This window comes from Anabrus simplex, chromosome 12 (assembly GCF_040414725.1).
Source record: "Anabrus simplex isolate iqAnaSimp1 chromosome 12, ASM4041472v1, whole genome shotgun sequence".
Taxonomy (NCBI): Eukaryota; Metazoa; Arthropoda; class Insecta; order Orthoptera; family Tettigoniidae; genus Anabrus; species Anabrus simplex.
Window position 1 is genome coordinate 83,902,664 of NC_090276.1, and position 144,179 is coordinate 84,046,842.

Genomic DNA, 144,179 nt, shown 5'->3' on the forward strand with positions numbered 1-144,179 from the left:
CACTAAATTCTAATAGGATATTACTCGTATACTACTGTACAGTACACTACAGTAATGTTAAACTACTTTCAGACGTATCCTAATTACGGAACCGTACCGTATGTCACTAAACTAAGCACAACAGAAATGAAATTTGCAAGAACTACTGTACTCAAAGATTACCAACGAAGCTAAATGCTTAGACAAATTATTATTAGTATTACGGTCTAATAGATACACACGAAAAATAACACACGAATATAGCAGGCAAGATACGGCACTATCTAAATGTACTGTATCTATACTACAATGTATCTACACTACACTACACTGCGTTTGGTTAAATGCTTAAGTATCGAAAAGATTGCCGTACACGAAGAAAAACACGAATATAACTGGCAAGATACTATCTAATATATTATACCTTATCTTCACTACAATTCTACTGAAATGTGGTTATGTGATTATTACAGCTGGTGGATTACTATTATTTTCCCTACTCCACGGGACGGGGACGGAGAATAAAAGTGTCCTTAATTAGGCCTACTGAAAAATACGAGGTTGTCTACAGTAATTTCTCAAATATTTCTATCAAAACTACTACTACTACTCCAGGGACTTGAACTGCAATTACTGGGATATATGAACTTTATTATTATTAGCTAACCGCTCATAAATACTGAAAGATCGAGGGAGCGAAATATAAATTACGGATACTTTAACTACCTACTTAGAAGTACCAATGCATGGAATACAAGATCAGCTGATTTTTATTGATATTTACTTGACTACACTACACCCTTTGTTCACAACTTAGCCAACAATGCAATATTTGAATATGAGGACCGACAATAATCAATAACAATACAACGACTGTTAACTACACCGTGTAATCTCTTTAACTTCTTTTTAAATGGAGGTTTACAGGCGTATCGTGGTTTTTTTTAATGTAGTAAATTATTACCTTCGCGATAGTTTGAACGGATATCTATACGAAATACCGGAGAAGTTGCTGCAGAAGTTACGGTACTATTCCTTATGATAACCTACCTTTGTAAGTATAACCAACGAACCTACAGATATTTACAAATATTTTTAAAGTTAATATTATTACCTAAAGTATTTCCTAAACCTAAAATCGAAACAAGGTACACCTAGCTAGCCTACTTAACCTAGAAAACGTAATTTACTGAAGACCAGCTGAATTACTTGTTACAAAATTTAAATAAATGTCACTACTCCCAATTTCTACCAACAAGCACTAAACACCACTATATAAACAGCACTAAATGAATCAGATATACACAAAATTTAGCTATTTCAATAGGTTTTCACTAAAATACATGAGAAAGATTTTTCAAACCCTTCAGTTCTCAAAGAGGGGCTAACAGAGATTTGGCAGCAAGATAAGGAGCTGCAGGACCATTGCCTTCACTTCACTGAAAGCATGCCGAGGAGAGTTGAGGCTTAGATGAAAGCCACAGGTGGCCAAACTAAGTATTAGATAATGTTCAGGACACATTTATTACACACTTAAGTTGTAAGCATTCATATTCTAACAATAAATTTGAAGAAACCATTCTGCATTTTTACTAGAATAACTTAGAAACCGAAATTAACAAAATTTACTTGTAATCCATAATAATTTGGCCATGACTGTAGTTTCATCGGAAAGTTCACCACAGACATACGTTACACTACTGGGAAGGAGAATATCGCAGCTGATGCTTGCTCACGCATTGCTTCAATCGCTATACCTCCAACTGTTACCATGGAAGAAATAGCAGAAAGCCAACAATGTGACGAAGAACTTTCACACATATGAATACGTCACTTGCACTTCGAATAATAATGTTGGCCAATAGTAAAGAACTTGTTTGCGACATGACTGAAGATATGATTCGCCCATATGTACCTCAACAACTACGACAAGCAATGTTCAACTCGCTACACAATCTAGCTCACCGTGGAGTTCAAGCAACCATTAATTTAGTAAAAAAACACTTAATTTGGCCATCATTAAAAAAGGAAATAAAGATCTGGACATCCGCATGTATTACTTGCCAACGAAGTAAAGTCTGGAGACACACCAACAGTGCAGTGGGACATTATCCTCCAACGGCAGCAAGATTCAGTCACATTAACGTGGACATAGTTGTACCCTTACCTCCATCACAAGAATATCGCTATTTACTAACAATTATTCATCGTTTCTCCCGATGGCCAGAAGCAGTTCCATTAGCTGACATCACAGCAGAAGTAGTTTCATTTTCCATAGTCTCAACATGGATATCTCGTTTTGGCGTACCTCATATCATAACTACTGATCGCAGAAGGCAGTTTGAATGTCAACTTTTCAAATGCCTCAGAAGCACACTGGGCATTGTCCACATTAAAACGACAGCATATCATCCGGCAGCAAATGGAAAAATTGAACGCTGGCACCGTCAATTAAACCCTGCTTTGAAGCCACAGATGTATGATGATTGGGTTTCGGTGCTTCCTTTGGTCTTGTTAGGACTTCGTTCCTACATAATTCTGCAAGTCAATACTTCGCCAGTGGAAATGACTTATGGCTCAGCAATTAGGTTACCAGGAGCATTTCTCAACGAACAGAAATTAGTAACTGACATCCCAAACTTCGTTTTCAAATTGAAGGAACAGTTGAGGAGCCTAATACCAGTCCCAACAGAACATCACGACCACAAAAATATTTTTATTCAACCACGGCTGATGACGAGCAAGTTCGTTTTCGTTCGACATGATGCGGTCAGAACACCTGCTCAATCACCATATGACGGGTCATACCCAGTCCTGCCTCGCAGTGACAAACACTTCGAGGTGGATATGCCAACAGGGAAACAAACTATTAGCATTGACAGATTGAAACCTGCCGTCCTTCTGACAGACCAATCATCGCACAACATGGAAGACCCATCTGGAGAAACCACTTTGGACATTCTGTCGAATTCCATTCCGAAGACTGTCAACATTCAGAAGACGACAGGCAGCAATCAACCCAATACACCTGCACCACGGATCGCCAGATCACGTCGAAGGGCCACCTTCCCTCGAAAATACATGGACGCTGTCACTGCGGAGGGAGTGTGTGGCGGACTCGAGTATTATTATATGTATATAAACTCCTTGAACTTTTTTTGTGTTTTGAAGACTTTTACTGTTATCTCTCTGATATTTATTCATGTTGTTGTACATTTGTCTCCACGATTCTTTGAGTGTTCATTAAACACATAAACATCGTCAATAACCACAGTACTATTTTTAATACATTCGAAATGGTCATCCATGAAGACGAAATACCTACATAGCCCTGAGTATCACCTAAAATAATAATCCTCAAAGATTTTAAATGCTTTGTATGGAATTATGAAAATAAAGGAGGGTCGTTAACAATTTAAAGAATCATGTACTGTCGCTAACAAAATAATTTGACTTATGTAACGTCTTCAGGGGAAATTTCCTATAATATTGTGTGTAGTATAGTATTTTATTGGTAACTTGCTTGCCGGCTTTTGCCGTGTCAGAAAACAAGGTGAAATTCATTACGTTTCACAGAGAAGTTTGCTCTGCGTCTTCACAAGGAAATATCATCCGTTCAGGAGCGCGACTTCTCGCCACTAGAAGTTTCACTGCACGCTAGCCTTCCTAGCTCCAATTATGATGTTTCCTGTTCTATGGTATGCGCGTACGAAGTAAAAGCAAGGTCACCACACGAATCAGGGTCGAATGCGGTAGAAACTACACGGCTAAATGGCTACCATTCTCACCTTCGGTCGAATGGGTCCCAAATTCGATTCCCGGCCGAGTTGAGCATTTGAACCTTTATAGCTTAATTCGTCTGGATCGGGGGGCTGGGTGATGACTTCAACATTAGAAATCATATCAGGTAGGGTCGTCTGTAGGCTGTCTATTAGGAAAGGGCCTGCACCAGGATTTTTTGGAGGTCATTTACACATGCCCTTTTTTATCCTTGACTTGCGTACTACTCATTGCTCGGATATATTCCTCGGTATTCTGTTTCATTTCTTTGTCCTGCCATTATTCACCAGCAGAGTTTACTTTATCCTAGGCCTAGTGCTATTTCTCTCCTTATAGAAAGTGGTTCTTGATCTTCTCAGAACCCGTTCATATATATATGTCAGAATGTCTGTCCAGCAGAGTTTACTTTATCCTAGGCCTAGTGCTATTTCTCTCCTTATAGAAAGTGGTTCTTGATCTTCTCAGAACCCGTTCATATATATGCCAGAATGTCTGTCTGTGTGTCTGTACCTTATACAAACCCATACAATTTCACCAATTTGAACCAAATTTTATATACTTAACTCTTAGGACCCTGCGGGTAACCCTATCTACAAGCATTTTTAACATCCCTCTCCATTCCCTAGATTTAGGCCCCTTTGCTCATTAACATAGGTTAATATAGGCGAAATATTCATTTTGGGATACAAGGACGAGACAAAGCTCAATTTAAGGCCTTTGACTCAAAGAACAAAACTCGATAAGCCCTACGGCCCGAAAACCATTTTTTAAGGACCTGAAACCAACCGTTAGGGAGATATTGGCACCAGAGTACCCCTGCTCTAGGAATCTGATAAAGAAATGACCTGCCGTAACCAAGGCAACGTCAGCTCCAGGATTCTACAGCAGCGAGATTAAGCATGTAAGTTTGGGCATGGCTGCCAAAAATATTTGTACACATATGACCTACTATATGGAAAAAATATACTTTTGTGCACGACACTCATAGGACTCCTTTGGGCGGGGATGGAAAGGAGGCGAACTATAAAAATAACAGGAAACGACCTATATTAATGTAGAATCCATAGTTTAGGGGGTCACTGAGGTTAATAGTCACACTCCTGATCTGCCCCATTGGCACGGCGGAGAGAAGGGGTGGAAAATAATACCTATGTCCAAAATGATCGAGATTGCGGATGAAAGTATGCATGTTCCAGCAGAGCTCTTGACCAAACTTAGTACACATACGACTTACTATCTGAACAAAATAACGACTGTGGGTGAAAGACACCCCTAGCACCCAGATGTTAATATCGAATCCATAGCTTTCAAGGCCCCCGAGAGGAACTGTGACAATCTGGATGCCGTTTAAGTCGTAGTTCAGCCCCAGTCGGAATGTCCAATATGACCAAGATTATGGATATATGCGTGTATGCATAAGCATAGCTGTCAGCCAAACCTGGTGCGCATGCGACTTACTCTACTTACCCTCTGGGGAGGAGATGACATGCAAATAATGGGTATTGGTCCTGTCGAAAAGTACGCTATAACAAAGGGGGAAAATAATTTCCGATCATTTATGATTTACGCAGTTCTACGGTTCCGACCATGATAATACGATTCATGATTTTGGACTTCTGTTGCTTAGTTCATTTCAATGCCGAGCATCGCTAACATGGAAATAGGGTTCAGTAGTGTTCACTGGCAATGGTTTTCGGCATGATTGTTTTAAGGTGTAAAAACTGCATGGGCATCGGTCCATATCGACAAGGAAAATTGTAAATATGACGTTTAAAAATTAAAGGAATCGTAAAGGAATGATCTCTTCAAGAATAAGACAAGAGGGAGTGAAGAGAATTAGTAGTTTAAGTCAGGGTTTCTGCAGCCTCCACCCCCACCGGCACCGGCACGCGGCAGAGGCCTCCTCCACACGCTGGCTAAGAGCGCGACCCTAACCTCACATCCGCCATCTTGGAGGGGCTTAACCTAACATTTTATGCGTAAGAGAGCTACCATGACCTCATGGAAGGGCCTAACATCAGTTTTACGGCCAGATGCCCCTCCTGACGCCTAAGAGAGTGAGCCTAATCTCACATCGGCTATCTTGGAGGGGCTTAACCTAGCTTTTGACGCACAAAACAGCAAGCCTGACTTTATGGTAGGGCCTAGCCTCAGTTTTACGGCCGGATGTCCTTCCAGACGCCAATTGCACCAGATGGCGGCTATACATGGCTGTTTATGAGACGCCGCCTAACCTCACATCCGCTATCTTAGAGGGGCTTAACCTAACTTTTAACGCACAAGACAGCAAGCCTAACCTCATGGAAGGGTCTAAATTCAGTTTTACTGCTGGATGCCCTTCCTGACGCAAATTACACAAGATGGCGGCTATACATGGCTCCTCATGAGACGCCTTAAGGGCGCTTGCGCAAGATGGCGGTCGCAAGATGGGTGCTATACATTGGCTCTTATGAGACTCCCTAGGGATGCTTGCGCAAGATGGTAGACACAAGATGGCGGCTATATACGGCTCCTTATGAGACTCCTTAAGGTTGCTTGTGCAAGATGGCTGCTGCTCTTGTCAAGAAAGCTAGCTTAGAGGCTAACGTGCCGTGCTAGAAACAACGGCTTGATTAATTAAATTTGGGGCTTAAATGCGAAATGTTAAATATCTCGAAAACGGTGTGTCGTAGAGCAAAACGGACAACTTTTTTCTGCTAAATACCTAGGTTCGCAGAATGAGGAACATGATAGCATAAGAGAAAAGTAGTCTAATGATGATATTAACGGTTCGGTTCCTACTTAGGCCCTTTGGCATTTGGTCTGTTTTAGCTTGTTATGTCGTGTCTTGAAGCAAGTTTTCGTAACTTGATTAGGTCTTGCTATGGTAGAGAGTATAACGTGCCGTGCTAGAAACAACGGTTCGATTTATTAAATTTGGGGATTAAATGCGAAATGTTAAATATCTAGAAAAATGTTTCTGCCCAATACGTAGGTTCGCAGTATCAGGAACATGATAGCATAATAAAAATGTAGTTTAATGATGAGATCAACGGTTCGGTTCCTACTTAGGCCCTTTGGCATTGGCGGCTATCTAATTCTACAAGATGGCGGCTATACATAGCTTCTTATGAGACGGCTTAAGGGTGCTTGCACAAGGTGGCTGCTTCTCTTATGAGACGCCCTAGGTATGATTGCGCAAGATGGCAGTCGCAAGATGGCGGCTGTACATAGCTTCTTATGAAACTGCTTAATGGCGCATGCGCAAGATGACTGCTATACATAGACTCTCATGAGACTCCCTAGGTATGCTTGCGCAAGATGGCAGCGAGAAGATGGCGGATATACAAGATCCTTATGAGACGGCCTAGGGGTGCTCGCACAAGATGGCGGCGGCTCTTATGAAGAAAGCTAGCTTAGAGATTACTGCGCAAGATGGCGGCTGATGTTACGCATGAAATTTGAAATTCCACGTGCTCTTGTTTGTAAGCAAAGCTACGTTCTTTTTGACAGCGGCCATCTTTAATCAACAAAACATCGTGCTGCCATCTTTAGCTACTACCTTTGAAATGTGGTGGCGGCAATGTCTACATGTTTTTGACAGCTGCCATGTTTAATTAGCAGAGCACCGTGCACCATCTTCAGCTACTACCTTAGGTACGTGGTAGCGGGTAATTAAAAAATTCCACATGCTTTTTTGAGAGCGGCCATCTTTGATCAACACAGCATCATGCTGCCATCTCTAACTACCTTTGAAATGTGCTGGCAGGGTATTCGAAAAAATCCACGTGGTTTTTCAGCTGTCAGCCGCCATCTTTAAACAACAACGCATTGTGCTGCTATATTTACGACACCAAACCTCATCGTGGTGGAGGGTAATTTAAAAAATTCCACATGATTTTTGACAGCTCTCATCTTTAATCAACAGAGCATCGTGCTGGTATTTTTAAAGCACTAAACCTTATACATTTGAAATGTGGTGGCGGTTAATTTGAAAAATTTTACGTTTTTTGACAGCTGTCAGCGTCCATCTTCAAACAATAACGGCTATACATAGGCCTCCTCCTCCTATGTCAAGGCATAGCTCTATAGAACATGCATCGCGAAGCACTTCGCGTCCTGACGCAGCAAACCACGTGACCGTAACCTCACGACCACGTGCTCATGTTTGTAAACAATGCCGCGTGCTTTTTTGACAGCTGTCATCTTGACGGACCCTAACCTCACTTTTAAGGACAATAGAGCATCGCTAACCTCACTGCTGCCATTTTCACGGCGCTGAACCTCAAGGCTGCCACATTATACATGTCGTACGCGGAATTTAAAATCCAACAACAGAACATCGCTAACCTCACTGCTGCCATCTTGAGGGGGTTAAACCTCAGTGTTGCTATCTTGGTAATACGCTTTTGTGTTAGTTTACTGTTAATCGCTAAGCTGTTCGCATCATCGAAGTAGCGAGTAACAAGTGTCTAGTAGATTTAAAGAAGAATCTGTTAGCAGAAGATGAAAGTCCGTCATAGAAAAACCTATTTCTAGGTATATTTGCAAAGAGTGTGGAAAAGCATTTTCCCGAAGCTATCACAGGAGACGTCATGAGATATTATGCAGGACAATTTTTCAATGCCAACATTGTAGAATAGAGTTCAAGAACGCATACAACGCTCAACTTCATGAAGCTGCGTGTAATGTAGTTTCATCGGGAAGAAAATACAAAGAGCTCAACCGTAGTCAAGCGAACACTTATATATTTAAAAAAGTACAACTCTGCGAGAGATCTTTCATTCTCCCTTGTTGTCTAGGCCCGCTACAAGTTCTGTTACGAAGCACAAACTTCAAGATAAAGAGAGGCAAGATCATGATTCTGATAGTAAGGATAATGATGTTCATCAAACAGTAGTAAACGAAAAGTAGAAGAAGAAGTAAAAGAAGATCTCAATGTTTCATTGCCATTAGAGCTTGATGATTTTACTTAATTTTCTAAGCCTACTGCACGTTCTGTCGCAGTGCAAACATCTCAAGAAGAGATGCAAGATAAAGAAGGAGGAGAAAATTTCAACGCTTCATTGCTATCGAAACAAGTTAAGTTTGTACCTGGAAACGGTACTGCTGAAGCACGTATTACATCAAAACAAGTCCCTACACATCAACTGTCTGCATATAAGCTCAAAGTTCACAACACGCCTCTGTTACCCTATGTAGATATAAGATACTGTAAAGACCCCAACGTACTCGTAAAACGTTTACAACTGCTCAGAGCCTATTATGATGCTGGTTACATACAGTACAAAGCAGATTTTTTTAAATAGAGCATGAATTACGTCGTGTAGGTATTATTAAGTAATGGCTCTCTCTCGACTGTACAACAGCTTAAACGCCTTCCTACAATCCCAGCGCTTACCCTCACCTAAGTCATCCTTCTGTAGTATATAGTCGATCGAGTAGCTATATTCGTATACATTATATTCCAACATTCTCCCTTCCTTAGGGTGTTAACTCCGACTCTAGTTGTAGAGCCGGTCTCAAGCCCGGATAAAGACAGGAGAGCCACCCTAGCCCATTAGCCCTTTACCCCTTTAGCCCTTTTGTCCTTTAGCCTTTTTGCCCGTTAGCCCTTTAGCCCTACAAGGAATGTGCGGTAATCTGATCTTCTTACAATAAAGGTATCCCTGACATGTTCTAAACTCATGTGTTGTCGAGTACAGTGTTCGATTCTAGTCTCAATCACTTTGTAGTGATCTGAACACATCAGACAATGTTCTGAACCCATGTTGTACCGAATACAGCGTTTCATTCTAGTCTAGTTATGTTTCAATCACTTCTTTTGTAATCCACAAGTCTAAACATGCATAATGATATTATCGCTGCACACCCTTGCCTTCGCGATGCATGTTTGTTCGATAATGCTATGCCTTGACATAGGAGGAGGAGGGGCCGGAGGCCTATGTTTAGCCCCTATTGTTTAAAGATGGCCGCTGACAGCTATCATAATGCACGTAAAATTTTTCAAATTACCCGCCACCATATTTAAAAGGTATAAGGTTTAATGCTGTAAAGATAGCAGCACGATGCCCTTTTGATTAAAGATGAGAGCTGTCAAAACGCATGTGGAATTTTTTAACTTACCCTTCACCACGTTGTTTTTTAAAGATGGCGGTTGACAGCTGACAAGCCACGTGGATTTTTCAAATTGCCTACCAGCACATTTGAAATGTAGTAGCTAAAGATGGCAGCATGATGCTGTGTTGATTAAAAATGTCCCCTGTCAAAAAAGCACGTGGAATTTTTTAAATTACCCGCTACCTCGTACCTGAGGTAGTAGCTAAAGATGGCGGCACGGTGCTCTGTTAATTAAACATGGCAGCTGTCGAGAAAACATGTAGACATTGCCGCTACCACATTTCAAATGTAGTAGCTAAAGATGGAAGCACGATGCTTTGGTGATTAAAGATGGCAGCTGTTAAAAGGAATGTAGCATTGTTTACAAACAAGAGCACGTGGCATTTCAAATTGCATGCATAACATCAGCCGCCATCTTGCGCAATAGCCTCTAAGCTAGCTGTCTTCATAATAGCCGCCGCCATCTTGTGCCAGCACCCATAGTCCGTCTCATAAGGAGCTGTGTATAGCCGCCATCTTGCGACTGCCATCTTGCGCAATCATCCCTGGGGAGTCTCATAAGGGCAGCAGCCATCTTGTGCAAAACACCCTTAAGCCGTCTCATAAGAAGCTATGTATAACCGCCATCTTGTAGAATTTGATAGCCGCAAAGGCCAAAGTGCCTAAGTAGGAACCGAACCGTTGATCTCATCATTAGACTACATTTTTCTTATGCTATCATGTTCCTGATACTGCTAACCTAGGTATTATGCAGAAAAATTTTGTCCGTTTTGCACTATGACACACCGTTTTCGAGATATTTAACATTTTGCATTTAAGCCCCAAATTTAATAAATCGAACCGTTGTTTCTAGCACGCCACGTTAGCCTCTAAGCTAGCTTTCTTGATAAGAGCAGCAGCCATCTTGCGCAAGCACCATTAAGGCGTCTCATAAGGAGCCGGGTATAGCTGCCATCTTGTGTAATTGGTGTCAGGAAGGGCATTCGGCCGTAAACTGAGGTTAGGCCCTTCCATAAGGTTAGGCTTGCTGTCTTGTGCGTTAAAAGTTAGGTTAAGCCCCTCCAAGATAGCAGATGTGAGGTTAGGCTCATTCTCTTATGCGTCAGGAAGGGCATCCGGCCATACAACTGAGGTTAGGCCCTAGGCCCTTTCATGAGGTTAGGCTAGCTCTCTTAGGTTTAAAACGTTAGGTTAAGCCCCTCTAAGATAGCGGATGTGAGGTCAGGTTCGCGCTCTTGGGCGTCAGGAAGGGCATCTGGCCGTAAAACTGATGTTAGGCCCTTCAATGAGGTTAGGCAAGCTGTCTTAAGTATAAAAAGTTAGGTTAAGCCCTCCAAGATGGCGGATGTGAGGTTAGGGTCGCGCTCTTAGACAGCGTGTGGAGGAGGCCTCTCCCGAGAGCGTGTGGAGGAGGAGGTGGAGGAGGGCTCTGCGGAGGGCCGGTGGAGATGGAGGCTGCAGAATCCCTAACTTGTACCACTAGACTGAATGAAAATCGATATCTTAAGTCGGTGATTGAGGCACTACAATCCAGGCTATAAATAATGTTATTCACGCTAAGTGAAAAGGTACTTCAGGGGAAGGCCTAACGTTTAATCTATATACACTAGTGTCCAAAGTTAAGCATAAGTTACGAGTAAGCAGGCCAACATATGCACCTACCAACCTTACGTGTTTGCTCTGTGTAGGAAAAGAGTGTTCCCTGCTTTGACTAGCGGCGTAACCCCAAGGTAAACACAGCCAGTGCCTGAGTCCCATATTCCCTCAGTCGTGTTTGGCATGTTATCGTGTGCGGAGTGTAGCTTGGTGGTGAACGTGACAACATAATAGCACAACAACGCCATTTGGACCCCGTTTTGCAGGGTAGAATACTCGGCCGCCTGTAATCAGGCCAGACACAGACCGAAGTCGCCGTAACCTTGAATGTGCCACAAAGTGTCATTTCTAGGCTTCGTAGACGAGTTCGATACACAGGAGATATGTCGTAGGCCAAATCCAGGTCGACCAAGGGTAACCACCCCACAGCAGGATCGATATCTGGCCTTAACCGCCCGTCGAAATCGGAGTGCACCTGCCAGACAATCCCCGGCAAACTGTGTACCGTGGGCTCAGAACAGCGGTGTGCTTCCCGCTCAATCTAGCACAGAGACAGGCCCGTTTACTGTGGAGCAGACAACATCGAAATTGGACCATGAATAAATGGAGGCGTGTGCTCTTCACAGATGAATCCCGCTTCAGTTTGCAGAACGATTCCCGTCGCACATCAATTGCGATAGGACTGGGTAGCCGATACAACCACAGGAACATCGTGGAACGGGGCCAGTATGGTTGTGCTGGTGTCATGGTGTGGAGCGGCATCATTTTGAATGGCCGTACGGACCTGCACATCTTCATGGGTGGTCCGAGGAACACTGTTAACGCTCGGAGATACAGAGATGAGGTACTGAGGCCACATGTTCGACTCTTCAGAGGTGCGGTTGGTCCACAATTCCTCTTAATGGACGATAATGCCCGACCGCACCGCGCTGCTCTAGTGGATGAATTCCTGGCTGGGGAAGACATTCATAGCATGGGCTGGCCAGCAAGGTCTGCGGATCTGAATCCTATAGAGCATGCCTGGGGTGCATTGGGGAGGTGAATTGCATCCCGTCAGTCTCCACCAAGAACCCTCCAAGACCTTCGCATTGCCCTTTGGAGAAATGGGATCGACTGCCACAAGAGCTCTTGGGCAATCTGATAGAGAGCATGCCACGTCGCTGCGAAGCATATGTGGCCGTTAGGGGTAACCTACACCCAATTCACAGCATATTTTGTTGTGGAAGACATTGCCAAGTTTTGTTAGTTGTTGTCAAAGGTGTACTTTAGCTATCAGAACCTTACTGACACTGTTTTTTGGACAAGTTGTGTGACATATTATATGTGAGTCAGCTGCCGTTTGTTCAGCAATCCGTCTGACATTCCTATCAGGTGGTATGGCCTCGTTTAGTGATTAGGCTTAACTTTTGGACATTAGTGTAAATAAAACCGTAACATCCGTGAGTCTGTGCATTGACTATTTTGGCGAAATATTCATTCAGTTTTCCGTTTCAGGTGTAATAATGACCTGCATTCTTTTAGCTTTGGTATCTGTTTGTCTGTTTGTTTGATTGAGTTCTTCTAACTTGAAAGCTACTGGATATATTTCTACCAAACTTCATATTTACTGTAGAATCCACCTGTCCTTGGGTAGTTTTTTTTTTTTTTTTTTTTTTTTTTGCTAGTTGCTTTACGTCGCACCGACACAGATAGGTCTTATGGCGACGATGAGATAGGAAAGAGCTGGGAGTGGGAAGGAAGCAGCCGTGGCCTTAATTAAGGTACAGCCCCAGCATTTGCCTGGTGTGAAAATGGGAAACCACGGAAAACTATTTTCAGGGCTGCCGACAGTGGGGTTCGAACCTACTGTCTCCCGAATACCGGATACTGGCCGCACTTAAGCGATTGCAGCTATCGAGCTTGGTGTCCTTGGGTAGGTTTTAGGGCCAATATTGTTTCTAAATCCCTGAATTATCTGGGGTTTATACGAAGCCGAATACGTGATTTTGCACTCCCTCGAAATAAAGACAACCAAAATTAATGAAAATCTTCCTGCCTTTGGAAATCAATTTACAAAACTTTTTTCTCATGTTCATCATTTCAAGACGGGGATTAATAAGGGAGATATCATTAACGAACCGTTTTTGAGCCTAACTTCGAGAGGACTTTTCTTTTAGCTTTTTTGTGGATTCGTCTGTTCATCCGTTTGTTGAGTTCTTATAACTGGGAACTGCTGTATATATTTCTACTAAACTTTATATCTGTCCTTGGGGAGGTATTAGGGTCAATATATTTTTTTCTAAATTCTGGATTGCTTTGGGGGTTTATCGGAAGTCGAAACAGTGATTTTACTCTCCCACAAAACATACACGACTAACTTTAATGGAGAACTACCAGCCTTAAAGGAAATCAATTCCTAAAAATTAAAAGAATCTCATGTGCATCTTTTCGATAGGAGGAAAACAAGGGAGTTATCATTAATGGACTGTTTTACAGGCTGTCATGTCAGTTCAAGTTATGATAAATATGTAGTTTATCTAAAGAGCCATTTTACTCTTTTCGACATAACAGATGTTATCGTCAAGATTAGTTTCGTGATTGTTCAGTCACAGCGCCACTCAGATAAACAATATGTAACCGAGAAATAAGGAGAACCAGGAACTGTATCGGTCTGTCTCCACTTTGTTTAGCTTTATCGTACTTCACGTTTCTGCCATGTGTTTTCCTAGTTTAATATTCCGTTCTACAGGCATGTGACTTCAAATAAATTAATTAAGGATTCGTGAAATCGATTACCAATTCCCGTGCAAAGAACGGGTACATATGCTGGTTCGTAATAAATCTCGTGAATTCAAACTTCAAATTTGTTATGAAGCTGCTACCACTACCCTCTTATATGCTTGAGGCAACTGCTAATACGTGCAAGGGAAGCTTCCCTTTTCCCTTAGTCTGTCTTCACCGATTACTTACCCATTTCCTTCATTTCTTGCACTGAAAGCTGCAGTTACCCGGTCAGTCACTGACAGCTCTATGAAGCTCGTCCGCCCCTTCGCCTGCACTGTAGCAGTAAATACTGCACCTTCTGGTCTGAAGATCGTCAACCGATAATGTAGAAATATTACAGAAACATTAATATTACCGAACTGTTTAAGAACATGTTGACACACAGATATAGATATAGACAGGACTTTTCAACGACGCACAAAGTAGGTAAGGTAAGGGTTATTCTGCCCGAAGGCAGGTCCGAACCTCCGCAGAGGTGTTCCTGAGCCGGAGTTTACGTGCGGTATGGTGACCAGTTCCTTTCCGCTCCTCCATTCCCTTACCCCCACCAAAAGCGCATGGCAACCCATCCAACTCCTGACCACGCCCAATGTTGCTTAACTTCGGAGATCTTACGGGATCCGGTGTTTCAACACGGCTACGGCCGTTGGCACGAACAAAATAAAGATAAGACTTCCACGTACACTGAAGCCGACACATGTTTGTTATGTATTATATGGAACGTATAATGACGACAGGCTACCGTAGATCAGCAATCAAAATGTTTAGTTAGACACAAATTGTGCTACCTACCTGACATGAAATGCTAAGTAATGGATTTTATTTTCACAATAAAATCCGAAAGAGAAAATTCAGCAGATGGTTGACAATTTTAGTTTTTTAACTCAAAGTATACTTACATCCAAACATCAGATAAAAGTACTGAGTAGGAGTTCGATCTTTCGATCCCTATTAGGGTAGGCTGTCAGGCGAATTGAAGAGGTGACATGGAAAAGGATGTGAGTGCGAAAAAGTATACTTTTCAGGAGAAAGAAAACACGTACTTGGAATCTCAAAATGTTTTATTCGTGTATTTTTCATGTACAATCAATGTTGTTTTATGTTCTGAGCTAGTGTCACCAGTAATGTTATCAATACATTGTTTGAAACATTGTTATCCACAACAATACGAAGTTAGGAAGAACGGACCTACTTACTTACGCACGATAGTTAGGATGCAGGTAATCAAACATCGCCAATAAATCCTTTCTCTTCCCTTCACTGATGGGCATTATCTCTGTGTCATTGTTGAAGGCCTCCGTGTTACTGAATTCTGTGTGTTTTCCTTCTTGAAAAGAATATGATCCTCCCATTTTTCTATTTCACTGAAGGTTTTCTTTGTTTTAATTTGTGTCAAATCTGTCGCTGAAATTTTAATCCATGATTTTTAGTGACCTGCAATGATGTTTTTATAAACATATTAGATGCACGGGAGAAATAAAAAATATCAGATTTTTCATTGTCACCACCCGAAATGGATTTTAATATCGTGCGTATAAGAATGTCCGGAGACCAGTAAATTTCAATTCAATGGAATCGTAGTATCCTCTGACCACCAGATACATTAGAACGAGCAGGACCATCCTGTTCTTCTTCTGTCGAGCTCAATTGTCGCTCCATATTTCCAGCTGGCGTTTAGGTGTAAACTGAGTAGACAAAACCTTTAAGAGACATGATGCAGTAGCGTTGCCTTCACGTCCTCCAACTCCTTCGTGCCACATACACATGAAAACAGAGTTTCCCACGTGAATACACAGTAGAGCATGTTATTGTGTGTCAAAGTGAGCGTGAACATAACTTGTTGCATATCAATAGCCACTATCACTACAGTTCTTGAAGCATATTGACTAGATACCAGGGAATCATGGAGAAGTCTTACAGCTTTCTCAGATTTCCTGAGGTGAACTAATTTTGTAGCGATCGCCGAGAATCTGGGCGGGCCACTACTGGTGTTTATTTCACAGGTCATGTGCCGCAGGTATCTGTTGTCAGCCGTCTGAAATGGAGGTTGGGAAATTCCCTGTTGAAAACTCTACGGTAAATTCGACCATCAATATCTGTCTCAGGAAATTTCTCTTTGAGTGCATGATAAAGCCGAGTAATATTTAAGTCAGGACTAAGGTATTGCTTTGCTGACTTCTGCCTGGAATAGTGGCTCTCTTCTGGAGCGAACTGCTGTCCGCTGGAGCTTCGCCTTCTTGCAGTGTTCGCTCATTAAATAGGCCACGTGCCTTGGGCTTCCTTTGTCAAACGTCAGAAATCCTCATACAGTCACTCCTGCTGAATGACATTAGCAAATAGAATGAACAAAGTGAAATCAGCAATAATAATGAAGGGGTTGTCGTAATGTAAAGACTGAGTAGGTTATGTTCGCTGTGGTTTGAACACATCACGAAGTACCGGCTTAAAACGTACCTTGTCGGAAGGTTTATATACCTCCCTTGCTTTCGTGATGTTACTTGACATCTTTACCCCACACTATTCAACGGTAAATATAACAAAGCTCCTCCAGAAACAGTAAAAGCAAGTCAACAAGCAGCGGTCAATTAGCGTCACCTCCGCTCAAACGGAGCACGAAATGCCAAGAACCCTGGAGTTGCATCCGATGCCATCTAACGGCATCAATGGGAACTACAAACAGATATGCAGATACTCGGCACTTAGGTCTCTCTCCAAGCTATTGGCAATGGAACATAGATTGTTCTCCATGAAATATTGGAATTTTGACCAATTTGGCACTTACAAAATTTCCCATGTCAACTCTTCAAGTATCTCTCCCAATTCCAGGGAAACGATATTAATTTCCTGTTAAGAGTTCTCTCTTCTTTGAACATCTGCTACAAACCACCACTCTTAATAACTGAACCTGATTCAAATGGCTACCCTTCCACAGTCCTCCCATAGACCAACAGAAAATGCGGTTTTCGTATTAACATGGACTATGGTGAGAGTAAATAATTACGTTCGTGTAAAGAATGAGGTAGGAAAAAGTGGAAGGTCAGAATAAGGTATGGCAGTGCCAGTCCTTAGTAGGAACATATCTCAAGTAATTGATGGTTATTATCTGCATTGGGAGAAGCAACAACGCTAAAACTGTTCCATTTAGTTGAAAGGAAATAAAGATCAGGATAAGAGCCAGGAAATTTCTTAAACAACCGAGAAATCAAACAATTCACCGGCATTTTCATTTATAAGGGTCTGGTACTCAACATTCCGAGAAATTTAATGAGATTTGCCAGAGACACACTGATTCCTTGAGTGCTATAAAGAGTTGCACTGCGTAGACAAGAGTGAAGACCATCCCCTCTTCCGGTAGGCCTATTGAGGTACCCCACTGACAGTGAAGGATAATATCTAAATATCTAAATCAGAAATTACAGTACCTACTGCAGGACATGGCCGTTTATCATTCCTGTAGGGACTAGGGGAAGGCGCTAGTTACAACAGTAAGAACAATATTGAGAGATGCTCGTATTATAATTTTAAACTAAGACACATTACAGCACTTCTATGGTATTAACAATTCAGGTATAATAACGGTATTCTGACCATGTCTCTAAAACTTCTGTGAGCGTATTTTCGTATCAATCCAGTTTCTGTAGCCCGAAACACGTGTGTCGATCGATACAATACCAGAGGAACGCCTTCCACGTTTTCGGCTCACAATTCCAACCTGCAGTCCGTCCATGAAGATGGGTCCTCCAGAATCGCCCTGAGGAAAGAAAAAGAATCTTACGAAAAAGGTAAGGAAAGATGATACATTAAATACTTGAAACACGACATTACTTACCAATTCTACACTTAAATCTAACTTAATTGTAACAAATATTTACACATAACTATCATGTACTATTACAATGGAGGCTCTGGTAATGGTAAACAATGGTGAGGTTATATGTTCGGTCTGGTTCAGCTATTGCAGAACAAGGTGGTACCGATTCTGATTTGTTCCGTTTATAATATAAGGCACCTCCTGTGAATTTCCCAAAGTGGAAACGTGCACTGAGCTGTAGAGCATTCCGGGGACTTGATAGAGTGTACCTGCGACCACGCTGGTGACCAGGATATCTGTTGCGAAATGCACGATAAGGGATAAATGAGACGTGTCTATTCAAAAGGCGCTATTTCCACCCCAAAATTATGGTAAAACGTAAGAAAACAAATAATATAAGAGACTTGGTATGGTACTACTTTTAAGGGTTTACAGCTACCTGGTCTGGATTTCCCATAGCAGAGGATAGTAAGTTAACCACTGCCAAAGCATATGGACGAAATACTTAAAATATTAAATTAAAAATATTGAATTGGAAATAGCACCTTTCGATCAGACACACTTCGAATACGGTAGTTGATTTGTACAGCCATGAGCTTGTCAGAAAGCGTAAAGCAATCGCTTTTTGTATGTGCGAATCGCCCTCCTGTGAGGCTCCAAGTGGTTTCTGAAATGTTGGAGCCTTTGTAAATCGCCGGTAAATCTCGATATCCATTCGGTTTGGTTTGGTGGCAGTTTCTTGTAAGAGAAGGCAAATGTTTGCCAGCTGGCTACCACCTACTACTGTACGGTGGCTCCAATGGCTTTCTTGAAAGCGTCGCCGAATGCAGCTCCTCAGTTCCCTAAAGATGACAGCAGAAATCTATTCATCTCCCCCACCCCGCACGAAGATCTCTTTCAACGTTCAACGAGAAAGTTCTGCTGTAAACAGTGACGTAAACAAGTAGAAGTCGAGTTCTGCATTAGAAATTTAGTTTCTCACGAAAGTGACTGTTTTGTAAAGGCTGGTCACAAGACCATACGCACGAGTCGACGGAATAGTTCCAACAGATGGAACTGATGTTACTCAGATGTCTTGGAGAAGACACGAGAGTAAACGGGAAGAACTGGCTCGATAGCACCATATCTGGCGAGCGTTTCACAATTGAATGTTCACACAATTTCTAACTTAGGAATATTAGTGGGATTCGTGAGTACGTAGCAAATAGCGCAGGCCTCCCCATCAGTCAATGGGCTCTACCGCCTTACCGACTGTCAGCAGTAGAAGTTAAACATACACAAGAAAATAAAGTCAATAGACACAAAATCATTAATGTTAAACACTTACCGTTACATAGGTTTACCCAACAGTTACCCAGAGACCATGAACCCAAAATTACCCTTGGTATGGCAATAAGTTGTTTCAACACTACTAAGGAAAACAAGATGTTCTTTGAGAACAAGGTACATATTATTTTATTTAATAAATAAAGGGTAAAAGTAGACATAATCAGTATAAAATGAATTAATGAACGCCCTCGAAAAGAAACTACAATCTACATAAAATGCAAAGGTGATGCAAGAATATAAATTGTTCGGCCGAACGAAAAGAAAATAATATACTCCCAATATTTCTTAAAAACCTCCCAGAAATTGAGGACTTAGTAACCTGTTTACACTTCAGCAGAGACCATTTCTTTACTTAAATTATTCTCTTAATAGTTTCACACAATTTAACTTACTTTCATTATTATAATAATTATTAATTTGAACAGTACCAGCTACAATCCAGAGATTCCACCAGAATTCAGTACGTATCTCACTGCCAGAAAAAGGTAATAAATCATACCACCCAGGCAGAGTATAGAATAAAACAATTCCCAGAGAAAAATAAGAAGGGAAATAAGGAAGGAAAAGGCAAGAAAAACAAGTTAATACGCCACCAGGATGAAGAGCCAGCCCAAGACGTATAATTAGAAAACGACGTAAAGACAGAAACCCACCCATGGAAATAATAATAATAAAATAGTAGCAGAGATCAACCCAACCGGTTACTATGGAAACGTAAACATCCCGTGCGTCCATAGCAACCACCAAAATCAAACAAGAGCAACAATGGTACAAATACCGGAGGGAAAGAAACCCCAAAAACATAATTAAAATGAAGCCTAGCAGAATAAATAAAATTAACCAGAATTAGAATGTGGCAGAAAAACATTTCACTGAAATTCAGGTGAAACCTCTCGTGCTCCATAGTTTATAAACAGCGTAGTTACTTTTCCAATTACACATAACTTTCCGAAAACGTTAGATAGATATAAACCAATTTGCCTTTTCAAATTAGAAGAAATATGAAATCATAATTCTTTTTGGAAGTTACCTTAAATTTCACTACCCACGCCTTTCAGAAACAGTTAGGCGATATTACCAAAATACAATAGGGAACCCGAATTAAAGAATGCCCTAACTAAAATCAAAGAAGATGAGGATGGACGCTTTTAGAAGTTTCTCACACCAGGAATCTTGAGACACACCGTTTGTACACCACCTTCAATAGAATCCAGAGGCCAAAGGAATATAATTTATGAAGAGACTTACATGTAGGTTGAAGCTGCAGAAACACGTTACTTACGTAGAGGTTCAAGTACTTTACACATCATAAGAAAACTAAATAGCTCAGAGGACGTTCAGTTGAAGTGTTTGAGAAGATTTTTGAGGGCAAGCCCTCATACAAATGCCATCTATCCAGGCTTCATGTCGCATTTAGAAACCAAATGCCGGAGCGGAGTAATCACACGCCCTTCCTCCATCATACTCAAGGCAAGATTCATGACGGACCACACCGATAATGAGCATGGCCCCACAGAACGGAAAGCGAAAGTCATAGACTCGCCCACCAACTTAGGGCACGTAATTTTACCAGACCAAGATTAAGGATTGCAAGAGAAAACATTACAGCAATATAATCTCATGGTGACAATGACGAAGATGGTATCAATTAAATAAAGTGGGCAAGGCCACGTAGAAGGTACTTGTAGAATACAAGACTGAAATAATTCTGAATGACACAATTTAAAAAAAAACACAAATGCAGTATTCGAAATATGGTTGGGGAGAGCTAATACTCGTCACCAACGTCACAGGGCTGACAAGGTGATCACATGTCACGAGTAGCAGGAGCGTTCTCAAAGGGTTGCCATCTTCGGCTTTCTAGCAAACAAGCGGAAACAAGCCGTACAGAGAGATGAACGTTGTCTTCTGGAATACATTTTCGAACTACTCCTTGGCCACCTGAAAGTGGTCTGGAGCTTGATCCTGATGCGGAGTTGACGAAGTGCAACATTGAATGCCGTTCCGGACAGATGGGCCAGTTCAGAAACTTATCTCAGAATGTCTTGGTGTTCCGACTGAGAGTTAACAACTTTCACAATAGGTTGTGTTGCAAGCGTGGGCTCATAACAACATCAACTGTAAACATATTGTACCAGTTTACAAGAAAGTGTTGAAGTCTAGCGACAAATCACATGGAAATTTTCCATCGAAAATTTGAAGTCAACTTGTAATCTCATTGCTATAAGAGTGTTGGCGAGGATGAGTTCAATGCCAAGCTGATTCCTACGTCTGTTAAGGAAGATGAAAAGAATGCAGCATTAGTACGAGCCATTTCGGAAGAGAAATATATACCGTCTCTTACATAAAAGGGAAGTTCCTACGTTAATGGAAACCATCCACTTTAACATTTGCCATTGCTGAAAAGGCGGTGATATCTCCATATCGGTGGTCCCTCCTATGAGACCGCGTATCTGCAGTGTTGGTATCTGCTGAGAGAGCTGGCTGGTTGGTGAGATGAGTGGCGGTGTCAAGTGATGAAAACGAGATTTGGATTGTATCCTGTAGGGTGGCAACATTGTCTTCGTGTAGGATGCATTGAACTTCAGCTTGAACTTCAATAGTGCTTACAGTTACAGTTTATGTTCCCAAGCGCGGTAGCTTTAATTATATTCCAAGTAGAAAATACAACTTGGTACGCAAATAAGTTTTTCTTTGCAAGTTGCTTTACGTCGCACTGACACAGATAGGTCTTATGGCGACGACGGGACAGGAAAGGGCTAGGAGTGGGAAGGAAGCGGCCGTGGCCTTAATTAAGGTACAGCCCCAGCATTTGCCTAGTGTGAAAATGGAAAACCATCTTCAGGGCTACCGACATTGGGTTTCGAACCGACTATCTCCCGAACACTGGACACTGGCCGCAGTTAAGGGACTGCAGCTATCGAGCTCGGTCAAATAAGTTTAAACAACTTATGCTGGAAGATTAAAGTTATGATGTCTTAGACTTCTGCGCACAGGTACAATTCTGCCATCAGAGGAGAACAATTAAAATCATACAGAGAACACTTCTGCTTAACTGATGCCCTTTGTCGATTTATCGGGCCAGAAAACTGGTGATTTCACTTTTACATGATTGTACTGCCTAAGTGGTGTTGTAGATTCATATTGTAGAGTGACTAAGCAGATGACGTCAGGATTACCACTTGTTGCTCTGGTATAGGTAAACCTGTGCTCCAGTTGCAGGTTACATTGTTCATTTTTTGGCTGCTGCCCGTCAGCCTGGTGTTTGTCGTGCTGTTTAAACTTCGGTACCGAAAACTAAGGTAGTCATTAATGAATACGAAACAGCCGATGGTCAGTGGCGGATGTATTCTGCTGGTGATGAGTGGAGCTTCCTAGTTTATATCACAACACCACACCGTCTCTCCTATCCATTCCTAAAATCGAATACAAAGTTGCTGCCCTTGTGGAATGTCGGAATTCAGGTGAACTTCTTTTCTATACTAATCACTTAGGGGTTAATCCATTCTATGGTGTCGGCTATTCACTAGACGATTTTGCCTTTCGTGACTGTAGCCAGAAATTTAACAGAATGGATACTGAAACCACTTTCCGTAATTGTTAAATCGGGATATATTTCTTCTTCTTGGAAATAACTGAAATAGTCCGTATCTACCGCTACATGTTGCACATAATCCAGTGTTTTCCTTTAATTCTTTTTATAATTTGCAGTCACTTCCTTCGTCACCTCAGCACATACTTTAGACTCACATCTCAAAGGCTTCTCGTTCCCTTGAGGTTGACTCATCCAACGTCTCCACGCATTACTAAACCAAATTTAGTTTTTGCGGTGGCTGTTCAAGTTCGGAAATCAGTTTTATAAAGGATATTCATGCCCCTTTTATATGTGTGTTGTCCAAGCCAGTGTTAACAGTACTGCCCAGAAATATATAACTACTTAACTGGTAACCTCCGCTCCTTCCAGGTATAAACTCCCGGATGTGAGTTGCTGCTTCCTGATAGGCTGAAATTTGTCTTCTTTGCAATAATATGTAATCGCTTAGGCCTACTTCTAATATCTAGTCCTCTGTTTGTCGTACATCGTCCAAGAGATTGACAAGCACAATCATGTCGTTAACATGACAGATGTTATTCAGACACTCACTCCAAGAGCTTCTCAAAATACCGCTTATGACGGCAAATTTAGGCGTAAAGGGAAGGCATAAAACACTAGTGGTCAACACGTTGAACGGAAAATGTTTTCATTTTTATTCCCACAACTCTAATATGCAGCAAATTCTTAATTACTTACACATCTCAAAACTCGATTTTTTAGTATAATGAAGGTACCCCAATTTCGTTGTCCCCTAAGAAAACCTGACTTAAAATCGAGACGATTGTATTCGGAGGTTTATATGCGGCCACGAACGTTTTCCTAATTCCCAAGAGGCGATATATCTTGTTTCTGGTTTTCTGTAAGCATGTCTCAGGTATGGGCTGAGTGGCGAATCTGCTCTTGAAAACAAGAGTAGTCAGCTATTATGGCTTCTGACAGTAACTACAAGCCTGGGATCCACCTAGGGTCCTCATGTTGAAGACTCAACAAAAAGTTCATGATCTATGTGAGTTGTCCACAAGCATATTGTGAACTTGTGTTATTGATGGTCGGAAGTAGTTAGCGATGTGTGTTCTTTCTGAAAGGAAATACATCCCAAGTTCTGATACTAGAGTGTTCAGTGTGGTATTAGTGGACACAGTTATGTCGACGTCAAATTTATATTGAGAGGTTTGTTTTTTTTTTTTTTTTGCTACTTGCTTTACGTCGCACCGACACAGATAGGTCTTATGGCGACGAAAATCATGAGAGTTGAATCTGTAAGATCTTTAAGGTAGTCGGATGACAGGGACAAGGCAAAATTCTATATCTATACTGATAATTTCCTGTTATGCTTATTGAAGTAGGAAAGGACTGTACGCTTTCACTAAACGGGGTGAGCACCTTAAATTGTGTCGATAACTTATACTTCAGGATGGATTGCGACTAAGTCCGTAATGTTACATCTTGGAACATCACGTCAGAGTACTGATATATCAATATTGCAAGACTTGTCGGATTGTAGCAAACCACAGTGAAGGTAGATAAAATAAAATTTAAATGGAAGTGTAGTACAACTAACGCAAAATAAGTGTTTTCACTGAAACTACTTCAAGAGTGCTCAGTTTCTCTAAGGGTACTTACTTTGCATGCAGTTCCTGTAGCATGAGTGGGATAGCGGCACAGAGCTTTATCTGGACTGAATCCAACTTTCAGGCACAGTTCTTGGCTGAGTGGAACGTGCTCCAGTTTGTTAAGATGTGGTGACAGCCAGGTAGTCTGAAAACAAAGTAATAGAACAACAAGTTGGACGTACTGACAGTTTTCAGCGGATAGATTGCGTTACTTCATGTACCTTTCTCATTCAAAATTTGGATGTGGTGTTGTAATCATTTATCGATAAATCTCACGTATCAGCTTTCTGTGGGTATAACCTCAGTCATGGGCGACGAGTGGAGGGCGTAACGAGGTCGTGGAAGGCGCTGCTTCCAATACGGCGTGTACTACAGTTCTGGTTCTTCTGCAGACTGAGCAGGAGTTCCTTAACATGACTACCGACACGAAGCTGACGTAATTGAGCACCTTCAAGTACCACTGGGTGGACCAGGATCCAGCCTGCCAAGTTGGGGTCAGAAGACCGTCTGTGCCATTCAGCCTGGCCAAAAATTATGATTCCCGGTAGGTTGTATGTATTATAAGATCACGCTGTTCTAGAATCATATGTGGATTCGATGCAAGATACGCACAATGATGTTAACTATCGTGTGAGATACACTGCTCGCGATGATGGATTCCTCCAGGGCAGTGTTATTAGTGCGCTCCCTTAAATTATTGTCGTGGCTTTCCCGTCATGGAAAATCACAAATGCCCTTCTTGAGTCATTGCGGTTAGCTGATAGTGTTGCATTGATTAGTGACTACATTGCCAGTTAAAAAATGGTGAAAAAAACATTCTCGAACACAAACGACTCTAAGAGCGAACATCGCCATTGCTCTTTCGAAAATCCAAGTGCTCCAGACATTTTTCCGGACTCCCAACCACTGCTAAACCCTAGCAGCATCGAATACCTTGGGTCCATGGTAGAAAAATAAGTAGGGTGTTATGAGGATGTAATTGACATGGCCAGTGTAAGGCTGGCTGAAGTGTGTGTTTTTCGATATCAGTGTGCCAGTTAAGATGACATCAGGAGTTTCTAAGAAACAACAGATCTGGAATCAGTGCATCTGAGGGAAGTTTTATTTTTGGGACACCGTCGTGGAGGAGGTTCAGCGTGAGCGGGTATGATGGTGCAGTAAAGTGAAAGAACAGAATGAAATCTATGCCACCAAAAGAGCGCTTCAGCATTTCCTATCCGGGGTACGAAGAACTACAAGGTCCAAGAGATTGGGCGACAACAGGAACTTGACGGATCCAAAAAAAACAACTACGTTCCGCTAAGCCAGGAGGAACTGCAGCAGCAGCTACACACAATAGATGGATGGATGGATAGATAGATAGATAGATAGATAGATAGATAGATAGATAGATTTATCATCAACAGATTATTTTTCCAATTAAAGATGATTCAATGAAACATTATATACAACAAATACACCTAACCCTAATTTCCTAAATTAATAACCAAGTTCAAACTAAATCTAGAGACCTTTATATATGCATATTTACAACACCTTAAATAAATAAATAAATAAATAAATAAATAAATAAATAAATAAATACATAAATAAATAAATAAATAAATAAATAAATAAATAAATAAATAAATAAAAAAAAATAAATAAATAAATAAACCTAAATCTCCGTAAATAATTGACATTATGAAACTACATCTAGTAATATTTACATATTTATATATTTTACAGATAGGGCCTTACATTCATGAGGTCATTAGGGCACGTCTGATTTTAGACGGGGATGAGTGAGAAAAGTCCACTGGTTCAACCACTTAATTCTGTGCTGTTAGTTCCCTCACAAGCCATGAGTTAGTCCGAGCTACAGTTCTCACTTTAGGCAGATAAAAAATATACCTTTGCCTAGTATTGCGACGAGGAACATGTAATGCAATCATCTCCAAACATTTTGAGCAATCCACTCTGTTCGTCAGACACTTGTAAAGAAAGAGGGCATTGGCACATCTGCGCTACAATTGCAATGTCTTAATGCTCATAGTCTCACAAGAAAGACTTGTAATCGAACGAAGAGAGATAAATATCCAAACCTTTGTAGCTGATCCATTTCATGAACCTTATTTGGACTCCTTCCAAGTTTTGTATTAATTGCTGCTGAGAAGGTAGCCACACCTCACAACAATATTCTAACGATGGCCTGATTAGAGTGCAAAACAAAGATTAAGAGTTCTAGGAGAAACAAATTCGGCACAATTTCTTTTCAGAAAGCCAACTAATTTAAACCATTTACTAGAAATCTTGCCTAAATGTTTCTCGAAGGGAAGACCATAACGGTTTGGAAGTGCCACACCAAGATCATTTATTTCATCACACGAACTATTTGGAAATTGCATAAATGGTAAGGGCAATTTAGTGGTTCCAACTTCCGTGAAAATATAATTGCATTGCATTATGAAGTATTCAAACCAAGCAATCACTTTTTACACCAGTTACTTAGGAGGTTTAAATTAGACTGTAGCAACTGCAGCCATCAAAAGAGCCCTTGGGCTTGAGGGGGACACCTGAAGTAGGGTGGTACGGCTTTGACAAAATACCATCAGCATTTACTGCGCTAAGTAGTGAGTTAGATTATTATCCACTCCAAATCACTTTCTCCTATCCCACATGCTGATAATTTGATAAGTAGATCATCATGTTGAACTGAATCAAAGGCTTTGGAGAAGTCCGTGTAAGCAACATCCACATTATTTCCAAACTACTGCCGGTACGTCATCGGGGCCATATGATTTGGAGGTACCTCTGCTGGACAGGTCACTATATCACACACAGACAAAGTGGATGGATTACACTTTGCGGCAGAACTGTCCAAGATACTCCTCTTGTCTGACCCACACATCTCAGTCTCATGAAGAAGGAACTTCATTAGCTCATTAGCTTCGTGCAATAGCTAGAAAAATTCTGATTGACCGACATACAGCACGGTATGCATACAGTCGTATGCTTTCTGAACATATTTTTGGTCGAGTTACTCAGGAATAACAATTACACAACTATTATATGTATGATACGTATGATATGAAGAAGACTTTTCAATGCTTGGATATCAATATGTCCCCTTTTGAAGTGGTTCGTGCAAAGTGTTAGTTCCTCACTGGACCTGTAGTCGCCATCAAACCAAGCAACGAGTAGTCGGTATTAGAAGGCTCAAATCAACAATACTTACAGACGTTCCTCCCCATCCAACCAGAGTGACTTCATTGCTTGTCAAGCCCTGATTTTGTTTAGGTATTGGTGTGATCTTGCTCCGAGGGTCAATGGTGGACATCGGGACAGGTAGCTGTAAAGTATATTGGACGTTAGTTTCTCTGAAAAAGTGACGTCTTAGAACTGTATATTCATTTAACAAAGGTAAAATTTACATACATACATACATACATACATACATACATACATACATACATACATACATACATACATACATACATACATACATACATACATACATACATACTGTACCAGGGAGGCCTAGGTCCTGGCACATATCAATTGAAAAAACTTTATTTCAGCATACGATTTCCGTCCGACATGCAAACAGCGGAGCGAAGGAATATTCCTGTACGTACCAGACTCCACGAGCGACCAGGCGAGGCCAAGTGATGTCATCTACCGCTTGAAACTTGCCTCCCCTAGAGATATTTCTCGAAAGAATTTTTCTCTCGTGAACTTTTTAACGCCTCAACCGATTTGAACAGAAAGACGTCGCACCGTACCTAGTTTACCGTGCCGCGACTACGATGTAATTCACAGACATTTCGAAGTATAACACGTGTGAAATCATTGAAGTACGAAGTTAAATATTGGACATTCACAAACTAGAACATGACGTGTGGACTTAATTAATTTCACATAATATTAAATTACCACAATAAACAGAAACTGTCGTGTACAATAACTCTAACTACTCTAAGACTCATTTTTCTAATACAGTACATCCTTGAATTGTGTCTCTTTATTGACGTGCCATATTAGGACATGACTTACTACAGTGATAAACTTCGTGAATATTAAGAACTTTTTCTAAAAAAATATAATTTTTTCACCACCAGGAAGTCAGTGTTATCTGCTAGGATAACGATTCAAAGACTGTGTATTTATGGACGTTCTCAGTGACGATTTAAAATAGTGTTTTATGCAGCAAGGACTGTAATCATTCATTTAACGTCATAAAATTAACACACGAACTGAACTGTGTTTAACAGTGAATGATAGTATCTGTAAATACTACTTGCACCAAACGAACTTTCCGTGTGCAAAAATCACCTCCACGAGCAGCGGAAATCTTCATGAAATTCTACAAGATCCAGCTACGTTCAACATTATCTCATCTATGGTACCCATCGAGGGACGTCAACGTGGTTTCTTCGTGGAACATCGAGTTCGAGTCTTCGTCCGCATCCCGCGGAATGTTCCAGATTCCCATCAACATTTGTAAGCCAAATTTTCTTTATTAAGTGAGTAGTCACAAACTGACTGACTTCTTCTTATCAATCTTGAACAGTGATTTACTCAGTGCTGCGTGTGACGATATTTCGTAGTTTTCATCATTTCTCAGAAATTCATCTTTAATGATAAATTTATTTTTTTCAAAATCTAATATTCATATCACACAGAAGAACTCTAGGATTTTCAAGTGTTCTATATTTCAAGGCTAACAAACTGAGAAACTTTCAACAGAAATTCAAATTCTTATTTCAATGTTCAATTATAAGTGTGTGTTCATTTTATGAATTAGTACTTAGAAAGACTTTAGGTGAAGAACTGACACTTCGTGTTTTCACAAAAGACTATAGGATCTGTGAGATTTATTTATTTTCACAAAGTGAATTCAAGAAGATTTACGTTAACATTTTTGATTTCAACAAAATATCTGAGTCCTATATTGATATTGCAGGGTGCTGAATCATTTAACATTATTAATAAATTGTTTGAAAAATGTATAACCATCTATTATTCGCCCTGCGATTCTATCCTGCTCTGTACCGGCTCCAAAATCAACTTCCACTACCTGAGATCCTTCTCATGCCCTACACCCCGAACTTTTCGTGGTACAGAGAGGATAGTAATAATAATAGATGGCACCCTACGTGGGGCTCGATTTGGAGCCATGCCAAAAATAATAGAAGGCGCTGCACTTGATTAGGTCTCGACTGGAGTCACGATACCAGATACAATAAATTGCCGCAACATTCAGGGTTCGATTTGCGTCATATTAAATTTCAATTTTAGTACAGGGTTAGACTGTAACTACTACGAACACGAAGAGCTTGTTGTATTTGACTTGGTCGAATATTCTGGAAGCATGGATAATTTACTTGCAGCAATCGAAGCTCTCAGGCTTAGTATTAACGATCAGAATGCTAAGATCGATAGGTCTAATAGCCAGATAGATCGAATTAATACGCAAATGGTAGAGTTCCATAACCAATTACAAGCGCAAATAGTAGAGTCTAATAATCAATTACAAGCACAGATAGTTGACTCTAATTCTCAATTGCAGTCACAACTACAGTCTAATAATCAATTGCAGGCTCAAAATACTCAGCTGCAAGTGCAGTTAAATGAGTCAAACAGCAAGGTCGAAGACTTAACTTCTAAAATTGACAGGACCTTGGACACTAAGTTTGCAGAGGCCGATAAAGTCATTAATAAAAGGCTCACTGAATCCAGTGCCCTGATCGAGCAACGATTCCGTGAAGCTGGAACTCGCCTCGAAAAGAAACTTACTGACTCCTAGTGCACAATTCGAAGCCACTTCAAAAAACATACGGGACCAGTTTGTTGAAAACTTGGAGTCTATTAAGGAAGAAATAAAGACAGAGGTCGTCAAGTCTTTAGACAAAGTTCTTAGAAATGTTCTTCCTTCTGTTTAAGCATTTTCCACCGAACTCAAAGATTTACGAACTGAATTTCAAGAATCCCATGGTAACATCTCGCAGGCTCAAGTAAAGCTAGCTCAGGTTCAAGAAAACCTCCGTGATGCATGAATGATGTGGGCAAATTATAAAGCGAGATAGGATTAATTAAAAGCACGCAAGGAGAACTCGACAAGCGTATTACAGGACAGCTAGACAGCACTCATACCCAGATAGCTGCTTTCTGTAAAGACGTACAAGCCATTAAAACTGACTTGAGAACCTCAGTTAATTCCTAAATTGAGAACTTATCTGAAGAATGTAATCAAATTAAACTCAGAGACCGTACGACTGACGTCACAATTCCTGGTTCATCGAGGGAAGTACACAGCACAACAACCCTCATTAAAGTACCGGATGACAAGCCAGTCAAATTTTCAGGACGTGACGCGTATACTGCCCGAGAATTTTTGTTAAATGTCGACGATTACCTGCAAGAGAATAGGGTAGAAGACGACAGAAACCTTAGAATCGTATCCAAGCTTCTAGAAGGACGAGCCTTATCATGGTTCATAGCTTTTAAGAGCAACTTTAAAAACTATGACGACTTTAAACTGGCTCTTCTTAAACGTTTTTGGGATTCTGAGACGCAACACCTCGTCAAGATGCAATTATACGCTAGAAAATACAATACTTCAATCAATACTTCTCGATATTCCGATTATTGCCTAATGCAATTAAAGAAGCTACCGTTTTTAGATCCGCCTTTGCCAGATATTGAACTCATTCAGATCTTGACACTTCAATATCCGCCTCATGTCCAGGAGATATTAGTCGCTGCCAACATTAAAACATTGGAGCACTTCGACGCTACTTTGCGCAGGCTAGACACGGCTAATACCCAATCTAATCCTAAGACTAACAGGAATCGAGAAATAAATACGAACTCCACGGAGATAAAACCGCCGGAGAGAGAGGAACCTAGAACACGTGAAGAAGGCAGAATTAGCCCTACCAACCCAACAAGATTCCGAGATTTTAGACGTCAGAAGAATCAGGACAGACATCCTTACCGTCAAAGGAATTCATGGAGACAGCGTGAAAGCACTCCTGAAGGAAATCGCGAGTCCAGACGACAGGAACTCGAAAGAAGATGGAGGGATACACGGGAATACGTCAGGGAAAGAAACCGCAATCTTGACGAACCTGGAGCCACGTCCCTGGAATACCAACGTCAGTTCGGACCAAGAGAACAACGATCGCCTGATCCTGAATCAACAGGCGCTATAAAAAACGCCGATCACACAGTAGGGAGGTTGGCTACAAGACACGATGAGAACGAGATGTCAGATTATTGTATTGCTGTCATCAATTACTGGCACATTGACGATTCTGAATTACTGTTCGAAGACGCACAAACACCAAGGCCAATAATTACTCGTTCATTACCTGTCATAACGGTACGCACAGGCAATTTACAGGTGACTACGCTCATTGACTCTGGAGCGTAAGCTTCTTTAATTTCTGATAGGCTTGTGGACTCACTTAAAAATCAGAACAATATTTTACTATTACCTGCAGCTCAGATTAAAGTAAGAGGGATAGTTCCTGATAAAGTAATTAAGTGTAAATCCCAGGCATTTTTGGAATTTGAAATAAATAACCAGTCATTCGAACACATATTTTTGGTAGTTTCACGTCTTAACTTCAACTTAATACTTGGATCAGATTTTATGAACCATTGACTATGATGCCAACCTCGTAAAATTAAAGAATAATTCCGTAGGACTACAGCTGGTAAGACGAAGCGACCTGGAAGTTCAAGAGAATGGAGCCCGTTTCGAAGAAGCCGGTGGTGACATGATTGAGCCCGCTGCGAGCGAGGTAGCGCCAGCCGAAGCAGAAAGTAGAAGGGGTGACCAAAGTGAGGACGATGCTGAGTCCCTATTCAATGAGAACTCCATGATGGGTCCGAATTATGTAGTGTCAATAACCAGTGTGGCTGAAGACCCGGATATTAGAAAAAATTGGAGGAGGCTAAAAATGAAGTTCTACAAAAATTTGCATGTGTGTTCGATGACAAACCTGGAGAAATAGCTGGCTACGGACATCATCTTAATGCAAATGACTTGTCCCCTTACCGGAAAAAGCCATATCCCATTCCAGAGAGCCAATTTAAAGCAGTAATTATGTGCCACAGGAAGAATAAAGCCTGGAAAAGAAAATCCTGCGAATTTTCTTTTCGTCAGACCAAGGGGAATATGTACCAGGAAGGCCTAGGTCCTGGCACATATCAATTGAAAAAACTTTATTTCAGCATACGATTTCCGTCCGACATGCGAACAGCGGAGCGAAGGAACATTCCAGTACGTGCCAGACTCCACGAGCGACCAGGCGAGGCCAAGTGACGTCACCTACCGCTTGAAACTTGCCTCCCCTAGAGACATTCCTCGAAATAATTTTTCTCTCATGAACTTTTTAACGCCTCAACCGATTTGAACAGGACCAACGCTAAATTGTAGCTGACATCGTAAAAGTAAAATCCTGTAAATTTCAAAGCAATCTGTCCAGTAGTTTCTGAGTTATAACAATATAAAGTTTAAGAAGATCGAGCACTCTCGGTCACATGACTTAGAACACCACCCCTCCTGGCGCAGATATATATGCCACTAGGTCAAGGCTAATAAGCAGTTCAGTATAGCAGTACAGTCTAGCAGTGCAGTGCAGAGCAGTGCAGTATGTGTGTGTGAGTGAGACAGAGGGGAGACTGACCCTCGTACAGTATGTCCGTGCAGTCTCGAAGACAGTACTTTCCGTCGTGTTTCGCGGAGAAAAAAATATGGGATAATCAATCGCCGTCGCACTTGTAAAAGACGTCGCACCGTATCTAGTTTATTGTGCCGCGACTACGATGTAATTCACAGACATTTCGAAGTATAACACGTGTGAAATCATTGAAGTACGAAGTTAAATACTGGACACTCACAAACTAGAACATGACGTGTGGACTTAATTAATTTCACATAATATTAAATTACCACAATAAACAGAAACTGTCGTGTACAATAACACTAACTACTCTAAGACTCATTTTTCTAATACAGTACATCCTTGAATTGTGTCTCTTTATTTACGTGCCATATTAGGACATGACTTACTACAGTGATTAACTTGGTGAATATTAAGAACTTTTCCTAAAAAAATATAATTTTTTCACCACCAGGAAGTCAGTGTTATCTGCTAGGATAACGATTCAAAGACTGTGGTCAGAGACTGTAATGAGAAATATTACACGTAACTTTTTAAGTGATTGAACTGTGTATTTATGGACGTTCTCAGTGACGATTTAAAATAGTGTTTTATGCAGCAAGGACTGTAATCATTCATTTAACGTCATAAAATTAACACACGAACTGAACTGTGTTTAACAGTGAATGATAGTATCTGTAAATACTACTTGCACCAAACGAACTTTCCGTGTGCAAAAATCACCTCCACGAGCAGCGGAAATCTTGATGAAATTCTACAAGATCCAGCTACCTTCAACATCGTCTCATCTATGGTACCCATCGAGGGACGTCAACGTGGTCTCTTCGTGGAATATCGAGTTCGAGTATTCGTCCGCATCCCGCGGAATGTTCCAGATTCCCATCAACATTTGTAAGCCAAATTTTCTTTATTAAGTGAGTAGTCACAAACTGACTGACTTCTTCTTATCAATCTTGAACAGTGATTTACTCAGTGCTGCGTGTGACGATATTTCGTAGTTTTCATCATTTCTCAGAAATTCATCTTTAATGATAAATTTATTTTTTTCAAAATCTAATATTCATATCACATAGAAGAACTCTAGGATTTTCAAGTGTTCTATATTTCAAGACTAACAAACTGAGAAACTTTCAACAGAAATTCAAATTCTCATTTCAATTTTCAATTATAAGTGTGTGTTCATTTCATGAATTAATACTTAGAAAGACTTTAGGTGAAGAACTGACACTTCGTGTTTTCACAAAAGACTATAGGATCTGTGAGATTTATTTATTTTCACAAAGTGAATTCAAGAAGATTTACGTTAACATTTTTGATTTCAACAAAATATCTGAGTCCTATATTGATATTGCAGGGTGCTGAATCATTTAACATTATTAATAAATTGTTTGAAAAATGTATAACCATCTATTATTCGCCCTGCGATTCTATCCTGCTCTGTACCGGCTCCAAAATCAACTTCCACTACCTGAGATCCTTCTCATGCCCTACACTCCGAAATTTTTCTGGTACAATACATACATACATACATACATACATACATACATACATACATACATACACAATCTCAGCGGACAAAATGTTGGTCACCCCTGGAGAAATCATTATCATTACAAGCATCATTACTTTAATACCGTGCAACTCCGCCTCTAAACTTGACAATCGCCTGGATACGGTTAGGAAGTGAGCCCACAACGTTGTGCAGGAATTTCGCATTCAGGTTAAGCCACTCGCGTAATTCCACCAATTTGCGGGTTGTTCATGTCAGCGTTTTATCCGCTGATACAACTGGGGTTCAAGTCAGGTGACTCTGCAGTCCAGTCGAGATGTAGTGGGGCGGAGGAGTGTCGATGAAACTAGTCACAAATGCTTCCAGCCCAATGAATTATGCTGTTGTCACCTTGAAAAATCGGAGTACCAATTGCATACTCATCATGCCTGAAAGGAAGACATGATCGTCCAGAATGTTCATGTTAGTTGTCAACTCAGTGAGCGGGCCCAATCCATGATACGAAAAACACCCACAAAACATCACAGACTCACTTCTGGCTTGAACCTGACCTTACACACATCCAGGATGAAATAATTCATTTGGACTTCCGTGCAATGGATGACGTGTGTCATTGGAACACAGGCAAAAAGTGATTCCTCAGACCACATTACGTTCGGCCAGTCAGCTTCTGTCCATGTTCGATGATTGGTAGCACATTGAAGACGCGCAGCTTCCTTTGCGTGTGTGAGCAACGGCCTCTTGCGAGGTGACCGACGCCAAATGTTCATTGCATGCAGTTCCTTCAGCACCTTCACACAGCGTATTGCCATGGGCACGGCTAAACACTCTGTGACATCCTTATTTTGACGTACACTGCAACATCAATGTCTCACTACTGCCTTATGCTCACGTAGGTGAGTCATTTTTATCCGGTGAGCTTACATGCATACATTGTACTGCAATCTTGTGGAGATAAACAACACTAGACAAAACAGAGACCATTAACCAACCTGGACACTACAGGTAGGAAATCAGACTCCGACTATCATGAGCAGAAAAGGGAAGTATGATATATGATATATGATATATGATATATGATATATGATATAACGTCGTGCTCGATTCACCCGCAGCGACCTGGGTTCGAACCATAGTTAGGATGAGTTTCTCACTTCCGGAGGTTCATATTGTCCTGAGTTTCTCTCAGGCTACACCAAATATGAATGCCATGTTAATTCCTTCCGGCAAAAGAGGAGAAGCTCTACCCCATAAACTGGCAAGCATTTACCTTCAGCCACTCCAAGGGCCTTCATGGTCTGTACAGGTATAACCTCTTTCCAAAACTTATTTAACTCTCATTACTTGAGTCTTTACAATGAACTCAATCATCTTCATCGGTAAAATATCTGCATTCATGATTGTCGAACAGGGTGTTTACTTAGACACTTCTCTTACATGATTTCAATGAACTTGGAGATTACCCTTGATAATGTAGCCTAATCACTAATTCCTCGTTCTGTAAGTTAATATTTGTCCCAGTTTTCCTGTTGAATTCCAACTTTAACATCATCCTTTTTAAAATTCCATGTAACCTTTTTCATCTAATGATGTCATTCCATGCCATCTCTTCACTAACAGCTCAAAACATACCACTTAGTCGTGGAGCTCGTCTCCTTTCTTCCAAGTCTTCTCAGCCTATAGTTTATAGTATTTTCGTAACACTACTCGTTCGTCGGAAATCACCCAGAACAGATCGTGCTGCTTTCCTTAGGCACTTTTCCAGTTCTCGTAACAAGTAGTCCTGATTTAGGGCTTACCAGTAACTTATACGTCTGTCCCTTTCATCCTTATTACAAACCCTACATACCTTCATAACCATGTAACCTTCCTTAACAACCTCGTTAATATGATGACCCCAATGAAGATCATTCATAGTCGTTATTACTTCTACTATTTTAATATAATGAGCAATTATTATTTTACCTAGCTGTGTTTAAATTGCACAAATATAAAAAACCTGCAGCACATGAAAAGAAGGCTACGCTTAACACTGGTTTATGATAACTGTGATAACACTCCCTGTGTCGCTTTAAACGAAGTGGCTCCCCGTTAAAAGTTCCCCATCCGGGTTTACGGGAAAACATGGTCACTTCCGTAAAGGCGGAAGAGGACTATGTGTAACACAGGCCTTTATTTAGCAGCTTCTGCACTTAAGTGAAGTAGCTGCAAAACGCATCCGTACTCCGGACGAGTAGCTTCATCTTTGTATTAGCGACAGATGCTGCGACACTTCGGTCAAGGTATTCTATTGTCGTAGCTGTTGGAATATGGATCAAGGCTAGAGTGATACCCACCAAATATGTGCAACGCGTTCGCCCGCATGACGTGAAGAATACGCAAGAGCTACCCCTTAATATGCGCTCAGGCTCAACAATTTAGACCTTGTGTGATCCTCTGCAGTCAACATTGCAACATTCACCGGTAACCGTGGAGAGTCATCTGAAATTCTGAACAAGCTTGCGCCCAGAAAACGAAGAGGAAACGCTCAAAGGCAGAGATTGCTATAAGATAACCTATCAAGCCACCAGAATACTGAGGAACATTGCTACAGTTGAGAATAACGAACAGTTCTTAAGAAAGTCCTAAACAGATACAAGGTACCCGGAATTGATGAATACCGCCGTAATTACTGACAGCCTGAAGCGAAACCGGGATGGCAATTTTATTGCATTTAGGGTGTAAGATGTATGACACAGGAGAAATGGCAACCGATATTAGATAGAATGTTGTTATACCTATTCCCAAGAAATCAGATGCTGTGAAAACTACCGCACTCTTAGTTTATTATGCCTCACGCCTGCAAAATTTTAACACGTGTTATTTACAGACGGTTGGGCATAGAAGTTGAAACAGAGTTGGGAGAAGATCCATTTCGCTTCAGAACAAATTTACCAACACGTGCAGCAATCCTGACGTTAAAATTGACCTTAGAGGATCGAACTAAGAAGGACAAGCACACGTACATGCCTTCGTACATCTACAAAAGACATTCCATAATGTTACAGGTTTTAAAGGTGATCGGGATCGATACCAAGAAAGGAGTATGATCACTCTGCAGTGATACGCATCTAGAGCTCGTGTAAGCAGCAATAGAGAAAGGAGAATGATCACTCTGCAGTGATACGCATCTAGGACTCGTGTAAGCAGCAATAGAGAAAGGAGAATGATCACTCTGCAGTGATACGCATCTAGGACTCGGGTAAGCAGCAATAGAGAAAGAAGAATGATCACTCTGCAGTGATACGCATCTAGGACTCGGGTAAGCAGCAATAGAGAAAGGAGAATGATCACTCTGCAGTGATACGCATCTAGGACTCGGGTAAGCAGCAATAGAGAAAGGAGAATGATCACTCTGCAGTGATACGCATCTAGGACTCGGGTAAGCAGCAATAGAGAAAGGAGAATGATCACTCTGCAGTGATACGCATCTAGGACTCGGGTAAGCAGCAATAGAGAAAGGAGAATGATCACTCTGCAGTGATACGCATCTAGGACTCGGGTAAGCAGCAATAGAGAAAGGAGTGAGGAAAGGCTGCAGTTTGTTCTCTCTACTCTTCAGTGTTTTCATAGAGGGTGGTCAAAGAAATCAAAGAGGAATATGGAAAGAGAATCACAATCCAAGGAGAAGCAATGAAACTCTGAGGTATGGCGGTGATTTTTTCATTTTATCTGAGTCTGTGGAAGATCTCTAAAATCTGCTGGACGGGGTGGAAAAGGAGCACAATACATGTAAATCAATGCAAGGACGGCTGATATTATGATGGTGCTTAATTCTTGTGGAACATGAACATTGTGTAACGATAAGCTGAGTGAGATATTCTTTACATGTTGTCAGACATTTCATGTTAGAGCACAAGCTCCGTCGTTGTAAAGAAGAGAGCATTTCTTTGTGTCGAGAACAGTAGTACGTGAGGTCACCGGACCTCATATGTGATAGACGCTGTTGACTGACTTCATATCTTGGGTATATGATCTCCACGCTGTGATTGTTTTATTAATAATAAGCATAAACATTATGAGGCTTATCAACACAGCAGTGTCAAAGGTGCAGGGGTCCGCCATGCCAATTGCAAACCGAGTGTAGTCCACTGCAGAAGGGCTATTGGCGGTCGCTCAAAGAGGAGGAGCTTGTACCGGGATGTAGTGTCCCTCTGTAGCCGCTATCGAGCTTCCGGATTGTTCTAGAATCACTGGCCTGCCAATTTAAAACAACCCGTAGTGATCTCTGTGTGAGTGAGCTGCGGACGAAGTGTGGAGAATGGAACTGAGTGGTCTGTCTCTCGTGTTCAGCTGCTATGAGCGGGTGGTCGTGTGGAGCAACGGGAGGGAGTTCGACGCTGTATCGGTAAGGGACTGTTCGCGGTGAAGTAGGAGACTGTTGTGTGTGGGCTGTGAACTGAGTGAGTCTCTACGTGTTAGCCAAGAGAGCAGACAGTGACAGAACTTTTTGTACTGTGCCGTGCTCTGTGTGTGTAGATATGATTAACATACATTAGTGTAGAAGCTACCAGCCGTGTTTTCATTTGCCCAATTTAATACCCCGCCATCACGCTACGATAATATGTTCAAAGAGGGAAGATTAATTCTCGAATGATTGTCCTACAGCGAACAAGAAATTCACCACTAAAATGGGGAAATAACATTTTATGAAGTTGTATTATGGAGAAATTTACAAGCAATTTTTTCGATAGGAGCAAAATCTACATTTATCATTTCTCAAGAACAAATCAGAAAGTAGACAACCTCACTTGGAACGTTCTGAAACAACATACATACATACATACATACATACATACATACATTATCACTATAGACTGTTATGCCTTTCAGCGTTCAGTCTGCAAGCCTCTGTGAATTTATTAAACGTCGCCACAATCCTCTACTTGCAACTAGTGTTCTGGCTTCATTTAGTTCTATACCTCTTATCTTTAAATCGTTAGAAACCGAGTCTAACCATCGTCGTCTTGGTCTACCTCTACTTCTCTTACCCTCCATAGCAGAGTCCATTATTCTCCTAGGTAACCTATCCTCCTCCTTTCGCCTCACATGACCCCACCACCGAAGCCGGTTTATGCGTACAGCTTCATCCATCAAGTTCATTCCTAAATTAGCCTTTATCTCATCATTCCGAGTACCATCCTGCCATTGTTCCCACCTGTTTGTACCAGCAATCATTCTTGCTACTTTCATGTCTGTTACTTCTAACTTATGAATAAGATATCCTGAGTCCACCCAGCTTTCGCTACCGTAAAGCAAAGTTGGTCTGAAAACAGACCGATGTAACGATAGTTTCGTCTGGGAGCTGACTTCCTTCTTTCAGAATACTGTTGGTCGCAACTGAGAGCTCACTGCATTAGCTTTACGACACCTTGATTCAATCTCACTCACTATATTACCATCCTGGGAGAATGCACAACCTAAATACTTGAAATTATCGACCTGTTCTAGCTTTGTATCACCAATCTAACATTCAATTCTGTTGAATTTCTTACCTACGAACATCAATTTAGTCTTCGAGAGACTAATTTTCATACCATACTCATTTTCAAGTTCCAAGATATTACACTGCAGGCTTTCGTCACAATCTGCCATTAGGACCAAGTCGTCAGCATAGGCCAGACTGCTTATTACATCTCCACCTAACTGAATCCCTCCCTGCCATTTTATACCTTTCAGCAGATGATCCATGTAAACTACGAACAGCAAAGGTGAAAGATTACAGCCTTGTCCAACCCCTGTAAGTACCCTGAACCAAGAACTCATTCCACCATCAATTCTTACTGAAGCCCAATTGTCAACATAAATACCGTTGATTGATTTTAATAATCTACCTTTAATTCCATAGTCCCCCAGTATAGCGAAGACCTTCTCCCTCGGTACCCTGTCGTATGCTTTCTCTAGATCTACGAAACATAAACACAACTGCCTATTCCTCTCGTAGCATTTTTCAGTTACCTGGCGCATACTGAAAATCTGATCCTGACAGCCTCTCTGTGGTCTGAAACCACACTGGGTTTCATCCAACTTCCTCTCAACCACTGATCGCACCCTCCCTTCCAAGATGCCAGTGAATACTTTGCCTGGTATACTAATCAATGAGATACCTCGATAGTTGTTGCAATCCTTCCTGTTCCCTTGCTTATAGATAGGTGCAACTACTGCTTTTGTCCAATCTGAAGGCACCTTACCAACACTCCATGCTAATTTTACTACTCTATGAAGCCATTTCATCCCTGCCTTCCCACTATACTTCACCATTTCAGGTCTAATTTCATCTATTCCTGCTGCTTTATGACAATGGAGTTTATTGACCATTCTTTCCACTTCCTATAGCATAAGCTATATTAAAATGACTGAAGGCCGTGGACTGACATTGATGGAAGACTGTAAATAAGTACTGTGCTGTGACGTAGGAGCCGAGAACAGCGTATTCCAAGTGTCCACGCTTCGTCATGTGTTACTACAGTGCACTCTTTGTAATAATGACTTGGAGATCTATCTGCAGATCACTAACAAGAATCTTTGTTCACTATTATCAATCCTCCTGATATCCACGAGACCTGACCAGAGTAGTTGGGAGAGTCACTTGATCCTCTACGACAACCATCCCTAGGCGGACCCCTACGTATCTTAAAGTGGCCCGTTATAATAATGTATTGTTATTGTACACACACACTTTATAGACCTTTGTACTAAATATTGTAACTATGTCTTCACTGCTGTACTTGGCCAATAGACGGTACAAGTTATTACAAGACAGTGTAAGTGATGTAATTGTGAGACTCTTGGAATTGCTAGTATCCACAGTCAAGCCATATTTTACGCCACTGGTTGAAAAAATCCCGTGGATCAGAAATTCCTTCTTTGAAACTGAACACGAAATGCCCTCGGTTGAGGAAGATCAGCTAGCCGAACTACAGTACCTTGGCAGAGAGAAAGTGAAAAAGCAATTGAAGTATGATATGGGTGGAGAATCAGATGAGGTGGCATGTTCAGCTCCAGGAATTTCCATGAATGTACCACAACTCTGCGTCTCTGATCGATAATAATTTCTAGGACGGAAATAATCAGTTTAATGTCTTTCATGACAACACACCTCTGTGTGCACTCATACACATGAAAACGAAGTGTAGAGACTGCGAGTGACTACACCATCAGTCCCTTAGATCCAAGCCAAGTTTGACATTGTTTTATAATTTCAGTGCATTTATACACTTTCTTCTTGTGAATGAAGTTAATTTCTAAACAGTAAGTGTTAGTCCTAAATTATACGAATAAAATCAAACAGGATATCATTACAAAAATCTGTTTTTGTTTTGTTTAATGAGTGCAGTGGCTAAGGGGTCCTTGAACATGTGACCTTTATGACCTTTATTCATTTTCTTAGTTTCGTCCTCTGGATCCTTAAGGTCGCTGGCCTTTAGTCTGTGGTTCCCGCATCAAATCAGCGGTTTGCTCCAGGTGACCGTTCACAGTTTACGTCAAAATGGAAGTCGAGGTTGGTCACTGGGAAATCTAGATTATGGAAATTCTATGAAGTCTCTCAGTAATTGCTGCCGAACTCCTGGAACAAGAATATGCCCATTGACCAGTGGCTCGTTTACGAATCCTTGGCTTGACATAGACGTTCAGTGCTCTTGTTTGATGGTCGGTATTCAACTCTCGATAGAAATCACTAAACGCCCGAATAATTTTAACAAAGGTGATGGCTATATGCTGAGTAGATCATGGCTACCCTCCATAATTAACTCGTCAACGTCTTTCTCCGTGACTCGGGGGGCTCTGGAATGAACCATATTTCTAACTGGATCTCTCTATCTTGAGACTGGTTACTATGGAGTGACAGTTGACATTTATGCTTTTTTACTGCTCTGAAGACGATCCTGGTCGCAGGATCGAAACGCGTCAGCTAATAATTAATATTACACGATATAATATCCCGAAATAATTATTATAATGCCATTTAGCGGTCGTGAAAGTCTACGTATTAAGAAGGCTATTATGTGAAACCGTGACCTGAATCAAAGTACGGAATGGAGAACACGACCTGAACCGAGTAACATGAGTAAATATAGATCACATCGAGCACCCTCGCAGTCCAGGCTAATCGGCGAAGACAATTCACAACATATTCAGGTGTAAGCTTAAAGGAGGTGAATTAAGTATCCCTTTTATTCAGCGTAGGAACACCTTGAAATTAATAAGTTTTGTGTTAATAGTCTGAGTGTAAAAGGAGTGAAACTTGGACCCTGTGAGAAACAAGTAAAGGACAGGCTAGATGCAGCTGAGATGTGGTTTTGGAGACCATTTAACCGAACAAGATGGACTGAAAGGAAAGTAACACCATAGTGTCAAGTGAGGTGAATGAAAATATAATCCTCATCAGAGAAATAAAGAAAAGAAATGTAAAACTCCTTGCGTACCTAATGATACGAAACAGTTTCATTTGCAACATCACGGAAGGAACGTTCTTGGTAAAAAGGGGAAAAGAAGACCGAGACTTCCGTACATCAATAAGCTCAACTTAATCACGCAAATTAAATTCAGCTCGTAAGAGGGGATAAAATGCTGTCAATTTGTATAGAAAGTTGGCTGTAATAACAAATCACAGGCTTTAGTAAACTATGATGACGATGATAATATATATTACTCAGAAGCTATGGAGGACTCTTGTAATTACAAGTGGTCAGAGAGCTCCTATTTTGTACTTACCCTAATCAGTGCGATGTCATTATGATGGTGCTTGACGTCATATTTCTCATGTATAATAAAATCATTAGACGAAATGTGGTAAGAAGATCCTTTGGCAGGATAAACCCAAAGAGAACGGAATTCATCAGAAGGACCTCTAAAATAATGAGAATTATTATTAGAATTAATCTTAAATACAAACTCTCGATAATGACAGTTGTATTGATAAAATGAATGCATAAACATACCTAAGAACGAGACAGTGTGCTGCTGTTAGCACCCAGTGTTTGTTGATCACTGATCCCGCACAGAAGTTCATAATATTCGCAGACCCGTTCCAAAATGTTTCCCGAAGGAATACCTGAAAAGAAGAAACAATGCGTGTTACCCTCGATATTTTACCTGTCCAAGGCCTCAGTACATAAACAAAATGCCGTAGCTCGTAAACATGATATTACAATGAAGCACCTCCGATGAGCTTCGAACTCAGCCCGGTATCGAAGTCTCATCTCCCCTACTAGAATGGTACGCTAGCTAAGTCGGTACAACATTACGGGTCTGAATGGACCGTCCGATGGGGCGATAATCTTCTAATTATCTCTATAGTAGGGGAATAATAATTATGAAAGGAATACTAGCTCATTACTAATGAGAAGAGAAACTATATCTTATATAACAATTTTACTACACTAGTGAAACACATCTTATTCGCATGGATATGCCATACAATACACTTTACAAATAATATTTAGAGTGATCTTGACGTTTTAAATGTTTGGTAGTCTCTTTCTACACTTCATTGTACGTTCAATTATTTCAAACTTAAAGAGGCGTTTCCTCTTGAATTAGTTACCATTTGCACTTGCATCTAGCACAGTGCGCATTGCCTATCACGATTATACATATTTAATTAGTATGGGCATACTCTGCTATAATTCTCTTTATCTGTCGAGAATTAATATATTCAAATTATACCGAGTTACGATACCCTAACATCGGATGAACTGAAGTAAATTGTATGTTTCTATGACTACATTTCCAAATATTTGAAGGCCGTATCACGTCATTTCCCTAAATTAATCAATGCTGAATATGCAATGTAACACAGGCTTGTTTCATTGGTATTCAAGCAAATACCTAACATGACATTATATACTACGCTGCACTTCTGTGTACGAACAATAGAGCGACTTCAAACATCCAATATCTCATGAATATAAAATTTGCACTTCCTGTAATAAATAGACAAAACATATGCACTTTAAATACACTAGATATAGTTGCAGAGTATTCACTCCATCTGTCGGTAGTAACAGCGAGCACCAACTTTCACTGTTTCCCAGGAATGAACCTGGGTCTCCTGAGACATGGAATATGTTAACCTATAACCCTATGCGTTCTGAATGGTTAAAGAAGAAATTGGTGGGATCGCTCATCTCAGAACACTGGAGCATAATTAACGGTATTATTAATAAATGGTAGCTTGGAATCATTGTTTCGAGGGAAATACGACAGATATTACTCCTTTACCCTTCACAAACAGAGCGAGCGCTCGTCCCGTCTCGTTCCTTAACCAGGTAACATAAATCACGCCAGCTGTGACGTGGTTCACTTATCTATGGCGCGGCATGCACTTCGCGCTAATCTATTTAACTAGAAAGGAGCTTCATCTACATTTCACAATACCACGGCCAAGCTAGAGCCTGTCGCCTTCCCCTCGATACGCCGGAAACAAGCCACCTTGAAGATGAATCTATTGCATGGGTCAAGTTATTCCAAGCACTCCCGAGCTAAATACGTATGAAATGTATATTCCAATTGCATGTCTCGTTCGTTGTCTCCGACGTCTTAAATTCTAAACGGGGGTTTCCTATCTCATTATGTGGAGTGTCCAATCAACAAATGGAAAAAACTTGTGATGACTGCTGTCAGCTAGTGAATCGGTGATGATCTGAGTACTCAACCTTCAGCAACCACGAACACAGCTTTACAGGGGGGCACACCCATATATTTACTCGGTCTTCATGATGCCCTCAGCGATGTGAAGTCCTCTGATGACCAAATGATGAGTCACGAACATGACGGCTTGATCTCATGCGAAGTTCCGGACGATCTCTGCTATACAATGCGAAATTTCGGCGGGCAGCTAGATGTCTCGTTCTCTCTGCTATACAAGGTGAAATTCCGGCAGACAACTAGACATCTAGTTCACTCCGACGTTCTTGTGGACTCCTTATGTAAATGAGGGGAAGTTATTTCATGTGAATGCGTTGGTTTATATCACATATCACAGATTAAATATGAAGTTGGATCTGCTCAATGACACGAGCACCCCAGCCTATTGACGGTTATGTCTCTGAAGCCCGACACTATTTCCTCCTCATCTACCTATCCTTCTTATTGATAGTTACTCTAGGCCCTGAAGTTTCACTGGTTCACTTGGAAATGTCGCTGGACACGCTACTAATATGTTAACACTTTCGTACTACATAACAATAATTCAGGCATACTCCACTGCACTTAGTCATATGTAGGTCGAGCTCTTCACTGCGTTAGGGATTTATTTGACGAGGCACTACCCTTATACACTGCCAACAATGGGCCGTTCATTCTCTTCCCTAAATATTTCACGTCCGTTTCTGACACGTTTTCTCCACGCACTTAGCTAAGTACTTGCCTATTTATGTTAATTGAGCCGTACTAGTATAGCTATATATGAGGCTCGATGCACGACCTCCTCGTCACACGGACAACGATCATCACGTTTTCGTACCGTTTCTACTAAACACTGTGCCTTACACTGTAAACGTAAATAGCTTAATCAGATTGTGGTTACTTCCACATAAATCACAGACTTTAATACATCAGTGTAATGTACTGTTCGCACTTCACAAAGAAATCACACACAAGTCTCGACGAACTGGTAACGAACTGATAACGAACTGAAAATGAACTGCTGGTGTCTGTTTCGCAGCTCCGTAAGATATAGGCAAGACACCCTGAAGCCGGCAGAGGGGGGAAAACACGCCTCTTTCTCAAAATGCGCTCCGGTAACACGTGTCGTACAGTATCAAGTTGTAGCAGCTGTACTCCCATTTTCACTGAGTGAATCTTAGTAAAATAGCTTCGTGGATTCTCGAGCGATCTTAAAAGCGTCTTTTGGACTCTGTCGATGGATGGTGACGAGTGCTAGCGGAATCCTTGAGCTCGTTACCATGGTCAAGACCCAACATCTGGTAATCATTAATACGCACGCTTGTTACGGCGTAATTACCGTTCTTTCAATTATGTAGAGCACTTCTCAGCTTCATAATTATTTGTAAAATTCTCTGATTCAAATGAATGTTTGCACGTGACTATCCGTTGAGTACTGTTGGATTTGTATTAATTGTCTTGTGAAAAACAATTGAACTCGGTGAGTTGGCAGTGGTGAATGGATGAGGGAAATACGGTATAATGTTAATTCTTACGTTGGATATCCTCCATGAGCTCTGCTAGTGACCTAGATACTCAGTCACATGATAATGCGTCTCTTTTCATCTCGCTCGCGGTTGGAGTGAGAAAACTTCAAGTACCAGCGCTCCTGCAATGCCCCGCTGCTAATTACTAACAACTAGAGTTGGGTCGTGCGAGTCAGCGTACTGTCATTCGTGTCCCGGAACGGGTGGAAAAATCCTAACTTGGACAATTTTCATCGTAGAATGACCCGGAAAACGGCATAATACATCTCCTGAGTATCATGATATACGTTGTGAACGGTCACAATATGTAGAGGAAACAAACACATGCCGTAAGTAAGGTCATGATAGAAGATAAACATTACTGGAATATAAAATAAACTTCTTCTTCCAGAAGTTCCATACTCAAACAAACTCGCGAAACACAATTCGTGACCTTGGTCAAATCGCATTCGCCACGTCAAGGATGGAAGTTTTGTTTTAACGTTGTTTGCTTTGAATTGCCGCGCGCCTTGGCCAGAACGCTCTAAATTCGTTGTTTGTTTCTAGTAGGGAACTTCATTGAAGAATCTGTAGGTATAGACTCCGAGCTCTTCACCTATATGTGTGAACACTTAGGCCATGAAGGTATATAAAAGTAGTTTATCTGCTAACTCACATTAGTTTCACAATATTCTGCTAACTGGAGTTACCATGCAGTTTCCCAATCATCAGCCATCAATGATCTGTCCCTATCTGCAACTTTCTTAAACGTTTTCAAAGAAGTTGATTTTTTCCAACATTACCGGTACCCTTGATAATGTATTCAATCCTAGTCTTTGTATACCGCGTGGCATCAGCTTCTGTAGTGCAGATCGTCTGAAGCGGGGCCGCCCACCAATTTCTCACTAGAGACATTTAAGATGCCTCGTACGGATGCCTGCAAATAGTTTCTCATTTCACACAGTCCCGCTGAGCTGCGTGACGGTATTACAGAACGTCTAAAACAGAACATTTAATGACGGCAATCAATCAATCAATCAATCAATCAATCAATCAATCAATCAATCAATCAATCAATCAATCAATCAATCAATCAATCAATCAATCAATCAATCAATCAATCAATCAATCAATCAATCAATCAATCAATCAATCAATCAATCAATCAATCAATCAATCAATCAATCAATCAATCAATCAATCAATCAATCAATCAATCAATCAATCAATCAATCAATCAATCAATCAATCAATCGATCAATCAATCAATCATAATTGATCTGAATATAGTACTGTTGCTCTGGTGTCAGATTTCTGATCAGTTGTTTACCTGGAATTTTTAAAAATGATTTCGAGTAACTCCGAAATTTATCGAAGATATTCCATCATACATTATTGCATTCTGTAAACTGGTTCCCCGTCTTTCCATTTGCTGTATAATACTATTTCTGTGAATATTGAATTTTCACGACCGCATTGTAATCGAAACCGACTTTCAACGTATTAGGTCGTGTTACGTATATTTAGTACATGTTGAAGAGATGTTAAGTACAGAACAAAAATGGCCAACCAGACACCAGTGGGATCCGAGCCCACAACCTCCCGATTTCGCGTCGGTCGCTCTACCAATTGAGCTACGGTGGCCTAGGCCATCTTCGTTCTTTTGGAAAGGATCTAAGCTACAGATCTGGCACAACTGTCATCACGCGAAATCGGGAGGTTGTGGGTTCGGATCCCACTGGTGTCTGCTTGGCCATTTTTGTTCTGTACTTAACACCTCTTCAACACGTACTAAATGTACGTAAGATGACCTAATAGGTTGGAAGTACGTTTCGAATACTATTTCTCTTTATAGTTCCTCATCATTTATTTGCTTAGTACTTGTTTATTCTGTTCGTGCTCCAGCGAATCTTCACCCTCATATTAATTCACACATGAGATGTTTTGTGGCGAAACTACGTCATCCCTCCGCCACAGGAACCTAGAGCGCAGCAGCTGGACCTCGGCACACTAGGCAGCGCCAGTGAAAGCGTGTAGACTGCCCATCTCCTTTATGATTTCCATGGCAGCATAATCAAAACAAGATATAGTAAACAAATACATCGAGTGCCTTTCTACACATTGTTATCTATGGACGGTATTGTAGGAAACAACAGTAGTTCCGCACAGTTCTATTCAAATGTTGTGTTTACTGTAGCTGGCAAGTCAGGAAGCGTAATGTTCCCCACATTTGATACAGTGATACTGTTTTCTACATAAAGTCGGTGTTATTCACACGCTAGTTACCGCCGTCGCTATGGAGCAATTACAACAGCACCTACAGCAATTACAACAGCAAAATCGCCGCCTACAACAGGAACTTCAACAGCAAACGCCGCAATCATCACCCTCAGACAAGCCGGCGTTGTGATTCGCTCAGACAGAAGCGCAGTTCAATGTATCCGGTATCACGCAAGACGCTACAAAATACGCGTACATTGTTTCCCAGCTGGACAGTCGCTATGCCGCGGAAGTTGAAGATATTTTTACCAACCCTCCGGCGCAAAATACATAAGCGTATCTGCGTACCGAACTCATTCGGCGTCTTTTCCTATCGGAAGAGCAACGCGTTCTTCAACAGCTCATGGAGGAGGAGCTCGGTGACCGAAAGCCATCAAAGTTCTTACGACACCTTAGGTCTCTCGCCGGCTGCACACAAGTACAAGATAAGATCATAAGACAGTTATGGATACAGCGCCTGCCATCACAAGTACAGGCCATTTTACAAACACAGAGTGAGATGCCGCTAGATAAAGTTGCCGTCCTGGCTGAAAAAGTTCTTGAGGTTTCACCCGTGTCATTTCCCGCCACTGTTCACGCCGTAAGTACACCACCAGTTAGTGAGGTGAGCCAGCTCGCGAAGAGGATAGATGAACTCTCACACCAGACGGCAGCACTGCAAACTTCCTTCCGCGCACGCTCTCGACTCTCATTCCCGTGATCGGCCAAGCCGTCCTAGCAACAGCCGCAGGTCTTCTCCGCCAGCCGGTGCACAACGTGTCTGCTGTTACTTTCGCCGCTTCCGCGAAAAGGCACAGAAATTCGAATCACCTTTCAGATTCCCGTCAAACACCAGCAGCAATCAGTGACGGTGGTAAATGGTTGCCCAACACACGGAAACCGCCTCTTTATCACGGAGAAGAGCAGTAAACATCAATTTCTGATCGGCACTGGGTCGGATTTGCGTTGCTTCCCGCATAAATTTCTGAAGGGGCGTCGCCATCAGACCAGTTATGAACTCGCAACTGCCAATAGTTCCACAATCCATACATACGGGACTCTCCACATGAAACTCAATCTCAGACTCCGACGAGACATTTCATGGAAATCTGTTTTTGCCGCCGTCACACTTTCTATCATAGGATCAGACTTCCTCGCCTATTACCATCTTCTGCCAGACTGTCGTAACAAACGCTTGGTCTACGGCATCACAGGCTTATCAGTAAACGTCCAAACTGCTAACTCTCTACAGCCCAGTGTGAAGGCTCTCAATGTACCGACTACGTTTCATGAAATTTTAAAGGAATATTCCGACTTCACTCGTCCATCTGGAGCCCGGCGAAAAGTACGCCATTCTACGGTACATTTCATCCGCACCACACCAGGACCACCTGTCTCTTGCTGAGCTCGTCGTCTCGCCCAGGATCGTCTCCAGATCGCTAAGAAGGAGTTTTATGACTTGCTTCTGGAAGGTACAGCACAACGCTCTGAGGGTCCTTGGTCGTCACCGCTCCATTTGGTACCGAAGAAGGACGAAGGCTGGCGGCCCTGCGGAGATTATCGTGCCTTAAACTCACGGACCATTCCTGACATGTATCCACCTCGGCATCTCCATGATTTCAGCCATCAGCTCTGCGGATGCACTATTTTCTCCGTTATCGACCTAGTGAAGGCCTAAACTCAGATTTCCGTGAACACAAGTGACATTCCGAAGACCGCAATCATAACGCCGTTCGGACCCTTTGAGTTTCCTTTCATGACCATCGGACTGCGCAATGCTGGTCAAACCTTTCAAAGATTCATAGACGAAGTATTATCAGGTCTGGATTTCACTTTCGCGTACGTCGACGACATCTTGGTCTTCTCTAAGAGTCCCGAAGAATACAAGCGCCACCTACGAGATCTCTTCCACCGCCTCTCTGAGTATGGCATCCTGATTAACGCTACCAGGAGTGTCTTAGCATCTCCAAGAGTCACCTCTCTCGGATACGAAGTCTACGCCGCAGGGACACGACCCAGCCGGAACGCATCACAGCTCTGCAGCATTTTCCTCTCCCGAAAACTGCACGAGATCACAGGCATTTCCTGCGAATGACCAACTTCTATCGCCGTTTCCTTCCCTAGGCTTCGCAGTACCTGGCTCCACTCCTCGCAGATGTACCCAATTTACGCGGCCCTCAACAGGTACACTGGAAGTACTATAAGTCAGCGGTTCTGCAGCCGCCACTGCCGCAGGTCCTCCACAACATCGGCCTCTGGCAAGGTTATCGCCATACTGGTTAAGAGAGCGAGAAAAACCTCACATCCGCCAACTTGGAGGAGCTTAACCTACCTTTTTACGCGCAATACAGCAAGCCTAACCTCATGGAAGGGCCTAACCTCAGTTTTACAGGCGGATGCCCTTTCTGACGCCTAAGAGAGCGATCTAAACTTTACATCCGCCATCTTGGAGAGGTTTAACCTAACATTTTACGCGCAAGACAGCAAGCATAACCTTATAGAAGTGCCTTATCTACGTTTTACGGCCAGATGCCCTTCCTAACGCTTAAGAGAGCGAGCCTAACCTGACATCCGCAATTTTGTAGCGGCTTAACTTAACTTTTGACGCGTAAGAGATAAAGCCTAAACTCATGGAGGGGCCTAACCTCAGTTTTACAGCCGGATGCCCTTCCTGACGCCTAAGAGTGCCAGCCTAACCTTACACCCAGTATCTTGGAAGGGTTTAATCTTACTTTTATGCACAAGACAGCAAGGCTAATCTCATGGAGGAGTCTCACCTCAGTTTTACGGACGGATGCCCATCTCGACGCCAATTGCATAAGATGACGGCTATACACAGCACCTTATGAGACATCTTAAGGGCGCTTGCGCAATATGGCTGCTGCTCTTAGGAGACTCCCTAGGGACACTTGCGCAAAATGGCGGCTATCTAATTCTACAGGAAGGCGACTATAAATAGCTTTCTATGAGACGGCCAAGGGGTGCTTGCGCAAGATGGCTGCAATACATAGGCCTTTATGAGATTCCCCAGGGGTGCTTGCGCAAGATGGCGACTATCTAACTCTACAAGATGGCAGCTATACATGGGCTCTAATGAGACGGACTACGGATGCTTGCGCAAGATGGCTGCTATGCATAGGCTCTTATGAGACTCCCTAGAGATGGTTGCGCAAGATGGCAGCTACACATAGGCTCTTATGAGACGGCCATAGGTGATTGACAAGATGGCGACTATACATTGGCTCTTATGGAGGAAGATGATGGCTATCGACGCTTGTGTAATATGGCGGCTATACACAGGCTTATATGGAGAAAGCTAGCTTAGAGGCTACTGCACAAGATGGCGGCTATACACAGGCTCTTATGAGGCTAACTCCTAGAACGTGGGTCAGAGCAAGATCGCGGCTACACATAGGCTCTTATGGAGAAACCTAGCACAGGGGTGACATAGGAATTAAGGTGAGGGCCTAAGGCTGATTGCGCAAGATGGCGGCCGCGTACAACTTCCTAGTGCTAGGGACCCCCAAGCAAGATCGTCGCTATACATTGGATATAGGAGACTATCTTTGGCTAGGAGCTAATGACGATAAATTTTTCTTATAGGTCTAACTCTACAGAGCTGCCTCAGGGTCTCACAACCTATTACTTATGACCTATTAGTTTGATCAACTTAACATTCAAGAAATGAGACAAGGCCTACTATGCAAGATGACTGCTATACTCTATTCCTATAGGCCTTAATTAGAGGGCTGCCTCAGGGGCTCACAGCATGTACCTTATGATCTATTAGTTTTACCAGCCTAACATTCGCGAAATGAGACAAGGGCTACTATGCAAGATAACTGCTTTACTCTATTCGTAAAGGACCAGATGGCGACTGCTCTTATGGTCAAAGCTGGCTGAGGAGGCCTACTACACAAGATGGCGGCTATACACAGGCTCTTATGAGGAAACCCAGCTTAGAGGCTACTGCACAAGATGGCTGCTATACATAGGCTGTAATAACATACTCATCCTCTTCCTCCTCTGTAAAGGCATAGCTTTATGTCTCTATCAAACAAGTTTAAACATGCATTCTACTGCGTAAGGTGACGAGCCGGCCTCCTTTTTCCTCTTCATCCGTATAGCAAAAGGGAAAAAGGGCGCTTCCTCCTAGCAAAAGGGAAAAAGGGCAAAACATCACCTTTTCATCTGTAGGGTAAAAGGGCTACTCATCCCGGCAAAAGGGCAAAAACTATCCCCCTACTAGAAAAGAGCAAATGACCTGCTCCTCCTCCTGGCAAAGAAATCCTCCTTACTGTTACTGAGGTTAGCTCTATCCCTCCTCTTACAGACATATGCTTTCCTCAATTAAATGTTACATTACAAACAAATGTACTTACGTTATCCTCGTCGCGTAAGTTTTTCGATTGAAGAGAAAGCGGTAGGAGGAGGAAGTAAGAACAAAACAGGTTCAAACTGGATACATAATGCAATTGTAAAAAATATAAAATATAAAACTGACATACTGTATGTATGGCAAAACATTACAAGATTAATCTCTCTGTTGGTACAATCGCACTGTTATGTAATCAGCGCGCACACATAGAATTGCAAATGTTGTATATCTCCATCCGACATACTTCTTCTTAATCACTGCAGATCAAATGATTTTACTACTTTGCAGGGGATGCCTTTGTCCTAAGTAGATACATTTTGCGGGATTCGAAGCCATGCAACAGAAAAATCTGTGTAGATTTCGAAATCGGATTTAGTTACAATAGGTAAAAACATAGATTCAAACCCTGTTCTCTTATCGCAAACATGGAAAGTGAAATTAAACACAACGCCTAGTGCTATAAGAAATACATTGGTTACGTTTAAGATCCTAGCAGTCGAACAACTTATCGGATAAACATGTAACATGAAATATCTGTTCGGAAACATATTGTTTCAATCTGTTGACATGGGTAATAAGCATGTACCTCATGCGGAAAGTAAAATTAAACAGAACGTTAGTGCTATAAGAAATACACTGCTTAGATCCAAGTCCCTAGCAGTTGAACAAGTTATCACATAAGCATGTAATATGAAATATCGTTTTGGAAACATATCGTTTCAATCTGTTGGCATGGATTACAAGCATATTGCTTATGCGGAAAGTAAATTTAAACAGAAAGCTTAGTGGTATAAGAAATGCATTAGTTACATTTAAGCTCCTAGCAGACGAAGAAATTATTGGATAAACATGTAATTTGAAATTTCAGTTCGGAAAATTTTTATTTCAATCTGTTGGCATGGGTTACGAGCATGTAGCTTGTGAAGGAGAGGGCTACTATTCAAGATGATTGTAAAATGCTGAACCGAAACAATAACCATGCTGCATACATGATAGGGAATGAAACCGACGGGTTACTTCTTATCAAAAGGGCAAAAGATGAATGATCTCCTCCTCGTCCTAGGGTAAAGGGCTAATGGGCTAAAGGGCTTAAGTGCTAATGGGCCAAAGGACTAATGGGCTAATGGATTAAGGGGCAAAATGGCAAAAGGTCTCCTCCTCCTCCTCCTCCACCATCTCATCACGCCCTCCTCCTCCTAGAAAGAGTAAGGAGTTGGTCCATGTTTAACAGCAGCAACACCCTCATCGATTGTTATCAGCAAGAAGCCTCTACTTTGTTAGGTGTAGCAAAATAATCTCTATTGGTAAATGGTTTTGTGTTGAGAACCGAAGAAATTCATGCTACACATAACAGGGAATGGAACCCCCGGGTTTCCTTTTATCAGAATTACCTAATAAAGAATAAAATCCCCGACCTATTAGTGGTGCGCTAGTTGCGTTTTTTCTAATAGAAATCAGTATCTGCTTGATAGTTTTTAGTGCTTAGAACACCGAACTCTTGATTTTTACATTTCATGCTTATAGATTTGAACTCTAGAGACTTTCAATTACCAACTGTAATGTTGACTTCCCTTAGAGATTAAATCTTTGGGTTCAGAACCAAAACGATTCATGCTACGCAAAATATTGAAAGGGAAAATAGCAGATCTGCATTTAACACACACACAGAACATTCAAAGTAAATATTTGCACGCAGCGAGCTGGCTGGTTCGCGACCGGAAATAAGCGTTAATTTACTAATAACACAGCAGCGTGCGTCGACTGCATGTCGTGGCTTACATAGGAAAATAGTTCAGAGTTATGATTACGTGGAACTTTTCAAATTGCCCTCTACTACGTGCCTAAGGTGGCAACAGCGAGGTTTAACCCCGTCAAGATGGCAGCAGTGAGGTTAGCGATGTTTTGTTTAAAATTCCATGCCACGACGTGCATAAGGTTGCAGTAATGAGGTTTAGCGCGGTGAAGATGGCATCAGTGAGATTAGCGGTGCTCTATGGTCCATAAAAGTGAGGTCAGTGTCCGTCAAGATGACATCTGTCAAAAAGGCGCGTGGCTATGCTTACAAACAAGTGCACGTGGTCGTGATGTCAGGGTCATGAGGTAAGCAGCCGATGCATGCAAAATCGATAGGTGATGCGTACACGCTTTTAAACATCGCTATTCTTACTGCTGTTATGTTCACAATATTGTTAAACATTGCTATTATTTTTGCTTTAAGTTACTGTGCACATAGGTCATGCTAAGATAGCAGCACATATACATGCGATCGTTGTACATTCTTGCGGAAAAAGATGCACCGCACCCCTCCCTTACCGACAGCCCACATCACCAATACAACACACGCGTCGGAAGTTTCGAGGCGTGGACCGCGACTAGGAAAATCCAAACACAGCCCTGAACTGGAAACGGTCCTCATTTCAAAAGCAGAACAGGAATGAGGCTAAAGCTACTAGCAATAAAACCCAAACTAAATTTAAATGAGAGTTTATTGAAATAAAGAAATAAAAAGGAAACAAGAAATGAAGCCAGCAATTCAAGCAAAGGATACGTACATGTGCACAGTTCATCTAATTGGAGTCATAACACAAATGCGTGAGCACAGCTTTTTCAAACACCAAGCTTAAATTATTCATAAGACGGGCTCACCGTCTCAATTCCAATCTCGCTACATAATGTGGTAATATGAATACAATCCACACGGATCAAGTCGGCCTTTCTTTCCGCGAGATTAATAAAATTAATTATATACGCGTCTATTTAACTTCCACATCGTCTCAACAATTACCACGCAGATCAAATTTACCACGCAGCGAGGAGCAGAAAAGAAAAAAGAAAACCCAGAGAAGCTAAAATAAATGTGAAGGATCACAGACATAGCATGGAAAGGAACATCTCTGGACCAAAGAAACAAAATTCAAACCCAAAGATAAGCACAGGCATTCACATAGCCTGAATATAAGAAAACAACATGGCGGCCTTGTGGGCAAGCGAAAGCCATGACTGAGACCAAGGCAAAATAAATATCACCGTACCGACAGCAAGCATGAGGCCCAGAAACAAAGTCAAAATATAAAACGAGCTGGCCGATACGTCATCCATTCTCTCCTTCCACTCACCCACACACGCTCAAACATACAGACATTGCCAGTATCGGCAAACAATACGAGTAATTACTCCAGTTAATGAGTTGAGCACCAACTCATATAGTATGACTTTCATGGTCACAATCAAAGGTCTCACATACGTCAGAGATAGCGTGCACGGTGCAGACAATTAACAGTAGGATAAAAGGGACCCAGTGGTCACGCATAAACCCATCAGCTTACGCACTTCGTACGACGCGAATAGACATCCACGTCGACACGCAGGGCAAACATTCATTTGATAGCAAAATACTTTACAATGAAGTGCACGTAAATAAATCAATCAGAGACCCAGGTATGAACACATCACAATCACGTCAACAACGGACACTCAGCCCATTCTTGCTGTAGAGCAGAAGGATGCATATCAATCGGCCATAATTAAAAGAGGAGAATGGCAAAACAGAACCGTAGAAATAATATTAATGTAAGGATTACCATACCTGTGATACCAATTACCAAAGTAACAAGAATGATGGTAGTATGGGTCAAGTTTAAATCTATTAAAAAACATTTATGGCATAAAAACGAGACTGCAATCTGCGTGGGGTCCATGTTTATATTTCACACACGTAACAATGCAAAGAGTCGCTCCAAAGAGGTAAAAAACAGTCTTGCCGAAAGAATGATCTTCCGTGCTCATGACCGAGGGAGCTGCCCTTTCTGGTACAATTATGGAAACACTTAACTCAATCGAGGTGAGGTCGATACAAGCTCTTTGCAATATGGGAAACATCGTATTTATGAACGTGCCATTTTAGCAGGGCACAAAGTTTAGTACGATAGTCGATGTATGCATAACCGATAGGTGATGTGTACACGCTTTTAAACATTGCTATTCTTACTGCTGCTATGTTCACAAGATTTTTAAACATAGCTATTCTTTCTGCTTTAAGTTACTGTGCACATAGGTCATGCTAAGATAGCAGCATATACACATGCGATTGTTGCACGCTCTAGCGGAAGAAGTTTAGTATGAAGTTGATGCATGCAAAATCGATAGGTAATGCGTACACGCTTTTAAATACCGCTATTCTTACTGCTGCTTTGTTCACAATATTTTAAACATGGTAATTCTTAATGCGGCTCTTAATGACATCGAGCGCTGAATTCAAAATCTACGTGCTTTTTGACGAGTTCTAACTACGCAGGAGTGGATTTTAAACTTCGGGTGCTGACGTGGCATACCACGTGACCCTTCGTCACGACCACGTGACTTTGTTTGCAAACAAAGCCACGCGCTTTTTTGTCAGCTGTCATCTTAACGGACCCTAACCTTACTTTTCAGGAAAATAGAGCATCGCTAACTTCACTGTTGCCATCTTCACCGCGCTAAACCTCATTACTGCAACCTTATGCACGCCGTGGCATGGAATTTTAAACCGAACATCGCTAATCTCACTGCTGCCATCTTGTCGGGGCTAAACCTCACGGTTGCCACCTTAGGCACGTAGTAGAGGGCAATTTGAAAAATTCCGCGTAATCTTAACACGGTACTATATTCCTATGTAAGCCACGACATGCAGTCGACGCACACTGCTGTGTCATTAATAAATTAACGCTTATTTCCGGTCGCGATGGTGGTGGAGGTGATTATTGTTTTAAGAGGAAGTACAACTAGGCAACCATCCTCTATTTAACACTAATCAGAGGGAAAAATGGAAGGGATCCGACACTTCGAAATATGAAGATATCGGCCATAGGAAGATAAGGGCCGCGAAGGGCGTGAAAATGAAAGACTCCCTAGCCCTCGCAAACCTAATAGCGTCGGGGTCGGAAAAGAACAAGAGTTGACCAAGGGAGGTCGGATAGGATAGATGAAAGTGAGGTGCCTGGCTCCGGTCACGAGCCAGCCAGCTCGCTGCATGCAAATATTTACTTTGAATGTTCTGTGTGTGTGTTAAATGCAGATCTGCTATTTTCCCTTTCAATATTTTGCGTAGCATGAATCGTTTTGGTTCTGAACACGAAGTTTTAATCTCTAAGGAAAGTCAACATTACAGTTGCTAATTGAAAGTCTCTAGAGTTCAAATCTATAAGCATGAAATATTAAAATCAGAAGTTCGGTGTTCCAAACACTAAAAACTATCAAGCAGATACTGATATCTGTTAGAAAAAACGCAACTGGTGCACCACTAATAGGTCGGGGATTTTATTCTTTATTAGGTAATTCTGATAAGACGTGACCTGGGGGGTCCATTCCCTGTTATGTGTAGCATGAATTTCTTCGGTTCTCAACACAAAACCATTTACCAATAGAGATGATTTTGCTACACCTAACAAAGTAGAGGCGGTCTTGCTGATAACAATTGATGAGGGTGTTGCTGCTGTTAAACATGTACCAACTTCTTACTCTTTCTAGGAGGAGGAGGAGACCTTTTGCCCGTTTGCCCCTTAATCCATTAGCCCATTAGTCCTTTGGCCCATTATCACTTAAGCCCTTTAGCCCATTAGCCCTTTACCCTAGGACGAGGAGGAGATCATTCATCTTTTGCCCTTTTGATAAGAAGTAACCCGTCGGTTTCATTCCCTATCATGTATGCAGCATGGTTATTGTTTCGGTTCAGCATTTTACAATCATCTTGAATAGTAGCCCTCTCCTGCACAAGCTACATGCTTGTAACCAATGCCAACAGATTGAAATAATATGTTTCCTAATGGAAATTTCAAGTTACATGTTTATCTAATAATTTGTTCGACTGCTACGAGCTTAAATATAACCAATGTGTTTCTTATAGCACTAGGCGTTTATTTTACTTTCCATGTTTCCGATAAGAGAACAGGTTTGAATCTACGTTTTTCTATTGTAACTAAATCAGAGTTCGAAATATATACAGATTTTTTCTGATGCATGGGCTCGAATCCCGCAAAATTAACTCCTTACGGCAAAGGTATCCCCTGCAAAGTAGTAAACTCATTTGATCTGCGGAGATTAAGAAGGAGTATGTCTGATGGAGATATACAACATTTGCAATTATATGTGTGCCCACTGTTTGGATAAGAGTGCGATTATATCAACAGAGAGATTAATCTTGTAATTTTTTGCGTTATAAGGTTTTCTGTTCTGAAAACTGATAACTAACAAGGTTCGTCTTGTTCTACAATCAATTCTAGTGTGTGTTTCCCTCGACGAAGTACAGTAGCGATGAAAGTTCTCTGTTATATATTCAACATGTTTTGTCATACATACAGCATGTCAATTCTATATTTTTTACATTTGCATTCTGTAACTAAATTGAACCTCTTTTGTCTTGTCGGATAAAGCATTTGCTTATCCTACAATATTTTTGCATGCAAAAAATGTATTACGTTCTCCTTACCTCCTCCTCCTCCTACGGCTTTCTTCTCATTCGAAAAACTTATGCGACGAGGATAACGTAAGTACATTTTTTTGTAATGTAACGTTTAATTGAGGAAAGCATCTGTCTGTAAGAGGAGGGCGAGAGCTAACCTCGGTAACTGTAAGGAGGATTTCTTTGCCAGGAGGAGGAGCAGGAGGTACCCTACAGATGAGGAGGTGTTCTTTTGCCCATTTTCCCTCTTGCTAGGAGGAGGCGCCCTTTTCCCCTTTTGCTATATGGATGAAGAGGAAAAAGAGGGCGGCTCGCCATCTTGCGCAGTAGAATGCATGTTTAAACTTGTTTCATAGAGACATAAAGCTATGCCTTGACAACGGAGGAAGAGGATGAGTATGTCAAAACAGCCTATGTATAGCAACCATCTTGTGCTGTAGCCTCTAAACTGGGTTTCTTCAAAAGAGCCTGTGTATAGACACCATCTTGTGCAGTAGGCCTCCTCAGCCAGCTTTGTCCATAAGAGCAGTCGCCATCTGGAGACGAATAAAATATAACTTTCATAATAACCCTTGCCTCAGTTCTCGAATTTCAGGCTGATCAAACTAATAGTTCATAAGTTATAAGTTGTGAGACCCTGAGGCAGCCCTCGTTAAGGCCTATACGAATAGAATGTAGCAGTCATCTTGCATAGTAGCCCTTGTCTCATTTCTCGAATGTTAAGCTGATCAAACTAATAGTTCATAAGTTATAAGTTGTGAGACCCTGAGGCAGCTCTGTAGAGTTAGGCCTATAAAAACAATGTATCGTCATTAGCTCCTAGTCCAAAGTTAGTCTCCTATAACCAATGTATAGCGACGATCTTTCTTGGGGATCCCTAGCACTAGGAAGTTGTTCGCGGCCGCCATCTTGCGCAATCAGCCTTAGGGCGTCACCTTAATTCCTATGTCAACCCTGTGCAAGGTTTCTCCATAAGATTCTTTGTGTAGCCGCTATCTTGCTGTGACCCACGTTCTAGCAGTTAGCCTCGTAAGAGCCTGTGTATAGCCGCCATCTTACACAAGCGTCCATAGCCATCACCTTTCTCCAGTATAGCCCGTGTATAGTCGCCATCTTGTCAATCACCTATGGCCGCGTCATAAGAGCCTATGTATAGCTGCCACCGTGCGCAACCATCCCTAGGGAGTCTCATAAGAGCCTATGTATTCCCCCAATCTTGTGGAATTAGGTAGTCGTCGCCATCTTGCGCAAGCGTCCTTCGGGCGTCTCATAAGAGCCTATGTATAGCTGCCATTTTGCGCAATCGCCCTTAAGGCGTCTCATAAGGTGCGTGTATAGCTGCCATCTTGTGCAATTGGCGTCGAGGAAGGCATCCCGCCGTAAAACTGAGGTTATGCCCTTCCATGAGTTTAGGCTCGCTGTCTTGCGTGTAAAATGTCGGGTTAAGCCCCTCCAAAATGGCGGATGTAGGGTTAAGCTCGCTCTCTTAAGCGTCAGGAAGATCATCCGGCCGTAAAACTGAGGTTAGGCTCCTCCATGAGGTTAGGCTTCTTGTCTTGTGCGTAAAAGTAAGGTAAGCCCCCCAAGATAGCGGATGTGGGGTTTGCCTCGCACTCTGAGGCGTCAGGAAGGACATCCGGTTGTAAAACTGAGGTTGGCCCCTCCATGAGGTTAGGCTTGCTCTCTTACGCGTCAAAAGTTAGGTTAAGCCCTTTCAATATGGCGGATGTGAGGTGAGGCTCGCGCTCTTAACCAGCATAGCAATAACCTTGCCTTAAATCAATGCGGCGGAGGTCTCCGCAGAGGACCTGCGGCGGTGGCGGCTGCAGAACCCCTGACTTATACTACTACTGGACACCTGAAATGGAACGCATCTTTGCCGCTTGTAAAGATAGCCTCGCTCGAGCTACGCTCTTAACGCATCCCGATCCACAAGCAGCATTGGGATTGTTCATAGATGCATCCAACAGCGCAATAGCGCAATTGAAGCTAGCCTCCAGCAATACGTGGACGATGCCTGGCAGCCTCTTGCCTTCTTTTCTAGGAAGCTGATTTTATTTATTCCAATTCTGATTAGTCCCCATATGTCTCCTTGAAGTTATCTGCTTTAAGTTTTCTCTGCTCATACCACGCGTAATCTAAACGATCTCTACCTTTGACCGTTACAGCAAACGATGAGAGATATCAGAGTATCTCCACAGGGTGCCATTAGCAGTGCAATTCTGAAGGTCTACGAATGTTGGGGTTAGATTTCTCTTATACTAAAGGTTAAAAGGCAAAAGAAAAAAAAATACAACGTTACAACCTGACATCTGCTCTCTTAGCGTAGCCAGGATTTCAGTTTGGGGGGGGCAATCATCCAGATTTTTTTTTTTTGATAGGTGTCCATACTTCCAGAATGTAGTTGGTGTAGAATACCTAAAAAGGAAGTGAGTACCCTTGGATCCAAGTAAAAGTGGCGGATTCGTGCGGATTCCAGAAGGTAATAGTAATCTTCTTCTTCTCCCCCACTTTTCCTACATCTGTGGGATCGCGGGTGTGAACTCTACCGCACATGTGTATTTGGCCCTGTTTTACAGCCGGATGTCCTTACCGACGCCAACGCCAACCCTATATGTAGGGATGTAATCACTGTTGTGTATCTCTCTGGTGGTTGGTAGTGTAGTATGTTGTTTGAATATGAAGAGGAGAGTATTGGGACCACACCCAGTTCCAGAGCCAGAAGAATTAATCAGACGCGATTACAATCCCCGACCCGGGCGGGAATCGAACCCGGGACCCTCTGAACTGAAGGCCTCAACACTGATCATCCAGCCAAAGATCCCCTGTGGGTAGGGGCAGTAGAATAACACCCACGGTATCCCCTGCCTGTCGTAAGAGGTGAATAAAAGGGTACCCAGGGGCTCTGAACATTGGAGCGTGGGTTGGTGACCACGGGGCCCTTAGCTGAGTCCTGGTATTGTTTCCACTTACTTGTGCCAGGCTTCTCATTTTCATCTATCCTATCCGACCTCCCTTGGTCAACTCTTGTTCTTTTCTGACCCCGACGCTATTAGGTTTGCGAGGGCTAGGGAGTCTTCCATTTTGCCGCCCTTCGTGGCCCTTGTCTTCCTTTGGCCGATATCTTCATTTTTCGAAGTGTCGGATCCCTTCCATTGTTTCCCTTTGATTGGTGTTATATAGAGTATGGTTGCCCAGTTGTACTTCCTCTTAAAACAATAATCACCACCACCACCACCATCAGCCAATGAGTCGACTCCGGAAGCTAATATTAATATCCAGTACATTATATATAAAATGCTTAATTAATGTACATTAGTTAAAACTCATGGGGTGTCTGGCCTCCCACATCGCTGCCCCCCCCCGCCCCCGGCTACCTCTGTTACGCCCATCCCAACATAACTGCAGCATTTCATATATTCCGATACAAGTGCAATGAATGCGAGAATAAACAGTTTGAATAAAGATGCAATATTCTTGTTTAGAATAAATACGGTAATGTTATTATAATAATGGGCATGTGATAAGCAATAAAGAAGTGGCATTTTCTACAAATAATGCGGCAAAGAGATACACACACGTAAGTCGAATGCAGGTTTCTCGCTCTTCTTGTCCATGGCTAGATGATGAAGCCAAGAGAATTATGGCCAACCGTGACTCGTTATTTTGACATTATAAACAAACCCTAGATGACACAAACTTCGAATCTTACCGCATCTTAAGAAATCGCCTAAAGCAGGTAATCCCAAATAAAAAATGTATATATTTCCGGAAGTTAGCTAACAACATAAATACCAGTCACGCATGGGACCAACATAGAGCTCTGGGAATAGGAAAACATCAGCAGAGGCAGACAACTCCTGACATTCCACTTGATGAACTGAACGATTACTTTAATAGAATAAATATTCAACCTACCCTAATTAACTGCACCGACTCACCGCACTCTCCTCCAGCCAATCCACCATTCACATTTCACAGTGTCGCACAAAATCAGGTTATAAAGGCTCTGTACTCGATTAATTCAAAGACTACAGGTGTAGATGATATTCCTATTACTTTTATACATACCATTATGGGTGCTGTCCTGCCTATACTGACGCACATACTGAACTACTGTTTACTAAACGGAACTTTCCCTTCTGTTTGGAAAACATCCAATATTATACCGGTACCTAAGAGTTTAGACCCACAATCTCCCTCTGACTCTCGTCCTATGTTCATACTCATTGCGCTTTCTAAAGCCTTTGAACGTTTAGTATACGAACAAGTTCTGGAATACCTAAATAAACATGCTCCTTTGCAGTGGCGAAGCGTGAACTAAGTAAGGGGGTAGACAGAGATTTATTTTATTTAAATTGTTTTAATCATATTATTATATGGAATTTTGTTTTCGATGCATACATCTGTATTCAGTATTATATTTATGAATCTGAAAATAAGACAAACCCTATAACAACCTTTAACCCTACGTGTACTTGCTTCATTTTTAAATATAGACGAAATAGGCCGCGGGAATTCTCAAATAACAACATACTTTTAGAATAAAAATAGCAATATATTTCATTGTTAGCAGTATATAGATTTAATAAGAGAAATAAGAAATAAATAGTTTTTCGTACAAGTCACCTTAAACAATATTCTTGTAAATGAGTTTAATCCGCCTGTCCTTCATTTCGGCAAATATATCTATTACTCTCGTCTTGAAGTCAGACGTCTTGCTAAGATTCCACAGAAATTTCTTTTCTATAGCTAGAGTTCCCAAGTTAGACAGTCTCTGGCTGGTCATCCAATTCCTTAAATAGGTACGTTTTAATTCGTTTGAAAGCACTCATAGCGCGTTCACTAGAAACTGACTTTAACGGAATATACAGCATCAAGTTAAGCAATTTTTTTCCGTATGCGTATTCTGAAGTACCTTATTAAGACTGGAAGACAATAGTTGTTGGAGTTATAATACCGCAACTAATATTGGCGGGCAAGAAAATGCACGTACTTGAAGGGTTTTGATGCTATCATTCATTTATTCGGTGTAAGTTTACTATACTTCGTATTTAAATATTATTAATTTATTTTTAGACGTGTCTTAGAATAAAGTAAATTCAAATTAATAACATTAAAAGCATGTGTAAGATGGTAGCCAATAAGAGCACCTTTATAAGAGAGATCCAAATACTAGTTCCACAGTCAGCACCTACAGATAGCGTTAGTGTTGCTCTATCTGAAAGCTTTGAAAATCAAAGGGAAAATACACAGAATGGCCAGCGTCTACTTTCGCCTACGTGCTTCGTGTTACTGACGCGAGCCTTAGCATTGCCGAAGTGAGACGAAAATAAGTAAAGCGGGGAATATAATAATGTCACGAATCTGGAAATAATTAATGTTCTAAAAAGTAATTGATTTAACTAGACAATATTTCTTACACAAAATTTTAAGGGTACACGCTGTCTAACCTGTCTCCACTGACGCTTCGCCCCTGCTCCTTTGGACCCTTTGCAATCTGGATTTAAGAAGGGTCATAGTACCGCGACAGCACTTTTGAAGGCTACTGAAGACATTAGAAACGCTATGGACAAACGACTTCTCACTCTAATTATCCTTCTTGACTTCAGTAGCGCCTTTGGCACTATTGTAATTCCGACTATGATAAAGAAAATGGAACTGCTAAATTTCGACCTGGCTGCGCTTAAGGTTTTTAGTTCTTATTTGAGTAACCGTCAACAGCGTGTAACAGTAAACGACAAGGCCTCTAAATGGAAAATGAAACTTAGTGGTGCCCCACAGGGCAGTATTCTAGGGCCCTTACTTTTCTGTATTTATATCAGTGACATACCATCTGTGACAGGAAATAACACACACCACCTCTATGCTGACGATCTTCAAATATATCGATACTGCAAGACAAGATATTAACAATGCCCTCCGACGACTCGGTGTATATGCACAACGAAACTCTCTTATACTAAACTGCACAAAATCTCAGACAATCATAATTGGATCATGAAAACTAGTGAGCTGCTCAAACATTGTCGCAATCCCGCCTATTCTACTGAATGGTAACATTATTCCCTACAGTAAAACGGTTAAAAATCTCGGCGTAATGATGAATGAAACAGTTGATTGGTCTGATCACACGAAAGAAATACGTAAAAAGATTTTTGGAGTTCTTCATCCTCTTGAACGGCAGAGGGATGTATTTCCAATTGAGCTACAGGCCAAACTAATACAGACACTCATTCTCCCTATTGTTGATTATTGTGACGTTGTTTTAGTTGACATGACGAGACAACAAACACTTAAACTTCAACGAGCACTGAATTCCTGCCTGCGATTTATTTACAATATCGGGTACGATGTTCCTATCACCCCATACTATCAGGCTGTCTCAGGGCTGATGTCTGATAAACGTCGGCAGATACACACTTTAACGATGGTGTTTAGAGTGGTAGCTGAAAGTCAGCCACTGCATATTTCAAGTAAATTCATCTTTTTATCATCATTTCACAACTTAAATACACGTTCTAGATTCACTCTTTCTATTCCACTGCACCGCACAGATAAAATTAATAGATCATTTGTGGTGACTGTCGCCAGATTATGGAATACGCTGCTAGCTCAGGTCAGAGAATCTAGATTTTAAAAATCACGATTTACGGTCACCCGCCGAGACTACCTGCTGAGGATAGCTGAGTGAATGGTTGAAGTATGAATGTGTGCGTGCCTGTGGATTAGTCATTTTAGGAGTTTTTAATATTAATTAGTAATTTATTTAAATTTATTTTCAATTCTATTAATGTATGTAGTTTTAACTATTATAAGTATCTCAGTATTTTATTTTAGATTCTGATTGATATGTGGTTAAGTGTACGAGGGGACCTGGAGCCCTAACTTCGCCACTGTACAGAAGGCACTAATAAATAAATAAATAAATAAATAAATAAATAAATAAATAAATAAATAAATAAATAAATAAATAAATAAATAAATAAATAAATATAGAAAGTAGCGTATGGGTATAGATATTTTGTTAGTTGGTAAAGAAAAATACACGTCACAACATATGTTAGGTAGGGTTTACCTTGTCCTATTAGTTTCCCTCGCGGTTAGGGCCACGCAGCTGTGAGCTTGCATCCGGGAGATAGTGGATTCGAACCCCACTGTTGACAGCCCTGAAAATGGTTTCCCGTGGTTTCCCATTTTCACACGAAGCAAATGCTGGGGCTGTATCCTAATTATTAAGGCCACGGCCGCTCCCTTCCCACTCCTAGGCCTTTCCTATCCCATCGTCGCCATAAGACCTATCTACGTCGGTGCGACGTCAAGCAAATTAATTACTTTCCCTCGCAAGCCTGGGATACAGAATATAGTACCGTAGTATAAAGTTAGAGTTTTGTGACGCTAATATGCGTATGGATAATTTTTATTAACGTGCCAGAAACCAACGACACGGAGCTGTTGCCATTTCAACACCGTTTTAAGGGCCACCGACCCAAGCCGGGATTTGAACCTGCGAACTCGTAATCAGAAGGACAGCGACTCAACCAACTGAGCCACACGAAAAGGAGGAGTTTGTGGTTATTGTTAAAAATTGATGCAGTTAGTATTTTTACAAAGGTTTTATGAGGAGCATATATTAAGGCGTACGTTTTCCAACTGTCCTAAATGCACGAGGCCGGACAGAAGAACTAGCTGGAAGCTAAAGAGCCTTGCAGCGGCGTCGCTTCCTTCTCTGTTCACTTTTCCAAACCAAACTCCATGGCGTAACAGCCCCGAAGGGCCATCGCCTGCCAAGCGACCGCTGTTCAGTCCGGAGGCCTGCATATTACGAGGTGCCATGTGGTCATCACGACGAATCATCTCCGCCGTTATTCTTGGCTTTCTACACCGGGGCCACCATCTCACAGTCAAATAGCTCCTCAGTTATAAACACGTGGGCTGAGTGTACCTCGAACTAGCCCTCAGATCCAGGGAGAAATCCCTGACCTGGTTGGGAATGGAACCCGGGGCCTCCGGTAAGAGGCAGGCACGCTACCCGCACACTGCGGGGCCGGGTGGTTTCTTTTAGGTCTCCTTATTTTAGAATTTGAATTAAGACATCCTGCATTCGATTCCAGGCACTGACAGAGTTAAGAAAGGCATGGGATGGGGAAGATACAGCCTTGCTTTAGGGTGCAGTAGAGTTGGCCTTGAGTCTCCCGTAAGCGAAATATCTACGACCTGGAAGGTAGTCACCTTCACGGAGTGTAGTACCAAAGTGGTTCCGTTTTATAAGAAGACAGATTAAATGAAGATTCTACTTTTTCCGTGATTTCCCGTGGTCACGGCCGCTTCCTTCCCATTCCTAGGCCTTTCCTGTCCCATCGTTGCAAAATCTAAATAAAAATGAAATAAACCTTTTCACAACCCACTGACATTATTTTGTGGGTACGCCACTGCATCCACTCACCATTTAAGGTGTTTTAAGTAGAATCCGTATCAATAGAACGTGACTTTCCATTTTAAAAATGTTTCATGCATCGACTGCGACTCAAGCCTGGACCGTCCTGATGAGAAGATAGAAGCATTGGAACTGAGTTATAACGCCCGCCAATTACAAAATAGTTTTGAGGTTCCAATCAGTTCCCTAACCTACCTATAGGCCTACCTATCGAACTTAGGCACGCACCCGCGATTGACTTGCTACTGTTAGATTAAAAAAAATAATCATAACTTACCGAGGCTGCACATAGTTTTGGCTTCTCAGCGACAAAACGGTCCCTCTTAAAACAGTTACTTATATGGCACAAAATGAGGAACTAAGTGCAGGTCACAATCCTGACACAGTCTTCCCAACTCTGCAACTTAAACACAGCACATCTCTCAGCCACGGTACAACCCGGGGATCCTTAGGACGTTGTTGTTTCCGGGAACCGATGTGCAAAAGCTGACAGGATGTTGTAAGCTTGCAACTGTTTCTGGCCGTAGACCCCGTTATCTCGGTAATCACGTTCCGGTCCCCTACTGAGTGATCCCTTGCTAATTGCCCTTTTCCTCATATCTTGACATTTGTCAACACACGGTTACATTCCTAATACAGAGGCCTCTACAACAGTAGCGTAGCCAGGATCGGCCAATGGGGGGGGGTTACAGTTACAAAATTAAGATATAACATAATGAAAATGCTTGTGCTTGTGCGTGTCTGGTACGCGCATGCATGACTGTCATAAGGATACTGATACAAGAGTGAATTACTGTATGTGATATTCAGATTGCAATACACTACAAAATTCTTACTTTAAAATACAGAACAAGAACAATATGATCGAGGTCAGCAGTTTTATCTCAAACGGTATGTTCAGTTTACAATCTAAAATCTAATTTTCGAGGCTTCCTAGAAAATAAATTTAACACATCTGTTGGTTTTACAACTGTGTCTCTGTGAATGTTCAAGGGAGCCAACCCGTTGAGTCGACTTTCACTTGTGGTATTTCTGAGGTAGGTTTTAAGGCGTCTTAATGTTGAAAATGATCTCTCACTGGCTGCAGTGGTGACAGGTAGGGTGGCAAACACTCTCAACAAGCAGTAGATTGCAGGGAGTTTATCTTGATCACATAAAAGAAGTTTATTGTTTACTGTCAGTTTCTATTTATTTTATTTTTGTGAAAGTTCAATGGGGGGGGGGGGTTCTAACCCCCAGTAACCCCCCCCCCCCTGGCTACGCCCCTGCTCTACAAGGAAATATCTCCGCGCATCACAATCCTAAGTGTTTTCCTTTCATTCAAGCAGTACGATGATGATGATGATGCTTGTTGTTTAAAGGGGCCTAACATCGAGGTCATCGGCCCCTAATGCTACGAAATGAAATGACAACAAAAAGTTCAAAATCATCCACTGACCAAAATAAAAAAAGGCATGAATAATGAATGGATGGACATGAATCCAAAAAACAAAAAACAAACAAACAAAAAAGCACTGGATCCGACTCAAAAAGGTCATAAATAGTAGTATTACTGACCAAGGGACACTTTTAAAGCACAATCCTGAATCGAGGATGTTTGATGTCTAAAGGGGTCCAAAATCCAGGTCTAAGGCCCCTCAAAATGGTACTTATCGCTAGTAAAGTTGAACCATGCTATTTGCCATGTTGGGGTACTAATCAAAAGTAGCGAGGACTCACGGTGTTCCACACATGATGGTACTACTCACAGGTAACGCAGACCTATGGTGTTTCTCACATAATGGCGCCACTCATAGCCAACGCAAACCGATGAGGTTCCTCACCTGGGTGTACTAGTCACGGGTGCCGGTATTCCCGTGGTGTTCCTCACATAGTGGGTACTAATCACAGGCAACGCAGACCCACGGTGTCGCTCATATAGTGGTACAACTCACAGGCAACGCCCAGACCCGCGGTGTTGCTCACATGGGTACGACTCACGGGTACTGGAAACCCACCGCAGAACCAACTCACTGCTTATACTAATCACAAACCTATTTCGTACCTAATATAGTGCCACTACTCGCAAATAAATGCGACCCATGGTTTTCTCCGCGTTATGGTACTAATCAAAAGTAGTTTCATGGTTCTAATTCAATCATTCCTTGGTCGCCCCTTTTAGTCGCCTCTCACGACAGGCAGGGGATACCGTGGGTGTATTTTTCGTCTGCGTCTCCCACCCATAGGGGGTAGAGAGTGAGAAAAAAAGAAGAAAGAAGGGACCCGTCACTTCGAAAAGTGAAGTAACGGACGAAGAAAGGCAAGGGCCACGAAGGGCGTGAAAATAAAAGACTCCCTAGGCCTCGAATGCTCTAATACCGTCGGGGTGGGAAAAGAACAAGAGTTGACCAAGGGAGGTCGGACAGGATAGACGAAAGTGAGGAGCCTGGCACAAGTAAGTGGAAGCAATGGCAAGACTCATCTAAGGGTCCCGTAGTCGCCTATCCACACTCCCACGTTGAGATCCCCTTGGGCCGCTTTTAGTCGCCTCTTACGACAGGCAGGGGATACCGCGGGTGTATTCTACATGTGCGTCCCCCACCCGCAGGGGGTAGTGTGTTTGGTCCGCAAGAGGTATTTTATTTCCCTCAAGTCCGCCGGCAAGCCGGTTAGGACCCCCCTACACGCCACCTGGGATGCGCCACGTGGGGGTATCATCTCTCCCCCTGCTCCGCCTGCGTAGTAGGTTCGTGGCATTCAAGCAGTACAAATATGGAGAATTAGGTATGGCCCTATTGAGCCTTGCTAGTAGATTCTTTGTCGCTACGTTAATTTAATATCTCTGCGTAAGTTTTTAAGTTGTTCGTACCGTACGTAAAACAACGGCTGATCCTCGCTCTAGTTTCGGGAAACATTTTTGGGGGGGCTCGCCCCCTCTGGGCCCCCTCCCTTGGCTACGCCAGTGTCTGTTAGTGATTAACAACTGTTATTTACGGAATATCGGAGTATAACATATATATGAAAATGAAAATCCACAGACTGTTTCCAGTCATCGACCGGGTCAGGAATGGAATTAATGAACCCCCATCTAGCGGCGAGGATAGAAATTGTGCCGGCTGCGGAAGCTTCTCGCACTCCTCTGGGGCAATGATTAATGAATGACAGATGAAATGAAATGATATTGGAGAGTGTTGCTGGAATTAAATATGACAGGTAAAACCGGAGTACCAGAAGATAAACCTGTCCCGCCTCCGCTTTGTCCAGCACAAATCTCACATGGAGAGACCGGATTTGAACCAGGGAACCCAGTGGTGAGAGGCCGGCGCGCTGCCGCCTGAGCCACAGAAGCTCAGTATAAAGTATATATAATGTTCTTCATGACCGTAATTTACACTTTCCGTGTTTCAGCGTGTTGTCTGCAAGTAAACGTTCCTGTTGTTTTGTGTCCGCCTGTGCTTAATCACCTGCAAAATCTATTACATGATGATAAGTTGTTATGAGTTAAAAACCAATCAAGGTGTTAGGTTCACCAATTAAAAATCAGAAAACACCCCGCTGAAATCATACATTTTTACTATTTATTCAGAAGAAAAAACAAGCACTTCTATATGCCAGCCATTCACATTGTTTTTCAACACCCACACACACTCTCTAACCCAGACATCCCTCTCTACTGCCAACCCTATCATATTAAATTTAATTTCAAATATGTTACAAACTCAACATTCTCCCACCTTGAGTTGTGGGAACAACTCAACACATCATTTATCCACATTACAATACAAAACTGAATTTACTATACACAATACAAAACAGCATGATCACCTCTCCCCTTTCTCGTCTCTTTTGGAACTAAAAAAAACCCACTTGAGATAAATATCACATAGAATAAATTAACACTTATGAAAAAATATCACTCAATCCTCAAATCTTTTGGGTTTAATCAGCAGTCTCCCACTACTAGTTTTCAGTTTGGAGCTATCGGTCGATGATTTAATTGTCCTTCGGTCACCTTCTTTCTTTTCACACAGCTTAAATTGTCTGAAGGCATGGTCTTCTGCAGATGTCACTTCGAGTGGGTATACCTTCTGCACCGGTCTCACGAGTACCCCTCTTTCAGTCTTCAGACGAACAAGTCTCACAACACCACCTTTGCCAGGGATAACTTCCATCACTCTTGCCAACGGCCAATTCAGTCTCTTGGGGTTGTTATTGTCTACTAGTACTACTTCATCCACGAAGGGTTTGTACTGAATTTTTTTAGGGTGGTTCTTCTGAATTAGTTGTCCAAGATATTCATTCCTATACCTCAACCTTAAAGTTTCTTTTATTTTCTGTCTATATCTGTATCTTTTGTCGAAACTTACATTTTCTATCATGTCGATATCGGGCATTCCAACCTCCTTGACATCTTGCAGAAACATTGCAGGGGTTATTGCCATCAGGTCACTCCCATCATTGGACAGGTAGGTAAGCGGCCGAGAATTCATCACAGCTTCGATGTCACACAAGACTGTCATCATTTCTTAGTACGACAAGCACGAATTTCCCAGAACTTTCCTGAGCATTTGTTTGATAACACCAATCAACCTCTCCCACCAACCTCCCCACCATGGTGCAGCGGGAGGATTAAATTTCCGTTCAATTTCATTTGCAGAACTATATTCAACAATTTTATCCCACTGAATCGTCTCCAAAGCATTACAGCCGCCAAGAAAATTCGTCCCATTATCACTGTAGACTATTGCTGGCCTTCCACGTCTGGATACAAAGCGTCGAAAAGCTTCTAGGAATGTTGAGGTAGCCAAAGATGTCACAAGCTCCAGATAGACCGCACGAAAAGCAGCACATGTGAACAAACAGACCCAGGCTTTCTCTCCTCCTCTCAAAATCAAAGGTCCTGCAAAGTCTACCCCTGATATCTCAAAAACCGAAGCCTCTCTCACTCTGTCAACGGGTAGATGAGCCTGTTCCGCTTCAAGATGTTTTCCATGATATCTTCGGCAGACAACACATGATGCGATTGCACTCTTCACAGTTCTTCTTCCACCGAGGATCCAGTATTTCTGTCGGAGCCCGCTGAGCAGAATCTGTGTACCAGCATGACATAATTCTTTGTCTTTTTCCCTAATGAGAGCACGAACTAAAGCATGTTTTGCAGGAAGGATAATAGGACAGCGGAAAGCGTAATCATCCCGATGTGCTATTATCTTTGTTTTCAGTCTCATCACTCCCTCGTCATCAGTGAAAACATAGAGTGTGCTAAATCTCTCGTCCTTTACATCTACAAAACACTCTTTTTGTATGAACTTCATCACAATTTTCTCCGCTCTGGTCGTCTCCTCAACTGATAGTTCTGCGTATATCCTAGTTAATTTTTTGCTGTCGACAATTGTGCAGAAATCTCAAGATCCACCCCATCATGCGAACTGTTTTCCGAAAACTCGAGAAATAGTCGAGGTGCCACTCTTGCGTATTTGACTTATTTTCTATTGCGGTCATAGTGTTGACTTTTCTTCTTTTTTCTTCGAACACTTCTTCGTCGTTTCTTGTAACTTCGGAGCAGGGCCATTGAGTAGGGGGTTGTTTCAGCCATTTCGGACCCTCCCACCATCTCTGTTCCAGTAAATGTTTTGGATCACATCCTCTTGATGCCAGGTCAGCTGGATTCATGGTTTCTGGAACATGTCGTCACTGTTCAATTCTGGATAATCTTCGGATTTTTTGAACTCTATTCCATACGTAAGTTCCACAAGGTTCGTCTAATTTTATCCAGGATAACACTGTCGATGAGTCACTCCAATAATTAACAATAATTTATTTTGACCTTAATGATGGTAACACTGATGTGGTAAGTCTAACACCTATGGTAGCTGCTAATAATTCCAGACGTGGTATGGTGATCTTCTTCTTGGGTGCCACTCGTGCCTTTGCTTGTACAAGCCGTAGATCCACGTTATCAATCCTCTGTACTCGCAAGAATATAACTGCTGCATATGCGGTTTGACTAGCATCGCAGAATATATGTATAGAGATATCTTCAACCGATTGCAGCCTTCCAATCAGACATCTGTGAATCTTAATCTCAGCCAGGAGAGGTAGTTCTGCCAAACATTTCAGAAACCTTTTCTTTGTCGATTCATTTACCTCAGTGTTCCAGTCCAGCCCAGAAGCCCAAAGTTCCTGCAGAATTAATTTAGGGCAGAGAGATACAGGACATGATAAACCAATAGGATCAAATACTCTATGAGCAGCTCTTAGTATTGTCCTCTTTGTTATTACATCAGGTATGATATCAATGACATGTGCCAGATTCAACTCAATAGTATCGTTTTCTTTATTCCAAACGAGTCCTAACACTTGTGACAGGTTTTCAGTTGTTTTTTTGTGAGAATACTCCCACCCTCGCAGGTTGAAAGATGCCTTCTCCATAATTATTTTTGCCTCTTTCATGAATGAATTGAGCTCAGTTTCATTGTTAACACTTGTAGTACAATTATCTACATAGAAACATTCTCTCAGCCTTTCTATTGTCGGAACCAAGTAGGGATTGTTATCAACTGCTTCTCTCTTCATCTCGTTCAAATGGAATTCTATTGTTGCCGACAGCAAGAAAGTAGTGATGGGAAAAATAGTTCTTTCTTGCGATCAGTTCAATGTGATCTAGTTCACTGCCACGAACAGTTCGAAAGACTAGTTCGTTTAGTTCACTAGTTCACATCTCCATTTCCTCCAACTTCGCGCATACGCATGTATATATAGACATGATAATTATAGGCTTTTGGGCTTATGCCGTGTCATGTATATAATTTGTTCGACTGTGCATCTTTATATATACAGCAGTTAAAATTTAACACGAAATCACTGATTAGGTCTAAATACATAATTGTTATTTCACAATACACATCGATGGCTTTCAATGCACATAATAAGGTGAACATGTCCATCACGTTTTTTCCAACAACCATGTCGGCATAATCTTATTTCTCTTCTTCTTCGTCGTCGTTTGTTCTTGGACACTGCGCAGCGCACTACGTCCAGTCACTTCTTATTTCTCTATTTCCTAGCTTTCTTGCCAGAGAGTTGCACTCAGGGTTGCCAACTAATGTTAGACAAACTTCAGCAAATTCTAAATTAAAAGTCGGTAAGTCGAATTAACCTCCATAATCCAGTTACAGTTTATTTGTTTGATATGTAATAATTTAAAAATATGTATTCACGTGCCTAGCAAAAAAAAAAAAAAAAAATCTTACTTTTACAGCTCCCTCAAATTAGGCGACGAAGGCTGCACAAGATCTGCACCGGGCCGTGTATACGCTGATATGTACCAATTTTACTACCGTAACTTACAAGAATAGACAGACAGATATGACTCATAAATAAACAATACAATCGAAGTAATTTGTACATAACTTACGCAGTCTCATTAGTCGTCTTCTGGCAGTGGCTCGATTCCCTCCATATCCGTGTAAGAGTCGTCGCTTTCACTTGATGATGATGCATTTACAGAGTCCGTAATCCCATAGTTTTCCTTTCCCTTCACCACATGATTGAAATACGCCTGCGGTGCCTTTTCTCAGCTGTTTCATAAGCAAGTCCTTTAGCTAAGGCATGCAAGTCCCTTAACCTAAAAGTTGTGTGTGTTTTCCTACTTAACCTTTAACAAGGCCCCAAACTGGTTCTATGGGATTCAACTCGCAGTGATAAGGCTGCAATCTTAGGACATAATGTTTAGTCTTCTCTGCTAAGTCATCTATAACACATTTGTCATCGTTTTTCAGTAATTTGGCTATTTGAATAAGTTCGACTTTGACTGCCCCAGGCGCTATTCGTAATAAAAGAAAAATGACTCTATGCTCAGTTAGAGTCGCGTGCAATAATTGCCATACGAAACGATTTCTCATAACAAAATATGATAATTAAGTTTACAATAAAAATATTCGGTAATATTCTTCACTGCATTTAAGTTAAAAGATGCCGGCAGTCAATCAGAATGCGACTTTACCACTTGTATTTTTCATAGTGTTAACTAACCTACTTCACTCACCAAATTTATCAAACCATAAATCATAATTCGTCAGAATTGTCTCTAAATGTTCCTAAAATCTCCAGAAAAGTCGTTTGTCTCTAACTTTGAAATTCTGTCGCTAAATGACTTCAAAGAGACTTGTCGCTGTCGCTGGAGTTGGCAACACGGATGTACAGGTCGACTATTCTTGCGCTTGTGCAGTTGTCAATTTTATAATAGTTCATTTCATAAACAAGTTCCTACAGTTCATTTAGTTCAACTAGTTGGTGTATTTCCGAGTTTGTGCGAGTATATGTTTCAAGTGATATTATAACATTTATAATTATGCCGCCACGGAGAAGAAGCCAAGTGTGGAACCATTTCAGAGGGTAAAAGAGCGAAGTGTGTTTATTGTTCACAAATTATAAGCATTGTCTGTGGTTCTTTAGGTAATTTACAGAGACACATAAAAATAAAGCACCCGACCGTTTGTACCTCAAGTTATGAACCATACCCACAACAACAAGTTAGTTCTGAAGCATCAGATGTATTTACAGACAATATCACCGAAATGCGACCTCCTGATAAGCCTTCCTCAAGCGGAAATGCTACTCAGACAAGTATGGGTGACTATATTAGAGTAAAGAAACCGGTTACTGTACATAAATCAAAAGTAATTGACGAACAATTAATGAAACTGGTAGTTAAAGGCTACCATCCTTTCAGTATGGTGGAGGAGCCCGAATTTAAAGATTTTGTAAATTTACTGTGCCCAGGATATAATCTCCCAACTAGAAAAACTATTTCCACCAGTTTATTACCACAATATTACCGCAACACTGTTGAAAAGGTGCAGAAACTCCTAGAAGATGTACAAGCTGTTTGTCTTAAACCGATTCTTGGACATCCATTAATTATCAAAGTTTCTTGGCCGTCACAGCCCATTATATCAATGCTGATTGCCAGCTGAGTACCGTTTAATTAGGATGTGTTGAATTTCGGGACGGACACACTGCTGAAAATTCGTCAGGGCGCTTGAAAGGGACAGTGCGTGAGTGGGGGTTAGAGAATAAAGTAGTTGCTGTCGTCAGTGACAACGCCAATAACATTGTTGCTGCAATAAGATTATGTAACTGGCGGCACTTGTCATGTTTCGCGCACTCAGTAAACCTTGTGGTGCAGACAGGACTGCGCAGTGGTGAAATAAATGTTGTCATACAAAAAGTGAAGGCAATAGTAGAATATTTCAAAAGGAGCTCGCATGCCCTCGCTAAAATGCAGTCTGTTCAAAAACAAATGGGACTACCCGAGCTCAAATTGGAGCAAGACATAGTGACCAGGTGGAAGTCTACGCATGATATGTTGAAGCGGATTGTTCAAGCAAAAGATGCTGTACTTTCCACATTAGCTGTTTTACAAAGCAGTGTGGAAGTGTTGACCCAACATGAGTGGAATATGCAACTGAAGTACTTCAGGTATTTGAACAAAATAAGAGTTGAGGTAAGCTCGGAAAAGTCTGTATCCAGAGCTAAGGTGATACTGTTTGTTCGGGCAATGAACCGAAGACTTATTGCGTACGAACAGGATAAGAGATTTCCTGTTGAAGTAGTTTATTTGGTAAAGACTTTAAAAGAACAATTGTTGAAGCGTTTCAAAGACGTTGAAGACAACGAATTGACTGCACATGCGACATTACTGGATCCAAGATTCAAAAAGTATGGCTTCAGCAATGTGTCTAAATTCACCGCAGCTAACGATTCGTTGAAGAAGAAAGTTTGTGCAGTAAATCTGCGGCTGGATCACGAGCCAGCCATTACGTTATCTGTGGCAGGACCTGCATCTTCTAGCCTCACGTCGTCACTTTGGGAAGATTTTGACCGCGAGGTAAAAGAAGTGATCGCCCCTCAAAACCCGACTTCAGCAGGAATTGTCGAATTAAATAAATACTTGCAGGAACCTCTACTGGACAGAAGGGAAGATCCGTTGAAGTGGTGGAAGGAAAGGAGAGCCGTCTATCCCCGCTTGTACGAGCTTGTAAAAAGAAGACTGTGCGTAGTGGCAACATCTGTCCCCTGTGAAAGGATCTTCTCCAAGATAGGGCAGATAATTACGGAGAAAAGAAATAGACTTACTACAGCAAAGGCATCCCAGATTGTATTTTTGCACCATAATTGGTAACTTTTAGAATGCAGTCAATATTTTCCAAATTAATGGTTCCGGTAATTTCAATTCTTTTTATGAGTATTTTTAAATAATTGAAGTTTCTAATCGCTTAACTTTAAATAAATGTGTATATTGTATATTTCTTTATCAAATTTTCTTAAGTTTATTCATATTTTGCACACTTGGGCTTTATATGTTTGACTTATTTTTTAACTATAATTTTTGTTATATAAAATGTACCAAAAAGTGTCTTATAATATTGTGTTCTACATACTGAAGTAAGCATGCTGTTTTGTCTTATAGAAACATACCAACGTATTAATTGTACTATACGTATGTGTTTTAATATTTCTTTGCCATGTTTATCATAAATTTAGTCATATTTTAATACTTAGGCTTAATTTTGTAAATATTTTCTGTACGGTATGTAATTTTTAAAAACTCTTACAAAGTGAGCTTAATATACTTTTCCAAGTATTTAAATAAGCATCCTGTTTTATTTTATGGAAACCTATCCGCATGTTAATTGTACTGCATTATTTTATTTTATGAGCCGAAGTAAATAATTTAGGAAACAGGTTGAACGACCTAAACTGCAAACAAAATAGTTCTTTATGAATTCTCATTACAGTTCGTTTACTCTACAGAAGCATCCACATATTTCTTGAAAGACCTGAACTGCAAACAAGTTCTTTACGAACTGTATTTTTACAGTTCGATTATGTCTCAACTCACGCAATGAAAGACCTAAACTGCAGACAAAATAGTTCTTTACGAACTGTATCTTTACAGTTCGATTATGTCTCAACTCACGGAATGAACGACCTAAACTGCAGACAAAATAATTCTTTACGAACTGTTTCTTTACAGTTCGTATAGGTCTCAACTCATGGAAAGTACCGACTGCAGAGCATCCACATGTATTGCAGGTCTTTAGAAAATATATGAGTTTCTTTGTATGTAGCAAACATAATTCGTGGATTCTGGCTTTATTTCCTCTTGTCAGGCTGTAGTTGTAGACGCCATATACAAAATAAGATGTAATACAGAATTGTACCATCTGTTATTCTCTTGTTTTTAGGAACAAATTATGTCACGGCCGACTTGATGCGTCGCTCTAGCTAGCTCCTCGAGCAAAGCGAGGGATCCAGTTGGCCGTTATTATGGAGACCAAGTCCCGACATTCAGCCGCTATTAGGCGCTGCAGTCGCAACGTGGAATCTCGTTCGTTTATTATTTACGTTCGAGAGAACCAAGGTAGTTTGAGTAAGAGGTAGGGATCAAGCGCAGGTTTCCCACCACGCTTGGCCGTCGATGACGTCACGTGAACCCTCAGCGCCTTGTGTTCTGCATGAGGTAGGCTAATATACAGCTGTAAGCTATCCTGTTTTAGCCACAAGTTAGAGATAAGAGAACTTCAATGATATTTTAACATCACCTCGCAAAAGGCATTGCACTTCACTATTACAGTAGAGTAATAATAGGAGATCAAATACAGTGCGAATCCAGCTGCGTTTCTGAAGTATTTCGATCTGTATAAAAGGTTGTAACACTGCTAAGACTGTGATCGCAGTGGAATGACCATTCCATATGTTCATGTTCTCAACACCTATGATAACAATAACAAAGGGCTCTAATTGTTACAGTTACAGACGCGAACATTAAAGCTTGATGACTGCAAGAAATATGTCCGTTGTTACAAGCAATATTGGGAAACTATATACACTATCAACAATACAAACAGCAAATGTTAGGAAACTGTCCACAACACAAGCAGTACAGTAAATGTTCTCCTCCAAGTACCAGGCACTGACAAATTCCACGTTAACATTAGATAGGCCATATAAATTAATGAGCCTGCATATTAACATTCTTAGCACTGGTTTCATATAAAACATAATAAATTGCCTTTAATAAAAAAATAACAGGTACTTTATACACAAAGTGTAATGCTGATATTAAAAAAAGAAGAATACCAAACACACTTATCCCTAGCATCAATGGAATTTCTTTGCTTTTCTTCTTTCTATATCGGTATTTTATTAACTGAAAGCCGGTCTCTTGAATGTCTTACTTTTGTTTAAAGCGCCCATTCGAATAAAAGAACGGCTTCTCACGAAGCAACTTGCAAACTCATAAATTTCGGGGAATTCCTTCTTCAGGATATCCGTAAGGTTTGTGATGATGTTTGAAACCTCTTTCAGTACTTTCCCGTGGTAAAATTGAAACTACCGAGCTTGATAACTGCAGTCGCTTAAGTGCGGCCAGTATTCAGTATTCGGGAGATAGTGGGTTCGAACCCCACTGTCGGCAGCCCTGAAGATGGTTTTCCGTGTTTTCCCATTTTCACACCAAGCAAATGCTGGGGCTGTACCTTAATTAAGGCCACGGACGCTTTCTTCCCACTCCTAGCCCTTTCCTGTCCAATCGTCGCCATAAGACCTATCTTTGTCGGTGCGACGTAAAGCATCTTGCAAAAAAGAAAAGAAAAGTGGACCTCTTTTTGAAATCTGATTTCCACCCCTTGTAGTTTGACCTGTTTTATCTCCGTAATTGTTTTCTATTTCGAGGTTTTTTTTCTTTACCCTAAAAGCTACAATATAGCCTGTGAAGTTTTCAAGCAGCTCATCACGATCCTTGGTTTCGCGACTGTCTTCGGGCTGTTTTACCTGCTCTTCAAGGGCTTTAACGAACCCTTGCTCATCCTCCGGTAAATAATAGGATGTTGTGGGCTCAACGCTGGCCTTAGACTGGCACACGATATCCGAGTTTTGATCGAGTTCATCAGTAGCATGTAACATATTTGGGCGTAATGTTTCATAATCTTCCGGAGAACAGATGGAATTTCTTATCGCCTCGGAAGCATTGAGGCTAAGAAGCAATGATCTCACCTTTCGCGCCACAGCTGTCGGAAGAGGATGGTCATAAAGCCTTCCGAACCTTAGAAGCTGAGAAAGATAGGTTTCGCTAATGTCTTGATTACTTCTGTCACCATTCATTTAGGTCAGTGGCTTTAGGGAATACATGAAAGTGTATGTTTCGTTCCTTCGCGTGCCTGTTATGATGTGTGCAGCCTGCAATGGCATGATAAAGTATATTGAAAAGTGTACCCTATTACTGCTTTTTACGTTTTATCACATAAAATAAACACACGCGGTTTCTTATACACCACAGATATGTTACTATCGTGTATAATTAGCACCTAGCTTCTGCGTGTACAGCGATTCTTATTCGAACTACCTCTACCTCATTCAGAGCAGATTCAACGCGAGGGTCCTGCGTGACGTCACAGCTCTGCTTGCTACTGCGCACCTCTCTCGTGATCCCTACCTTGTATTCTACGTACCTTGCGAGAGAACGAGCAGTCGGCAGGAAATTTAGTTCATTTCGAACTGCTGCCAAATATAATTGTGACCTAGTTCAATAGTTCACTTTAACGACTAGTTCTATTTGAACTACTCGTTCACGAACTACCCATCTCTACAAGAAAGGAGAACATGCAAGACCGAAAACAACTCTATTATGACGAAACACTTTCATCTTTTCTGTACTTTCCTTATCCCACCAAAAACATCTTAGAAAGTCACGGTCTCTAGGATGGACGATTATTTGGAGAAATGCCTTTTCTATGTCTGCGATGACTCCAATATCATTTTCTCTGAACTTCAGTAATGAATTAGGAATCAACTCTATAAGGTTAGGTCCTTTTTCAATACAATCATTTAGAGAAGGAGCGTTCCTCTGTTTCGCGTCAAATACAGGTCTTATCTTGGTGGTGCTGTTCTCTTTCAAGACAGGTCGATGTGGTAAATAGTGTCCGCCATTCGCTAGCTCTTCTTCGGATACCATAGCAATAATTCTTTGCCCCATCCAATCTCGTAAGATGCCATCGTATCCCCCATAATGTTGTTCAGCTTGTAGTTTCATGGTGACTATCTCCAATCTGCGCTGAGCTATTTCGCTATTGTCCGGAAGAGGTGGATCTTGCTCGCTCCAAGGGAGACACACTTCATATCTGTTGTCTTCATTCAGCCTCACAGTCTCAAGGAAATTCTTCCTAACTCGTTCATTCTTCTCGATGGTAGATTCCTTTTCTGTAGGATCAGTAATTCCAAGAATTTCTAAGTCCCAGAGATCACAAATTTTTGTTTGTTTTCAAAACAATGATGTCACCAATAGTGACGCTGCATCCCTTCTAGGTTTATTATAATTTTTCCCATTAGTGTCCACCCTAGAACAGTCTCGACTAGACCACATTTTAGTTGATGTGTCCTCCCAGTAAGCAATTCACCTGCGACATCTGCCCCCAGTAGGATCTTTATGGGGCCTCGGTCTTGTACGTCTGTTAAACAAATCTTCAGATCCTTTATCTCATCACTCCAAGTACCATTCCTAACATATGGGACATCTTCACAAATTATTTCTTGGCTCAAAACTTGCAGTTCCTTGGAATAGTTTCCCTCTAATCTCCTTAAACTTATGTTGTAACAATCATGCTTTACCTCTTGGGAACGTACTCCACCAAACAGTGAGTGTATTTGAGTTTCCTTTCCGACTGACTGGTACCCCATTTGTTCAGCTAGGCCACGCACAATGTAAGATTTAGTGGACCCGGTATCAATGATCGCTCGCACTGTTTTTTGTTTACTCTTACCCATAACAACAACTGCCAGAGTTTGCAAATATACCTCAGGAGAACAAGATACGTTAGCCATAGACTTATCTACATGAGTGGCATCCTCACTAATCGACTTTCTTTCTCCCTCAAAATTATTTTTTGAAACACTTTCTTTGTCTTTGCTACCAAGTTTATAACACATTAGTACCACATGCTTCCCACCACAAACAATACATCTAATAATGGATTTACAAGCTTTACTTTGATGACCTCTCTTTAAACAATTAAAACAACAGTGCTTGTTACTCAAGATTTTCCTTCTTTCCTCCACAGTCATTTGTTGAGCTTTAATGGATTCTGAACTTGAATGAGGTTTAAGACAAAATACACACTCCTGTCTTTTAGAAATATCAGTAACAAGGCAGAAGCGGTAGGGACATTTGGTTCAGAGGCTTCCCTTGGTTTTTTGCCTCCCTTAATCTTGAGCCCTTGGGATGTATTAATGTTGATCCCTTTCATTGCTAATGAAATTCCTTCCTCACTAACAACTTCACTTGGGAGAAAAGCCATGAGCTGTTTCATGAGCTGAACGATCTTTGGAGACAGAATCACATATGAAAGAAGTATTCCTTTGCCAGGCCCTCAGTAAGTCTTCTGGCAAGGATGATTCAATTAAGGGGTATAGCATTGCAGTGCACTTTTCTGTAGTAACTCCTAAACTTTCCAGAAATCTGAGATGTGATTCTAATTTATCATATAAGCTACTAAGTGTTGGTTTTTCTGTAGAATTTACTGCATTGGTTAAAACTAGCTTCAGTAGTTCACGAACGTAAACTTCTACCTGTAAGTCCTCCCTACCAAATCGAGCTTGAAGACTGTCTATCGCTTTATGATAATTGTCGGCAATCGGAGGGAAACTTGTGACTAACTCGCACGCTCTAGAACCTTCTATCATAGCTTGAATGAGATACTGGAATTTATCTTCCTCCCCCATGTCCTCATCTTCGTGTATTTTACGGAACTGACTCCAAAAGTATAACCAGTCAATTATTTCCCCAGAAAACTTCTTCAATTCTATTTTTGAAGCCTGTATTTCTTTCTTTCAGCTATATTTTCATTTACTACACTTTGGGTAGAGGAAGCCGGCACAGTGGTATTCAAAAATCTTGTTGCTTTAGCCCTACAGCTCAAGAATTTACGTCTATATTCATCAGTTGATTCTTCCTCATCTGCTATTTGATCAACCTCACAATTATCATCTATCATCTGTTGAAATACCAATCCATCTAAATTAGCGATAGTATCATACCTTTCTTGAAGGATTTCTAGTTGTACCTGAATTTCTTCTGTGTCTGGTTCACCGTCTTGTAACGATGACATAACCTCGTTGTATACTCGTGTAAATAACCGCCGCTTTACGGTCCTTCTTTTCGTGAGGTTTTCCATCTTTTTTCTCACGGGAGTCTTCCTTCATTAATGATGACCTGCCACGGTCGCCAAGTAAATGTTAGGTTCACCAATTAAAAATCAGAAAACACCCCGCTGAAATCATACATTTTTACTATTTATTCAGAAGAAAAAGCAAGCACTTCTATATGTCAGCCATTCACATTGTTTTTCAACACCCACACACTCTCTAACCCAGACATCTCTCTCTACTGCCAACCCTATCATATTAAATTTAATTTCAAATATGTTACAAACTCAACACAAGGTATTTATTAATCCACCTATTCATTACTTATTGTCTACTTATATGTGGTTATGTCAACAAAATCTATGTAACTCTCTGGCGTCTACCAATGATACAACTGCGGATTGAAGATCATATCCCACTTACCACTCCTGGAAATTCACTTTTGTCAGCGCGCTCCCCTCCAAGAATGCGTTCATTCACGAAACACCATTTTACTGCACTGTTACCTGCGAACAGAAATATGTTGCATAACAGTGTGCTGGCAGTTGTGCGGGTAAGTTGATGATGGTGGTGGTGGTGGTGATTATTGTTTTAGGAGGAAGTATAACTAGGCAACCATCCTCTACATAACACTAATCAGAGATAAAAGTTGAAGGGATCCGACATCTCGAAAAATGAAGGTATCGGCCAAAGGAAGACAAGGGCCACGCAAGGCGTGAAAATTAATGACTTCCTAAGTCTCCATACGTAATATCGTCGGGGTCGGAAAAGAACAAGAGTTGACCGAGGAAGGTCGGATAGGATAGATGAAAGTGAGGAGCCTGGCACAAGTAAGTGGAAGCAATGCCAGAACTCGCCAAGAGCCCCGTGGTCACCAACCCACGCTCCAAAGTTGAGCCACTGAGTCCCTGTTAGTCGCCTCTTACGACAGGCAGGGGATACCGTGGGTGTTATTTACCGACCCCACCCACAGGGGGAGGGTAAGTTGAAATAACGAGGAAGAGGTAGGAGATTGTAAAGTGTTTAAGTGGGAAGCGCAGAGTGTGGGGTAGTACTGTTCATGAGGAATACTATTGCACGCAACATATTTTCTGTTAGGTACGTAGTAGAGCAAACGAAGAGGATGGATATAGGAATTAGGACAAGAAACAACCTTAGTCTACTCACCATGTGAGGGTAGAAAAGAGGATGAAATTGACAACGATTTATGAAGCTCTGAATGATATCGTACTCAGGGTCAACATCTAGTATACGCTAGTGCTAATGAGCGATTTTAATGCGCGAGTTTGAAATAGAACTGAAAGCTATCGAAATGTAAATGTAGGAAAGATATGGAAGCTAATATGAATGGGAAACGTTCACAGGACTTCTGTGATAGTACGGGATAATCAGTGACGAATACATTCTTCAAGCATAAGCTACACATGGGAGGCACCAGATTCTTAATACACTATACTTATATCATAACCGACATTGAAACAAAGAAATCCGCTAGGAAAGTTCGGGTATTCGATGATCTGTAGTGAGCTAATACCGCTTGGCCCAGGATAGAGAGAGTGAAATCTCTCATCAGACGAGCAAGTGTGAAAATTCTCCAGGACAAGAAAATTAGACAGAAATATGGATATGATTAGTGAAAATTTCCTAAAAATAGACAGTAAGCAGATTCAATGTATAGAAAAATAATAGGAATGCCTGGGAACGTCTGTGAGGAAAGATGGGAAAAGCTAACATCTTGGTGACATGATAAAGTCAAACTTAAAAGGAAGGCGTGTCAGATATGGCTTCAAACAAGGACTGATTCAGACAGCGAACTGTACGTAGATGAAAGAAACAGAGAAAAATAAATAATTGTTGAATTCAAGAAGAAATCATGAGAAAACTTTGGTAACAACTGGGCAAGGGTCGGCCAAGTGGCGGGAAGAACTTTCTTTAGAGTAATAAAGAATCTTGGAACGAAAGGAAAATAAGGAAGTGAATAGTGTTTAGGATAAATAGTAATACGCTTATTTTGAAACTTTTCTCGGAAATATTTCTGTTTACGTCGCGAACAACCGAGCTCATGAGGAGGAGGACAATGATGTTGGTGAAATTATGCTTCGGAAAGTGGAAAGTATGGTAAATAAAATCCATTGTCAAAAAAGCAGCAGAAATAGATGAAATAAGAGCAGAAATGGTGAAATAAAGTGTATCTGAAGTTTTCAACACAGATGGATGGAACGGGGTAATGCACCTGGAACCCAGATTTTTCATGTTGACTTTCGTTGGGGAGTTATGAACGAAAAACCACCGGAAATCCTGTGTTGGAATATGACAATCCACGGGCCGTCACTAGGATAATATGTTTAGATTCACTGTCGCTAGGCTACGTATATAAGGTAGGTGAAAATGAAATGGGGTATGGCTTTTAGTGCCGGGAGTGTCCGAGAACATGTTCGGCTCGCCAGGTGCAGGTCTTTCGATTTGACGCCCTTAGGCGAACTGCGCGTCATGATGAAGAAGAAATGATGATGAAGACAACACATACACCCAGTCCTCGTGCCAGAGAAATTAACCAATGATGGTTAAAGTTCACATCCCTGCCGGGAATCTAACCCGGGACCCCTGTGACCAAAGGCCAGCACGCTAACCATTTAGCCATGGAACCGGACTTATAAGGTAGGTAATGCAAGTCTAGGAGCCAGGTTAAGTTTATGGCGTAGGAAGCCATTGTCGTCCCCGACACGAGGAGCCATATTCAGTCCGTGATAACAGGAAGTGTTTGTCTGTAAATCACCTTCTGCTATGAACTCCACGCCTTTCCACTCTGGCTGAAAGCGCGAACAATGAACTATAGTATACAATTCAACCACGTCTCAGCACTACCAGGATGGCGGTCGGTCGGCCGGCCGGCGCGCTGGCAGGCATTAATTTCTTCCTCCCTACGGTCTTTACTAAAAGTTACGTCTTGACGTTTTTAGGAATGTAACACTGGTCGAAGGCTAGGAAGAGAAGTCGATCTTGATTGGTAGGATGAGGAATCTGAGACTTCGATACGTTTCCTCTGGATAGTCGTCTCACGTAACCACTGCCTTCGTAATATACAGACCGTACTGTAGAAAGCGCGCCAAGCCCATCAGGTGAGGCGAGCTAAGCGAATGTTGCTTGTGAATGTAATTCATAGTCTAAGTACTCTGTGGATAACTGTCACTGCTGTAAGACAGAACTTTAGCCCTATTGCATGTTTGTTCTTCCAATTTATCACATCACGATTTATGTAAACATCTGTTATTTAGATAATGAAACCTTATAATTTAGGTTAGGTATGGTGTCTTCACGTGTTGAGTAATATAAATTCAAGGGCGTAATACTTCTTTTGGAAGTTATTCATTTAATTGTTATTGTATAGCACGTTTTTGTGGAAATATAATATGTTGCGAAAGTAGTATAATAGGACAGATCGGGCGCCGCCTCCTCCTCCGGGCTCCCAGGGGCCCCTCCGCCTCCCGCGGGAAAATAGAATTTTGGCGGGAAATTTGAATTTTGGCGCGAGATTTGAATTTGTAAACAAAGCCACGTGCATTTTGACAGCTGTCATCGACAACAACGCATCTCTAACCTCACTGCTGCAATCTTGAAGGGCCTAAACCTCAGTGGTACCAACTTAACCTAACTAGCGCGAGATTTGAATAGGTAAACAAAGCCACGTGCTTTTTGACAGCTACGTGCTTTTTGACAGACAACAACGCATCGCTAACCTCAGTACTGCCATCTTGACCGGTCTAAACCTCAGTAGTACCAACTTAACCTAACTAGCGCGAGATAAACAAATACACGTGTTTTTTGACAGCCACGTGCTTTTGACAGACAACAACGCATCGCTAACCTCAGTACTGCCATCCTGACGGGCCTAAACCTTAGTGGTACCAACTTAACCTCACTAGCGCGAGATAAACAAATCCACGTGTTTTTTGACAGCCACGTGCTTTTTTGACAGCTGTCATCCGCCATCTTTAAACTACAAAGCACCGTGCTGTCCTCTTTATCGCAGTAGCTGCAAATTCATCACCTGTCATCGGCAGTGCTGCCATCTTGGCGGGCCTAAACCTTAGTGCTACCAACTTATCCTCACCAGCGCGAGATAAACAAATCCACGTGCTTTTTTGACAGCTGTCATCCGCCATCTTTAATCTATAGAGCACAGTGCTGCCCTCTTTAGCTACTTACCTTTGAAATTTGGTACGTCACAGCTGCCATCTGCCATCTTGCATCGCAAACCTCAGTGCTGCACTATTTAGCTAGATACCTTTGAAATCTAGTGGCGGCAATTTGAAAAATTCTTTATGCTCTTGTTTGGAAAAAAACTTATGCGCTTTTTTTGACAGCTATCATCCGCCATCTTTAATCCAGAGAGCACCGTGCCGCCCTCTTTAGCTACTTACCTTTGAAATGTGGTGGTGGCAAATTCTACGCGCTCTTATTTGGAAACAAACCCATGTACTTTTCTGACAGCTGTCAACCGCCATCTTTAATCCAGAGAGCACCGTGCTGCCCTCTTTGTGCCGGTGGCAAATTCCACGTGCTCTTGTTTGGAAACAAACTCACGTGCATTTTTCTGACAGCTGTCATCCACTATCTTACATCACAAACCTCAGTGCTGTACTCTTTAGCTAGATACCTTTGAAATGTGGTGGCGGCAAATTCCACGTGCTCTTGTTTGGAAACAAAGCCACGTGCTTTTTTGACAGCTGTCATCCGCCATCTTTAATCAATAGAGTACTGTGCTGCTATCATGCGGGTAATTTCGTCAGCTGTCATCCGCCATCTTTAATCCACAGAGCACCGTGCTGCTCTCTGTAGTAGCGGGCAATTTGAAAAGTTCTGTTAGCTGTCATCCGCCATCTTTAATCAAGAGAGCACCGTGCTGCCATGTTTAGCTAGATACCTATGAAATATGGTGGCGGCAAATTGAAAAATTCCACGTGCTCTTGTTTAGTAAACAAACTCACGCGCTTTTTGTCAACTGTCATCCGCCATCTTACATCGCAAACCTCAGTGCTACACTCTTTAGTTGAAATATGGTGGCGGATAATTTAAAAAGAAAAATTCTACAGCAGCCATCTCTCGACGCTAATTGCACAAGATGGTGGCTATACATGACTGCTTAAAGGTGCTTATGCAAGATGGCCGCTATACATAGGTTCTTATGAGACGCCCTTGGGATGCTTGCGCAAGATGGCGGTTATTCAAGGCTCCTTGTGAGACAACCTAGAGATGCTTGCGCAAGATGGTGGTTGCTCTTATGAGGCGGCTTAAGGGTCCTTGCACAAGATGGCTAGAGACGCCCCTAAGGATGCTTGCGCAAGATGGCGGACGCAAGATGGTGGCTATACACGACTTCTTATGAGACGCTTTAAGGGTGATTGCGCAAGATGGCTGCCGCTCGTAGCTTAGACTCTAACGTACCAAGCGAATTCGATTCATTAAATTTGGGGCTTAAATGCAAAATGTTAAATATCTCGAAAACGGTGCATCGTAGAGCAAAACGGACAAAATTTTTCCGCTTAATACCCGGGTTCGCAGTATCAGGAACAAGAAAAACATTGTCTAATGATGAGATCAACGATTCGATTCCTACTTAAGCCCTTTGGCATTGGCAGCTATCTAAATCTACAAGATGGTGGCTGCTCTTATGAGACACAAGATGGCTTGAGACGTGCTAGGGATGCTTACGCAAGATGGCGGACACAAAATGGTGACTATACATAGCTCCTTATGAGACAGCCTAGGGGTGCTCGCACAAGATAGCGGCTACTCTTATGTAGAAAGCTAGCTTAGAGGCTACTGCGCAAGATAACGGTTGCTGTTATGCATGCGTTGGAGAGAAAATTGAAATTCTATGTGCTTAATCAACAGAGCACCCTGCTGCACTCTTTAGCTGAAATGTGGTGGTGGATAATTTGAAAAATTATTTTGACAGGTGTCATCTTTAAACAATGGCGACTATACATAGGCTGTTAAGACCTTATCATTCTCCTCCTCCTCCTTCTCTACCTCCTCCTCCTCCTCTGCCTCTTATGTCAAGGCATAGCTTTATATCGAACAAGTTTAAACCTGCATCGCGAAGGCAAGCGTGTGCAGCGATAACATTATTGTACATGTTTAGACTTGCGAAACATAAGAAGAGTAGAATCAAACGCTGTACTCGATACAACATGTGATCAGAACATTGATTGATGTGTTCAGAACACAAAATAAGTGATCAAGACTAGAATCGAACACTGTACTGGATGTCGTTAACTTCAACATGTGATTAGAACATTGTTTGGTGTGTTCGTAACACGACATAAGTAGAATCGAACGTTGTACTTAATACAACATGTTAGGGGATACCTTTGTTCTAAGAAGATCAGATTGAAACATAACAAGACTAGAATTGAACACTGTACTCAATACAATACGTCAGTGGATAACTTTGTTCTGAGAAGATCAAATTGAAACATAACAAGACTAGAATCGATCACTGCACTCGATATCGTTAACCTTAACATGTGATCAGAACATTGATTGATGTGTTCAGATCACTAAACAACTAGAATCGAACACTGTTCTCGATGTTGTTAACTTCAACATGTGATTAGAACATTGTCTGATGTGTTCAGATCACTAAACAACTAGAATTGAACACTGTACTCAATACAACACGTCAGGGGATAACTTTGTACTAAGAAGATCAAATTGAAACATAACAAGACTAGAATCGAACACTGCACTCGATACAACATGTGATCAGAACATTGATTGATGTGTTCAGATCACTAAACAAGTAGAACTGAACACTGTACTCGATACAACATGTCAGGGGATACCTTTGTTCTAAGAAAATTAGATTGAAACATAACAAGACTAGAATCGAACACTACACTCGATGTCGTTAACCTTAACATGCAGTGGCGGCCGGTCAGTACGTGCTACCGGGCTCCAGCACGTAGCTTGAAACTGTAAGGAATATTATTTATGTACAGTAAAATTATCCTGGTGCCTTTTCGTTTTTTGAGTACGATATGAATTTGTGTTTTGTGAAAATCAGGACGAGATCTGTCGAACACCTAGCGCCGTTCTCCCGGGGAACAAAGCTCGTGCTCATGTGAAGTGAGCCCTTGCCTGTAGCCTGGAGGAAGCAATACGCAGGCGCAGCCAAGCTTGCAACACTCCCCCTAGCCGGCGGAGTATACCGTAAACCGGGATCAACTTTCACTGATCCCGTCTATAGTTACTTCCTCTCCCGCAAGGGGGTAGAAGTACTCGATGTCTCCTGCTTCCTTGATGCTCACGGCCGACTGGATCCCTCGCTGCGCTCCTTAGCTAGCTAGAGCGACGCATCAAGTCGGCCGTGTGATGTTGAACGTGGTAAGCGAGTCTGCCACTAGAGAGTAGGATCGTCTGGGCTCGAAAGTAAAGCGTAAGCGGAGGCAATCTATCTCACACATGCTTATTAAAATATCCATCTTCCTTTTGTGTCAAAAATAAGGAATTCGTAGGTGAGTCAAAGAATCTTTGAGTGACCCTAAATGTGATCCCGCATTACAATGTAATTTACTCTGGTGAAATGAAATAGCGTATGGCTTTTAGTGCCGGAAGTATCCGAGGACATGTTCGACTCGCCAGATGCAGGTCTTTTGATTTCTCCCGTAGGCGACCTGCGAGTCGTGATGAGGATGAAATGATGATGAAGACAACACATACACCCAATGATGGTTAAAATTCCAGACCCAGCCGGGAATTGAACCCGGGATCCCTGTGACCAAAGGCCAGCGCGCTAACCATTTAGCCATGGAGCTGGACATTTACTCTGGTAATAGGGGAGGTCTCAATGAATCAGTTGGCAGCTCTTTCAGTTGCTTTGTGCGGTTTTTAATCTCGCGGTTATATTACTGGTGCGTGTTTTTTCTGTCATTGTGTTAGTGCTCAAGTTTATACGGAGATTTATCAAATTATTTATCCACTGAAGTGTATATAAAGTGAAATTAAATTAGTGTTCTTAGTGGGGATCTATATTCCCACGATTCTATTTGCACTGATGTAAGTTGCGCCATTAGGTTAGTAAAAACAATATTTCTCGAATGAATTATTTATCTCGTAGACAGTTGTCGAAGAATTCATCTGCTTCCAAATTAATGTTGTTTTTGTTTGTTCTGAGTTATAAATTGTGAGAAAAGTTGTATTGTTATTATTATTATTATTATTATTATTATTATTATTATTATTATTATTATTATTATTATTATTATTATTATTACTACCAAGTTTGAAGTATGCGTTGTTCATCATGGCAATATGCAGATTTAAAACAGCATATTTAGCTTGTTTTTTGTAGCACGTAGGACGATTTTTTCACGAGCCGCCACTGTTAACATGTGATCCGATACAACATGTTAGGGGATACCTTTGTTCTGAGAACATTAGATTGAAACATAGCAAGGCTAGAATCGAACACTGTACTCGATACAACATGTGATTAAAACATTGTTTGGCGTGTTCAGAGCAAAAGTACAACTTCAATTATTTACCTAGTGTAAAAATCAAAAACACACTGTGCACATATCGCATAGCTAACTCGGCAACACTTCATATGATTTGCTTAGTACGAAAATAAAAAAAATCTATACCGCGTAGCTAACTCGTTCACCGCACTGCTAAGACGCTTAGTAATTGCAGATACACTGGTATGTGTCATACTAAAATCAAGAAAGCACACTGCGTAGCCAACTCGCTCGGTCACTCGCTTAGTAATTGCTACACGACTAGAACACTGATACACGTTACTTTTTTTTTCTCGAAACACACACACACACACACACATGGATAAGAATGTTGCGAGATACTACATACTTACAAGTTAAAAAAATTGGGGGGGGGGGGGTGAAAAATCATAAATTATATGTACACATGTTGTCTCCTCCAAGTTGTAAGACGAAATAGACGCAGTACTGCGTGTTTCCGCTATAGCTGGCGAACGGAAGTAGCATGATATCTCAGCAAGAAAATACGCGTGAGCTTGCATACACGCAAGTCAGACACAATGATGGATACCGCAATTCAAATCCTGGTAACTTATGCCGTCAGGAAGGGCATCCGGCTAGATCATGTAATTACACGTTATGACGATCGCGCATGTCCCTCGCCTAGCATTTGCTATTTTTTACGGCTGCCGACAGTAGGAGTTCGAACCCGCTATCTCCCGAAGTAGCGAGAATAATTGCGGGTACAAGAGTGTTGATGGTGATTCATTTATCGGATGGAGGTGGTAAGCCTTGTGCAGGCTTCTTCGGTAGGAGTAGGCTATGTGCCGGTACCGGGACATCTAGTTATAAAACACGCTACAACAGATTTGTCGCGTATACTGCGATTTAAAATCCTAGTCCTTTAACGTCAGGAAGGGTAACCGGTCGTAAAACTATGGTGTATGGTGTAAGAGGCTAGATACTAATAGTTTATGCGTCAAGAAGGGTATGTAGCTATTAAACAATAGTTTGTGGTGTGGGACACAAGATACTGCAATTTAAAATCTTGTTTCTCTCATCAAAAATAACACCCGGCTGTAAAATTAATTCTTGCGATTTAAAATCTTAGTTCTCGCGTTAAGAAGAGTATCTAGCAGTAAAACAGATTCTCGCGAGTTAAAATCTTAGTCCTCGCGTCAAGGAGGGTAAATAGACGTAAACCCATGGTGCATGATGTAAGAGGCTAGGTACTGTAATTTAAAATCTTATTTTTGCATCACGAAGGGTAACTAGTCTTAAAACAAATTCTTGCGATTTAAAATATTAGTTTTGCGTCAGGAAGGGCATCCGACCGTAAACAATAGTTCGTGATACAGCGATTTAAAATCTTAGTTCCTGCACCAAGAAGAGTATCTAGCTGTAAAACCCCGATTCTCGTGTTAGAAAGGGCAACTAGTTGTAAAACAGATTCTTATTCCCAGTTCTTTGACGTCAGGAAGGGTAACCGCTCGAAAACAACAGTGTATGATGTAAGAGGCTAGATACTGCTAGTTTTGGGTCAGGAAGGGTAACCAGTCGTAAAACAATAGTTCGTGAAGTGTAACACTAGATACTGTGATTTAAAATCTAAGAAGAGCATCTAGCTGTAAAACCCCGATTCTCGTGTTAAAAAGAGCATCTAGTTTTAAAACAGTTTCTTAATCCTAGTTCTTTGACGTCAGGATGGGCAACCGACCGTAAAACAATGGTATATGATGTAAGAGGCTAGCTACTGCTTTTTAAAATCCTAGAAGGGCAACCAGATGTAAAACAGATTCTTGTGATTTAAAATATCGCGTCAGGAAGGGCAACCGGCCGTAAAACAGATTCTTGCAATTTAAAATCTCTTGCTAGCAAGGGGCACTCGGCTGTAAAATTTATTTTTAATCCCGGTCCTGTTACGTTAGGAACCGCATCTAGCTGTAAAAAAGTGTTAAGGAACAGGCTATGGGTTACATTTTTTGTTCCACCGCATAGAACACTATCTTTGAAGTTGTATCGGCGCAGTCAGTCAGAGCGAGGTGCGGAATGCATGCGTTGACTGAAATTGTACACTCATCTTCCGGCTGTAGTAACCTTGAACGAGGACACAGCGTGCTGATAAGCCACTTGTAACTCACGGAACGTTTTCTTAGCCGTGTAGCATTTAGCTGGTGTAAGTTCCTAACATAAAATATTATGATTGTACGGAGAGGTTAAAACCCAGTACCAGCACATAGCCTACTCCTATCGAAAGAGCTTACACGGCGCCGGCATATAGGCTACTCCTGTTGAAGGAGCCTGTACAAGGTTTAACACCCCCCATCAACAGCCCTTACTTCATGCTGGCTTTTTGCACACCCTCTGGTTATTTATTTATTTATTTGACTTTTTGAAAGTACACAGGCTGTAAGCCCAATACTGTACCTTCTTAACACAACAGTCAACAGTACTTATAATGCATACATGTAAGTAAAGATAAATACACAATAATAATGCTGAAGATAATAATCGAAACTGCCTAAGAATGTAATATACTACAGTAGGGAGAGGGTAAAACCCGGTGCCGGTACATAGCCTACTCCTACCGATGAAGCCTGCACAAGGCTTAACGCCTCCATCCGACAGATGAATCGCCATCAACATCTTGTACTCACAATCATTTTCGAAGGAACCTGGACAAGGTTTAACGTCCCCATCAACAGCCCTTACTTAATGCTGGCTTTTTGCACACCCCGCCTCTTACATCATACACCATAGTTTTACGACCGGTTACCCTTCCTGGCGTTAAAGGACTAGGATTTTAAATCGCAGTATACGCGACAAATCTGTTGTAGCGTGTTTTATAACTAGATGTCCCGGTACCGGCGCATAGCCTACTCCTACCGAAGAAGCCTGCACAAGGCTTATCACCTCCATCCGATAAATGAATCACCATCAACACTCTTGTACCCGCAATTATTCTCGCTACTTCGGGAGATAGCGGGTTCGAACTCCTACTGTCGGCAGCCGTAAACAATAGCAAATGCTAGGCGAGGGACATGTGCGATCGTCATAACGTGTAATTACATGATCTAGCCGGATGCCCTTCCTGACGGCATAAGGTGCCAGGATTTGAATCGCGGTATCCATCATTGTGTCTGACTTGCGTGTATGCAAGCTCACGCGTATTTTCTTGCTGAGATATCATGCTACTTCCGTTCGACAGCTATAGCGGAAACTCGCAGTACTGCGTCTATTTCGTCTTACAACTTGGAGGAGACAACATGTGTACATATAATTTATGATTTTTCACCCCCCTATTTTTTTAAAACATGTAAGTATGTAGTATCTCGCAACATTCTTATCCATGTGTGTGTGTGTGTGTGTTTCGAGAAAAAAAGAGTAACGTGTATCAGTGTTCTAGTCGTGTAGCAATTACTAAGCGAGTGACCGAGCGAGTTGGCTACGCAGTGTGCTTTCTTGATTTTAGTATGACATATATCAGTGTATTTGCAATTACTAAGCGCCTTAGCAGTGCGGTGAACGAGTTAGCTACGCGGTATAGATTTTTTATTTTCGTACTAAGCAAATCATTTGAAGTGTTGCCGAGTTAGCTATGCGATATGTGCACAGTGTGTTTTTGATTTTTACACTAGGTAAATAATTGAAGTTGTACTTTTGCTCTGAACACGCCAAACAATGTTTTAATCACATGTTGTATCGAATACAGTGTTCGATTCTAGTCTTGCTATATTTCAATCTAATATTCTCAGAACAAAGGTATCCCCTAACATGTTGTATCGGATCACGTGTTAAGGTTAACGACATCGAGTGTAGTGTTCGATTCTAGTCTTGTTATGTTTCAATCTAATTTTCTTAGAACAAAGGTATCCCCTGACATGTTGTATCGAGTACAGTGTTCGGTTCTACTTGTTTAGTGATCTGAACATATCAATCAATGTTCTAATCACATGTTGTATCGAGTACAGTGTTCGATTCTAGTCTTGCTATGTTTCAATCTAATGTTCTCAGAACAAAGGTATCCCCTAACATGTTGTATCGGATCACATGTTAAGGTTAACGACATCGAGTGTAGTGTTCGATTCTAGTCTTGTTATGTTTCAATCTAATTTTCTTAGAACAAAGGTATCCTCTGACATGTTGTATCGAGTACAGTGTTCGGTTCTACTTGTTTAGTGATCTGAACACATCAATCAATGTTCTGATCACATGTTGTATCGAGTGCAGTGTTCGATTCTAGTCTTGTTATGTTTCAATTTGATCTTCTTAGTACAAAGTTATCCCCTGACGTGTTGTATTGAGTACAGTGTTCAATTCTAGTTGTTTAGTGATCTGAACACATCAGACAATGTTCTAATCACATGTTGAAGTTAACAACATCGAGAACAGTGTTCGATTCTAGTTGTTTAGTGATCTGAACACATCAATCAATGTTCTGATCACATGTTAAGGTTAACGATATCGAGTGCAGTGATCGATTCTAGTCTTGTTATGTTTCAATTTGATCTTCTCAGAACAAAGTTATCCACTGACGTATTGTATTGAGTACAGTGTTCAATTCTAGTCTTGTTATGTTTCAATCTGATCTTCTTAGAACAAAGGTATCCCCTAACATGTTGTATTAAGTACAACGTTCGATTCTACTTATGTCGTGTTATGAACACACCAAACAATGTTTTAATCACATGTTGAAGTTAACGACATCCAGTACAGTGTTCGATTCTAGTCTTGATCACTTATTTTGTGTTCTGAACACATCAATCAATGTTCTGATCACATGTTGTATCGAGTACAGCGTTTGATTCTACTCTTCTTATGTTTCGCAAGTCTAAACATGTACAATAATGTTATCGCTGCACATGCTTGCCTTCGCGATGCAGGTTTAAACTTGTTCGATATAAAGCTATGCCTTGACATGATAGGCGGAGGAGGAGAAGGAGGAGGTAGAGAAGGAGGAGGTAGAGAAGGAGGAGGAGGAGAATGATAAGGTCTTAACAGCCTATGTATAGTCGCCATTGTTTAAAGATGACACCTGTCAAAATAATTTTTCAAATTATCCACCACCACATTTCAGCCAAAGAGGGCAGCAGGGTGCTCTGTTGATTAAGCACATAGAATTTCAATTTTTTCTCCACCGCATGCATAACAGCAACCGTTATCTTGCGCAGTAGCCTCTAAGCTAGCTTTCTTCATAAGAGTAGCCGCTATCTTGTGCGAGCACCCCTAGGCTGTCTCATAAGGAGCTATGTATAGTCACCATTTTTTGTCCGCCATCTTGCGTAAGCATCCCTAGGACGTCTCAAGCCATCTTGTGTCTCATAAGAGCAGCCACCATCTTGTAGATTTAGATAGCTGCCAATGCCACAGGGCTTAAGTAGGAATCGAATCGTTGATCTCATCATTAGACTATGTTTTTCTTGTTCCTGATACTGCAAACCTGGGTATTAGGCGGAAAAATTTTGTCCGTTTTGCTCTACGATGCACCGTTTTCGAGATATTTAACATTTTGCATTTAAGCCCCAAATTTAATGAATCGAATTAGCATGGTACGTTAGCCTCTAAGCTACGAGCGGCAGCCATCTTGCGCAATCACCCTTAAAGCGTCTCATAAGAAGTCGTGTATAGCCACCATCTTGCGTCCGCCATCTTGCGCATGCATCCTTAGGGGCATCTCTAGCCATCTTGTGCAAGGACCCTTAAGCCGCCTCATAAGAGCAACCGCCATCTTGCGCAAGCATCCCTAGGGTGTCTCATAAGGAGCCTTGTATAACCGCCATCTTGCGCAAGCATCCCAAGGGCGTCCCATAAGAACCTATGTATAGCGGCCATCTTGCATAAGCACCTTTAAGGAGTCATGTTCAAAATAGCGTCTACTGTAACGTACGCGTAGGAGTGCTCTGTCTATATCTCGCAGAAGCCGCATAACTGGTAGCATATTTGTCCTGCAAGTGTGTACTAAGCGATCTTGTAAAGTGTGGTTCGAGTTGGACATAAATAACAACAGATATGTCCTTCCAGAAAGTTAATAAGCGGATTAATGCTTTTGAAGCAACGATGAAGGACTTTGAGACGCGCCTTCAGTTGTTAACCAGCTCTGCCAACCCCAGGGAAGAGTCCCTAGACTCGCTGAGTCAGGATTTTCGAGACTTCCGAGGCGCCATCTCCTTCGAACTTGCCGTGCTGAAAGAAGAGTTGTGCAAGTTAGCATAGCAGCTCGACCATCAAGAAGCACTCACTGATGAAGGAGAGCAGTACAGCCGTAGAAACTGCCTCCTAATCCATGGAGTCTCCGAGGAACCGCGGGAGGACATTTACGGAAAAGTGAGGGAAACCTTCCGAACGAACTTGAACGTTGACTTCACGATGGAGAGCTTCGACCGGTGCCACAGGATTGGACAGCCTCAGCGCTCAGCAGCTGACGTGGTATCTACAGGCAGGCGCCCAATAATAGTTAAATTTACCCGTTACCACGAACGTGACCGAGTGTGGAAGGCGAAGCGGCTCCTGAAGGGCACAAAGGTACTCATCACAGAGTCCCTCACCAAAACCCGAAAGTGCATATTAAACCTGGCTAGGGATCACTTCGGGCCATCCCGTGTATGGACCCAAGACGGACGCATCGTAATTCACCTGCCTAATGGGACGAAAAGATCCATCACCACTGTCGCGGAACTGGATAACATAAAAAATCTGCGAGATAACTGTGACAATTAAAATGGAACAGCACAGCTCGATAGTGCATCTGCTTGTTATTCATAAGTGTTTTTGTAAGTGTATTATGTGTGTGTTAGTGGTAGTCAGTGTAAACATTTATCAGGATGTCGAGGTAAGTTGCATGCTATTTCTGTTCTACTATTTCGTTAACATTCCGTTATTCAGCTGATCCAGAGCTCTGTACCTGACACTGACCTTGGCAACATTCCCCCTCTCACCCCGTCACCTCTCACCACCGGCTTGCTCCTCAAACAGGCATTATCTCCCTCCACCAACTGTTTACAGTGTTGCCATGTCAACGCACTCTCCTTGGTAGCGCACGTCGACGAAATTCAAGCCATAATGAGGGAAAATAATATCCATATTTTTGCTATTAGCGAAAGCTGGCTTACTCCGAGCATACCCTCTGGTATGGTACAACTTGACCGGTATTCTCTCTTACGTCATGATAGATCCGATGGCAGAAGAGGTGGTGGGGTGGCCTTGTACTGCAGAAACGATTTAAAAAGCCGGGTGATATGTGTATCATCTAACAATGCACAGCTAGGGCCAGAATTCATGTTTGTTGAAGTCATTATTAACCAACAGAAACTCCTTATAGTTGTTGTATACAAGCCGCCCAAAATAACAAATATGACTGAATTCGAATTTCGCTTACTTGACCTACTGCCTAGCTACGAGCATATTATTGCCGTAGGTGACTTCAACATTAACCTGCTTACTAAAACGCACGAAACTAAACACTTTATTGACATGTTTTCTTCCTGTGATATGACCATCCTCCGTTTAGAGCCCACTAATCATACTTACACAGAAAACTACGAAACACACACGCTTATTGACCACATTGTGACAAATAACCCAAACAAAGTCATAACTCACGGCCAGATTCCAGTCCCAGCCATCTCCACTCATGACCTTATCTACCTATCCTACTCCCTCCGAATGCCAAAATATAAACCTAAGTATGTTATTTCCAGAAACACAAAAGACATGGATATGGACGAGTTAAGACATGACGCTTACAATCTACCCTGGAATGACATACTCCTATTGGACGATATAGACGCGAAAGTAGACAAGTTCAACTCCCTTGTAATCACTCTGTACGATAAACACGCCCCTAAACGACAGATAAAAGTTACACGCCCATCTTGTCCCTGGCTAAATAGTGAAATAAAAAACATGATGGCCCACCGCGATGCACTTTACCGACGCTTAAAACGAACTCGTGACCAAAGTGACTTCGAAAATTATCGGGTCCTTAGAAATAGAGTTAAACAGTTCGTTAGAAACCGTAAATTTACATATTTGAAAAACATGACTGCAAACATGAATTCTGGCAGTGCTTGGAACGCGCTTCGTTCCTTAGGCATAGGGAAACCTCGACAACAACCCCATGTGCCAGACATACCACTCGATAATTTAAATGAGTTTTTTACTGAAGAAAGAACACCACCTAATGTACTAAATTCCCCAAACTCAGTACCCAACCCCGTTATGAACCCTTTACCTGACAAACAACATTTCACATTCCACCCTGTTACTGCTAATAAAGTTAAAAAAGTATTATATTCTATCAAATCAAAAGCCAGAGGAGTGGATGATATCCCTATAACTTTCTTACACAACATTATTGGTGCTGTTTTACCAATTATTACCCACACTTTCAACTACTGCCTTAAAAACGGAACCTTTCCTTCACTATGGAAACTAGCTAATGTTATCCCTGTGCCTAAGAAACCTGACCCCTCCCTACCATCCGACTACAGACTAATTTCTATCTTACCAGCGATTTCCAAAGCACTCGAGCGTCTGGTTCACGAGCAGGTGTTGGAATACTTAAATAACCATTCTCTCCTAGACCCATTGCAATCTGGCTTCAAGAAGGGACACAGCACAGCAACTGCCCTGCTCAAAGTGACTGATGACATACGGCACGCAATGGACCAAAGACTAGTGACAATACTTACTCTCCTCGATTTCAGTAGCGCATTTGACACTATAAGCATCCAGACTCTATTAAGCAAGATGCGATCTTACTACTTCGATCAACGAACTATTAATTTCTTTTCATCGTACCTAAAAAATCGCGCGCAACGAATTATAACCCTTGATCAAACCTCTCACTGGCGAACCAGGAAGGAAGACACGCCGCAGGGTAATGTTTTAGGCCCATTGCTCTTTATTTTGTATATAAACGACATTTCATCTAATTTAAATAATTGTAGCTACCATCTTTATGCGGACGACTTACAAATTTACTGTCACTGTAAGACCTCTGATTTGCCGCATGCCATAGCAGGCATCAATGCTGACCTTCAGCGACTTAACGCTTACTCCTTGAAAAATTCCCTCCTCCTTAATCCCTCCAAGACGCAAGCAATCATTATTGGCTCTCAAAAATTGTTGGCCACACTAAGATACGAAACTATTCCTTCAGTTATACTGAATGGTAGAGTTATCCCATTCAGCCAAACTGTGAGAAATCTAGGAGTGACAATGAACGAAACTTTAAATTGGTCTGAATATATTAAGAATGTGTGTAAAAAAATATTTTCGATACTTCATTCGGTTAAAAGAAACAGCGATATTTTACCTTGTATTGTGAGAGTCAAACTCATACAAACGCTAGTGCTTCCCGTCCTCGACTACTGTGACGTCATACTGGTAGACGCAACAAAAGAGCAGACTTCGAAACTTCAGCGAGCGCTTAATTGTTGCCTTAGATTTATATACAGTCTGAGTTATGACGCACATGTTACCCCATACTATCACACAATTTCATGGCTAAACCCTGACAAACGACGGATGTATCACATACTGATACAGATATACAGACTGCTCTCTGAAGACAGACCACTATACATTTCATCCCAGCTTAAGTATTTGTCCTCCTTTCACTGCAGTAATACCCGCTCTGGTTCCTCCCTTTCTATTCCTGTTCACCGCTCCTCCATGTACAACAATTCCTTTGTTGTGGCGGGTTCTAGACTTTGGAATTCCCTGCCTGTCAGCGTCAGAAATTCCACTTCATTACTTAAATTTAAGACTGCTTGCCGAGACTACCTGCTGAATGCAGCTGACTAACTTGTATGACTGGAAAGAATGAATGATCGTATGAATGTGAGTTAGAAAAGTGTAAGGTATTTTTGTGTAGGTTATCATTTATTATATAATATGTACTCAAACTCTGCTCTCAATGATGTGTACAGTGGTTAAGTGTAAGAGAGGGCCAAGAGCCCTAACTTCGCCACCTACAAAGGCATGATAAATAAATAAATAAATAAAATGTATAGCCACCATCTTGTGCAATTAGCGTCGAGAGATGGCTGCTGTAGAATTTTTCTTTTAAAATTATCCGCCACGATATTTCAACTAAAGAGTGTAGCACTGAGGTTTGCGATGTAAGATGGCGGATGACAGCTGACGAAAAGCGCGTGAGTTTGTTTACTAAACAAGAGCACGTGGAATTTTTCAATTTGCCGCCACCACATTTCAAAGGTATCTAGCTAAAGATGGCAGCACGGTGCTCTCTTGATTAAAGATGGCGGATGACAGCTAACAGAACTTTTCAAATTGCCCGCTACTACAGAGAGCAGCACGGTGCTCTGTGGATTAAAGATGGCGGATGACAGCTGACGAAATTACCCGCATGATAGCAGCACAGTACTCTATTGATTAAAGATGGCGGATGACAGCTGTCAAAAAAGCACGTGGCTTTGTTTCCAAACAAGAGCACGTGGAATTTGCCGCCACCACATTTCAAAGGTATCTAGCTAAAGAGTACAGCACTGAGGTTTGTGATGTAAGATGGTGGATGACAGCTGTCAGAAAAAAGCACGTGAGTTTGTTTCCAAACAAGAGCACGTGGAATTTGCCACCGGCACAAAGAGGGCAGCACGGTACACTCTTACTACATGAAATACGAAGGTAGAGCGTATAGCACGACCAGGGATTGTACCAAGAAAACAAGAATAATAGTTACCACATCACTTACGGTGCAATCCCAAAAGAAGGTCGTCGCAATTTGTAGAAGCAACAGGGCCAAGAGGCCAGGCGAATCAATAAAACAAATTAAATTAGCTAAAGGCTGGAATAATAACTACTGAATAAATTTGAAGGAAAAGAAAACTTTAATTAACAAAATCTTCTAAATAAAAAATAACCGACCTCTCTAACTACAATTGATATAAAATTTAAATGTTGCAACTGGATCAATTAAAAGCGAAAATTAACTGAAAATTAAACCATCAAGGTCGATGCATTAATTAAAGAGAATCTAATGACAATTAAAATCTATAAATTCACAGTTACAATCTTGAAGATGAAAACTTCTCCAATGACAATCTCGGTCATACCCTACCAACCCATATTACATCAGTAATCTTCAAGAAATAATCCAAATGAAGGTACATGATCCACAAGAAGGATTAACTAACAGAACATTACACCAGTGACCGAAACTTAAATCACTTGAATATCACCAAACAGCAACCGGTCCACCACTAGGCGGCAAAATCAAGACCATCAGAGCACACGGTTCTAGCCGTCAATAATCATCTCAGATCCTCGGCTGTCACATCCAATAGGACAACCCCCACCCACGTGTGCATTCTATTACATCGTACAGAAACAAAACAGAGTCACCGTAATTCAAAATGGCTACACCAGTACCGAGTTAACCACAGAAAGGTTTTCATCTTAACAAATTCCAACATTACCTAACACCCTCGAATAGGTTTGAAAAATTTAGTAATCAAATAATAATTATTATTTAAAGGGAAATAAGAAAAATGAATTAGGTTGCACCGATACTACATACATATTTACCATAGTGAGGAGCTCCCCAAATATAAAATCTTGTTTCATGCGCATGAAACCTTAAGTAACAGAACCCAAAGTTAAAATTAATATCATAGTTACAATCGAACCTTGAAACCCCAAACCTAGATTGAATTTTACAAGTTCATAACAAGACCAGTAGGAAAAGTCCTTCACTTTAAATGCTCAAAACAAATGTCCGAAACATCAAATATTCCATTTTTCAGATATCATAGCCATAAATTTTCTCGATGTCTTCAAACGTTATAAATAGTAGTTTCTTCGGCGATATCAACCCAGCTCAGAAGTACATATGAATCTACTTACGAGGTCGGATAGTTAGAAGTGAAAAATCTTTTCAAAAGGAACAAACCAAACTTCGAGCCTAACGCTCAGGTGGAAATCCATTAACCCGGATCGAAATTCACCAACATCTTCTTTTCTTGAACAATGAACTTGTCATTAAACCACAACCAAGAGCTTAGCTTCAGAGCGTCTCTTCAATTCAGTCCCAAGGATTCAAAAAAAACAAAAACCCTCAGACATCATTGTCGAGCACGTCCCTCGCCAGGTAAACTTCACGTTTCGCAGACAGATCGCAGCACACACTAGCCACCTCGTGTTTCCATAACCAAGTCCACCGCAAGATGGCTCCCCATGCGCAAATCCGAGAAGGGACCATGGAATCTCGAACTCTTAATTCGTGGACACGCACACCATAATACTAAACTATATAAATGGAATCCAATATATGTAGTTCTAAGGTAATGGAGTAATACAAACTCCATTACAAGCTGACAAAAAAGCGCATAGGTTTGTTGCCAAACAAGAGCATAAAGAATTTTTCAAATTGCCGCCACTAGATTTCAAAGGTATCTAGCTAAAGAGTGCAGCACTGAGGTTTGCGATGCAAGATGGCGGATGACAGCTGTGACGTACCACATTTCAAAGGTAAGTAGCTAAAGAGGGCAGCACTGTGCTCTATAGATTAAAGATGGCGGATGACAGCTGTCAAAAAACCACGTGGATTTGTTTATCTCGCGCTAATGAGGTTATGTTTGTAGCACTAAGGTTTAGGCCCGCCAAGATGGCAGCACTGCCGATGACAGGTGATGAATTTCTAGCTACTGCGATAAAGAGGGCAGCACGGTGCTCTGTAGTTTAAAGATGGCAGATGACAGCTCTCAAAAAAGCACGTGGCTGTCAAAAAACACGTGGATTTGTTTATCTCGCGCTAGTGAGGTTAAGTTGGTACCACTAAGGTTTAGGCCCGTCAGGATGGCAGTACTGAGGTTAGCGATGCGTTGTTGTCTGTCAAAAGCACGTGGCTGTCAAAAAACACGTGTATTTGTTTATCTCGCGCTAGTTAGGTTAAGTTGGTACTACTGAGGTTTAGGCCGGTCAAGATGGCAGTACTGAGGTTAGCGATGCGTTGTTGTCTGTCAAAAAGCACGTAGCTGTCAAAAAGCACTTGGCTTTGTTTACCTATTCAAATCTCGCGCCAAAATTCAAATTTCCCGCCAAAATTCAAATTTCCCGCGGGATGCGGAGGGGCCCCTGGGAGCCCGGAGGCGGAGACGGCCGCAGAACCGTCCAATTATACTACTTGCGAATTTAAACACAGTGTGTGAAAGTTCGCAAGTGCCACAATGATAAGAACGTGTGCATACTGCGGCGAAAATACAACTATTCAAGTAAATATACTCTATTGTTTTTATTTTCTTCATATGAGGACAGGATGCCTTTATGAATAACGACAATCCCAACCGGAAATGTAAGCTGCCTGTTACGAAGAGTAAAGGAGTATGTCTCACTCATTTTCCCGAGTTCTGCTTTGACTTTCTTTACAGCAGGGCATTTTATTGTTGATACGGAACTGGACAGTAACGAATTGATCGTACACATGGTTATTTCTTGAGTACGCGCTGCTCTTTCTCTCCAAAATTAATGCGAGTAAAAGGAAAACGCAGTCTAAAAATGTAGAACTAAATGCCATTTATGTAACCTCATTTTCTGTTGTATGATTTTCACATTTTGATGCATACATTTTAAAATGTTAAAATCAAAATATTGCTGGTAGATTATATTTATGTAACCTCATTTTCTGTTGTATGATTTTCACATTTTGATGCATACATTTTAAAATGTTAAAATTAAAATATTGCTGGTAGATTATATTTAGAAGTTAGAAGCAATGCAACGCAATGATTAAGTAATGAATACTTAAGTAATAATTAAGAAATTTTTCCTCGGCAATTTCCGTTCATGTGGGAAGTAATCACAGATCTTGCTGGTCAGTGTATTAATATTTGGAAAAACATGGGCTATTACTAAAAAGAATATTGATACAAATGTTTGTGTGGAATTAAGGATAATGCCAGAAGTGTCAAGAAAAGAAAACAAGAAGGTACTGTATTTATGATCATCTATAGGTATGGAGGTATTTATTATTATTATTCATACACTTCTCCACAGGAAATATGGGTAGTAATGGGGCACGGGATGCACCAAGTGCCTTACATAATTAAACTATTTACACATTATAATACAAATGTTGATGTACAGGTATATACAAAACTGTAGATCACGGGATCTTCATTCTTGCGAGAGGAATGATCGCACAATGTTGCATGTTGACAGGAGGACAGAATGTTGCATAATTTTGTAGATGTTCGGTGGAAGACCCAGTTCTCGCAGACTCTTGTGAAGTGTGTGTGGAATGAGGCCGTTGACTGACAGAATCACAGGAACTATTCGTACCAGTTTCATCTTCCAGATCCTCTTTATCTCTTCTGCAAGTTCTTTGTACTTGGAGATTTTTTCACTGTACTTCCTGTCAATGTTGGTGTCATTGGGGATAGCGATGTCAATAATGAAAGTCGTCCCAGTTTTCTTGTTTACCAGTATGATGTCTGGCCTGTTATGGTTGACTGTTTTATCTGTCACTACAGCAGTGTCCCAATAAAGCTTAATCGACTCGTTCTCCAGGAATGGTCTTGGATGGTACTTGTAATAAGGGATACACTCCTGAATTAATTGGTTTTCCTGAGCAAGTGCCTGATGTATGATTCCCGAGACATGATTGTGTCGTCTCGTGTATTCTACGGGGGCAAGTACTGGGCAGCCCGCAGTGATATGGTCGATGGTCTCGAGATGAATGGAGCATCGTCTGCATTTGTCGGAGAGTACACTGGTGTCTTTGATGATGTACTTTTTGTAATTGTTTGTAGCTATTACTTGGTCTTGTATAGCAACTGCAAATCCCTCTGTCTCCCCAAATAAACGCCCACTTTGTAACCACATACATGACGCATTCTTGTCTATGCTCTGTTGGTTTAGATTGCTGTAGTATTTTCCGTGGAGGGTCTTCTCTCGCCATGTCCTTTCTTTCTTCTGCAGGGATACTTGGTGATTTGTATGTGGGTCAGAGGCATTGTATGGATACAGAACAGTGTACTTGTCAGTAAGTACTACAGCTTTATGGAGAAGGCTGTTTTCTTGCTTTTTATGGAAGTATCTCCGTAGGTTCTTTATCTGATTCAGGAGCATGACTTGAAGATCCAGTACTCCTCGGCCTCCCGATTTTCGTGGGAGAGTGACCCTTTCCATGCATGAATTGGGATGATGTAATCTATAGGTGGTGAGCAAAGTTCTCGTTTTTCTTTGTATGCTGTCTATTTCTGTAGCAGACCATTTCAGAATTCCGAATGAATAAACAAGGGTTGGAATAGCGTACGTGTTTATTGCTTTAATTTTGTTCTTGGCATTTAGGTAGCTGCGCAAAATCTGATGCAACCTCGATGTATATTTATCAGTGAGTTCCTGTTTGATTTTCTTGTGTTCCAGAGTTGTATTCTGAGCAAATCCAAGGTACTTGTATGTTTCTGTTTGTGTCATTCCCTCAATTAAAGATCCGGTATGGAGTTCATATGGTTGGGAGTTTGTGTACCGACCACGTTCAATTGTTAGCAGCTTGCATTTCTTTACTCCCAACGTCATTCCCACATCAGATGAGTAAGAGTCTATTATATTCAGCAGGGCGTTCATTTGTGTCTCGTTGTGGGCATACACTTTCAGATCATCCATATAAAACAAATGAGATATTCTGTGTTTCCCATTGTTATATTTAATATCAAATCCAAAACCAGTAGCTTTTAGAAGATTGGATAGGGGATTCATTGCAAGGCAAAACCACAGAGGACTTAATGAATCTCCTTGAAATATACCACGTTCAATTTTAATTGTGTCGGACATGATACATTTATTTTCTGTCTTAGTGCAGAGCATTGTCTTCCAATTGTTATTATTATTATTATTATTATTATTATTATTATTATTATTGTTGTTGTTCCGAGGTATCTGTGGAACAGCAGAGGTGGAAGAAGGTGCGGGGGTGAACAGGTCTCAGAATACGAAATTAAAGTTAAGATAAAATTTAACAAGGTTATATTTTCTTAGCAAAATCAGGAAATAACAAGAATGGCAGGTACAGAGTAGCAAGGTAACAAATGTACAATTACAGTATTCACAGGATTTGGGCTTCGAGCCCCGGACTCACAATTCTTAAGCAATTAGCCCAACTTTACCCAAAAAACAAGATTCGACAAAGGGGCAGAAGACCCCAATCATGTTCAGAAGCACTTGCTCCCAATTACAAGGTAAAGCCTCCTCGAGGCACCCAAAATCAATTTCAAAAGAGCGATCCGCTCTCAAAGTTTAAGCCTAACAAAGGCCACACCAAACTCAACTTTCAAGCTGTCCTCCAAGGACATAGACACAGGGGTAAAAAGATACCCAACCTACTGAGGCCTATTAAGTGAAGAAACAGAAATATTACATGGCCTCGACAATACTAATTTGAGAGGAGGCGAAGCTGCACTCCTAATACATTTTGTTCAAAACCTACTTGGCACTAGGCCGTTAATGCAAGGGCTAATCCCATACTAAAGAGGTGACTTATATGAGAAGACAATTTACATTACGCTAGACAGGAAGAAACGGTTGAGAAAATAAGTTCACCTCGAAGCAAAATGAGTGGGAGCTCGAGAGGGTTAAGCACTCTCTATCCCAATTTGTAGTTAAAACAGAAAAAATAGATACCGAGTGTCTTTACATTTTAAAGGAAAGTTACATGGAAAAGGCTTCGGACCTGCCCCGAGAGTTAAACTGCTGAGCTAGCAAGAAAAGAAGTTATTAAAAGGCCATTACCTTGTGGTTGAACTGCTGCCCGAAGAAAGAGGCGCTTCCCGCCCCCTGCTACGTACTTTACACACTGAAAGATGTTACTGAAGTGGCGCGGAGACCCGAAAATCAGCAGTTTATATACTCTCGCGGAACGTTCGAGGCGTTTCAGGAATGAGAACACCCTCCCACACGAATTTTATTGGTTAGGGTTAAGCAACATATCCAAGTTGAAGAAGATACACCTGATTGGTCATAAATTAATTAAAGAAATTCGAGATTGGCTAAATAAAAACCTGGCGGAAGGTAGGGGTTAATATTGCCAACATAAACAATAACTGAAAGAAATTTAACAAAGAACAAACTTATAAACACAAAATTTCTTCAAAAACATAGTTCTTTCACTTCGCACTAGGGTGCATAATTGTATTTCTTCAGTAGTGCCATCTGGAAGAGAATGTCCACACTTCTTACTACAGGCAAAAAAAAAAATACATCGAAAACGACCCAGTTCAGAAACTTCAAAATTTACAAGTAGTGACATCTTCTGAGAAACTTGAAAAATGTACGCCGTAGATAAAGTTCAGGCTTCCGCCAGTAGGGGAGTTTCAACTGGCGCAAAGTTTGAATTAGCGGCATGGGGGTGTACCACCCGGTACAATTATTGTTATTATTATTATTATTATTATTATTATTATTATTATTATTATTATTATTATTATTATTATTATTATTATTATTTCTGTACGTTTGTTGTCTCCATATTTGTATTAATAGTTAATAATTATTTGTTGGTTACACTGAAGAGTAAACCCCTTAAGCTTTGACCGCGTAGATCTCACTTCAAACCTACTTCTCCTAAAATTACATGGACCTGACTTACGAGTTATGATGCGATTTCAGGTGTCAATGATCTCACCTGTTGTATTAATACAATATTTGTGAATATTTCATAATCACAAGGTACAGACGTATCACTTCCTTGCATTGCACGGGTCGGACGGAGGAAACAGTTCGCCTCTTTTCGTGACGTCATCGGAGCTACAGTACGGCTTGTACATCACGAAGGCAGTGACGTAACCAATCTGAACATTACGAAACCAATAGTTTCAACCTGTTTGACTGGCGGTGTCACATTGTACACTACAACACCTGACAGCCTCTTCAAAAAGAAATAGGCAAGGGTAAGTTTGAAAGAGGTTGACATGCTACAAGCATAACAAACTATTGGCTCTCTATGGAAATGGACATAACGCTAGACTATCCTCATGACCACCTTCTTGTCATATATAACAATTGCTCCTTTATTGCTATTTCATCAATAATGAGGGAGCACTATTTTTTCACCCTCATTCATTCTCTCATTTTCTATACTAAGCCTTTCTTTGAGGAGATCAGTCACTCGTATTTGGCACTATGTGTCGCCTAGATAACGACTCCATGTGCTCCTAACTTGGATAAAAGGTTTCGTGCGTTTACAAATTGTCAGATTGCGTACTGTTTTATGCAGGTTTCTGACCAGCTTCTTGGTCCAGCATGAATGAGTTCTTCAGGATTGCGTCCTTTATTGTTTTTTATGAAAATAGTACTAATTTCTGAACTCATCCATCGTCGCTTTCTCTATTTTCAAATCAGCTCCTTTATTTTCTGATAGCCGAGCCACAATTTCATTCTCAAACAGTTTTTGCTTTGCTGGCTCCTAAACACTGTTGGTTGTCTGCACTCCAATAGACTGCCAGCTGACTTATGGTTATCGTAAACAGCTGATTCATAATCAAAATTCTCTTCTCTCTTCCTATTCTTTCCAGTCTTTTGCCCTAGTTCAAGTTTCTTTATTGTCTACTTTTCTAGTTTTGATTTGAATTGGGCATAATCTTTAAATACGGAAGGAACAACTCTGTCTTTCAATTTTCTTGTTCTTAGTCCGGGACAGTAATCTGCTTCAGCAAAATGCAGACTACAAACAAGGGATGTTTTGGATTCGAAACTTGGAAAGAAATTGTCCCGTGACACGTTTTTCAACCATTTCTGTCCTGGGTCTGCATCACATGGGAATTCTTGAAACGAGTTGCCTTTGATTTTCCCGCTCTGGTGTTTGCAATAAACCATTGTGTAAATAATATGTCGGTACCGCTACCAAGAAGTAATATGTATAATTTAATTAGATTGCATTGTATAAGTAGGTATTAAATGAATAAAATATGGCTGGGTCTTAATTCAATTAGAATAATAATGGTGTGAAAGACACAAAGCGTGGCTAAATGACCAACAAAAGGAAACGGCACAATCTCGAGATGAACTAACTATTGCTAGAAGACAAACGGCCAAAGAACTTAGAAAAATCGAAAGAGACCATCAAAAAGAAAACCTAGCTAACATAGATGAATCATTCAAACAACATAAGACACGAGACTATTACAGGACATTTAAACAATATCAAGCAGGGTATACTCCACCTACACTTATGATGAGAAATAGACAAGGACAACTAGCACTCAATAATCAGGAGAATGCCAAAATTCTAGCTGATCACTTCAAAGAATTACTAAATGCTGAAGACCCAAAAGAATACCTAGAATTTTCACCTGATCAAAAAAAAAACACGCTTAGACAAGGTTATTTCACAAGATTTCCATGAGGTATTTCAAGAGATTAATTGGCTCAAGAATTATAAAGCTGCAGGAGAAAATAAAGTGGTTGCAGATCTGTGGAAGAATGCAAATAACTAAACACTTCAGAACCTACACAAACACATCATAGACATATGGAACTCTGAAAAACTGCCTGCAGAATGGAATACAGCTATAATTCATCCAATACCAAAATGGATGATAGACTGGATGCAAATAATTACCGAGGGATCACTCTACTTGATATCACATATAAGATCCTGTCTAGAATTATCCTCACGAGAATTCAAGAACAGCTCGACCAAGAACTTGGAGAGTATCAAGGGGGATTTCGACCTGGAAGGAGTTGTCCTGATCAAATCATTAGTCTTAAGTGGATTATGAAACATAAAAGAACGAGAAACAAAAAGCTAGTTATCACTTTTGTTGACTTCAGGAAAGCATATGACAGTATTCATCATGAGTCATTACTTAAAATCCTTAACGAATTTGGGTTATACCACAAACTCATTAATCTCGTTGGTGTTACCCTCAAGAACACTAGATCAAAAGTTAAATTCCGAGGAGAGTTGTCTGAATCATTTGAAATCCGGACTGGACTTCGACAGGGGAATGGTCTCTCACCAATACCGGTAATATTTAACTGTGCATTGGAGAAAGTCGTGCGAGAATGGTCTAAGAAATGTCAGCCAAACATCAAGATTGGCAAAAATATCAAACTCAATTGTCTAGCATTTGCAGATGACCTTGCGCTACTTGCAAGTAGTGTGGAAGAGGCTAAATTCCAAATTGAAGAATTGGAACGAATAGCAGCAAAAAATGGATTACAAATCTCCTTTGAAAAGACGGAAATGATGCCATCCTTCAAAGTGGAAACATCACCTATTACACTGACTAGTAACAAACAAATTAAGGTTGTTAATACATTTAAATATCTTGGAGAGATTATAACTTGAAACTAAAAAGAGAAAATATCAGTGGAAAATAGAATTACCAAATTTAAACAAGCACAACACATTACTTGGCCAACCTACAAAAAAATCTCTCTCGATAAATGCAAAATTTAAACACTACAACTCCGATATTAAGCCTGAAGCAACCTATGCTAGTGGAACCTAATTCAATTTGAATACGAAATCAACTACAGATAAATGACAGAAAATACACGAATCATTAGAACAATTCTAAACAAAAAACACCAAGTAGATGGACAATGGCGATTACTGCCTAATGAAGTTGTATACCAGGAGACTGAGTCTATAATAGATACAATGCGGAAAAGAAGATCTGCTTTTTTCTGTCACATAGCACGACTACCAGAGACTAGGATACTCAAACATTTATTCAACTACTTTTGGAAAAGTAAATCTAAAAATCACTGGTTCAAAGAAGTCCAAGAAGATTTAGGCTTGACAATTCAACAAATTGAAAACAGAGAAGAGAAGAGGATCCTGAGAAATAACTTAAACTGAAGACGCAAACAGTACAACATAACTGACGAAGAACGGGCAGCCAGGTCAGAGAGAATGAAACATTTCTGGGAACAAAAGAAGAGACATCAACCAAATTTGTAACCAATATTCATAAGACTTGGCTGTATATAGATTGAATTCAGTGCTCCAATGTGGGCGTAAAATAAACAAGAAAAATAATGGTGTGAAACCATGACGTCCTTAAGCGTGTATGCAACTGTAGATAAAATTAATATTAAAATACTTTAAATTTACATTTGTAAAGACTAATATTCTCACCTGTACCTTTCACTATTTGCGGAATTGAATTCGATCATGGAGAGTAAGAGAAGTAGAGGCAGACCAAGACGATGACGGGTAGACTTACTTTCTAATGATTTTTAGATAAGATGTAAGGGTCTAAGAGACGCCACAGAGCTAGTTACAAATATTTAGAGGATTTTGGGAGCGTTTAGTAAATTTACAGAGAATAGCTGGCTAAACTCTGAAAGGAATAACATTCTGTAATGAAAATGTATGCAGTTACAATACAGCCCGTTGTAAAATACGGTATATTTTGTGAGATTTGATTCACAACAATGGTAAGTAAGATGAAATATAATCAGGTGTAGGGAGATCGCTCATACCGGTGATCTTCTCATCTGCTACTTCTATTTGGGTGTAGTTAGTTTCCTATATGGAACTGAATGCTCTCGATGTCTTCTCAGGATCCCGACTTAAGATTGTACTAAGGTCATCACGGTTCGGCAGTTCTTAGTAGCTTCTCTACCAATTTTCGATCCGAACGAATCTTTCGGTATCTGATCTTTAGACATTAGTTAATGAGCGAATGGGTGCGAATACAAAACTTTCTTGAATTTAAAATGTACTGTTCTTGTCCCGTTGTCTTACTTACCCAGTACAGCTGGAAGTAGCAGTAGTAGTAAGGTCTTCATGGTGAATCTGGTGATTCTTGACAGAAACCTACGCTTTATATACCGTAAGACGTTCCAGTAATGTATTTATTGTTGTGTACGTGGACAGCTGAGCGTGCTGCACGGTTCAATCGTTATCGAGTTCGTAAACTCTTGATTTATGTACTTGCCTACCCGATTTCGACGTTACATCGAGTGCTGTAAAGATAAACTTCATGAAGCTACTTCAGTTATGACTATTCGGACTGAGGCAATTTTGTCGTATCTTCAAGTGAATGTATTGAAATTATTGGCCTTAATCTTCTCTGAATGGAGGTTTTATGATACTGAAATGTTTGTCACTAATCCTCGCAACATTTTTTCGGGGACAAATAAATGATAACCACGTCAAGAAACCCCTTTCACGTAATTGTTTTAAGCTTCGATGCATAAGTTGCTTCCTAAGAACCAATGACAGCACAAGATTTTCATTTAGTACCTCTGTCCAGTCAGTCCTTATGTTGTGTCAGAGTGCCTTTCTTTAAACAGTTACGTTAAATGGAAAGCGTAATTTTAATGGTGTATGACCAGAATGGTCTGGAATATGTCGTTCGATTTGACGACTACGGGCGACGTGTTTGGCTGTGAGGAGGGTCAAAGGCTGAATTGTTATTATTATTGTTATTATTATTATTATTATTATTATTATTATTTTATTATTAGCACAAGCATTACATTACGGAGGTAACCGTAGCACTCAAAATGAATTAAGTTTAAACTCACAGTACATAAAAAACAAATACAATAGAATCATTACAGGAAGGCGAGATGTTACCAGTTACATTAAAGTGACGTTTGTACCGGACAAGATTATCTTTCGGGAATAAAAGTAAAATTCTTCACGTTTCGCGGAGTCTTTGACTTCTCTAACAATGACGGCTTGAACGTAGGTCTGCGTGTTGTGATATCGGAATGAACAAAGACGGTCGGGACGAATATGATACATTAAATAAAAACAACGAAAGCCTGACTCAGAAAAACGAAACATGGAGATTAAGATGAAGACTAATGTGAGTAAAAACGGAAAAGGAAGGAAAAATATGTGTGTGTGGCTCCCGGGTGGGAGAAAGACGGACAAACTCCAATAAAGTTAAAGAAATGAAGACACAAATTAATAATTACTACAGTAACCGGTGCACACAAATTACGGAAGCCTGGAGTGAACCATCGTGTCGTGAGGAGAGTGAAGGAGTGGCGAGTAACACACTGATTATTATGTATTTATATCGCTTTGCTGTAGCGCTTTGAGCTCGAACAGCTTGCAATGCATCTTGATCCGACGATAAAGTGTGCCAACTTAAACTTACTAGCGCGAGATTTGAATCGGTAAACAAAGCCACGTGCTTTTTTGATAGCAGTCATCCGCCATCTTTAATCAACAGAGCACCGTACTCCTATCTTTATCGTAGTAGCGAGCAATTTCGTCAGCTGTCATCCACCATCTTTAATCAACAGATCACCGTGCTGCCCTCTTTATGGCTACCTACTTAAGCACGTAGTAGCGGGCAATTTGAAAAGTTCCGTTAGCTGTCATCCGCCATCTTTAATCAAGAGAGCACAGTGCTGCACTCTTTAGCTACATACCTTTGAAATGTGGTGGCGGCAATTATAAAAATTCTACGTGCTCTTGTTTGGAAACAAATCCACGTGCTTTTTTGACAGTTGCCATCAGCCATCTTGCATCGCTAACCTCAGTGCTGCACTCTTTAGCTACTTAGCTTTGAAATGTGGTGGCGGAAAATTCCACGTGCTCTTGTTTAGAAACAACGCCACGTGCTTTTTTGACAGCTTTCATCCGCCATCTTTAATCAACAAAGCACCGTGCTGCACTCTTTAGCTACATACCTTTGAAATGTGGTGGCGGCAATTTGAAAAATTCTACGTGTTCTTGTTTGGAAACAAACTCACGTGCTTTTACGACAGCTGTCATCCACCATCTTTAATCAAGAGAGCACCGTGCTGCACTCTTTAGCTACATACCTTTGAAATGTGGTGGCGGCAATTTGAAAAATTCCACATTCTCTTGTTTGGAAACAAATCCACGTGCTTTTTCAACAGCTGCATCCGCCATCTTTAATCAACAGAGCACCGTGCTGCTATCTTGCGGGCAAATTTTAAAAAAAATCCGTCAGCTGTCATACGCCATCTTGCATCACAAACCTTAGTGCTGCACTCTTTAGGTATATACCTTTGAAATATGGTGGCGGATAATTTAAAAAATTCTACAGCAGCATTTTCTCGACGCTAATTGCACAAGATGGTGGCTATGCATGACTCCTTAAGGGTGCATACGCAAGATGGCTGTTATACATAGGTTCTTATGAGACTCCCTTGGGGTGCTTGTGCAAGATGGCGGCTATATATGACTCCTTATGAGACACCCTAGGGATGCTTGCGCAAGATGGTGACTGCTCTTATGAGACGGCTTAAGGGTGCTTGCACAAGATGGCGTGAGACGCCCTAAGGATGCTTGCGCAAGATGGCTGACACAAGATGGCGGCTTTACACGACTCCTTATGAGAAGCTTTAAGGGTGTTTGCGCAAGATGGTTGCTGCTCTTGTCAAGAAAGCTAGCTTAGAGGCTAACGTGCCGTGCTAGTTCGATTAATTAAATTTGGGGCTTAAATTCAAAATGTTAAATATCTCAAAAACGGTGCGTCGTGGAGCAAAATAGACAACATTTTTCGTCCTATTACGTAGGTTCGCGGTATCAGGAACATGATAGCATAAGAAAAAAGAGGTTTAATGATGAGATGAACGGTTCGGTTCCTACTTAGGTCCTTTGGCATTGACGGCTATCTAATTCTACAAGATGGTGACTATACATAGCTTCTTATGAGACGGCTTAAGAGCGCTTGCGCAAGATGGCTGCTGCTCTTATGAGACGCCCTAGGGGTGCTTGCGCAAGGTAGCAGCGACAAGACGGTGACAATACATAGCTCCTTATGATACGGCCTAGGGGTGCTCGCATAAGATAGTGGCTGCTCTGATGAAGAAAGCTAGGTTAGAGGCTATTGCGAAAGATGGCGGCTGCTGTTATGCATACGGTAGAGGGCAATTTGAAATTCCACGTGCTCTTGTTAGTAAAATTCTACGTGCTACTTTTTACAGCCCTCATCTTTAATCAACAAAGCATCGTGCAGTTATCTTTACAGCACTAAACCTCATACCTTTCAAATGTGGTGGCGGGTAATTTGAAAAATTCTACGTGATTTTTCTTGACAGCAACTATCTTTAATCAATAGCGGTTATACACAAGCTGTTAAGGCCTCCTCTTATGTCAAAGCATAGCTCTATCGAACAAGTTTAAACCTGCATCACGAAGGCAAGAGTGTGCAGCGATAACATTATTATGCATGTTTAGACTTGTAAATCACAAAAGAATTAATTGGACATAACATGACTAGAATCGAACATTGCACTCGATGTCGTTAACTTCATCATGTGATCGGAACATTGATTGAAGTGTTCAGAACACTAAATAAGTGATCAAGACTAAAATAGAACACTGTTCCCGATACAACATGTGTTCATAACATGTCAGGGGATACCTTCGTTCTAAGAAGATTAGATTACCGCACATTCCTTGTAAGGCTAAAAGGCTAATAGGCTAAAGGGCTAATGGGCTAAAGGGCTAATGGACAAAAAGGATAAACCGCTAAAGGGCTAAAGGGCTAATGGTCTAACGGGCTAGTGTACCTCTCCTCTCTTTATCCGGGCTTGAGGCCGTCTCTACAACTAGAGGCGGAGTTAACACCGTAAGGAAGGGAGAAGAATGTTGGAAAATAATCTATACGATTATTACTACTCCATCGACTACTGAAGGATGGCTTAGGTGAGGGTAAGCGCTGGGATTGTAGGGAGGTGTTTAAGCTGTTGTACTCTCGAGGGAGAGCTATTACTTAATAATACCTACACGACGTAATTCATGCTCTATTTCAAAAATATCTGCTTTATACTGTGTGTAACCAGCATCATGATAGGCTCTTAGCAGTTGTAAACGTTTTACGAGTACGTTGGGGTCTTTACAGTATCTTATATCTACATAGGGTAACAGAGGCTTGTTGTGAAGTTTGAGACTATATACAGACAGTTGATGTGTAGGGACTTGGTTTGATGTAATACGTGCTTCAGCAGTAGCGTTTCTAGGTACAAACTTAACTTGTTTCGATAGCAATGAAGCGTTGAAATTTTCTTCTTCTTTATCTTGCATCTCTTCTTGAGATGTTTGCACTGCGACAGAACGTGTTGTAGGCTTAGGAAATGAAGTAAAGTCATCAAGCTGTAATGGCAATGAAACAGTAAGATTTCCTTCTTCTTCTACTTTCCCTTTACAACTGTTTGGATCAACATCATTATCCTTATTGTCAAAATCATGATCTTGCCTCTCTTTATCTTGAAGTTTGTGCTTAGTAACAGAACTTGTAGCAGGCCTAGACAACAAGGGAGAATTAAAAATCTCTCGCAGAGGTGTACTTTTTAAAAATAAATCAGTGTTCGCTTGAATACGGTTGAGCTGTTTGTATTTTGTTCTCGATGAAGCTACATTACACGCGGCCTCATGGCGTTGAGCGTTGTATGCGTTCTTGAACATTCTCCTACAATATTTGCATTGAAAAATAAAATGCTTTTCCTCACTCTATGCAAATATACCTAGAAATAGGTTTTCCATGACGGACTTTTACATTCTGCTAACATATTCTCCTTTAAATCTGCTAGACACTTGTTACTCTCTACTTCGATGATGCAAACAGCTTAGCGATTAACAGTAAACTAACACAAAAGCGTAAAACTAAGGTAGCAACAGTAAGGTTTAAGCCCGTCAAGATAGCAGCAGTCAAGATAGCAGTTAGCGATGTTCTGTTGTTGGATTTTGAATACCGCGCTATGACATGCTTAAGGTGGCAGCCTTGAGGTTTAGTGCCGTAAGGATGGCAGCAGTGAGGTTAGCGATGCTCTATTGTCCTTCAAAGTGAGTTTAGGGTCCATCAAGAAGACAGCTGTCAAAAACGCCCGTGGCTTTGTTTACCAACAAGAGCAGGGAGTTGCACGAGACTAGCAAGTCCCCTACCGAGAAACAGTTCCAAATATCCCCGTTAGATTGCGCCACTATACTTTTTCTCCTCTCGCAAAGGTAATTTCATTTCCATTTTTTAAATTTACAAATTTTGCTTTACGTCGCACCGACGCAGATAGGTCTTACGGTGACGATGGGATAGGAAAGGGCTAGAAGTTGGATGGAAGCGACCCTGGCTTTAATTAAGGAACAGTCACGGCATTTTCCTGGTGTGAAAATGGGAAACCGCAGAAAACCATCTTCAGGGCTTCCGACAGTGGTGTTCGAACCCACTATCCCCCGAATGGAAGCTCACAGCTATACGACCCTAACCGCGCGGCCAACCTGCTGGGTAATTTTTCCCACGCCATACCAGACCAACCACAATATTACCAACATCTTGCTTCAATGAAAAACAGGACAGCAAATTTTCCCTTCAAGTGAGGCAAAAGTAACTGTGCCAGGCTGAGTGGCTCTACGGTGACCCCAACTAGGCAGGTGTGATCCTGACCCAGTCCGGGGGGTATTTGAAGGTGCCTCGTGTCAGTAGATTTAATGGCATGTAAAAGAACTCCTACAGGACGAAATTCCGGTACCTCGGCGTTTCCAAAAACCGTAAAATGTAGTTAGTGGGATGTGAAGGCAATAACATTATTATTAAGAGTAAGTGTAGTTACAGTGCATAATTAGCCTCTTATTTCCTGGCTTGCAATTTCAATTTTAGTAGGAATTTAGTTCATTACTAAACGATAGTCTTGTTGTTTCTGTAAGCTATAAAAATATGGTACTGAAAATGTTGGTGCAACAAACAGCTTCAGATACAACCAGCCGCCACTGATAAATCACAAAATATTTGATACGCGTGCATTAAAAATTTCTAAACACGGCTCGCCTTTTCTATCCTACCACAACATGGTGGCGACAACTTCACCTCCCTTAACACTTGCCCTTGGTCTTAACCACGAAATGCAAGCGAGCGCATTCAGTCTGCTAAACGTTAATGCTCACAAGTAATTTGTGTTTAGCAGTTCATTAATCGAGACTGCGGCTCTAGGCTGCAATAATAATAATGACCCTAATTGAGGATGATGTTGATCCTACAGTCGATTGATGATTAACACTTCCACAGAGAAGAAAACAATTCCATTATAGATGAATACATTGATCAGAACGACGTAATGCTGGGAGTGAAGTTTACATTTTTCAAGTCTAGGAGTAGTCACAGTAGAAGAAGCAGAGTGAGAACAATTTATTGCTTTTTAAAAAGTATTTTTCTTGCAGGGATATTTTGTACAAGTCCGTTTGAAATTGTTTACCTCTTATATCCCTCTGACATCCTGAGGAAGAATTTGCCTTTGCTGGCTAGTTGTAAACTGTGAAGGAGGAGTTGAATCCTGAGGATCTGTCTTAGAACTGCGAGAAGAGTTGAATGTTGCTCTCTGTTGTGAAATACGACGAACGTTTGTACGTGATAAGCTGTGAAATATTACACGTAAACTTTGATTGTTCCGATATTCCGTGCGCTATCATTCTTATTGACACAAACCAAATTGTGTGACAGCAGCCTTACCATCCAAAGACTGGTCATATAAGGTAGATTCTTCCAAGAGAGGATATGGATAAACCTGACCTGTAAGAAATACCTGCGCTCACATGGACTGAGAAAATCACGACTACTGCTTGAAGGTATTCACAAAAACAAATAAAAAGGAAGAGGAAAGAAGGTATGAAAATGAATAACTCCAGGAGCCTTGGAAGTATAATATCGTCGAGGTAGGAAAATAGCAAACGTAGACCAAAGGAGGTCGGACAGGAAAGTGTAATACAAGTGGGAGAAAATTGGTTGTCAGTCACAAGCCACATGGTACTATTCGACAGGCAGGCGATGAAGATAAGAACGAGGCAGTACGACGTGTATGTGTGGATATCTGACTGGAGCAGTGGAGTAGTCATTGAGTCAGTTTAAATGATCTTGTGGTACGTGTGCAGTTCTTGTCGTGTCATTCCCAGACATACACATTTGACTTCAGGAAGCTAGGGTCCTCTGTCTGGATGGAGGAAACATGCCATTTTCCGCTCACTTCCGTCTTACGTTTCAGAAATCATAAGCTGAGGATAAAGTAGGAATTCTAGAGGGAGAAATAGGAAGGAGATGAATGAGGGATTGGAATAATTTACCAACGGATATTTCCGAAGTTTTCTGAAAGCCTTACGGAAATAATAGTTAGACGACTGATGAGGACGTCAGCGAAAGCTGTAAATATACAAGAGTGGTGACCACTCACAAGGTGGAGAGAAATCAGCTGAGGTGACGCTCGTGCTAGTCACAGCCACAGAAATAATCTAATTGTGGGGCCGGTATTCTCGTAAGAGGCGAACCAGGTGCTCTCAGTTTGGCGACCACAGTTCCCTTACCCGAGTCCTGTCCTACCTCCCTTGGTCAACTCTTGATGTCTTCCGACCGCGACTCTTTCATTTTCACGCTCTTCCTGATACGTTCATTCTTCGAATAATTTTCAGCCCTCTTTCATTTTCCTTCTGATTAGTGATAATAAAATATGGTTGCCCATAATCATCAATGATGCTCGAGATGATCCAATTTCGTGCGCGTTAATAACTATTTGAAACAGAATGTGATATCAGTCATACCGGTTTACCGTACCTCTAATTTACCCAAGTCTTGGCTGCTGTACAAACAAAGAAGAATTTAGAGTTTGCAAAATATAGGATAACTCTAGAAAGGTAACAAAAAACAATCTGTGTTTAATATTTAGTCGATCACACACACGTCATGGCCGATCTCTTTTGGTCCTCCAAATGTAGCTACTTACAACGGTTCAGCAGGGCGATAATACTTTTCAATTGTCCTCTAAAACTAAATAATAAACAATGATGCTCAATGTTGTTTTCACTTTAAGTGCATTTGTGAGTCCGTACAGAAAATGTATTATCTTCGTGAATCGCGCCACATACTTCGTATCGCGTTAAGTAGTAGAAAACGCATTACCAACGATAATATTCCGGACTGTCTATAATTTATATTAATGGTTATGAATTTCATGTTTTTGGTCCGTATTGAACTGAGAATAATATATAAGTAATAATAATAACAACGTAAACGTTTCCACCTTTTCAATACTAAAATATATTCACAAAATTATAAATTACGGCTGATAATGACCCCTAGATGGGTCGAAACTAGTACCGTGTAATTTATAATTTCGTGAATATATTTTAGTATTGAAAAGGTGGAAACGTTTACGTTGTTATTATTATTACTTATATATTATAATTTATATGTCAGGAAATGTGAGTCTATCTGTTCCCTCTAATTTTGAATTCCAGCGCAGGTTAATTATAGTGCTTTAATCACTTTTTTCAGTTCAGTTTGCTGCAAGGTCATAACAAATAGTGCACGTTCTCAGTTGTGTAAAATAAATAAAAGATTTTTGCAGCTAAATAGCCATACATCACTGAAAGTGTTATAACACTTGCGCCATTGGTCTCATAGCCTCTGATTTATCTAGTCCTCTTGTTGCATAATTCTAAGTGATATCGTTCACACAACTGTCCACATAATGTATACTTGCATGAGTTTGACGGTTCGTGGTATGTTGGGTTTTCGCAAATGGCATGGTGGAATCCATGGACTGGAAGTTTTGTAAACACGTGCCTCGTCTGTCCATGTACGATCGATCATAGCCCCAGTTCCATAGAATTCCGTGGGTACTTCTTCTCTTTTCCTAGTTAGTGTTCTTAGCAAGTGTTGGGTGGGGGATACGTTGTCCTTAGATCCTCTATGAGGAACGTTTCCCACGCGAAAAGGTAGACTAATCTGGATCTTATTGTTTTTGCCCCTCCGATTGCTCTTTTAATGTATGTTGCTTTAACTGTTTCCAGATTTGCTAAGTTCTTTTCATTCAGGTGTGTCGATATAATTTCGGTACCATATGTAAGTATTTTCGATTTGAAGAGCGCCATTGCTGTAGTGATCTGATGAAGCTTGTGTCGCTTTCTCTATCGAATTATTAGTGAAGCATTTTGCAGACGGCTCAAGTGTTATCCCTAGATATTTGCATTCTTTGGTGATAGATATTACTTTTCCTTGTCGATTTTGGGTAAAGTTTCTAGATTTATTGAAGTTACTCTGATCTTTTGCCTCATCCAGAGTGCGAAATCAGGAAAACGGTGTGGGGGAGAAGGATCATAGGGCTTAACTACTAGTGTTTATTGCAGGGGATTAAATTCTCTCTAAGTAAATTCCCCCTCTCACAGGAAAATGTACATTTTAGATCTTTTTTAATTGAATGCTGTTGCTATGATAATTATTGCAAAGTTGTTCCTTGTAGCCTCCTCAGTCCGTACGTAGCATATGCTCTACATGTGGTTTTGTCTACTTACAATAAAAAAAATGATTTAAGGGAAAAGTAATAATGGTAGGAATAAAACGAATAAAACAACTTAGAGAAACACACTAATTTTCTATGGTGAATTTTTAAACATAATTTGAGCAAAATATAACGCATTGAATGCATCAACAGGCTCAGGACTGAAGATGGTAGGCAATTACATTTTTCCGTTAGTCAGTACACAGTTCAATAAAAATACTAGTAACAAGTAGGTACTTCGAAATTGGTGCAGTTTCACTGAATCCCTACACGTATTCGATGGAAAAAGTCATGTGAATTTCGGAAGTCTAAGCACTCATCAGTAGTATAATACAGGGATTCTGCGGCCTCCTCCCGCGGGAAATTTGAATTTTGGCGGGAAATTTGAATTCAGGCGGGAAATTTGAATTTTTGGCGGGAAATTTGAATTTTGGCGGGAGATTTGAATTTGTAAACAAAGCCACGTGCTTTTTGACAGCTGTCATCGACAACAATGCATTGCTAACCTCACTGCTGCCATCTTGACGGGCCTAAACCTCAGTGGTACCAACTTAACCTAACTAGCGCGAGGTAAACAAAGCCACGTGTTTTTTGACAGCCACGTGCTTTTTGACAGACAACAACGCATCGCTAACCTCAGTACTGCCATCTTGACGGGCCTAAACCTCAGTGGTACCAACTTAACCTAACTAGCGCGAGATAAACCAAGCCACGTGTTTTTTGACAGCCACGTGCTTTTTGACAGACAACAACGCATCGCTAACCTCAGTACTGCCATCTTGACGGGCTTAAACCTCAGTGGTACCAACTTAACCTAACTAGCGCGAGATAAACAAAGCCACGTGCTTTTTTGACAGCTGTCATCCGCCATCCTTAAACTACAGAGCACCGTGCTGCCCTCTTTATCGCAGTAGCTGCAAATTCGTCACCTGTCATCGGCAGTGCTGCCATCTTGGCGTTCCTAAACCTTAGTGCTACCAACTTAACCTCACTAGCGCGAGATAAACAAATCCACGTGCTTTTTTGACAGCTGTCGAATTTGTAAACGAATCCACGTGCTTTTTGACAGCTGTCATCCGCCATCTTTAAACTACAGGGCACAGTGCTGCCCCCTTTATCGCAGTAGCTGTAAATTCGCCACCTGTCATCCGCAGTGCTGCCATCTTGGCGGACCTAAACCTTAGTGCTACCAACTTAACCTCACTAGCGCGAGATAAACAAATCCACGTGCTTTTTTGACAGCTGTCATCCGCCATCTTTAATCTATAGAACACAGTGCTGCCCTCTTTAGCTACTTACCTTTGAAATGTGGTGGCGGATAATTTGAAAAATACTTTTTGGCAGCAGTCATCTTTGAGCACCGTGCTGCCCTCTTTAGCTAGATACCTGTGGTGGCAGACAATTCTACGTGACAGCAGCCATCTTTGAGCACAGTGCTGCCCTCTTCGTGGTGGCGGGAAATTCCACGTGCTCTTGTTTGGAAACAAATTCACGTGCTTTTTTCTGACAGCTGTCATCCGCCATCTTGCGTCACAAACCTCAGTGCTGCACTCTTTAGCTAGATACCTTTGAAATGTGGTGGCGGCAATTTGAAAAATTCTATGTGCTCTTGTTTGGAAACAAAGCCACGTGCTTTTTGGACAGCTGTCATCCGCCATCTTTAATCAATAGAGCACTGTGCTGCTATCATGCGGGCAATTTCGTCAGCTGTCATCCGCCATCTTTAATCCACAGAGCACCGTGCTGCCCTCTTTATGATATGTAGCAGCGGGCAATTTGAAAAGCTCTGTTAGCTGTCATTCGCCATCTTTAATCAAGAGAGCACCGTGCTGCCATCTTTAGGTAGATACCTTTGAAATGTGGTGGCGGCAAATTGAAAAATTCCACGTGCTCTTGTTTAGTAAATAAACTCACGCGCTTTTTGTCAGCTGTCATCCGCCATCTTACATGGCAAACCTCAGTGCTACACTCTTTAGATACATACCTTTGAAATATGGTGGCGGATAATTTAAAAAGAAAAATTCAACGGCAGCCATCTCTCGACGCTAATTGCACAAGATGGTGGCTATACATGATTCCTTAAGGGTGCTTACGCAAGATGGCCGCTATACATAGGTTCTTATCTGACGCCCTTGGGATGGTTGCGCAAGATGGCGGTTGCTCTTATGAGGTGGCTGTCGTTTCCCGCACAGATGCTAGTGCGTTGACGGTGGCCTACCCGGCAGGCGTTGGTGAGACGAGTACTTGATAGACAGGTACTAGTTTTACGCTCGGATGCTCTTCCTACGACGTCCACTATGATAGTGGTGTGTTGGCAGTGACCTACTCGTTTTATACACGGATAGGTATTTTTTCTCTTTGAATGTGTGGAAATTATTGTAAAGGGATATTGTATTGTATTTAATTTTATAATCTGTTGTAGTGGAAGAACATTGGTAGTGTATTCTTCAGTACCTATTATTACTGAGTTAGTGCAGTGTGCAACTAAGGTTATTCTTTATCTGCTTTTCCTGGTTATTCAAAGGTCTGCTGTTGTGCTAATGTGAGAGAAACAATAAAAGACACAAACTCAATTTCCTTATCACCTGCTGTCACGAACAGGAAAAGTAAATGAATAATGCCAAACAATACTTAGATTACTACCTGCTGTGTTTACTTTTCTACATTGTTCTGAATAGTAATGCTAGGACATTGTTTGTGCCCTTGCCGTAAGATAACATGCTGAATATTAGGAAATAGTACTGAGTTGGCAGAGAGAGTGGAAGCGACATGTTTGCTAAAATAAGGTAATTCCTAAATTTAACATAAAAGATGTGAGACGTTTAAAATGGTAAGCAGCTCATAGTATAAGGAGTATAACAAAAAATTAAGCCTGGTAGATCATTCAATGAACAATAACTATAGGTATACACGACAGGAATAGATTACATTACCGAAAAGTACATTCTGAACAACCTTTAATTATAGGGTTTGGTCCGTTAGAACTGTCTTTACCTCTCCAATTGTAATGTCGATTACAGTACCGGCAAGCGGCAACTTCTGGTACCATTTTAAGGTGAAGTGGTAGCAGGTTCCATGATTATTCTAGATCCATAGAGGCATATTTTGATACAAAACTAGATGGTAGATAGCGTATTAATAATGCTTTGGCATATACCATAAAACTTATGTTTATTATAGGCACCTACAGCCTCACACACTAATGTGTTGTTTGCTTGTTGAAAGACGCAGGTCTCACACTTACATGTGGGAGACGAGTCGGTAGGTAGACTTTGAATGTCTCCTTCCATGGCCATACAATCGGTGCAGTTCATGTCTCTTTAAGGACTGATTTCTGCATGGTGTATACCTATGTATTTACAGCCCGTAGATGATAATAGCTTATTGTAGTTTCGTGATTAATAAGGCAGTAGGCTGTTGTGTTTGCAGGAATGTTTTCAGCTGTTTGAAAGTCAAGACGAATGTCGACTGGTGACTCCTTCATGGCTTCTTCTAAGTAGGAACAGTCTATGACAACCAAAGGCGCTTTGTTTTTAAACTCGTCTAGAGGAAACAAAGGATGATTTTCTTTCTCATAATACGAAAACTGAAAATTGCAGAACATGGCGTATAGGGGTCCAAATTTGTTTTCTCAAAATTTAGTTCCATGTTTCCGAAAGGATAGATAATTCCATTCAGATAGAGCCGAAGGTTTCTTAATTGACAATGATCAAATTGTGAAGCATCAGCACTGTGTACAAATTTACGATTGGTTTGAAAACCGAACAGGATGTAAAGAGGTCTTTCTGTGAAGCGAGATGTTTTTACAGACCAACTATGTTTATCTGTAGTTGGTAGTACCGGATACTCGTGCAGTTCCCGGCTTCGGAAGCGAATCGGTATTGCCATGTCAGCTCTACCATCTTGAGAATTTTGCTCTGTCGGATAAGGTAACATGGGGCACTCGCCATAGAATACGTTGTAGGAAAATAGTAGTGGGAGATTGGGGGTTCGAAATGAAATTCAAGGTCATTCTCTTGGGTGTTGGCGGTCGTTTCCCGCGCAGATGTTAGTGCGTTGACGGTGGCCTACCCGGCAGGCATTGGTGGGAAGAGTACTAGATTTACGCCTGGATGCACTTCTCTACGTGTTAGACGATTACTAGTTTTACGCCCGGATAGCCTTCCTACGTCATGTCCGCCATGATAGTGGTGTGTTGGCAGTGGCCTACCCGGCAGGAGTTGGTGAAACGAGTACAGGTTTTACGCCTGGATCCCATTCCCACTTTATTTTTTCTTAGTTCCGCTATGGATGTGTGTGCGTTAGCGGTGGCCTACACGGCAGGCGTTGTGAGACTAGTACTAGTTTTACGCGTGGATGCCCTTCCTACGTGTTATAGAGGTACTAGTTTTACGCTGGGATGCTCTTCCTACGTCGTGTCCACTATGATAGTGGTGTGTTGGCGGTGAATTACCCGTTTTATACACGGATAGGTACTTTTTCTCTTTGAATGTGTGGAAATTATTGTATAAAGGAATATTGTATTATATTTCATTCTATTTTATAATCTGTTGTAGTGGAAGAACAATGGAAGTGTATTCTTCAGTACCTATTATTACTGAGTTAGTGCAGTGTGCAACTAAGGTTACCATTTATCTGCTTTTCCTGCTTATTCAAAGGTCTGATAACTGCTCGGCTATTGTGCTAATGTGAGAGAAGCAATAATAGACACAAACTCAATTTTCTTATCACCTGCTGTCACGTACAGGAAAAGTAAATGACTAATGCCAAACAATACTTAGATTACTACCTGCTGTGTTTACTTTTCTACATTGTTCTGAATAGTAATGCTAGGACATTGTTTGTGCCCTTGACGCAAGATAACATGCTGAATATTAGGAAATAGTACTGAGTTGGCAGAGAGAGTGGAAGCGACGTGTTTGCTAAAATAAGGTAATTCCTAAATTTAACAGAAAATAAAAGATGCGAGACGTTTAAAATGGTAAGCAGCTTACAGTAGGAGTATAACAAAACATTAAACCTTGTAGATCATTCAGTGAACAATAACTATAGGTATACACAACAGGAATAGATTACATTACCGAAAAGTACATTTTTAACAATCTTTAATTATAGGGTTTGGTCCGTTAGAACTGCCTTTACCTCTCCAATTGTAATGTCGATTACAGTACCGGCAAGCGGCAACTTCTGGTGCCATTTTAAGGTGAAGTGGTAGCAGGTTCCATGAATATTCTACCTCCTTAGAGGCATTCTTTGCTACGAAACTAGACGGTAGATAGAGTATTAAATGCTTTAGCGTATATCATAAAAACTGATGTTTATTATAGGCATTTATAGCCTCACACACTAATGTGTTGTTTGCTTGTCGAAAGACGCTGGCCTCACACTTACATGTGGAAGACGAGTCGGTAGGTAGACTTTGACTTTCTTCTTCCATGGCCATACAATCGGTGCAGTTCATGTCTCTTTAAGGACTGATTTCTGCATGGTGTATATCTATGTATATACAGCCGATACAGGATAATAGGTTATTGCAGTTTCGTGAATAATAGGGCAGTAGGCTGTTGTGTTTGCAGGAATGTTTTCAGCTGTTTCAAATTCAAGACGAATGTCGACAGGTGACTCCTCCATGGCTTCTTGTAAGTAGGAACAGTCTATGACAACCAAAGGCGCTTTGTTTTTAAACTCCTCTGGAGAAAACAGAGGATGATTTTCTTTCTGATAATACGAAAACTAAAAATTGCAGAACATGGCGTATAGGGGTCCAAATTTGCTTTTTAAAAAAATTAGTTCCATGTTTTCGTAAGCATAGATAATTCCATACAGATAGAGCCGAAAGTTTCGTAATTGACAATGATCAAATTGTGAAGCATCAGCACTGTGTACAAATTTACGATTAATTTTAAAAACCGAACAGGATGTAAAGAGGTCTTTCTGTGAAGCGAGATGTTTTTACAGACCAACTATGTTTATCTGTAGGTTGTAGTACCGGATACTCGTGCAGTTCCCAGCTTCGGAAGAGAATCGGTATTGCCATGTCAGTCTCTATCATCTTCAGAATACGTAGTTTTGCTCTGTCGGATAAGGTAACATGGAGCACTCGCCATAGAGTACGTTGTAGGATAATTTTTGAATCGATAGGTGTTGATGCTGCTTTGAGCACATTGTAATCAGTGCGATCGCGAACAAGAATGAGCTCTTGCTTTGCAATGAGTATAATACGCTTATAATAATAATAATAATAATAATCGTATGGCCTCAGCTACCGTGTGCAGACATTTCAATTTGACGCCATCTGGCTGTCTGCTCGTCAATTTCGACGTTCCGTTTTACTCTAGGCCCCCACTAGATGGCAGACCGAGTAAACCGAAACTCTCTTGGGCGTCTATGGCTGAGATTTAATGAATTTTGTCGGGTAAACACCAAATGTGTCACCAGAGATCTTTTACATGCCGACATTGTACGACATGGAGTGTCGAATGGACTTTTTTCCGCCCTTCAAAAATCCGACTACCTCTGCCGGGTTTGAACCCGCTATCTTGGGATCCGGAGGCCGACACTCTACCGCTGATCCACAGAGGCAGCTATAATACGCTTATGATCTTCAGCAAATCCGAGAATGTGTTTTAATCGTAACATTCCGGTAAAAGTTCCGTCTGTATTAACCTTCCACTCATTAGTAGCTCCCGGACACCATCCTGCCGCGTGTAATGGTTTACTTTCTTCACTTCCGTACGATGGATACTGTTTTATAGCACTGGAAATACCCACATTTCTTGTACGGTCTACCTCTAACCCGTTAATTTCAAGGCGGGCCTCCGGAAAGAGGAATGCAAGTGCATTATTGTTTAGGGTTGAGGTGCTTCCACTAGTTCCATCACATTTTAATATCTGTCCTTCAATGTAAATGTAACTGTCGTGTGGTAAGTTGTACACATCTTGTTGACGAATGACCGTGCGATTTTCATCGTTGTTGTTCAATTCAAACGTAAAGGGTTGATAGGAATGAAGCTCACTTCTTACTACGCCCTCTTGCGTTTCCGTTGAGGTCACGATGTCTAGAATGTTTTCCATGGTGCTGTGAAGTGTAACCTAGACCTTTTAACACCTGTTGATAAGCACGTGTTAGCCTCATGAGTCGTTGTGAACAAGTGAGACGTTTCTTTGGTGAACTCCTTGTTTTGTATCGAGACGTGTAAATACGTTTCATGTTGGCTTGAGATGAAGTTTGTACGTGACGTGTGTGTGAGGGTCTAAATGAGGAAGTTGATTGCTCTTATTGACAAGCTGAAGGGTAATGTCACTGATGCGTGTCACAGTTACAAGGTGATAGAGCGCTGCTGATGGTTTCTGACGTATGCTAGAGCCACCTTCTTTCTCAACAATAAAGTCGTGCAGGGCGTGCGAGGGTTGTTGATTGCTGTACACGTCTGTAATAATATTACAGGTGATAGTCACGTGATGATCTTCTAAGAATGTTGTAAGGCGGTCAGACTCGTGAGGTACGTTCGGTGCTAGTTCTCTTGGAGAACATCCGAGCAAAGGTCCAATCGAGTCAGGTTGTGTTTCAAAATCGATTTGAAATGAGTTGCGTTGCTTGCTGTAAGGGAGGACTTGTATTTTTTTTGTAAGAAAGCCCTCAAGACTAAACAGTTGAATTAATTTGTTTTCAATATATTCGTAAATATCATCTACTGAATACGTACCCTGCGGCAAGGCTAGCACGTATTCATCATAATGCTATTTGTTTGATCCTCCTCGCACGTTATAGATTTTATTATAACCTTCAAACGATACTAGTCCAAGAGTGTAAGGTCGATGTCCAAGTTCAATCGGCGGGTTGAAGTAGACGGTTGTTTCAGGTCCTTGCCCGTGTACAGTAAACATTCTTGCAACGTTACACATCACGTGAACACTGATGCACTTGGTCTCTTATAGGAACTTTAAACATAATCGACCACACGTGTGTGTATGAAACTTTTGTACACGGTTTTTATTGTAAACATTAACTGCACTGCTTCCGAAATAGAGTACGAGCTCTGCTGGAGGGGATAAGTTTCCGCAACTGTCGAAACACCATACATGTTGACCACGTATGGCGTAAGCAATGTAATTCGTTCCTGGACCGTGACTGTCATCTAAGCTGATGACGGCACTCTCGTTGTAACGTGGATGTGCTGGTAGCTGATTTCGCATAAACACACCGCGGGAGTCACGAATTCCAAGTTGTTTGGCATACTTAGTCACTTCTTCATGCGTCAGGGCTCGCCGTGGCAGTGCATTCAGTACGCGCTTTTTTGGTGACATGTATATACCCAGTCCTTTTCCGTATGGCATCAGCTTCATGTGTACTCCTTTACCACGCAATGCAATTGCCTCCATAGTTTTATTATGCCGTTCACTCTCTCTCAACTGCTGCTTTGCCTCTTCTACTATTTTAACCGTTCTTGCTACAGCACTAGCTCCACCAAGGAGGGAGCCAAGGGCAGCTAGCCCAGCAAATAATGCAGGTAATAATCCACCACGTTTTGGTAGTGGAATAATCCACGCACGCTTGCAAAACAACACACTACTTGTAGGACTAACTCGTGCTTTTGCTGTTCGCAGTGCCTTAATAATGGGTATCTGATGATCTTTTTCTCCTCGAAAAGCCTGCCGTGCTGCTTTTATAGCTGCTTGCCATCCTACTGCCTTCGTTTTCTTCTTTACAATGTCAGGATAACCTTTTTTACCATCCTGCACACAACTCCTCTCGTCAACACAATAAACAACTGAGTGTTGTATAATTATATTATTGGTTTATCTATGTTATTACAGCCAAACTCTCTCTAAAGAATTTAATTGAACATGTTTTAAATACTCATACTCTTAAATTACCTTCTTGGTCTAAATTCAACATGGTCAGAATCGCTAACACATCCGTTTTCCTTGTATAAAGTAAGCGTGTTGTCTTAAGTATTGATTAGTAACAACATCAAAAGGATTTTTTGCATCAGCTGCATCTGTCAGTCTCAGCTTGTTCATATAAACCATCCCATATTGAATAGTTCCAAGTTTACTTAATTCTAAAGCAAGCTAGCGTTTTGTGCAGTCGTCTTTTTCATTTACAGAATCGGCAACTTGTACTAACCGGTTGCCGTTTGCTGAATATCCTTTTTCAGTTAGGTTTGGCACTAAACGCTGTAAACTGTTCACTCTTTTATCTACATCGTCCTTTCTAGCTGCATCCGTGTCGTTTTTTGGAGGAGCTAATCGTATTACTCGACGATCCTGTGCGTCATAGTTATTGTCTTTTGTTGTTACTACGGCGTTTGATACTAGATATGCTTTTGTTCATGCATCTTGAGGATTTATAGGATCAGGTACGTTCATGATTCGTTTATTTTGTGCGTCAGACTCTCCTTTTATTCGTCTTAAACGATAAAAACACATATTTTTTTAGAAGTGACATCAGAAGGGTTTACTGGGTCTTGTATGTTCGTTAATCGTTTCTTCTTGAAGTCATAATGTCCGTCTGTTGTGCGCTCTATAGCCCCCGTATCAACACAGAGTTTATTGACGTGGATCATCTACATGCTGAGATGGCATCGCTCTTTTTCTAGCGCGTTGTGTTCGGGTGAAAGAGTCCACGTTTCGACTGATATGAAAGTTATAGAGACAACACGCTATATAGATAGACTATTTAGTCGAAACGTTTAGGCTACACAACATCTTTTGCATTGATCCAAGAATTGAAGATATTATTGAAACCAAGCCATGTTTATCACCACGGCGGTGCTCCACTAAATAATGGTTAGGACACTTGGTTTAGAATCCTCCCTCGATAGGCTGTCCCGAAAGATCATGGAGTAAATAAGTCACTGGATAGGTAAGATTAACCTTGTTTCGGTACTCCAGTTCGGTGTGTATCCTTTAGCGAAGACAGACTTGTGTTTGCTGATGCGGAAAAATTCACCTTTTTGAAAGCGATGACGTTGTGGATCGGCTGTTTTAATCACGTGATGAATAGCATCTAAGCGTGGTGTATTCTTGATAACAAGACGAGGTTTGGTGCCAATAGTGCGACGAAGTGTATCGTTGTAAGTAGAAACAAGTTGAGGTAGAAGTTCAATCCACAGATAAGAGCCTCGAGCTGTAAATTCTCGCCACATGAGTGTTTTGAGTGTGCGATTAAAGCGTTCTACTGCACTTGCTTTAAGATTCTTCTTCTTCTTCTTTTCTAGTCTATATAGGCCTCTTCCATGTGCTTCCATCGTCTTCGGTCTTGAGCCACTTGGAACCAGCGTGTTCCAGCCAACAGCTTTATGTCGTCGAGCCAACTCTTCTGAGGTCTTCCAGTGCCTCCCTTGTGTTCCCATGGTCTCCAGTGAACAATCCTAGAGGTCCACCTGTTGTAGTCTTGTCGAGCTACGTGTCCTACCCATTGCCATTTTAGTCTTGCTACTCTCTCTAGGATGTCTGTTACATTAGTTCCTCTCCTGATGGCCTCTGAACGGATCTTATCCCTAAGGCTGATCCCTAGCATCTGTCGCTCCATGGCTCGTTGTGTTCGCTGAAGCTTGCGAGCACTTTCCTTCCTCATAGTCATCGTTTCCAGACCGTAAGCAGTAACTGGCAGCACGCACGTAATATAAACCTTGGTCTTTAGGTTAATTGGAACATCCTTGTTGGTGAGGATGAATCTTAGTTTTCGGAATGCAGCCCAACTCATACCTATTTTGCGAGGAATGCGTTAAGATTACTGTAGGTAGAATAATGATGAATGCCAAGCGTTCTGAGATAGAAGGAAAACACCTGGTTGTAGAACTCCTTACCTTGATCTGTTTGAAGAAGACGGGAATGACGCTTTGCCTGCTGGACAACGCTCTCTGTTACTATAGAGGCAGTCTTTGAACGAACTGCAAAGGCATACTTAGAATACACATCAATAACGGTGTAGCCAGCGTAAGGAATCATTTCAACAAGATCCGCTTGCCAGAGTTCATCTTTACCACGTGTAATTACTCGTCTACGAAGGTAAGTGCGCCGAGCAGGTTTATGCAATTCGTGGGCAATCGCTATTGTCACGCGTGAAGGTATCTTGCTTTGAGGAGCCATTACACGATAATACCTGCATGAGGCAATTCTTCTTCTATTTCTAGAATCTCTGCTTCATGTTGTGTATGACCAGCGTGTTGTGAGGCAGACGGCTTACAAGTTCGTTAGGATCATTCCAATACGTTACATCTACATAGAGTAACAGAGGCTTGTAAGCAACATGGTAACCACGTGCTGATACGTGACGTGTAGGAAACAGTTTAGAAATAATTTCACAATACTTGAAGCTCTTATTAGCATTTACAGCTTCTGAAGGCTCGTAATTACGCCGGAAGGCTTCTGTAGCAATAAGAAAAGATCTATATTTCTGAAGATCTGCATTAGATATGTTCTCCAGGTCAGGTATTCGTGAAAACAGGAGGTCGAGGTGACCCTTGGTAGGTTTGTAAGTGATATTTTTTTACGACTAGACTGTGATCATCAATTTTAATGTTTGCATTACCTATGCGAAAAAGATCTTTTTCGTAACGAATGCCACAAGTAGTGTCAGTTTTCCGTGTAAAGAGCTTCTCTAAGCAGGGAGCGGTAAGTGGACCGTAGGTACTTTTAAGGAATTGCTTTAACTGTGCATGATACTCTGGTGTAGACAAGACCTCGGACAAAGAGGGCTGTTGTTGTGTAGGTGTTTCTGCAATAACATCTGTAAGCGGAAACTGAACTCGCTTAACCTGTTTTGGTGGTGTAAAGACTTCATCCTCCTCGTCTTCTTCTTATTGTTCTTCTTCAACCTGCATAGTTTTAACGTAGGATTTTTCTGTAGTAACCGAACTTGTAGTGGGCTTACACGAGGATATAGATTGAAGAAGCTCTTGCAGTGGTGCACCAAGTTGTGTTTTTAAAAAGAAATCTGTGTCTGCTTGGACACGCTTCAACTCTTTAAATTTACGCCGGATGTTGTTTTGTGCACGTATAATTTGTTGTGTTACCGAGTAAGTGTGTTCTTGTGATCAAAACCTGTGCGGCAGTGTACATGTTTAATACCACTCTGTTTATCGATAGCTAAAAAGCCATGTCGCTGTGATGACCAACACTTGGCACTGGGACGTTTAAATTCATTACATGATCAAAGTACACGCGACGCAAGAGAACGATCATGTTAGCATGTCACGAGTCAACTGCTTGGGTATACGAGAATACGTTTGACATAAATAAAAACAACCGACATACTTACGTCGTCCCATGCTAAAATAGGCTTGAATAGTAGCTTGCTGTTCTGTAGCAACAGAGTGGAACAGAGTCTGGAGAAATTACCTCTTCATGAGTGTGAAATGAAAAATAACCAATGTTAACATGAGAAAGGTTCTCCATTACCCTCTGGAGAAATATATACAGCGACTTGGCAGAAATGTAAATGTTCTGAGACCGCACCCCATTTAGAGAGGTAATTAGCGTTAATAAAAGATTAGTTTTTCCACATCCTGAGCGGCCTGCAATAATGCAGCGAATAGTAGATGGAAAGAGTGGACCGTGATGACGTTTGGTACTCGATTGAGGGAAGAGAAGGAAACATGGTTAGTGACTGGCAGTGTGTTGCTGCTTAATAATCTTCATACTTAGGTATTCAGAATGGAGCCTACTTGGTTCGACTTACAGAAAATGTTATTAGCTAAAGTTGGTGTATAGACAGTTAATCTTAATCAAATATTATGTAAACATTTCTTGTTGTGTAAGACATGATACTGTTGTCACGCTGAGCACGCTATTTATTTGTTTTTACATAAGCATATGTTGTTTTTATGTTTCAGACTTCGTTATTTCTTAAATAGAACCTAATTTTTGTGCTACTTAAAGTTGCTCTGTAGACACTTAGTCTGGTGTTCATTTTTCTTTTTGTGTAAAGCATAAATTGTTGTTACATTAAACATTATGTTTGCTCCTAACATTATACTTATTTAAGTTGTTATTGACATTCCTTCATTTGTTGTTATAAACATCTGTTCAGCATATATTTTACAGGCTTGGTTATTCCTCACACAAAAATAGTTTTTATACCTATACATAGAACTGTTATTTTTAGTATATATCTTAAGTTAAAAGTATAGCCAACTATGTCAACACCTACCTGGGAGGCTATTCGCACCTGTTTCAACACACGCGTGTGTAGTGGCCGTATTACGAATCCAACTAGCCTATTAGATCCAAGGATATTTTTAACTTCATGTTACCCAGTGTTTTTTCCAAAATTAATGAATACGTATCCCACCACACAGCGTTAAAAATAAATGCTGAATTAGCTTGTACCTTTGTGTATTACAAAGAGAATGTTGAAGTACGTGATACTTTTTACCTGAATAACAAAATGACTGCACTTTATCGTTCTGATAATATCTATGAATGGTATTGCCTCTATATCCTAGAAGCACTGCTTACTAAATTTAATAACTTCCAAGAGTGGCCGAGTGGACTTGCCCTTGAAAACATCGATTTCTTATCTATCAACATTTGTAGGTATGATCCACTCAATTTGGGATCAAGTTATATTCCTTTACCTGCTAACATCAGCAAGCGTGGTTCAGTAGTAAATATTCAAAACACAGAGATGTTTTGATTTCTGTGGTGTATAGCTGACTTTTTGCTACCGTTTCATATAAATAAGAACCGTCCAAAACAGTATGAGGTCACCTTTAACCACTTATTAGAAACACTTAATTTTGTCGGTGTAACTTTTCCTATGAAACTGACAGATATTTCTCCCTTTGAGAGTTTTCTTTTATGGTTTACAGGATTAAAGGTAATACTGTTGTAGGCCCCTTGTATGCAACAAAACAACAGAAGCGTTATCATATTCACCTGTTATATCTCTCGAACAACGACGTAAACCACTATTGTTTAATAACTAACCTTTCAAGACTTGTAGGTTCACAACTTTCTGCACATAAAAGTGATCGATGTTTAAACTCTTATGAGCAGTCAGACAAACACATTGATAATTGTGCTACTCACCCCGCGGTAAAACTTGTTCTTCCGGAAGCTGAAAAGTCAACTATGAAGTTTGTGAACATTCACAACCAAATTCCCGTTCCATTTGTCGTCTATGCGAATTTCGAATGCTTTACTATAAATCCATCTTGTTCGTATACTGATGTTGCCTATCACGTTGTTTGTCCTTTTGATAGTAAGCAATCCTATTTTCGAACTTTTCTTGGACCTAATTGCACAGCATGGCTACTCAATGAGCTTGAAACATTAGCACGGCATGTTGAAACCAACACCAACACCTATGGTGTTTACCGAAGTTGATTTGCACAACTTCGACCTTGCTACCATCTGTCACATTTGTGAAAAACTTTTTATGCTTACAGATGTTAAATTACGAAATCACTGTTATTTCTCAGGACGTTACCTAGGAGCAGCCCATCAGGAGTGTAACTTGCAATTTCGAGAACCCAACTTCAGCCCCCCGTTTCTTCCATAACCTTTCAGGCTATGATAGTCACTTTATTGTTCAAGAGTTGCTAACTTGGATAAGAACAAACTCTCTCTTATACCACAAAACCATGAACGGTTTATTTCTTTCTCGTATTGGGTAGCAAAAATATGCATTCGCATTCTAGATTCTTACAAGTTTATGGCTTCTTCACTCGATACACTTGTAAACAGTCTCCATGCTGATGACCTCATCTACACAAAGCAGTATTTTCCTAATCCAGAGCAGTTTCAGCTATGTGCCCGAAAAGGGGTTTTCCCCTATGACTTTGTTAATAACTGGGAAGTTTTAGAAAACACCAAGTTACCTGATCAGTCTAAATTCTTTTCTATTGTGAAATCACAGTACAGTATCAAACGAGGACTACCAGCATGCCAGTCGCATGTGGGAAATGTTTGATATAAAGTCACTGGGTGCTTATGCAGATTTATATTTGAAAAAAGATGTCCTCTTACTCACCGATGTTTTCGAAAAATTTCGAAACACGTGTTTATCTATCTACCATCCCGATCCTGCCCATTACTTTACAAACCCAGCATCATCATGGGATGCCTTGTTACGGATGACTAGAGTTGAATTAGATCTCTTCACTGATGTAGACATGCTTTTGTTTTTTGAAAAGGATGTAAGAGGAGGTTTTGTTTCACTCAACCAAAGGCATGCCAAAAGTAATAACGTCTAAATGGAGAGTTATGATCCTGAAAAACCCGTTTCTTTTCTTGCCTACTGCGATGTGAATAATTCATATGACCATTCTTTGAGTCAGTCTCTCCCCTACAAAGATTATCGTTGGCTGTCAGAAAAAGACGTAGTTCACTTTGGTGCCCATAAAACAGCTAGTGATCATGAACAGGGTTATATTCTCGAAGTAGATCTGGACTATCCAACTACCCTTCATGATGCTCATGCTGACTAGCCGTTTCGTGTTGAGTTAAAAGTTCCTCCTTCATCAACATCAAAACATGGTAAATTATTAGGAACTCTATATCCGAAGTACATTGCAAAGCCAAATTTTAAATCTCTACGGGTTATTGCAAATAATCTTGTGACTGTAGAGATGAGCAAGGTAGAAATCCTGTACAATAAACCCATCTACTTAGGCATGACTTAGTCACCTATGACTTTCACTACGGTTTTGTAAAGCACACTTTGGAAAGATTTCCTTGCTCTACATGGATACAGATTCATTTATCTATTTCATTTCTAATTGCAACATGTATGACGTCATGCGCCAGCACTCAAACCAGTTTGATACATCTTCCTATCCATCAGATAATGTTTATCAGGTTCAACCTCTCAACAAAAAAGTCATGGGTCTCATGAAAGATGAATGTGGTGTTGATATTATGATTGTGTTCGTAAGCTCGGCACCAAAATGTATGCTTATCGAACAGAACAGCATAATGAAAGGCTAAAGCGAAAGGTGTGCAGTCAAACGTAGTAGAAGCATTACGATTTGATGACTACCTCGATGTTTTACATAAAGGTAAAGCTACTCAGCATATTCAGATGCGAATACTTTCCCGTTCAAATGAAGTGGTTCTTGTAGAACAAGTAAAATATTCTCTTAGTATGTTGGATGATAAACAACAGTGGTCCGCTGACGGTCTCACTAGTTTACCATGGGGCTACAACAAGTAGCTTCTAACAGTCACAAGCTTTGTACATTCTGATAGCTATTTCTATTTTCCTAGCATGAAAACATAGGTGTATATGAAATGATATTTATTATTTTTGTATAATTTTTATACATTCTGTACACTAAAATCTATATATTTAAATACATCATAACTATCTATACTGTGTTTACGTTTTCTACTTTACATTTTCCCGTCCTAATCTATTTCCCAGCACTCCTACCTGAGTTAAACTAGTTTCAGGATAAAAAAAACATTTATCTCAAGTCAATTTTTAATTTTACTTTTTACAATGTTATCGAGGTCATACAAAAGAATTATAAACACACCATCAGGTAAGTCTATATTTTTTTTCTATTCTTACGTCCATGTTTTATTCCAGCTCCTAGCATCAGCTTTCCCTTTATTGCACCCGATACCACTAAAGCCGCAGTTTTTCCAAAGCAGACGCGTCCTTCGATGCCACACGTTGTAGTGCTTTTCTCAACAGTTGTTGGTCGGCAACACGATGCAGTTCTGGGTTGTTGTTCCGTTTACTTACACGATAAGCTAAATCGTGTTGTTTGCAGGCTCCATCTAAAGCATTAATACCTGGATCACCTCGTGTCAATCGGAGGTCGAGCTTTGTATCAGGCCCACAGTACTGATAGTTTGGCAAATGTTGTTCAATAGGAAGCCTGTTAATCACTTTATTAATGATTCCACGACCAGCAAAAGTCCTCCTCGCTGCACGTCGCCTTGCTGTCCTGTTTAGCTTCGCAGTCATGGTATGATGCCACATAGTCTTTACACTCGCTTTTATTACCTCTGTGGTAAAATTTAATAAGCTGGCAAGTACGACACTGTCTCAAGAAGGCTGCTTTACCGATGTTACTTCATGATGGTGTTGATGTTGAGTGCAGGGTTGTAGTTCCGAAAGTACGCGATCTTCTTTCCACTCTTGCGGTACTCGGTCCCAAATGTCCTTTACTGCATTAGCAGCTACGTACACAAGAAATGCTTTCGGTAAACACTTTAACTCTTTTTCTGTAAACGTATGCAGCTTTTTCTTGCAAGCAAAAAATTTCACGATAGCTTTCTCAGTATCACTAACCTCTAGCAAAGCAAAGTCACTTCCGTATAGGCCATGAAGGCCCTTGGAGGTGTGGAAGGTAAAGGCTTCCACCATTGTTAACCTCGGCACGTGATGGGGTAGAGTGGTTAGCTCTACGCCTGGCCACCTTTGCCCCCAGGAATTAACCTGGTACTATTTTTGGTGTAAGCTGAGTGAACCTCAGGGCCATATGCAAATCCGGAAGTGGAAATCTCGTTTCATAAATTTTACGATTTCATGACGGGGAATCACTAACCTCTATGCTGTCGAAACCATCAGACAAACATGCAGTACACATAATTCTTTTTCCTCACACAAACAAAGACTTGTCTTTACACAACAACACGTTCTTCCTCAATACATTGTTCTGCGCTCTCGCACCGTCTTTTAACCGCTTCACTTACTTCCCGGCATGCATTGTAACATAGCCAATCAGATAACTTCCATAAATGTAGTAATGACCGTTTTTTTATTACCGTCACTGTCATGACTAAGCGTTTGTAGCGAAGGACATCATGTAAATCAACCAGCAGACACGATGCCGGTAGATAAGGACGTAGCCATTCCTATTTCTCACCACTTTTCACAAATATTACATGAGCACCAACAAAATAAGCCTTCATAATCACAGACACAACCTTATAGGGAATATCTCCGTCTTCCCATTTCCATCCTAAATGTTTTCTTAGACATGCGGTTTTCTATCTTCTTCAGACTGCACATGCAGTGGATAGGGTGGTTCAAAAGAAACGCCGCTTATACTTGGCCACCACAGCCTTGTACAATCTATAACAGCAACTTCCTTCAGTACAAACATGTTCCCACTCACCTTAAACCCTTGTACATCTACAATCAATGTTCTCGCCATACTTTATTTAGACTCGTAGCCGCTTTCACAATCACATCTACCACTCACAATATATTCTCAAACACCGTCTCTCGATAACTTATTCGTTACATACACCTCTTGTAACAGAAGCGCGCTCTGTAACACATTTTTTTATCAAGTATTAGTTACTGTTTTCCTTTTTAACCGTTAGCTATCATGGCAACATCTGCACTGTGCTGCCATCTGAGTTACCTAGCACCTATGCTAGAGACCACCAAAAACAGCTTCCCGCTCAGCCGCCATCTTGCACACCCAGGGGCCAACCACAACAAGGTAAGAATTATATGGTCTTCTCTGTAAAGCATGACATACTTAGTATAATATATTTCTAAATGTTTTGTTTAATTTGAATGTTGCAGGAGGCATTTCAGAAGCATACGTTGTTAGGAAGCATACCAACCTTATTAGCAGCAAAAACGAACACTGTTGTAGTACATTTGTAAAAAAATATTTGATCGCATTCAAAAATGTTGTACTTATTGCATTGCTTTACACCGACTTACTCTTAAGAAAACGATGAGGTCTAAACATGCACAATGACGTCATCACTGCAGCACGTGCTTACTCTAGCTTTCCCGATGCATGTTTAAACTTGTTCGAATTTACCGCCACCACATTCCTTTACAGAGACTTACTCTTAAGAAAACGGACAAGTCTAAACATACATGATGACGTCATCACTGCAGCACGTGCTTACTCTAGCTCCCCCCGATGTATGGTTAAACTTGTTCGAATTTACCGCCACCACATTTCAACTAAAGAATGCAACACCGAGGTAAGCGATGTAAGATAGCGGTAACTGTGTTGAATAAAGATGGCTGATTGTCAAAAACAATTTTTCAAATTATCCGCCGCCACATACAGTGCGGCACTGCGCTCTCTTGATTAAAGATGGCGGATGACAGCTGTCAAAAAAGCACATGGGTTTGTAAAGCACGTGGAATTTACTACCACTACAAAGAGGGCAGCACGGTGCTCTCTAGATTAAAGATGGCGGATGACAGCTGTTAGAAAAAAGCATCTAGATTTTAAATTGCTCGCTACTACGATAAAGATAGCAGCACGGTGTTCTGTAGTTTAAAGATGGCTGCTTGTCAAAAAAGAATGTTTTCATATTATCCGCTACCACATTTCGACTAAAGAGTACAGCACTGAGGTTTGCGATGTAAGATGGCGGATGACAGCTTGTCAAATAGATTTTTTCAAATAGTCCGCCTCAAAGGTAAGTAGCTAAAGAGGGCAGCACTAAGGTTAGCAATGCAAGATGGTGGATCACAGCTGTGACGTAAAAATTACCCGCAAGATAGCAGCACGACGCTCTGTTCATTAAAGGTGGCAGCTTGTCAAATAGAATTTTTTCAAATTAACCGCCTCAAAGGTAAGTAGCTAAAGAGGGCAGCACGATGCTCTGTCGATTAAAGATGGCTGCTTGTCAAAAAGAATTTTTCAAATTATCCGCCACCACAAAGAGGGCAGCACGGTGCTCTCTGGATTAAAGATGGTGGATGACAGCTGAAGAGCACGTAGAATTTGTTTCCAAACAAGATCACGTAGAATTTGCCGCCACCACATTTCAACTAAAGAGTGCAGCACGGTGCTCTGTTGATTAAAGATGGTGGATGACAGCTGTCAAAAAAGCACGTTGATGATTTGTTTCCAAACAAGAGCACGTGGAATTTGCTGCCACCACATTTCA

General features: G+C 41.1%; 1 protein-coding gene across 1 annotated transcript; it reads right to left on the minus strand.

Moving 5' to 3' along the window:
- Positions 1 to 24,870: 24,870 nt before the first annotated feature.
- Positions 24,871 to 114,894, minus strand: LOC136884458 (chymotrypsin-1-like). Its single transcript, XM_068229821.1, has 6 exons — positions 114,839 to 114,894; positions 85,042 to 85,124; positions 43,732 to 43,844; positions 43,505 to 43,640; positions 27,783 to 27,896; positions 24,871 to 25,086 (listed from the first exon to the last, which is right to left on the minus strand). Exons 1-6 carry the CDS (start codon positions 114,876 to 114,878, stop codon positions 24,871 to 24,873), a joined length of 702 nt encoding a protein of 233 aa, XP_068085922.1. The 5' UTR covers positions 114,879 to 114,894.
- Positions 114,895 to 144,179: the final 29,285 nt, after the last annotated feature.

Coding starts and splice junctions, on each gene's coding strand:
- LOC136884458 (XM_068229821.1), bottom strand. CDS start 114,878: ATGAAGACCTTACTACTACTGCTACTTCCAGCTGTACTGG. Junction 43,641..43,731: donor GCACACTGTCTCGTTCTTAG/GTATGTTTATGC, acceptor TCATTATTTTAG/AGGTCCTTCTGATGAATTCC. Junction 25,087..27,782: donor TTGGATGGGGAGGAACGTCT/GTAAGTATTGTT, acceptor ATTTTTGGCCAG/GCTGAATGGCACAGACGGTC.